Below are 144,179 nucleotides of genomic sequence, written 5' to 3' on the forward strand. Positions count from 1 at the left end.
TAAAATTAACAATCCTTGCAGACTTATCTTTTAATTCTGGAAAGTCTATTGTGGACAATCTCTTTGGGAATGACTTTAACCAATTAAAGCAACAGGATACTTGATTCGTAAGTCCAGAACTTTTATTGAGAGTAAAATAGTGCTTAATAATTGAAAGCAAAATTATCTTTAACAAACTTGGACAATATAACTTTACAGCTCCAGCAGGTATGTGGACTGGTCGAGCTTGGTCTCAGAGTGTCACGGTCCTCTTTGTCCAGCCTAGATCCCACATCAGGTGGAGAACTTGGTTGATGATCTGAGCCTTTACCCCTGAGAACTTCTCGTGTTCCTGCTCACTGAAACCTCACAAAATCCCTACTTTTAACCACTGGATTGCCATCACACCACCTTGTAAAATAATATTTGGTCCAAGCTGTTGCTAGGTACATTTAATAAGTTCTGAATGATGTCTTCCACTAACAGTCACCTGTCCTCAGAATCTCAGACATGAGTACAATGGAGTGGTTTCACACTGTCTCCCAATCTGATCTGAAACAAGTTTCCTATTCATTAAATCGAGACTCTTGAAGGTCACGATGTAACATACCATGGGTTTTATCAGGTGTCCTAGAAAGGTCCATTGTTTGAATACGTTTCGCTGAAACTGCCCTTTCCCACACAGACACAGAAACTCAAAGTAATTAGATTGAACTAACTTTAAATGAAAACCCATTCTCTCTAAAATGATTATTGATTCATTATTTATAACTCAATCAAGGTTCATTACCTTTACAAACATCTGTTTCATGATGGGTAGCTACTCATTAATTATACAGGATATAAATGTTAGTACTGAACACAAAATGGCTCCTTCGGTCATGTGTTAATTGTAAAATGGCTTCCTTGACCTTGTTAGTTATTACAACAGATAAATTATAAAAATGGTCAAGTTAAACTGAGATCGAACTACCTAAGCTTACCTACATCCTCCAGTTCTCTGGCATCATTCCCATCGAAAGGAGGATTGAAAGATTGTGGCTCAAGTCCCCACTATTTCCACCCTTACTTCCCTCAGCAACGCAGGATGCAGCCCATCCAGACCGGGTGACTTTTCTACTGTGAGCACTGCTAACCTTGTAATTGTCTCCTCTTTATCTATTTTCATCCCGTCCAATTTCTCCACTACCTCCTCCTTTACTGTGACATTTGCACAATCTGCTTGTTTTGTGATGACAGATGAAATGTACTCAATTAGTACCTCAGTCACACCCTCTGCCTCCACAGGATCTCCTAATTGACCCACCCTTTCTTTGACTGTCCATATGTTGGTAAAAGACTTCAGTGATCCCAGTTATGTGACCTGCTAATCTTTTCTCATACATTCTCTTGCTGATCTCATTTCCTTTTTCAGCTCTCCTCTGTACTTTCTGTATTCTGCTTGTTTCTCCCGCATATGAATCCTCACATGATTTCTATATCAATGGTTTCCGAACTATTTTGTTGAAGGATTGAGTTTTGTAAATTTCTCCCTAGCTCCCCTCATGGTCAGGCAGAAAGTTTAACTGCTGTGTTTTCAAACAGCAACAGCTTTATTTGAAAAGCCATTGTGACAGGATTCCGGATTTCAATCCAGTCACAAATCTGGCTCTGATGTCTTGTGGCTCCAGCTGTCACATGACCTGTCAGAGGATGACCTCATAATTGACCAAGTCATGGAGCTTTGGGTTGATGTTTAAATTGTTTCAAAATAATTTTCAAGTAGGACAATCAAAATGACTCGAGATATAATAGGTTGATTTTGTGAATTTGTGCTCCCAGTGGAAATTCCTGCAGAGTCTGCTGGTTTTCATATCCCCAATTCCCCACAGGAAACTCTGTGCTCGGAGTCTGTATTCCTTCCATCAACATTATACAGAATCATTTCATGGGAGACCCCAGTGTGAATTGTAGACAGGTGGGTCCGTTTTAACTTTCAAAGTAACACAGGAGCAAATTACTGCAGAAACTGGAAATCTGAAATAAAAACAGAAAATGCTGGAAATACTCAGCAGGTCTGGCAGCATCTGTGGAGAGAGAAACAGAGTTAACGTTTCAGATCTGTGATCTTACATCAGAACTGGGCTGAAATTGTCTTCGGGACTGAGATTGTGGAATCAATTTCAGGGTCAAAGACATTGTACTCTGTAAGGATAGGAAGATGGTGATTATTAAGTATAGTGCAAAAATATGGATGCTTTTACATTATTTGAATCAACATTGATTTAAACTTTGTGCTCACGAATCCTATCTTTTGATCAAAATGACACTGATAACAATGGAAAAAGCAACACATGCATTTCACGACCACAGGACTTTGTAAAGCCTTTTGCAGCCAATGAAGGACTTTCCAAGTGTTGTCACTGTTCAGTACAATACAATACCCGACAATAAGGATATTTCACATTCGAGTCACACAAGTGCCAGGCAATGACCATCTCAAACAAGAGAGAATCTAACCATCTCCCCTTGACGTTCAACAGCATTACGTTTGCTGAATCTCCCACTATCAACATCCTGGGGGTTACCATTGACCAGAAAATGAACTGCAGTAGCCATATAAATATCATGGCTACAAGAGCAGGTCAGAGACTAGGAATCCAGCGGTGAGTAACTCACCTCCTGACTCCCCAAAGACTGTCCACTATCTGCAAGGCACAAGTCAGGAGTGTGATGGAATACTCTCCACTTGCCTGGAGAGGTGCAGCTCCAACAACACTTCAGAAGCTCAACGCCATCTGGGACAAAGCAGCCCACTTGATTGGCACCTCATTCACAATATTCACTCTCTCCATCACCGATGCACTGTGGTAGCAGTGTGCACCATCCACAAGATGCACTGCAGCAAGGCAGCAAGCCTCCATGGACAGCACCTTCCAAACCCGTGACTTCTACTACCTAGAAGGACAAGGGCAGCAGATGCATGGGAACACCACCACCTGCAAGTTCCCCTCCAAGAAATACAACATCCTGAATTGGAAACATATCACTGTTCCCTTGCTGTTGCTGGGTCAAAATCCTGGAACTCCCTTCCGAACAGCATCACATCGACTGCAGTGGTTCAAAAAGGCAGCTCACCACCACTTTCTCCAGGGAATTAGGGATGGGCAACAAATAAAAATAAAATCAATCAAAAAGACAATAATTCCCAAAAGAAGAAAATACATATGAAAATGAAAATATAATGAAGCACAGTCAGCATGGATTTCACAAAGAAAGACTTGATTAATCTTACCTTTGAAGAATCAACAGCAAGACTAATACAGCAGATGTAGAAGAGTTTAAGTTAATAAAGCCTCATCCTTTTTTGTGTTGAAACCAACAAATTGTGGGTGAACAAACAAGCACACTAACTGACAGAGCTGCATGTTGTGCTTTCTAAATTACTCTAAAGCAGGGTGTTAATGAGTTAAATCTTCAAGTTGCTGCAACCAGAATAACCATTGTCCACTATCAGTTTTACTGTTGCAAACATAGGGTGGAACATTCATTGTGAATCCATAGAAACAGTCTGGTCCTGCACACTGCAGACACATCCACGTCATCACCAACCAACTCGCCTGTAATTAATGCAGTTATTTGACTTTTCCCCATTAGCTCCATGGAATTAATTTTAACAGATTTTAATTCTAAGAAGTTTTGTTAATATTCAGCCCTTGAGAAGAAACCATTCCCTGGCCACAGTGCAGAAAGCATTGAATATAAAGCAGCAGACGACCAGGTTACACAGTGAAAGCTTATCAGCTAATCTATAATTGCTTAGTATTCTTACTTTTGTTCTTGCTATTCGGTTTTTCATCCTTTTCAGTTCCTGACACCGGATATTATTGTGATTACATGTGAAAAGATGCACTGTGTCTCAGCCACGGTATATTGGCTCTTTCTCTGTACAGTGCTGTAGACACTCAGATACTGACACTGTCTCTCCCTCCCTCATCTTTCCAGCCCTGACGGTGCAGAATGCGCTGCTCAAAGTTTCACATTCTGACTGTTTGCAGTTGATTAGTGAGAGATTATGCACGTATCCTCCTGCAGCGCTGCCTCGGTTAATAACAGCAGATCTAAGTCACATTTCAGATACAGAAACAGATGCATCAATTATTTACTCTTTCCCAGAGTGAGTGAGGCCGGGACAAGCAGCAGCATTCCGTCCCCACACTCTGCAATTACCCAGCACCAGCAGAAAGCAGTGGATACAGATTCAATCAGTGGGTTAATGTCCATTACAGGCACACAAGATTCCATGGCCCAGGACAAACATCCCCATGCACCGAGAACAAGCTCAGGAAAACCCGGGGGAGTAACATTGAACAAGTTACTGAACTGAGTGAACTTTCAAAGTACAGAAGTGATGATGAGGTCAAAAATGTCTGAACAGTTGAGGTGACTGAGCGGTTTCAGCTTCTCTGTTCAGGTTGCAGCTTTCACTGGAGGCATGTGTTTAAATCCCACTTCTGACAACTTGATTTTCAGTTACTTTACAGATCTTCCTTGAAGGTTTGAGGTGGAGTAAATACTGAAGAACTGTTTCTAACTGCTGAACGGTCCATAACGAAAGTTACAGATTTAAGGTGACTCACAAAACCAGAAGGAACTTGAGGAAATATTCCTTTCTGCAACGTATGGTTAGGATTTCAGTTATGTGGATAGATTGGAGAAGCAGGGATTGTTCTCCTCAGAGAGGAGATTTGATAGAGGTGTTCACGATCATGAGGGGTCGTGACAGACCAGATAGAGAGAAACTGTTGGTAGAAGGATTGAGACTCAGGTAAAAGCTGTGGCTCAGTTGGTCACACACACCTCTAAATCACAAGCTTCTGGGTTCAGATTTCACAGCTGACACTACAGTGCAGCACTGAGGGTGTTGAAGGTGCTGCCTTTCTGGTGTGATGTTAAACCAAGACCTGGTCTGCATGTTTTGGTGAATGTAAAAGATCCCATGCTGCAATTTCAAACAAGTGAAGAGCAAAAGTTGCAGGTTCCGGGATTTAGATGTTTCAGTAAGAACAGAGAAGATGGTAAAAGAGGGGCGTGGGGGGGGGGGAGGTGCGGCATTGTTAATCAAGGACAGTATCACAGCGACAGAAAGGACGTTTGAGGACTCGTCGACTCAGGTAGTATGGGCCCAGGTTAGAAACAGGAGAGGAGAGGTCACCCTGTTGGGAGTCTTTTACAGACCTCCAAATAGTTCCAGAGATGTAGAGGAAAGGATAGCGAAGATGATTCTCGACAGGGGCGAGAGTAACAGGGTAGTTGTTATGGGGGCTTTAACTTTCCAAATATCGACTGGAAAAACTATAGTTCGAGTACTTTAGATGGGTCAGTTTTTGTCCAGTGTGTGCAGGAGGGTTTTCAGACACAGTATGCTGACAGTCCAACCAGGGGCAATGCCACATTGGATTTGGTACTGGGTAATGAACCCGGCTAGGTGTTAGATTTAGATGTAGCTGAGCACTTTGGTGATGGTGATCACAATTCGGTTAGGTTTACCTCAGCGATGGGCAGGGACAGGTATATACCGCAGGGTAAATATTACAGCTGGGGAAAGGAAATTATGATGCGATTAGGCAAGATTTAGGATGCGTAGGATGGGGAAGGAAACTGCAGGGGATGGGAATAATCGAAATGTGGAGCTTATTCAAGGAGCAGCTACTGCGTGTCCTTGATAAGTATGTACCTGTCAGGCAGGGAGGAAGTTGTTGAGCAAGGGAGCCGTGGTTTACGAAAGAAGTTGAAGCGCTTGTCAAGAGAAAGAAGAAGGCTGATGTTCGGATGAGACGTGAAGGCTCAGTTAGGGCGCTTGAGAGTTACAAGCTAGCCAGGAAGGATCTAAAGGGAGAGCTAAGAAGAGCAAGGAGAGGACACGAGAAGTCATTGGCGGATAGGATCAGGGAAAACCCTAAGGCTTTCTATAGGTGTATCAGGAATAAAAGAATGACGAGAGTTAGATTAGGGCCAATGGGAAGTTGTATGTGGAATCAGAGGAGGGCGGGGAAGTGGTAAATGAATATTTTGCGTCAGTTTTTACAGTAGAAAAAGAAAATGTTGTCGAGGAGAATACTGAGATTCAAGCTACTAGGCTAGATGGGATTGAGGTTCACAAGGAGGAGGTGTTAGCAATTTTGGAAAGTGTGAAAATAGATAAGTCCCCTGGGCCAGATGGGATTTATCCTAGGATTCTCTGGGAAGCCAGGGAGGAGATTGCAGAGCCTTTGTCCTTGATCTTTATGTCGTCATTGTCGACAGGAATAGTGCCGGAAGACTGGAGGATAGCAAATGTTGTCCCCTTGTTCAAGAAGGGGAGTGGAGACAGCCCTGGTAATTATAGACCTGTGAGCCTTACTTCGATTGTGGGTAAAATGTTGGAAAAGGTTATAAGAGATAGGATTTATAATCATCTTGAAAAGAATAAGTTCATTAGAGATAGTCAGCACGGTTTTGTGACGGGTAGGTCGTGCCTCACAAACCTTATTGAGTTTTTCGAGAAGGTGACCAAAGAGGTGGATGAGGGTAAAGCAGTGGATGTGGTGTATATGGATTTCAGTAAGGCGTTTGATAAGGTTCCCCATAGTAGGCTATTGCAGAAAATACGTAAGTCTGGAGTTGAAGGTGATTTAGAGCTTTGGATCAGAAATTGGCTAGCTGAAAGAAGACAGAGGGTGGTGGTTGAAGGCAGATGTTCATCCTGGAGTTTAGTTACGAGTGGTGTACCGCAATGATCTGTTTTGGGGCCACTGCTGTTTGTCATTTTTATAAATGACCTGGAAGAGGGTGTAGAAGGGTGGGTTAGTAAATTTGCGGATGACACTAAGGTCGGTGGAGTTGTGGATAGTGCCGAAGGATGTTGTAGGGTACAGAGGGACATAGATAGGCTGCAGAGCTGGGCTGAGAGATGGCAAATGGAGTTTAATGCGGAAAAGTGTGAGGTGATTCACTTTGGAAGGAGCAACAGGAATGCAGAGTACTGGGCTAATGGGAAGATTCTTGGTAGTGTAGATGAACAGAGAGATCTTGGTGTCCAGGTGCATAAATCCCTGAAGGTTGCTACCCAGGTTAATAGGGCTGTTAAGAAGGCATCTGGTGTGTTAGCTGTTATTAGTAGGGGGATCGAGTTTCGGAGCCACGAGGTCATGCTGCAGCAGTACAAAACTCTGGTGAGACTGTGGAAGCTATGGAAAGGGTGCAGAGGAGATTTACCAGGATGTTGCCTGGTATGGAGGGAAGGTCTTACGAGGAAAGGCTGAGGGACTTGAGGTTTTTTTCGTTGGAGAGAAGGAGGAGGAGAGGTGTCTTAATAGAGACATATAAGATAATCAGAGGTTTAGATAGGGTGGATAGTGAGAGTCTTTTTCCTCGGATGGTGATGGCAAACACGAGGGGACATAGCTTTAAGTTGAGGAGTAATAGATATAGGACAGATGTGAGAGGTAGTTTCTTTATTCAGAGAGTAGTAGGGGCGTGGAACGCCCTGCCTGCAACAGTAGTAGACACGCCAGCTTTAAGGGCATTTAAGTGGTCATTGGATGGACATATGGATGAAAATGGAATAGTGTAGGTCAGATGGTTTCACAGGTCGGCGCAACATCGAAGGCCGAAGGGCCTGGACTGTGCTGTACTGTTCTAATTGTAATTCTAATTCTAATTATCCCTGGTGTTATGATCAATATTTGCCCCTCAATCAGATCAGTTGGTCATTATCATATTGCTGTTTTTGGGTATTAGCTGCTGCATTTCTGACATTACAACAGTGATTACACTTCAAAAGTATTTCATTGTTTACAAAGTGCTTTGATATGTCCAGTGGTCTTGAAAGGTGCTATATAAATGCAAGTCTTTTCTTTCTTTATCACAACACATTGCTGTGCAAAAAATGGTTCTTCATGTCACCTCTGGTTCTTCTGCCAATCACCTGATATCTGTGTCCTCTGCTTACTGACCCTTTTGCCACTGGAAACAGTTTCGCCTTATTTAAAATGATTTTGAACAAATGCGTCAAATCTCTTCTGACCTTTCTCTGCTGCATGGAGAACAACCCCAGCTTCTCCAATCTCTCCACATAACTGAAATCCCTCACCCTGCTACCATTTGGGCAAATCTCTTTTTTATTCTTTCATGGGATGTGGGCATTGCTGGCAAAGCCAGCATTTATTGCCCATCCCTAATTTCCATTGGGATGGTGGTGGTGAGCCGCCTTTTTGAGCCATTGCAATACGTGCTGTTCGGAAGGGAGTTCCAGGATGTTGATCCAGTGACAGTGAAGGAATCATGATATAGTTCCAAGACAGGATGGTGTGTAGCTTGGAGGGGAAGTTGCAGATGGTAGTGTTGCCATTCATCCAATGTCCTTCTTGGTGGTCGAGGTCGTGGTGGATGGAGTGCTGATCAAGTGAGCTGCTTTGTCCTGGATGGTGTTGAGCTTCTTTGGTGTTGTTGGAGCTGCACTCATCCAGGCAAGTGAGGAGCCTTTCATCACACTCCTGACTTGTGTCTTGGAGATGGTGGACAGGACGTGAGTGATTCACAGTAGTATTCCCAGCCTCTGACCTTCTCTTGAAGCTGTGGTATTTATATGGCTGTTCCAATTCAGTTTCTGTTCATTGGCAACCCCCAGGATGTTGATAGTGAGGGATTCAGCAATGATAATGCCATTGAATGTCAAGGGGAGATAGTTAGATTCTCTCTTGTTGGAGATGATAATTTTGGGAATTGATAGGAAGCTGCTTCATGGTTGGTGGAACAAACGCCCGCCATTGGGGTGGAGCCAACAGCTGCATCCGTCCAATAACAGACAGAGTGGAAGTACTGTATCAGGCCTTGTTAGCTCAGTTGGTGGAGCATGAGACTTTTAATCCCAGGGTCTTCGATTTGAGACCCATGTTGTGTGGTTGTTCTTCCCTTTATCAGACTTCGTCAGCAGAGAGTTCAAGGAGTGTGTCTGGTCCATCTCCCACACATCTGCCCTCCACTCTTCCCATCCCTCCCTGAAACGCCACAGGTTTCCCCTTGTCCTTACTTTCCACCCCACCTGCCTCCACATCCAAAGGATTATCCTCCGCCATTTCCACCACCTCCAGCGTGATGCCACCACCAAATGCATCTTCCCCTCCCCTGTCAGCATTCTGAAAGGATCGTTCCCTCCGCAATACTCTGTTCCACTCCCCCATTATCCCCAATACCTCGTCCCCTTCCCACGGCACCTTCCCATTCAATCGCAGGAAGTGTAATAGCGTCCCTTTTACCTCCTCTCTCCTCACTATCCAAGGCCCCAAACACCCCTTTCAGGTGAAGCAGCGATTTACTTGTACTTCTTTCAATTTAGTGTACTGTATTTTCTGTTCAAAATGCGGTCTTCTCTAAATTGGGGAGACCAAACGCAGATTAGCTAACCGCTTTGTAGAACACCTCCACTCAGTCCGAAAGCATGACCCTGAGCTTCTGGTTGCTTGCCATTTCAACACTTCCCCCTGCTCTCATGTCAACATTTCTATCTTTGGCCTGCTCCAGTGTTCCAGTGAACATCAACGCAAGCTCGAGGAACAGCACCTGATCTTTCGATTCGTCACTCCACAGCGTTGTGGACCGAACCTTGAGTTCAATAACTTCAGAACATGACTGGTGTCAGGAAAACCCCCCCACGCCACCTGCCAAGACTGAGGCACACATGATTTTTGCCACATGAACATTAAAACTTAAAATTGCAAGCGCCTGACTGGAAAGAAATTTGCATAGTAACAAACAGCATTGAAACAAAGGGACGCAGTCTTTTGCTTCCCCAATACACAGCAGAAGTGGTCAGACCAGTTTTAGTCACATGACTAGTTGGCTGTTGGTTTTTTGAACTTGCCACAGATTTGAACTCAGAACACCATGTGCTCCCGGATGGGGCAGACCCTCTCCAGTCCTGCCTGCCTCCATCTCTTTCCCACAGAACTGACCCTTGTGAAAACATGTGAATCTCAAAGAGAGAAAAGTCTCCAACATGTACAAGGTTTAAGTAGAATACTGGGCCCTATGAAACGCAAGAATTACCTACAAATGTGCTATACCGTGAGCTCGAAGCACAGTAACAAGATATTGCCACAAACTGTTCCACTTTATCTTTTATTTTTTCTGTCGCCGCTGCATCTGTATATCACGTGTCCATGCTAGCATGGGTACATCGCATATCTGTAGGCATGAACCGTATTAAAGTTTAAGCAAGTTTAATAAGTTTCCCTTTTCTTCTTTAAACCAAAGAAAGCCTGTTTGTGTTCATTTCCTTGCATGATAATTGGAAAGCTGTGAACAAGGATTCACAAAAGGGGGAGCACAAAACACAGTGTGTTTAAAACCATGTGCCTGTTTTTCATGTAGTCAGAGCTGCTCATTGTTCTGCTATTAACACTCTCTCTGGACAAATGCTTTGTCTTTGACCACAAGCATTAACGGACTCTTTGCCTTTGTGCCAGGACAACTTTGTTATTTAATCTTTCCTGCCCTCTGCCCTATCAAACACCTTCCCCTTTGTTTTCTCCCACAGGCCCCTCTCCTTCACTGGTTTAAAACCCAATTCTTTTCTAACCTTTGGCAGTTCTGATGAAAGGTCACAGACTTGAAACTTTAACTCTATTTCTCTCTCCACAGATGCTGCCAGACCTGCTGAGTATTTCCAGCACCTTTGTTTTTATTTCAGATTTCCAGCATATGCAGTATTTTGCTTTTACTATATCAGAAAGTCTCTCCTTGATTCAGGACTCTTACGTCTCTCCAGCGTCTCGCTGCTAAAGATTGAACTTTATCTCATTTCACTCTCAGCTCTGGGTCAGTGTGGATCAGTGGGACTTCTGGCTGTCTCCCGCTTCACAATCCATCAGTGCTGAGAAAACAATGGGAAATATTACTCATGTTGTGTTCTGTAAATTTTGACAAACACTTGAATGTAAATATTGTCTTCCAAAGCAGTGAGCGAAGGCTGGTTTTAGTGTGTTCCTGAAATAGATCAGCTGGATTTGCATTGCACTAAAAATCGCAGTTCTTGGTTCAATCCCAAGTTTTGTCACTTTCAACCTCTCCTGTGTCTTTTTCTTTGGCTGCAATTGTCAAGCTGCATGATTTACTCTGAAATTAGCACCAGAGAATCAAGGCACCAGCGAGCATGAGGAGCTGAAATGAGCACAGATCGAAACCACTTAATATTTCTGACTGAAGATGGTTGTAGATGCTTCAGTTTTGCCTTTTGAACTGACGTGCTCGGCTCCACCATCATTGAGGATGTGGGTGTTTTTGGAGCCTCATCATCTGGTTAGTTATTAAATTATCCACCACCATTCACGACTGGATGTGGCAGGACTGTGGAGCTGTGATCTGATCCTGAGGGAGATATCCATGCGTGGAGTGGCAGGATGTATGGAGAGTGATCCTGAAGAGGGTGTCCGAGCCTGGAGTGGAAGCTTTCTGTGGAGGTGCAGGAGTAGGCCATTCAGCCCCAGTGTTTTATAAAGGTTTAGTATAACTTATTTGCTTTTACTCGATGCCTCTATGAAAAAAGCCAAGTGTCCTGTTTGCTTTTAGCAACATTTTCAAACCTTCTAAGATTGGTGCACATTGTCTCATTCTTCCTCCCAAACTTTATCACTTTACACTTCTCTGTGGAAAATTTTATCTGCCATGTCAAAGCCCATTTTGACAGTTTTTTTATCTTCTCCTGAAGTGTGTTACTGTCACTGGCAGAAGACGAAATTCCCCAGAATTCTCTGATGCTATCTCCATGGAAAGAGCAATCTTGCACGCCAGCTGAAATGTAGGATTTTGCATGTTTAGTATCTTTTCTCATCCACCAATATGAGCACAAATCTGTCTCGTAATGTACGGTCTAAGAATGTGCCAAAGTTGCAATGTGGTGATAAATTCTTCAGTTTCACAATGTACTCACCAACTATTTCACTACTTTTCTGCTTTCTGGTTCCAAATTTCTAGCTTGCCGTGATCTCCAGTGGCTGAGGGTTAAAATGTTCCTCCAACTTGGTGATGATTGTTTTGAATTCACATCATTTGCCTTGATGGGAGCACGAAGATTTGTCAGCATGTCATACACTTCCAGGATAATTTACATTCGCAAAATTACTTTCTTGCCCTCAAGAATTGCCTTATTCTGAGTCTTGACCTCTTCACTTTCACCTTCAAGTTCCAAAATGTTATTAGCTCTGAAAAACATGTCCATTCTTTCAATATATGAACTGAATGGTTCTCGAGCCCTCTCATAAGTTCCTAGCCTTCTGATGTATCCCTTGGGTGCAACCATATTGTCCCAAATAATCCCTTTGAATCTGATGCACACTAAGACCCTGCTGTAAAGGCCTGCTCGTTTATGAAATTGAAACCCGACCCGGTCCGACCTGACCACATCCAACCTGAACCTGACCCGGGCCCGAGTCCTTTGACCTTTTTCCCACACCCGACCCGACCCGACCCGACCCGACTACCATAATAAAGTTAATTATATCAAACATACCTTGTCCACATGTTGTGATCCTCCATTCCGAAAGCTGGCTCTTCCTGCGGAATCATGCAGAAGTTCCCTCCCTGAGCAAGGCAGCACTGTGTCGGCCTCCAGCCCGACCCGTCACGAACCCGAATGCCGGACATGGAAGAGAGACCCGACCCGAACCTGACATGTCATCGGGTCTGGTTGGAGTCGGCTCGGGTAGCCATGCTTCACCCTAGGGCATCTCATTCAACTGAGGAGACAGTCTGTAGCACAGGCTTCACACAATCCACCCAAAATCTCCACCATCTGAGCAGGTGGGTCAACAGGAGCTGGCTGTTCTTGTTCACTGCAGTCCCTGCTGCTGTTTGCTGCCTATATTTACAGACTTTTATCTCATCCTCATCACCATTTTCTCCGATATATTCAGGGGGCATTAGCAGAGAAAATGGGCATCAAATGCGACAAGTGAAAGGAAATGTTTATTTGCAATATTACATCATAAACATAATATACAAAAACATTACATGTGTGAAACACGTCCCGATCAAGATGTGTCTGAATAAATGGATCCCCTCACAATAAACACTGTCACCTTTCAATATTTAGCGGACGAGTGTGAGGGCCAGATGTGTGTGATTCCCACAGTAATGTGTTTGTTCAAAGTTCAGGAAAAGATGGAGATATGAATAATTTACGGGGAAATCTTTGAAGCATATCTCCATGTCTCTCACTCACAAAGATCTGCAAACTTATGGATTCAAAAAGAACCCAGAGACAGATAGTCCTGCAATAACCTGTTACTCCAGGAAAGGATGTGCTTGAGATTTTGCCCTGTAGCTTAGTTGGTTAAAGCCTCTGTCTAATAAATAGCAGAACCTCACTTCAAACCCCAACAAAGCCTCACTGCAGTGAAGAAACGGAAAGTTATGATTTAAACATTACTCTGTCAATCATTCACATCTCTGTCTTCCCCTGAACTTTGAGTTCAAATTTGTTTGTGAAGTTGAGTGGCACGTTCAGACAGCACAGTCTTTGTCTTTGTGAAAGAAGTGATTTGGGAATGGCTGTTTGAAACTGTCCCTCCTTGCACAGAAATTCAGTGCAAATACTCAAATCACCCACAATTTCCACGAGAGAAATTTGTTCACAATTGCATTTGACGTGAAACCGCCTCAACATTAATCTCACTGAAGCAGCGTGTGACCATGTTGTATGTTTCAGAGTGTTGGTGCCATTATGTGTCGCCTTTAACCGAGACTGGGACACAGGGCAAGGTTGATCCAAGGTTGGAATATATTATCATTCAGGAGCAAGAAAAATCAAAAGAAACCAAATAAGAAAACCCAATCTCCAGATTTGAGAATCTGTAGATCCGCTTTGGGAAAGTGAATCAGAGCAGAATGAAGGGTGAACTGCCTGACTGCCCAGAAGAGATGAAGACACAACTCAGTCAGCATGTTCCCCTGGTTTATGATGCTGGAACATTCCTCACACAGAAATTATTCAACCCAATGACAAACATTCTTGCAGCTGATAATTTATGCTAACGATTGAAGGACTTTCTCATGTGGTTACCTAATGGGAAGAAGATATTAAACTTAGTTTCAATCAATCCAGCTGCGATGAACTTTGAATTTTTCTGCCTTTTATAAACATTATTTGAAGGGTCTCAGTGACAATGTTCATTATTGATGAGAGTGGGGTCTGGGTGAGCAACTGCTGATCGCGACAGGGTCAGGACTGGATGCAGGAAGATCTCTGACAGTCTCTCTCTCTCTCTCTGATGGGTTTGAGTTGGTTGACAACTGGCAGCTGTTGGTGTTTCGATAAATGAAGGAGGTTCCCTCTAACCATTTTTTTTTGATTCACAGTGTAATCTAAGGATGTAAAGGATTAACGCTGAAGAAAGTGGGATCAACCTCTCCCAATGTCAGAGTGATGATGTAACAGTCACAGGAGATGAGGTTTGGGAGAAGAGAGAGCAGCACCAAGGATGCTAGCTGAGGAGGCGTGATGAGTGTGTATATAGTATTGTGCAAATTAGAAAAGAGTTCTTAGTTCTTTCAGCAGGAAATGTATCCAGATAATATCAAGAAACTCACAATTTTATTGTTCAGGAGTCGGAACACAGATATTAACTCCAAGTTACAGTTCTGGGTTCATTTAACAAAAAAAAGGTAGAGAATAATATTGCTCACTGATTGAAATCCCCCAGTGAGGAGACAGTTAAACAGTTGGGACATCCTTCAATCCAAGGTTTTGGCAGCATTTGCAACTTTTGCAACTTTTATTTATCCAGCTTTGATGGACGAGTGAAAAAACTGATAAAACTGTCCAGTTCCATTCTTCCTTCTTCCCTTCTTTCTATCAATTTATCTTTTCTGTCCCAGATCAATATAATGATGAGAATCCCAATTTAATCTGCTGTTTCTGGTGTTTTATCCATTCCAATTAAAATTCAACATTCCAATCAAATCTATTTAATTTTCCACAGTGTCTCTCCATGTATTTTATTCTGTTGCATTCTCTCACAGTCTGTTTGATGATCAATGTTACATCTCACTCTCTGTTCTGGTGAAGATCAGAAGCAGTGATATCTGTTGACACCACCTGACAAGTCGGCTGAGGCTGTGCCTCACTGATCACGTGGAGTGCACAGTGGCACAGTGGCCCAGTGGTTAGCACTGCAGCCTCACAGCTCCAGGGACCCGGGTTCGATTCTGGGCACTGCCTGTGTGGAGTTTGCAAGTTCTCCCTGTGTCTGCGTGGGTTTTCTCCGGGTGCTCCGGTTTCCTCCCACAAGCCAAAAGACTTGCAGGTTGGTAGGTAAATTGGCCATGATAAATTGTCACTAGTATAGGCAGGTGGTCGGGAAATATAGGGACAGGTGGTAGGAATATGGGATTAGTGGAGGATTAGTATAAATGGGTGGTTGCTGGTCGGCACAGACTCGGTGGGCCGAAGGGCCTGTTTCAGTGCTGTATCTCTAATCTGATCTAATTCTTCCAGTCAGTTTTCTCAGTTGTCATTTCATGAGAAATTCGAAGTTATCATGACTTCGTCAGTGACCGAATGGTTCAGGTGTCTGAGTGATGTTAATCATGCTGTGATCAAATGATTGTATGTTCCAGTCTTTCCGTGGTGGGTGTTCACACTGAGTAGAAACGTGTTGGACATGGTCTGGAAATGTTTCACACCGCTCCATTCCCAACAGGCCATGACCTGATGTGATGGAAATTTCATTTACTTACAGAAGCTACATTTCCAACAGGATTTGTATGAAGGTGACGGTTGTGCTTCTGCTACTTGCCAGGTGAAGAGGTGGCTGAGAAGTTATGGCGACTGATCTATTGTGTTGTGCACGTGTTGGTTCGAATCCCATCCTTGTCGTTAGTTTATCAACTGCCTGTTGCATTCTTGTTTGCAGCTTCAATGCAATGTCGGCCTGGAAACCTGTTCTTGTCAGTATCTTGACGGTGGTTCCAGAATTGTTTATACGTTATTAAAATTGAGATAGACAATTGGAATTCTTCACCCAAATTGGACTGGAATGAAGATCAAATAGGGATCACGAAACGGAGCAGGATTTTCCCTCCCCTCCTTCCTTCTTTCCATCTTTACTTTCTCTGGATTTACACCAAGTGAAAGACTAACGGGAAAAGCAAATGGCGAGGGAGCAGAAGCAGAACATTATCCTTTGGCAAGAAATGTATTTTCAAATCTTCTTGATAGATTAAGTGAGTGAGCAATGCTTTGGCAGATGGAGTTTAAAATGAGGGGTCATCTAGTACCGACGAAAGATTGATCAGAGTGTTTTTTGTTAAGTGGTGAGATGATAGAAACTGCGGAGGCGCAGAGACCCGAGTACTGAATCACTAAAAGCTAGTGGACTGGTAGAAAAATAATGTGAACAGTGAACGGAATATGAAGATTGGAACTCATGTAGCAGTTATAAAAAGCTCTGTACTCCTGAAGTAAATGTCCAAGCCCAGATTGTGGGGAATCTGTGGAGAGTGATTTGTTTTTTATTCATTAATGGGCGCGAGTATCGCTGATAAGGCTGGCATTTATTACCCATCCCTAATTGCCCTTGAGAATGTGGTGGTCAGCTGCCTTCTTGAACTGATGCAGTCCATATGGTGCAGGAACACCCACAGTGCTGTTGGGGAGGGAGTTCCAGGATTGTGACCCAACAACAGTGAAGAAATGGCGATATAGTTCCATGTCAGGGTGGTGAGTGACTTGGAGGGGAACCTGCAGGTCGTGAGTTCCCATGCATCTGCTGCCCTTGTCCTTCGAGGTGGTAGTGGTCACGGGTTTGGAAGGTGCTGTTGAAGGATACTTGGCGAGATACTGCAGTGCATATGGAGATGGTATACACTGCAGCCACGGTGTACTGGTGGTGGAGGAAGTGAATGTTTAAGATTGTGGGTTAGGTGCCAATCAAGTGGGCTGCTTTCTCCTGGATGGTGTTGAGCTTCTTCAGTGTTGTTGAGTGGGATGGATTCCATCCCACTCCTGACTTGTGCCTTGTATATGGTGGAAAGGATTTGAGGTGGCAGGAGGCGAGATACTTGCTGCAGAATTCCTAATCTCTGACCTGCACTTATCGCTGCAGCATCGATGTGACTGGTCCAGTTTAGTTTCTGGTCAATGGTAACCCCCAAGATGTTGATGGTGGGGGATTCAGTGATGATTATGCTGCTGAATATCAAAAGGTAGATGGTTTGATTCTCTCTCAATGGAGATGTTCACTGCTTAGCACTTGTGTGGCCAGAAGGTTGCTTGTCACTTATCAGCTCAAGCCTGAAGTTTGTACAGGTCTCGCTGCTTGTGGGCACAGACTGCTTCAGTATCTGAGGAGTTGTGAGTCATCAGCGAACATTCCCACTTCTGTTGAGGGGAAAGTGATCAATGAAACAGCTGAGGATGTTTGGGCCGAGGACACTACCCTGAGAAAGTCCTGAGGCAATGTCCTGGGCTGAGATGATTGGTCTCCACTAACCACAACCATCTTGCTTTGTGCGAGGTATGACTCCACCAAGTAGAGAGTTTTCCCCCTGATTCCCATTGACTTCAATTTTCTAGGGATCCTTGATGCCACACTCACTCAAGGGCAATCACTGTCACCTCTCCTCTAGAACTCCACTCTTTTGTGTCTATTTGAACCAAGCTGCAATAAAAAATAAGAACAGAAGAAATATTAGCAGGAGTCGGCCATTTGGCCCCTCGAGCCTGCTCCACCATTCAATAGGATCATGGCTGACCTGATCATGGCCTCAACCCCACTTTCTTGCCTGCCCCCCATAACCCTTGACTTCCTTGCAGATAAAATTCTGTCAAACTCAGTCTTGAAGACATGCAATGACCCAACCTCCACTACTCTCTGTGGTAGAGAATTCCAAAGATTAATGACTCTCTGAGAGAAGAAATTGCTCATTTCCTTCTTAAATGGAAGACCATTATTCTGAAACTGTGTCCCCTAGTTCCAAATTCCACCATGAGGGGAAACATCCTCTCAACATCCACCCTGTCAAGCCCCCTCAAAATCTTATATGTCTCAATACGATCACCTATCATTTTTCTTAACTGCAATGAGTATAGGTCCAACCTGATCAACTCTCCACATAAGACAACCACTTCATCACAGGAATCAATCCAGTGAACCTTCTCTGAACTGCCTCCAATGCAAGTATATCCCTCCTTAAATAAGGAGACCAAAACTGTACACAGTACTCCAGGTGTGGTTTCACCAACACCCTGTACATTTGCAGCAAGACTTCTCTTCTTTTATACTCCATCCCTCTTGAAATAAAGGGCAACATTCCATTTGCCTTCCTAATTATTTGCTCTACCTGCATGGTAACTTTTTGTGATTCATGTACGAGGACACCCAGATCCTTCTATACCGCAGCATTCTGTAATCTCTCACAATTTAAATAATATTTTGCTTTTCCATTCTTCTTACCAAAGTGGATAACCTCACATTTTCCCACATTATACTCTACCTGCCAAGTATTTGCCTGGGGTCGAGGAACCCTGGCAGAACCTAAACTGAGCATCGATGAGCAGATTATTGCTAAGTGTCTGGTGCTTGATCGCACTGTTGATGACATCTTCCATCACTTTGCTGATGATTGATCGGAGACTGATGGGGTGGTAATTGGTCAGATTGCATTTGTCCTGCTTTTATTTTATGGAGTGGGCACACTTGGGCAATTTTCCACATTTTCGGGTAGATGCCAGTGTTGTAGCTCTACTGGAACAGTGTGGCTGAGAGCACAGCTAGTTCTGGAGCACAATTCTTCAGTACAAGAGCCGGGACGTTGTTCGGGCGTATTGTCGTTGCTGTATCGAGTGACTTCAGTTGTTTCTTGCTATCATGTGGAGTGAATCGAATTGGCTGAAGACTGGAAACTGTGATGCTGGGGACCTCAGGAGGCTGAGATGAATTATCCACTGAGCAATTTCTGATGGTAGATGGTTGTAAATGATTTAGCTTTGGCTCCAGCATCATTGAGGATGGGGATGTTTTTGGAGCCTCCTCATCTCATCTGTAAACCTCCATTCATGACTGGATGTGGTAGGAATAAGGACCTGTGATCTGATCGTGAGGGAGATATCCATGCGTGGAGTGGTGGGATCTATGGAAAGTGATCCTGAAGAGGGTGTCTGAGCCTGGAGTGCTGGGATCAGTGGAGAGTGATCCTGGCGAGTGTGTGTAAACCTGGAATGGAAGCTTTCTGTGGAGGTACAGGAGTAGGCCATTCAGACCCAGTATTTTATAAAGGTTTATCATAACTTATTTACTTTTACGCTATGCCTCTATTAATACAGCTAAGTGTCCTGTTTTTTCTTTGAAGCCTTTTCAAACCTTCTAAGATTGGTGTACATTGTCACTTTGTTCCTGCACCCACTTTACAATAGTACCATTTCATTTATATGGCCTCTCCTTATTCTTCCTCCCAAATTGTATCTCTTCACAATTCTCTGTGTAAATTTTATCTGCCATGTGAAAGCCCATTTTACCAGTTTTTTGAAGTTCCCCTGAAGTGTGTTATTATCACTGGCACAGGATGAAATTCCCGAGCATTCTTTGATGCTATCTCCATGGAAAGAGCAATCTTACAGGTTAGCTCAAATGTAGGATTTTGTGTGTTTAGCATCTTTTCTCATCCACCAATATAAGCACTAATCTGTCTCATAATGCACGGTCCAAGAATGTGCCAAACTTGCAAAGCAGTGATAAATTCTTCAGTGCCACAATGTACTCACCAACTGTTTCACTACTATTCTGATTTCTGGTTCCAAATTTCTAGCTTGCCGTGATCTCTCGTGGCTGGGGGTTAAAATGTTCCTCCAACTTGGTGATGATTATTTTGAATGGCACATCTTTTGCCTTGATAAGAACAGGAAGCTTTGTTGGCATGTCATTCACTTCCAGGCTAATATCCATTCGCAAAATTGCTTTCTTGCCCTCAAGAATTGCCTTATTCTGAGTCTTGACCTCTTTATTTTCATCTTCACATTCCAATATGTTATTAGCTCTGAAAAACATGTCCATTCTTTCAATATATCAACTGAATCGTTCTCGAGCCCTTTCATATGTTCCTAGCCTTCCGATATATCCCATGAGTTCAGCCATATTGTCCCAAATAATCACTTTGAATCTGATGCACACTAAGACCCTGCAACATCTCATTCAACTGAGGAGACAGTGTGTGGCCCAGGCTTCACACAATCCACCCAAATTCTCCACCATCCGAACAGGTAGGTCACCAGGAGCTAGCTGATCTTGTTCACTTCAGTCCCTGCTGCTGTTTGCTGCCTATATTTACAGACTTTTATCTCATCGTCATCACCATTTTCTCAAAGATATTCAGGGGGCATCAGCAGAGAAAATATACACCAAGCGTGGCAAGTGCAAGGAATTGTTTATTTACATCATTAGTTCATGAACATAATATACAAATACATTACCTGTGTGAGTCACTTCTCGATCACTGATACTTTTACACCAGATGTGTTTGAATAAATGGAACCTCAACACAATATACACTGTCACCTTTCAATGTTTAGTGGAAAGGTTTGATGGCTTGATATGTGTGATTCCCACATTAATGTGCTTGTACAAAGTTCGGAGCAAGACGCAGATACGAATAATTTATTGGGAAATCTTTAAGCACATCTCCATGTCTCTCTCTCACAAAGATCTGCAAACACATGGATTCAGAAAGAACCTGAGTGCAAAATCAACAGAAAAAAACACAGCCAGAGAGACTTGCAATCACCTATAGCTCACAAAATCACAAGCTTTTCTTTGTAGCAGTCAGTGTATTTTACCTTCTGGAGTGAGCAGCTGATAAAGTTAGTCTGAAGAAGTGTCAAGGAAGGAGAGAAGACCACAACCCAGCTTGTTTTGCAGCAAATCTTTAAAAGACTGTGAGAAGTTCACTGTGTCAATTCATCTCATCACCTGTCTTTGAAGAAAGCCTGCTAAAATTAATTCTCAACACTGCCTCTAAAAAACTGTTCTAAAAGACCCTAGTGGCCTGCATATGTATACTCGGAAATTAGACTTTGCGCCAGTTTTGGAACAACATATCTCATCTGCTGTTTTGTTCAGAAATGAGCAAGTAATCAGTCCAAGTGTTTTTTTTTTTGTCTTTAACAGAGCTCTGAATTGTAAAAAATAATCCCTTTTATTTTTTTCAGTTAACCGGTGTATGTGTGTGTGCGTGTGTGAGGCTGAGGTAAGAAAGGGACTTGAAAAGTCGGTTAAGGTAAAAAGGGAACTCTTAAAATTTCCACCTGAGTATTTATACTTTAATTCATGACTAGTTAAATCTTGCTCGATAAGAAACTGATAATTTTGTTGTTCATTAAAGAAACCTGGTCAGTATCTTCTATTCTGTGAAAAATAGAGTATATGATTGACTCTATCAGCAAGTGGGAAAAGTGAAAATTTTTGTTGTGACCTGTGGAAAAGTGGTATAAGAATAAATAGTAACCACCTCTGATTTCATTTGTAGCTCCGTTTGTTAGCTGGCTCTGTAGCTTAAGTGGTTAAAGCACCTATTTAGTAAACAGGCAATTGTGGGTTCAACTCCCAACCAAGCCTTATTTTGCATTAGTGATGGGCTTTATCAGTTTCCGTATCAACATTTACATCAGTGTCACTTGAACTTAGAATTCAAATTTCATGATGAATTTCAGTCACAGGAGAAAACAGCTTTTGTGAAGGATGTGAGTTTGGAATGGCTGTTCCTCCTTGTACAGAAGTTCAGTGCTGATACTCCAAAGGCAACTTCTTTGATACAAATTTGTTCACAGTTGCATTCAACCTGGAAAACAGCTCGACATTAATCTCTCTGAAGGAAAGTGTCACCATGTTGTATGTTTCGGAGTGATTGTGTCGTTATGTGTTGCTTGTAACTGAGACTGGTAAATGACGTAAGCAGGAGGATTGTTCCAAGGTTTGGAATATTAGTCAATCAGGAACAAGAAAAATAAAAGGAACCAAATAAGAAAACCTATGTCTCGTGGTTACCAAGAGACAGTGAGAAGATATTAAATCTTGTTCTACTCAATACAGCTGTGATTAACTTTGACCTTTTCTGCCTTTTATAAACAGTATTTGAAGGGTCTCGGTAACAATGTTCAGTGTTGATGAGAGTGGGGTCTGGGTGAGCAGCTGCTGAGTGTGACAGGGTCAGGACTGGATGCAGGAAGTTCTCTGACAGTCTTTTTAGAATTAGAATTAGAACATTACAGCGCAGTACAGGCCCTTCGGCCCTCGATGTTGCGCCGACCTGTGAAACCATCTGACCTACACTATTCCATTTTCATCCATATATCTATACAATGACCACTTAAATGCCCTTAAGGTTGGCGAGTCTACCACTGTTGCAGGCAGGGCGTTCCACGCCCCTATTACTCTCCGAGTAAAGAAACTACCTCTAACATCTGTCCTATATCTATCACCCCTCAAATTAAAGCTATGTCCCCTCGTGTTTGCCATCACCATCCGAGGAAAAAGACTCTCACTATCCACCTTATCTAACCCACTGATTATCTTATATGTCTCTATTAAGTCACCTCTCCTCCTCCTTCTCTCCAACGAAAACAACCTCAAGTCTCTCAGCCTTTCCTCGTAAGACCTTCCCTCCATACCAGGCAACATCCTAGTAAATCTCCTCTGCACCCTTTCCAAAGCTTCCACATCCTTCCTATAATGCGGTGACCAGAACTGCACGCAATACTCCAGGTGCGGTCTCACCAGAGTTTTGTACAGCTGCAGCATGACCTCGTGGCTCCGAAACTCGATCTCCCTACTAATAAAAGCTAACATACAATATGCCTTCTTAACAGCCCTATTAACCTGGGTAGCAACTTTCAGGGATTTATATACCTGGACACCAAGATCTCTCTGTTCATCTACACTACCAAGAATCTTCCCATTAGCCCAGTACTCTGCATTCCTGCTACTCCTTCCAAAGTGAATCACCTCACACTTTTCCGCATTAAACTCCATTTGCCATCTCTCAGCCCAGCTCTGCAGCCTATCTATGTCCCTCTGTACCCTACAACATCCTTCGGCACTATCCACAACTCCACCGACCTTAGTGTCATCCGCAAATTTACTAACCCACCCTTCTACACCCTCTTCCAGGTCATTTATAAAAATTACAAACAGCAGTGGCCCCAAAACAGATCCTTGCGGTCCACCACTAGTACCTAAACTCCAGGATGAACATTTGCCATCAACCACCACCCTCTCTCTTCTTTCAGCTAGCCAATTTCTGATCCAAAGCTCTAAATCACCTTCAACCCCATACTTCAGTATTTTCTGCAGTAGCCTACCGTGGGGAACCTTATCAAACGCCTTACTGAAATCCATATACACCATATCCACTGCGATACCCTCATCCACCTGTTTGGTCACCTTCTCGAAAAACTCAATAAGGTTTGTGAGGCACGACCTACCCGTCACAAAACCGTGCTGACTATCGCTAATGAACTTATTCTTTTCAAGAGGATTATAAATCCTGTCTCTTATAACCTTTTCCAACATTTTACCCACAACCGAAGTAAGGCTCACAGGTCTATAATTACCAGGGCTGTCTCTACTCCCCTTCTTGAACAAGGGGACAACATTTGCAATCCTCCAGTCTTCCGGCACTATTCCTGTCGACAATGACGACATAAAGATCAAGGAAAAAGGCTCTGCAATCTCCTCCCTGGCTTCCCAGAGAATCCTAGGATAAATCCCATCTGGCCCAGGGGACTTATCTATTTTCACACTTCCCAAAATTGCTAACACCTCCTCCTTGTGAACCTCAATACCATCTAGCCTAGTCGTCTGAATCTCAGTATTCTCCTCGACAACATTTTGTTTCTCGACTGTAAATACTGACGAAAAATATTCGTTTAACTCTTCCCCTATCTCCTCTGATTCCACACACAACTTCCCACTACTATCCTTGATTGGCCCTAATCTAACTCGAGTCATTCTTTTATTCCTGATATACCTATAGAACGCCTTAGGGTTTTCACTGATCCGATCCGCCAATGACTTCTCGTGTCCTCTCCTTGCTCTTCTTAGCTCTCCCTTTAGATCCTTCCTGGCTAGCTTGTAACTCTCAAGCGCCCTAACTGAGCCTTCACGTCTCATCCTAACATAAGCCTTCTTCTTCCTCTTGACAAGCGCTTCAACTTCTTTAGTAAACCACGGCTCCCTCGCTCGACCACTTCCTCCCTGCCTGACAGGTACATACTTATCAAGGACACGCAATAGCTGCTCCTTGAATAAGCTCCACATTTCGATTGTTCTCATCCCCTGCAGTTTCCTTCCCCATCCTACGCATCCTAAATCTTGCCTAATCGCATCATAATTTCCTTTCCCCCAGCTATAATTCTTGCCCTGCGGTATATACCTGTCCCTGCCCATCGCTAATGTAAACCTAACCGAATAGTGATCACTGTCACCAAAGTGCTCACCTACATCTAAATCTAACACCTGGCCGGGTTCATTACCCAGTACCAAATCCAGTGTTGCATCGCCCCTGGTTGGCCTGTCTACATACTGTGTCAGAAAACTCTCCTGCACGCACTGGACAAAAACTGACCCATCTAAAGTACTCAAACTATTGTATTTCCAGTCAATATTTGGAAAGTTAAAGTCCCCCATAACAACTACCCTGTTACTCTCGCCCCTGTCGAGAATCATCTTCGCAATCCTTTCCTCTACATCTCTGCAACTATTCGGAGGTCTATAGAAGACTCCCAACAGGGAGACCTCTCCTCTCCTGTTTCTAACCTCGGCCCATACTACCTCAGTAGACGAGTCCTCAAACGTCCTTTCTGTCGCTGTAATACTTTCCTTGATTAACAATGCCACACCCCCCCCCCCCTCTTTTACCATATTCTCTGTTCTTACTGAAACATCTAAATCCCGGAACCTGCAACATCCATTCCTGCCCCTGCACAACCCATGTCTCCGAAATGGCCACGACATCGAGATCCCTGGTACCAACCCATGCTGCAAGCTCACCCACCTTATTCCGGATGCTCCTGGCATTGAAGTAGACACACTTTAAACCAAGTTCTTGCTTGCCAGTGCCCTCTTGCGTCCTTGTAACCTTTTCCCTGACCTTACTATTCCCAACATCCTGTACACTGGAACTACAATTTAGGTTCCCATTCCCCTGCTGAATTCGTTTAAACCCCCCCGAAGAGCACTAGCAAATCTCCCCCCCAGGATATTGGTACCCCTCTGGTTCAGGTGAAGACCATCCTTTTTGCAGAGGTCCCACCTACCCCAGAAAGAGCCCCAATTATCCAGGAAACCAAAACCCTCCCTCCTGCACCATCCCTGCAGCCACGTGTTCAACTCCTCTCTCTCCCGATTCCTCGCTTCGCTATCACGTGGCACGGGCAACAACCCAGAGATAACAACTCTGTTTGTTCTCGCTCTGCGCTTCCACCCTAGCTCCCTGAATTTCTGTCTTAAATCCCCATCTCTCTTCCTACCTGTGTCGTTGGTGTCTATGTGGACCACGACTTGGGGCTGCTCCCCCTCCCCCTTAAGGATCCCAAAAACACGATCCGAGACATCACGAACCCTGGCACCTGGGAGCCAGCACACCAACCGTGAGTCTCTCTCGTTCCCACAGAACCTCCTATCTGTTCCCCTAACTATGGAAACCCCAATGACTAATGCTCGGCTCCTCTTCCCCCTTCCCTTCTGAGCAACAGGGACAGACTCTGTGCCAGATACCTGTACCCCATTGCTTACCCCTGGTAAGTCGTCCCCCGCAACAGTATCCAAAATGGTATACCTGTCGTTGAGGGAAACGGCCACAGGGGATCCCTGCACTGCCTGCTGGTTCCCTCTCCTTCCCCTGACGGTAACCCATCTACCTACTTCTTTTACCTGAGGTGTGACTACCTCCACATAACTCCTCTCAATAAGCCCCTCCGCCTCCCGAATGATCCGAAGTTCATCCAGCTCCAGCTCCAGTTCCCTAACGCGGTTCTCGAGGAGCTGGAGTTGGGTGCACTTCCCGCAGATGCAGGCAGCAGGGACACTCTTGGCGACCCTTACCTCCCACATTCTGCAGGAGGAACATACAACTGCCTTAACCTCCATTCCCACTATTCTAAATTCCCAACAAATCTACTGAAAAACCAAAAAGAAAAGTCAAAACTTGTTAGCTTAGCAATCCAACGGACAGAAATTTTTAAATAAAAAGCTTACCTTATCAACACACCAGAGTCCTTTTTTTTTGGTTAGAAGAGGAGGGTGGGTGGGAGATACTACAAGTGTAGTGTCTCGGGTACAGCCACCACCCAAATATATAGTTTTTACTTACCCAGCAGTCCCCTGGTCCTCCGAAAACAAAAGGGAATTAACTTTTAACTTACACTGAAATTGACCTCCCAGCTGCAAGTCTCTCTCTCTCTCTCTCTGATGGGATTGAGTTGATTTTTAACTGGCGGCTGTTGATGTTTCAATAAATGAAGGAAGTTCCCTCGAACCATTTTTTTTTGACTTACAGTGAAATATAAGGATGTGAAGGGTTAATGCTGAAGACACAGTGGTGCAGTGGTTAACACCGCAGCCTCACAGCTCCATGGACCAAGGTTTGACTCTGGGTACTGCCTGTGTGGAGTTTTCAAGTTCTCCCTGTGACCGTGTGGGTTTTTGCTGGGTGCTCTGGTTTCCTCCCACAGCCCAAGACTTGCAGGTTGATAGGTAAATAGGTCATTGTAAATTGCCCCGAGTGTGGGTTGGTGGTAGGGAATATGGGATTATTGCAGGGTTAGTATAAATGGGTGGTTGTTGGTCGGCACAGACTTGGTGGGCCGAAGGGCCTGTTTCATTGTTGTATCTCTGAATAAAAAATAAAATAGACAGTGGGAACAACCCCTCCCACTGTCAGAGTGATGATGTAACAGTCACATGAGATGAGGTTTGGGAGAAGAGAGAGCAGCACCAAGGATGCTAGTTTAGCAGGCTTGATGAGCGTGTATATAGTATTGTGTAAATTAGAAAAGAGTTCTTAGTTCTTTCAGCAGGAAATGTGTCCAAAAAATATCAAGAAACTCACAATTTTATTATTCAGGAGTTGAAACACAGATATCAACACCAAGTGACAGTTCTGGGTTCATTTAACAAAAGAAAAGAAGTGAATAATATTGCTCACTGATTGAAATCCCCCAGTGAGGAGACAGTTAAACAGGTGATCTGTTGGGGCATCCTTCGATCCAAGGTTTCGACAGCATTTAATCTCCCTTTTTGTTCAAATTCTCTGTTATTTGCAATTTTTTTTATCCAGCATTGATGGGCGAGTGAAAAAACTGAAACAAGTGAACAGTTCCATCCTTTCTTTTCTTCCTTCTTCCCTTCTTTCAATCAGCTTCTCTTGTCTGTCCCAGATCAATATAATGATGAGAATCCGAATTTAATCAGCTGTTTCTGCTGTTTTATCCATTCCAATCAAAATTCAACATTCCAAACAAATCAATTTGTTATTCCACAGTGTCGTTCCATGTGTTTTATTCTGTTGTATTCTCTCACAGAATGTTTGATGATCAATGTTACAGCTCACTCTCTGTTCTGGTGAAGATCAGAAGCAGTGATATCTGTTTGCACCACCCACCAAGTCGGCCTGAGGCTGTGCCTCACCGATCATGTGCAGTTAGGAACATAGAAACATAGCTCATCGCCAGAACTTTCAAACAATCACCAAGATGTAGCTTGGCTGGTGGTGATAAGGGCCCTCCCTCTCAGCTCTTTCCTGCATGCCCAGAATCTCACAGCCTCCACACGCTGCCCTCGAGGTGGCTGTGGTGGGGAAGAAACAGTTGCCCACCTCCTTCTGGAATGTGCCTTTGCAAAGCAGGTGTGGAAAGAGATGCACTGGTTTTTGTCGAGGTTCATCTCAAGCAGCTCTGTAACACAGGAGTCTGTGCTCTACGGGCTGTTCCCAGGGACACACACCGAGATAAACATCAACTGCTGCTGAATGACCATCAGTTCAGTGAAAGACGCTCTTTGGTCTGCTCGAAACTTGCTCTTTTTCCAGTGGAAAGAGTTGTCCACGACCGAGTGTTGCAGACTGGCACATTCCAAGGTCCAGGACTACATGCTGTGGGGCGCACTAAAGCTTGGGGCAGCCACTGCAATGTCTCAATGGGGAAAGACCTCTGTGTAAGGTCCTCCCACCAAAATGAACTGAGGGGCTGGACCCATGGGAAACCCCTCGGGCTGTATACACCAAATATGGGTTTGCTGTAAAATGTACATGGTATGGAAAATGGAATGGAAGGGTTGTCAAAGTCGAGGAAGGAGAGTTACTCCATCTACATCAACAAAGTGATGAAGCAGGTTCACCCCGACGCTACCATCTACTCCAGGGCCATGAGCATCATGAATTCGTTTGTGAACGATATTTTGCATTTATGGCTTTTCATGTTAAATATTTTTCCGGCAGATTGTGATTCCATTTTTGAATCGTTTTTCTATCCGGTGGTAAGTTTCTGGGAAATGCAGTTTCACTCCCCAGCAGAATATTTGTCTCCCGATTCACTCTGTGTGATTTAAACTGAACACTGCTCCCTGATCCTTTGTCGTTTTCTCGTCTGACCCGTTCATGTTCTGCCTCTTCCCAGACTGTGGTCAGTAAGAGCTGATTTAAAGGGAATGGCTCAGTCTTCAGTCACTCATTTCTCTTTTTCCAGTTTGTTTACTTATTGGAGAATATTAATTCATTAACCGTAAACCGCTGGGAGTGTAACAACCTTAATGTCACTTTTACTTCTTACACCAGAAGTCTGGGCTCAGGTTTAGCTCCCTTGGCAGCTCCTGTCACCAGCCATCAATCTATAATCTGTGATGTGTTTTCTTTACACAGATTGAGCTGGAATGTGTCCCGTTACGGAATGCTGTGAATGGGGCTTTATACCCGCCCGTTACAGACAGTGTCAAATAGAAGGGACAATAAACCCGAATACAGACCGGATTTTAAAAGCAAGTCAGAGAGTCATAAAGTTATACAGCACAGAAACAGGCCCTTCAGCCCATCGTGTCTGTGCCGGCCATCAAGCACCTGACTATTCTAATCCCATTTTCCAGCACTTGGGATGTAGCCTTGCATCCTATGGCATTTCAAGTGCTCATTGAAATACTTCTTAAATATTGTGATGGTCCCTGCCTCTACCACCTCTTCAGGTAGTGTTTTCTAGATTCGAACCACCCTCTGAGTGAAACAAAATGTCCTCAATTCCCCTCTAAACCTCCTGTCCCTTATCTTAAATCTATGCCCCCTGGTTATTGACACCTCCGCTAAGCAAAAAGTTTCTTCCTATCTAAACTATCAATGCTCCTCATAATTTTGTATACCTCAATCATGTCCCTCCTCAGCCTTCTCTGCTCTAAGGAAAACAACCCTAGCCTTTTCAGTCTCCCTTCATAGCTGAAATGCTCCAGCCCAGGCAACATCCTGGTGAATCTCATCTGCACCCTCTCTGGGGCAATCACATCCCTCCTGTAGTATGGTGCCCAGACGTGTACACAGTACTCCAGCTGTGGCCTAACTAGCATTTTATACAGCTCCATCATAACCTCCCTGCTCTTATATTATATGCCTCGGCTAATAAAGGCAACTATCCCATATGCCTTCCTCACAAGCTTATCGAGCTGTGCTGCTGCCTTCAGTGATCTATGACAAGTACACCAAGGTCCGTCTGACCCTCTGTACTTCCTAGTGTCCTACCATCCATTGTATATTCCCTTGCCTTGTTAGTCCTCCCAAAATGCAAGGCCTCACACTTCTCAGGATTGAATTCCATTTGCCACTGCTCCGCCCATCTTACCAGCCCATCTATATTGTCCTGTCATCGAAGGCTTTCCTCCTTATTATTTATGATACCACCAATTTTCATGTCATCTGCAAACTTACTTATCATACCTGCTGTATTCACTTCTAAATCATTAATGTCCACTAAAACAGCAAGGGTCCCGGCACCGATCCCTGGTCACAGTCTTCCACTCGCAAAAACAACCCTTGACCATTACCCTCTGCCTCCTGCCACTAAGCTAATTTTGGATCGAATTTGCCCAATTGGCCTGTATCCCATGGGCTCTTACCATCTTAACCAATCTTCCATGTGGGACCTTATCAAAAGCCTTAGTGAAGTCCATGTAGACTACATCAACTGCTTGACCCTCATCTACACATCTAGTCACCGCCTCGAAAAATTCAATCAAGTTAGTTAGACACGCGCTCCCCCTGACAAAGCCATGCTGACTATCCCTGATTAATCCCTGCCTCTCCAAGTGGAGATTAATCCTGTCCCTCAGAATTTTTCCCAATATAGTTTCCCTACCACTGATGTTAGACTTACCGGCCTGTAATTACCTGGTTTATCCCTGCTACCCTTCTTGAATAAAGGAACCACATTTGCTGTCCTCCAATCCTCTGATACCTCTCCTGTGGCCAGAGAGGATTTGAAAATTTGTGTCAGAGCCCCTGCTATTTCCTCCCTTGCCTCACATAACAGCCTGGGATACATCTCATCTGGGCCTGAGGATTTATCCACTTTTAAGCCCACTAAAACAGTTAATACTTCCTCCCTTTTAATGCTAATATGTTCAAGTATATCACAATCCCCCTCCCTGATCACTACACCTACATTGTCCTTCTCCATAGTGAACACAGATGAAAAGAAAACATTTAAAACCTCACCTATGTCCTCCGTTCTCCCACACAGGTCTGCTCCACTCCCAGAAGGGAGTGGGCCACGATCCTTGGGCTCAATTTATCAGCTCCACTCTCGGTGTTCTCCCCACAGGTCTGCTCCTCTCTGCTCTGTTCCCGGAAGGAAAGTAAGTCTGATGTCTGTGACGGACAATGAGGAGAGAGTGAAATACATTTTACTCTTTAGACGATATTATTTATTATATTTCAGCTGTTCCTTCTTTTACAAATATTTTGGCGGGCTTTTAAGATTTGAGAATGGATTTCAGCTCTGACAATTTGTCATTCTCCGCCCCATTTTCTCATTGCCCTTTGATGATCGGCAAAATAGCAGCTACCTGATTGGTGACATGAACCAGCCAATGAGATTCAGCAGACAGTAACCAATCAGAAGTAGCCGGACTGCATTCCTCCAGAAGATAAAGCAGGGAAGTGCGGGAGGAATTCCTCACTCTGTGTGAAAGTATTTGTGAGATTGTGGAAATGTCTGGAAGAGGAGCCGGGGAGAGACCATGATCCTGTCTCAGTAAAGTTTTTGAGTAAAATGGCTGAAACCAATTCTGTAACTTCAGGCCAGGGAGTGTGTAACCATGTTCGGGTAGTAGTGAAGGATAATGATGGAGATGCACCTGTTGATCGTACCTTCTTCATTAAGAAAATCCTTATTGATTGCTGTGGATTCCAAGCTGCGAACATCTTCTGCCTGCAGGACTTCCCCAGCAGTGGATATTTTGACGTGACGTCCAAGTACGTGGCGGATGCATCAAGTTCCTGAAGGTGTTCAAGGAGAAGGGAAACCAGGCGCCGCTGTCGATCCTCACAGTGGAGCCGCTCTTCACACTGCCATCGCAACGTGACCGGGTGGTGAGAAGCCACCTCTACAACCCCATGTTCCTGTCGTGGATGTACTCACCTTCCTCGCCAGGTATGTTGAGGTGGCCGGCGGCAGCACTGATGTCAAGGACCCATTTGGGAATTGGACCAGCAAGCGGCAGGTCAAGGTGACCTTGAAGGCCGTTGCCAACGGAGCCATCATCCATCCTCCCTCCAGCTTCGCTTTCGGGGGAAGTCGAGGCTTCATGGTCTATGCGGAGCAGCCCAGAGTTTGTCGTACCTGCGGCAAATCTGGTCACGTGGCAGCTAACTGCAGCACAGTCGTCTGCAAGAACTGCAAGAAGGAAGGCCATCAGACCAAGGACTGTAAACATTGTAAGTACTGCAACCTGTGTGGTGGGGCAGGCCACCTGTACAAAACCTGCCCAAACGCTGCCTCAGTTATGCTCAGGCAGCATGGACCAAGGAAAGGCCGGGTTAAGGAATGGTGAACATGTCTGGTACTGGGAGGGAAACAAGCAATCCTCCCCACAGCGATGAAAGTCTATCTGAGAAAGAGAAGAAAGGGGAGGCAGCTGCAACCAGCGACCCAACACCTACTCCGTGCCTGGAAACTCCTCCTCTCCAGACAGAATTAATGGAGGAGGAGGCAGCAGATGGACAAACAGATCAGTGGCAGGTGGTACAAAGGAAAACCACAAAGAAAAAACCTCCATAAAAAGAACAGGTCACCACCCAAACCAGTGGCAAGAGGAGGCTACCGTCTGAGACAGACTACAGCAGCTCCTCCTCACTGGACGAGGAAGGGCCGGAACGATGGTACCTCCAAAAGAAGCAGCAGAACTCAAAGGAGCTGGAAGATAAAACCCCCCAGCTCCGGGGCACTGGAAGTTGTGACACGCCCAGCGCACCCCAAACCAAAAGCATGAAACCAAAGGACATGCTCTGTGCACCCCAGCTCTGGGAGACCGAGAGCAGCGAAGTGTCCTGCGCACTCCAGCTCCAGCTCCGGGAAGTCAGGAACAGTGATGTCTTCGAGGAGCGACCGAGGGGAAGGACACCAACAGCAGAGGACAACCCAAGCCTTGCTACCTACAAGACCCACCCCCCACCCGCCGATGTCACCCCAGTGGAACAAAGTCCTCATGAATAACCATGAGGGGTTTCTGGGCTCAACGAATGTGAAACAGCTTGCGTACACTATGGGTATGCAGGAACATACTCAAGCACTGGGACTAGCAAAGCCACCTGGTGTGGTAAGCAACACCCAACTTTATAGAGGATATAAAGGTTGCTTCGATTTACATGCATTGTGTTAAATCTACCACGTGATGTGTTTCAACCTTGGATGACTTCGTAAAGGTCAAAGCCGGCATACTGTTTTGTCAGGAGTGTGGAATCCTGCACCGCAGCACTTACAGGCAATGGTCACGATGGTGATCCCATGGGACATCGATCTGGTCCAGGGGAAATGATTCCTGTTCCTCCGGCCTGGGGATTCTGCTGCGGGGAGGCAATTTAACCATCTCTGAAGTTAAGATGCTGGTGGGCGGTCGCCTTCTCGTAGCAGATATAATGTACAACAATGCTCCGCTCCAGTTAAGCAACGTGTATGCCCGGTCCAATACAATGAGTGGCTGACCATCCTCCAGCAACTCCCACTGCTGCTGACGACATCCAGGCCGGTCATTCTTGGAGGTGACTTCAACTGCATCATTGATGCAGCTGGACGATCTGGCAGTGACGACAGAAAACTGGACGCTTCGCCCAGATTCTTAAATGAAACAGTAAAAAATGCCAAACTGCACAATGTCTTCAGCAAATCTGCAGACAGAGAGCAGCGTAGGTACACCTGGTCAAGATCGGACGGGTCTGCCCGTTCCAGGATTGACTTCCTGTATGTGTCCCCTGCTTTCACGGTCAGATCCACCGACGTCAAGTCGGTGTTCTTCTCCGACCACTGCCTCTTACTGGTTGACTGTCACTTACAGGATGACCAGCGGGTTGGCAGGGGGACATGGAAGCTCAATGCTACACTGCTAACCCCAGAGAACATTGAGGAGCTCAAAAGAGATTGAAAAAGTTGGAGAACAGTGAGACCCTCTTTGAGTATCCGGTGAACTGGTGGGAAGTGATCAAGGAGAACATCAAGAGATTCTTTATCTCCAAAGGTGTTTAGAGGGTGAGAGAGAGACAGAGGGAAATTTCCCGACTCCAGAAAAGAATGCAAAATCTGCTCTGGCTGCAGTCGATGGGGGTTGAGGACAAGGATGATTTCCAAGAGGTGAAGAGCCAGCAGGCCTCGCTCTTTGCCATGGAGGCCTCCAAGATCATCTTCCAGTCCAGAGTCCGCTCCATTGAGTAGGATGAGATGTGCTCACGTTTCTTCTTCCAAAAGGTACACAGAGAGAACTCTGTGATCAGCAGCCTGAAGGAAGAGGATGGTTCGGTAACGTCTTCACAGTCCGACATACTAAGGATTAGCAAATCCTTGAATGCTGGGCTGTAAGACGTGAAGTCTATGGACAGCACGTCCTCCCAGTCCTTCCTGTCATCTATCACAGAGGTCTTAGATGACAGCATGCAGGAGAATCTGGACAAACCGCTAACTCTGGACAAGCTGACAAAGGCCATCAGTCTTTTGAGACGAAGAAAACTCCCGGAAGCGACGGCTTACCAGTTGAGTTGTATTCGGCCCTGTGGTACTGGGTCAGCCCAGACCTGCTGGAAGTGTACGAGAGTATGCTCATGGCCGGCAGCATGTCAGAATCCATGAGGAAAGGCATCATCACCCTCATCTACAAGCAGAAGGGGGAGAGAGCAGAAATCAGAAATTGGCGGCCCATCTCACTGCTTAATGTAAACTACAAGATCCTGTCCAAAGTCATCGCCAGTCGAGTCAAGTCTGCTCTGGAGTTGGTGATTCACCCTGACCAGACCTGTACTGTACCCAGCAGGAAGATCTCTGATAGTGTCGTGCTACTCAGGGATACGATCGCCTATGTACGGGCCACGAGGGTGGACACCTGCCTCATCAGCCTGGACCAGGAGAAGGCTTTTGACAGGATATCGCACACACACATGATGGACGTTCTTTCCAAAATGGGGTTTGGGGAGGGAATCTGCAATTGGATCAAACTGCTCTGCACAAACATCAGTTGCACAATCCAAAAAATTGGGTGGGAATCAGAAAGTTTCCAATCAAATCTGGAGTCAGACAGGGCTGTCATCTTTCCCCTGCCTTGTGTGTTTGCTGTATCGAACCCTTTGCTGAGTCTATTAGGAAGGATGCGGGCATAAGAGGGGTGACAATCCCAGGCAGTGGAGTCACTCAGGTCAAAGCCTCCCTGTAAATGGATGATGTTGCTGTATTCTGATCGGATCTGCAGTCCATTCGCAGACTGATGAGCATCTGCGACCAGTTCGAACTGGATTCGGGAGCCAATGTTAACCATGGCAAGAGCGAGGCCATGTTCCTTGGTAACTGGGCTGACCGATCCTTTGTCCCCTTCACGGTCAGGTCAGACTACCTGATGGTGCTGGGGATATGGTTTGTAAGGGCCGGGACGTGCACCAAAACCTGGGAGGAGCGAGTAGCCAGGGTACAACATAAATTGAGCATGTGGGAGCAGCGTTCTCTCTCCATTACGGGTAAGAACCTGGTCATCAGGTGCAAGGTGCTCACGTTGTTGCTGTATGTGACGCAGGTCTGGCCCATACCCCACTCCTGCGCTGTGGCGATCACCAGAGCCATTTCCCGCTTTATCTGAAGATGCAAAATGGACAGGGTCCGATGTTCAAACCTTTGGATAAAGGCGAAAAAATGTACTCAACGTCGCCCTCAACCTGATGGCCACTTTAGTATGTGGCTGCATCAGGCTGTGCGTAGAGCCCCAGTATGCAAACACCAAGTGTCACTACGTGCTGAGGTTCTATCTGACCCCGGTGTTGCGAAGGATGGATCTGGTCACATTGCCACGGAACGCTCCATCCAGTTGGACTGTGCCTTCGTGGAAATGTTTGTGTGGAAAAACACCTTTGACCACCAATCCATCAGGCAGTGGTCTGCACGGAATGTCCTCAAGTATATTTTTGGAAAAGAAAAGTCTGGAAGAGGAAAGACCGGCGGGAAAGCTCGGTCCAAGGCCAAGTCTCGCTCCTCCCGGGCTGAACTGCAGTTCCCGGTGGGCCGTGTTCACAGGCTCCTGAGAAAGGGCAACTATGCTGAGCGTGTGGGAGCCGGAGCCCCGGTCTATCTGGCTGCTGTGCTCAAGTATCTCACCGCTGACATCCTCGAGTTGGCCAGTAACGTGGCCCAGGACAACAAGAAGACCCGCAACATCCTCAGACACCGACAGCTGGTTGTCCAGAATGACGCGGAGCTCACCAAGCTGCTGGGAGGGGTGACCATCACTCAGGGCTGGGTGCTGCCTAATATCTAGGCTATGCTGCTGCCCAAGAAAACCAGCACTCCGGGCACCAAAACCAAGGCAATCTGCCAGGATTTTATCAAATACCCAAAGGTTCTTTTCAGAGCCACCCACAGTATCATTCTTGTAAATCTCCTCTGTACTCTCTCCACAGCAATTATGTCCTTTCTGTGATGTGATGACCAGAACTGTACGCAACACTCCAGCTGTGGCCAAACCACCGTTTTAAACAGTTCTCGCATTACATCCCTGCTTTTGTCGACCAAGAAAGGAAAGCATTCCATATGCCTTCTTCACCACTCTATCTACCTATCCTGTCACTTCCATGGACCTGTGGACATGCACTCCAAAGTCTCTCACTTCGTCTACCCCTCTCAATATCTTCCCGTTTATTGTGTATTCCCTTGCTTTGTTTGCCCTGCCCAAATGCATTCCCTCACACTTCTCCAGATTGAATTCCATTTGCCACTTTTCCGCCCAGTCAACTAATCCATTCATATCATTCTTAAGTCTTCAGCTATCCTCCTCACTATCAATTACACGGCCAATTTTTGTGTCATCAGCAAATTTCCCAATCATAGTTCCCACATTTAATTCCAAATAATTAATATGTACCACAAACAGCAAGGGACCCAACACTGAGCCCTGTGGAACGCCACTGAAAACCGCTTTCCATTCGCAAAAACATCCGTTGACTACTATCCTTTGTTTCCTGCCACTGAGTCAATTTTGGATCCAACCTGCCACATTCCCCTGTATCGCACGGGCTTTCATTTTACAGACCAGACTGCCATGTGGGACCTTATCAAATGCCTTACTAAAATCCATGTAAACCACATCCACCGCACTTTCCTCATCAATGCTCCTTGTTACTTCCTCAAAAATCTCAATCAAGTTAGTCAGACATGACCTTCCCTTAACAAATCCATGCTGACTATCCCTGATTAATCCATGTCTTTCTAAGTGGTAGTTTATCCTGTCCCTCAGAATTGATTCTAATAATGTACCCACCACCGAGGTCAGACTGACCGGTCGATAATTATTTGGCCTATCCCTCACATCCTTTTAAAATAATATTACAACGTTCGCAGACCTCCAATCCTCCGGCACCTCCCCCATATCCAGTGAGGATTTGAAGATGATCCTCAGCGCATCCACTATTTCCTCCCTGGCTTCCTTTAACAACCTCAGATGCAAACCATCTGGCCCTGGTGATTTATTCATTTTCAAGGATGTCAGACCCTCTAGTACTTCCACTCTCATTATGCTTATCGTATCTAATATTTCACACTCCTCTTCTTTTACTACAATGTCTGCATCATCCCTCTCCTTTGTGAAGGCAGAGACAAAAAACTCATTAAGAACCCCGCCCACATCTTCTGGATCCACACAGAAGTTCCCTTGTACATCTCTGATAGGCCATACCCTTTCCTTAGTTATCCTCTTGCTCTTAATGGACTGATAAAACATCCTTGGGTTTTCCTTCAAGTAGTTGTATCCAGTCCACAACCACCAAATCACCTCTCAGTTTTGTAAAATTTGCCTTACCCCAATTTCGAACTTTTACTTTTAGAGCTGCCCTGCCATTACTTAGCTTTAGAAACGTATTATTGCTCGTGTAATAAGTGTAATAAGTAGAATAATTTACCAGTTACTCACCGATCAGCTTCTTCCCCTGTACCATGGAGGCTGAAAAGGCAGAAAAGAAAAGAGACCAAAGAGCACCTCCTTCCCCTAGTCAGTGAAGTCCCTCACACATCAACTCACAGCTTTACACTCTGCCCAAACAGCACATTCTAATTAGTAATTATTCATAAATTACACTCACTAAAATATTAGTAACCTGACAAGGTAGCTATTTGAGGGTTATTAAACAAAGAGCTTTTTCCCCTATCCTGATTTCAGGCCCCACTCTGGACACTTGCTTTTGATTCCAGGACACTGAGGGCAGGGTGCTGTCGAATATCCAGGCCGTGCTGCTGCCCAAGAAGACCAGCGCTCCGGGCACCAAAACCAAGTCAATCTGCCAGGATTTTATCAAATACCCAAAGGCTCTTTTCAGATGCACCCACAGTATCTGAAAGGGCTGATTACTGTCTGAAGTCTGCTGTACCCACACCACTGTCTATCCCTCTTCATCTAGAACAACCAGCGTCATCTTCCATTCCTTTCACCATCATATGTTTAACTCGCTTCTCCTTATAGACAGTCAGATATCAATGTAATAATGAAATGATCTGTGTCAGTGCTGGCCATTTTCCTGTCCTGAATTCAGACCCCACTCTGGAAACTTGTTTCCTATTCCAGGACCTTCTTGTATTAATATTCAGCACCACCTGTCAGTCAGAAACTTGTCTCAATGAACCGATCCTTTTACTGAACTTCCAACTGCTGCTGTCTATTTCTCGAGGAAAAGAGCTGCTCACTTTGTAAGGATGTGAGGGGAATGTAACCAGGATGCTGGTGAGAAGGTCCCGTTTTCTCAATCAAAAACCTTTTATTTTACTTCAGTGATTCCCAGATTCCCAGCTGGTCCGTTGAGGATTTTGCTTTCACAGAAATAACTTGTTAAATACAAATCTGATTCCAACATGTCAGTAACAGGACAGAATGGGAACCTTTTAAAAGGATGAAGCAACTATTTCAGTGTCTTCTCACTGTCCCCCTGAAGCCTGTGTGAAGGGGAATTACCAATAGTCTGTAATTTATTATTTCCACGCCGAGTTTGAGTTATTTGTCGCGTGAAAGATTGCTGAACGGAGTCTTTTACTGTCAGTTACGGATGAGAAGTTGACAACAATTGCCAAAATAAAGCTGTTCATAAAATAGCACCAGCAATTTTAGTCGGTAAAAGCAGAATTGTGTTTTAAAAGCTTCTTTTTACATCGTGATGGGAAAATAGATTTTTATGTACTTTTCCAGTGGATCACTTCTTTTCCATAGTGAGATTGGCGGCTTTCACAAATTCAAATATTGTGCTAGGTTGACAGGTTCAGCCAATGATTTGCTGTATTTTGTGCTTCGAGGTTCTCTGATTCAATCATTCACGTGAGCTAGTGGCCCTGTGGCCTAATGGATAAGGCATCTGACTTCGGTATATTCTATGTTGTTATCAGAAGATTGCAGGTTTGAGTTCTGCCATGGTCATTTTGACTCAAAGGGATTATGCAGGGCTTTGGGGATCGAGTCGGGGACTGAACAGATTGGAAACCCAACATGGACTTAATGGGTGGAATGGCCTCCTCATGTGCTGTCACTGACTTTATGAGAGGAAGGTGACCAATCAGAAGTGGGCTGGGGTTAAAGCGGGCTCAAACTGCAGGAATTCCAGGTCCCTGAATGACTGAGCTGAAACTGATCAGTTTCACTGCAGGAAACACCGTCTCGGGGGAAATAACATCACAAATAATTCCATTTGTCTAATTATTCAATTATAAAACAATGGGCAGATGTGAAGGTGCGATGTTACTTTTCACTGTGAGGGGAGAATCCGCCATCTGGGCAAATCAGCAACTTTATAACATCGTCTGTACGTTTGGAAAAGAAACGATGAAAACTCTCCCCATAACCCTGGTGCGGTGGAAAGGCTCAATGCAGAGATTGGAATATAAAGAGAGCACAACATAAATAATTAACTGATATTTCCGGCATAAAACACACCCCAGCTCCCGTTCCCATGTCACTGCTGTCCCAATGAGGCGGTGGGTGACTCTGAAAAGAGACTTTGTTTTGTGTTTCTGCAGGAAAACCTCAAAGATCCTCCCAGGCAGTGAAACTCACCTTCCCAGAATCTCCATACCAGATTGAAACAGAAAACACAAAGACAGTGAGAAAGTTCCAGAGAGTTACTGAGCATTAAAACCAATTAAAAAAACCAATTCTCGAGAGATGTTGGTGCAGCTTTTTCAGAGAGATTAAAAGAGCCGTTGTGTTTCGAGTGTTTTCACTACACGGTGGAGTTTTACTTGGAGTTGATGTACTTGGTCACTCACTTTGTCCCTTCTCACATTCCGAGCGCTTTGTTGGGTGGAAATGTTTGTTCAGGCAGTTTCAACAGCTCAGAGCCGACATTGAGTCAGAAACCAGAAATGGGAGTCCGGGACACAGACAAGGAATTGAGGCTGAACCTTTATAAATCTCACTGGTTATAGGCCTCAGCTGGAGCATTGTGTCTAATTCCATGTTCCACACTTTAGCAGGAATGTCAAGGCCTTAGAGAGGGCGCAGAGGAGATTTACGAGAATGTATCAGAGATGCAGGAATTCAGCTAATGTGGAAAGAATAGGTGTGTGAAGCTGGGGTCCTTCTTCTTAGAGCAGAGATGTTAATGGCGCAGTTAATAGTTGTGTTCAACATTGTGAAGAGTTTTTATAAGAATAAAGAAGTTTGACTACAATTAGACAGAGCCTTGGTGAGATCACACCTGGAGCACTGTGTACAGTTTTGGTCCCCTTATCTAAGGAAGGATATACTTGCCTTGAAGGAAGTGTATCAAAGTGTCACTCCATTGCTTCCTGGGATGAGGGGATTGTCCTCTGATAAGAGATTGAGTAGACGAGGCCGATATTCCTCAGAATTTAGAAGAGTGAGAGGTAATCTTACTGGCACCTAAAAATCTTAAGGGATTTAACAGGGTAAGTGCTGGGAGGATGTTTCCTCTGGCTGGGGAATCTAGAACTAGGAATCACAGTCTCAGTATAAATGGCTCCATCATTTAGGACTGAGAAGAGGAGAATTTCTTTTCACTCAAAGTATTGTGATTCTTTGGAATTCTCTACACGCAGTGGTTAGCACCGCAGCCTCACAGCTTCAGTGACATCGGCTCCGTTCAGGGTATTGTCTGTGCGGAGTTTTCAAGTTTTCTCTGTGACCGCTTGGGTTTCCTCCGGGTGCTCCAGTTTCCTCCCACAGCCAAAGACTTGCAGGTTGATAGGTAAATTGACCATTGTAAATTTCCCCTAGTGTAGATAGGTGGTCGGAGAATGGTGGGAATGTGGTAGGGAATATGGGATGAATGTAGGATTAGTATAAATGGGTGGTTGTTGGTCGGCACAGACACGGTGGGCCGAAGGGCCTTTTTCAGTGCTGTATCTCTCTGTGACTCCAGAGATGTGGATGCTCAATCATTGGGTATATCCAAGAGAGAGATCGATAGGTTTTTGGATACTAAGGGAATCAAGGGATCTGTGCTAGTGTGGTAAGATGGAGTTGATGTAGGAGATCAGCTGTGATCTTATTGAATGGCAGAGCTATTTCGACGGGCCGAATGGCCTACTCCTATTTTTTATGTAAAGTTACATTCCTCTCAGGGAATATTTTGTTTTCAAAAAGAGAAATACTGCACACACTGGAAACCTGAATAATAACAGAAGATTCTGGAAACACTCAGCAGTTCCAGCAGTATCTGTGGAGAGAGGAAGGTAGGAGCAATGTTTCAGGTCTATAGAAGGGTCACAGAACTGGACCATTAACCCGAGCTTCTCTTCTCCACAGTTGTTTCCGGACTGGCTGAGTGTTTTCAGCATTTTAGACTTTTTCTTTCTGTATTTCATCCTTTTCCCATTTGACTATTTGCTGTGAAACTTTCAGCGTTGTGCTCAATTCTTTGTGTCGTTGTGTTTACTTTATTTGAAGCAATGTAAATAGTATCCTGAAATGAATTTGCCAAATGGTTGGGCAAATTGTTACAACCAGTTTTTGAGCAAGTTCTCCACATACACGGTGAAGGATTCCTTCACATTTGTGAAGACCACACAGGACTTGCATATCGATAGCAATGCCGTGTCCATGTGTTCATTTGACATTGCTAGCCTATTCACCAATGTACCACTTCAGGAAGCCATAGATATTTGCACTGCAGTGCTATATCATGGCCATCTTGACCAGTCACCGTTGTGTGAATCAGTATTCATTGAGCTTATGAACTCGGCAACTCGCACAGTTGAGTTCAGTTTTATTGACACCATGTATCGCTGGTGTTGCCATGGGATCCCCTCTAGGCCCAGCTCTCACAAACAACTTTGTTGGATTCCATGACAAACCTGTTTTTAAGGGAATGACATCTAACCTCCTACCTCTTGCATATTTCCAATATGTAGATGATACGTTTGCTATATTTGAATCCGCAGCTGCATGAAATAATTTCCTCGCACGTCTTCATGGGCTCCATCCTGCACTCAAATTCACCTTTGGAATAGAGCTGTCAAATGAGCTCCCTTTCCTTGATGTACTAGTTGAGAAATCTGCTAAGGGGTTTTCTACCACGGTCTACCGCAAACCTACCTTCACTAGTCAATACACGCGTTGGGATTCTTACAGTTCCACGCGCTATAAGATTGATCTTATCGACAACCTCATAAATAGGGCTGTGCCATTTGCTCACCATGCAAGCTTGATGCTGAAATAGGGCGAATCAAAGACATCCTGCATTACAATGGCTACACTGATCAGATCATTTCTCACTGTGTATCACACAAACTGAGAAACGGGCTGAAGGCCGTCGTTTTGAGCCCTGAAAAGTGCCCAGTCTCCCTCAAATTACCCTGGAAAGGTAATATATCCCCAGTATTTGAGTAACAGGTGAAGCGAGCTGTTTCCTGCTGTTACTATGCAGGAGCAACAAGTGTGGTGTTCACCACTAACAGGATGCTGCTGTCAAGCAAAAGAGACGTCCTGCCTATCACACAAATAAGTAACGTGATATATGAATTTCAATATCAGTGTGATGCTAGGTTTCTAGACCGTACATCCCAAAACTGGCGGATTGTATCAAATAACATGTCCCTTCCACTGTTCGCAATGGGCCCTACCCAACCAACCCGTGCTTGCAAAACTCAAAACACAGTATCCAACATGAGATGTGATTCCACAATAGGACAACATTTGCTAAATAATTCTCAATGTGCTAAGAATTACACTGACAACCGATTTAAGACTGTCAGTAGGGCTCGCAGTGTGGTTCATTGGTGTGTACTGTAAGCTGCATATATTAATACACAGGGCTCTGTTCTTTGCAGACAGAAAGAACATGCACACATATTGTGCCAGTTTCAGCTAAACAAAATATGTGACAGCCATTCACTGGCTCATTCTTCAGGGCAATGCCTTGACCAATCAGAGTCAAGCTGCCTGGTTTACATTTCAAACAAAGCTGGGCAGTTATCTGTCAGTAACCATAAACTGATGCATTCTGAATGGCAATGCCTCGACCAATCAGAGTTCACTTGCAAACCAATCAGCACTCTATTCTCATACAGAAGAAAGTTGTTTTTTTCCCTTAAATTGGTATTCTTGTGGATTGCCCTGCTGAGTGCAAGACGAAAACAACTGGCTACCAAAGTTTGGACACTATTTTCACGAAATGATTACTTTTATTTTCAATATAAAAATATAAAGCAATATGAGTGTCACATTTGCAGACAAATTCTATTACCTCACATTGCCTGATTCTTTCACACTGACAGACTGTGTGAACTACTGTCCCCATTTTGCAGATCTCATTTCCAGTTAGCAAATGTCAGCAATCTGTGATTGTAAACAGTGCAGTTTACAGACCAGACCGTCAATCACAACATGCAATAATTGTTCAGCTTATGTTGGACTGGTGGGATTTAGAAATACTAGCAATTGAGATGAGCTGTTATTGCATTTAATTATTTGTTTCATGGGATGTGGACGTCGCCAGCCAGGCCAGCATTTATTGTCCATCCCTAATTGCCCATGAGAAGGTGGTGGTGAGCTTCCTTCTTGAACCACTGCAGTCCATGTGGGGTAGGTACACCCACAGTGCTATTAGGAAGGGAGTTCCTTGATTTTTACCCAGCGACAGTGAAGGAATGGCGATATAGTTCCAAGTCAGGATGATGTGTAGCTTGGAGGAGAACTTTCAGGTGGTGGTATTCCCATGCATCTGCTGCCCTTGTCCTTCTAAGCAGTAGAGGATGCAGGTTTGGAAGGTGCTGCCTGAGTAGCCTTAGTGCATTGTTGCAGTGCATCTTGTAGATGGTACACACTGCTGCCACTGTACGTCAGTGGTGAAGGGAGTGAATGTTGTGGACGGGGTGCCAATCAAGCATGTTGCTTTGTCCTGGATGGTGTCGAGCTTCTTGAATGTTGTTGGAGCTGCACCCGTCCAGGCAAGTGGATAGTATTCCATCAAACTCCAGACTTGTGGTTTGTAAATAGTGGACAGGCTTGGGGAGTCTGGAGGTGAGTTACTCACCGCATGCTTCCTACCCTCTGACCAGCTCATGTAGTCACAATATTTATAAGGCTACTCCAGTTCAGTTTCTGGTCAATGGGAACCCCAGGGAATTTGATAGTGGGGGATTCAGCGATCGTAATGCTGTTGAATGTCAATGGGAGATCGTTAGATTCTCTCTTGTTCGAGATGGTCATTGCCTGGCACTTGTGTGGCGCGAATGTTACTTGCCACTTATCAGCCCAAGCCTGGATATTGTCCAGGTCTTGCTGCATTTCTACATGGACTGCTTCAGTATCTGCGGAGTCGCGAATGGTGCTAAATGTTGCAATCATCAGTGAACATCCCCACTTCTGACCTTATGATTGAAGGAAGGTCACTGATGAAATAGTGAAGAAGGTTGGGCCGAGGATACTACCCTGAGGAACTCCAGCAGTAATGGCCTGGAGCTGAGATGATTGACCTCCAACAATCACATCCAATTTTCCTTTGTGCTAGGTACGATTCCAACCAGTGGAGAGTTTTCCTCTTGATTCCCATTGACTCCAGTTTTGCTCTGGCTCCTTGATGCCATACTCAGTCAAATGCTACCTTGATGTCAAGGGCAGACACTCTCACCTCACCTCTTGAGGTCAGCTCTTTTGTCCTTGTTTGAACCAAGGCTGTAATGAGGTCAGGAGATGAATGACCCTGGCGGCACCCAACTGAGCGTCACTGAACAGGTTATTGCAAAGCAAGTGCCCCGTCGATGACATCTTCCATCACTATACTGATGATTGAGAGTGGACTGATGAGGCAGTAATTGGCTGGGTTGGAATTGTCCAGCTTTTTGTGTACAGGACATACCTGGGCAATTTTCCACATTGCCGGGTAGATGCCAGTGTTGTACCTGTACTGGAACAGCTTGGCTAGGGGCGCGGCAAGTTCTGGAGCACAGGTCTTCAGTACTATTGCCGGAATATTGTCAGGCCCCGTAGCCTTTGCTGTATCCAGAGCCTTCAGTCGTTTCTTTATATCACGTTGTGTGAATCGAATTGGCTGAAGACTGGCATCTGTGATGCTGGGGACTTCAGAAGGAGGCCGAGATGGATTATCAACCCGGCACTTCTGGCTGAAGATTGTTTCAAATTCTTCATCCTTGTCTTTTGCACTGATGTGCTGGGCTCCCCCATCATTGAGGTTGGGGATATTTGTGGAGCCACCTCCTCCTGTTGGTTGTTTAATTGTCCACCACCATTCATCATTGGATGTGGCAGGGTGTAGATCTGATCCGTTGGTTGTGGGATCCCTTAGCCCTGTCTATTACATGCTGCTTCTGCTGTTTGGCATGAAAGTAGTCCTGGGCTGTAGCTTCATCAGGCTGATGCCTCATTTCAAGGTATGCCTGGTGCTGCTCCTGGCATGCCCTCCTGCACTCTTCATTGAATTAGGGTTGATCCCCCAGCTTGTTGGTAATGTTAGAGTGGGGGAATATGCCGGGCCATGAGGTTATAGAATGTGGTTGACTGCAATTCTGCTGCTGCTAATGGTCCACAGCACCTCATGGATGCCCAGTTATACATTGCTAGATCTGTTCAAAATCCATCCCATTTAGCACAGTGGTAGTGGCACCCAACACAATACAGGGTATCCTCAATGTGAAGACAGGACATCATCTCCACAAGGACTGTGCAGTGGTCACTCCTACCAATACTGTCATGGACTGATGCATCTGCAGCAGGCAGATTGGTGAGGATGAGGTCAAGTATGTTTTTCCCTCTTGTTAGTTCCCTCACCACCTACTGCAGACCCAATCGCGCAGCTATGTCTGTTGGGACTCGGCCAGCATGGTCAGTAGTGGTGCTACCGAGCCACTCATGGTGATGGACATTGACATCCCCCAGCCAGACTACATTCTGTGTCCTTGGCACCCTCAGTGCTCCCTCCAAGTGGTGTTCATCAGTCTCTCGCTGTCTCTTGCTGGTTTGCTCAGTACCTTTCTCTGTCTGTTCATTTCTGAGTCCTGATAATATCTTCCTGGTTTTCTGTGCATCTTTCTTTGTCTGCCTCATTGTCGGTGCTGTTACTCAGTGTCCTTGTGTCATTGTGCAGTGAGGGTGAGTCCGTCTGCACGTGTGTTGCTGAGTCCGGGATTCTTGAGAAATCCGACTACAATCCTATTTTGATAAAAACATTGGGGAAATGAACATATTTCACGAATGGGCAGCTAAAATTTAAAACAGCAGTTAGCAGAGTGGCGCAGCGGACGCGTGCTGGGCCCATAACACAGAAGTCGCTGGATCGAAACCATTCTCTGCTATTTATGTTTGGTAATAATACAAACCGTTCACTTTCAAAACATCAAGTATTTATCCATAATAACAAGATGCTTCCAAAGGCACTCTATTTCTGTCAGCTTCTTCTTTCTAGTGAGAACATCAATCAGTAACAAATCACTTTTGCTCACACGAACACAAGCTGCAAACATGGACCAGCCGAGTCTCTCCCACTTTGTCAACACCCTCCTGCAGAGCCTCCTCTCCACCACCAGATGGTGATGTTGGCCACAATAAAACCAGGACAAATGGTCACAGTGAGGAGACGGTCAGCAACAGAAAATATAACAATAACAGGGAAAAGCTTTTCACAACAACAGGGTACATCTTTACACAACAGAAAACATATTTACACGCCTGGAAATACCTTTAGACAACAGGGACAATACAATCATACAAATGCCTTGTTTCTCCATCTCAGTCTCGTTGTCTCTCTCTCTGTTCCTCACTTTTGCTTCCTCACAGTCCATTGGTTTTCTGTGTGTTTTTCTCTCTGTCCCGTTTTCGATGGTGTTACTCAGCGTCCATGTAACATTGTGTAGCCAGGCTGAGCCTCCCAACACCTGTGTTGCTGTAATAAAAACAGAAAATGCTGGAAATGCTCAGTAGGTCTGGCAGCATCTGTGCAGAGAGAAACAGTTAACAGTTCAGGTCTGCTTCCTTAGCTCACACTAACTTTGTTCTCTCTCCACAGATGCTGCCAGACCTGCTGATTATTTCAAGCATTTTCTGTTTATATTTCAGATTTCCAGCATCCTCAGTATTTTGCTTTTGTACGTGTGTTGCTATGTCTGGGACTGTTTGAGTGCAATGCTATTGCTTTATAAACAGCGTTGAAACAAACATTTATCTCACTAACACACAGCACTAATACACAGCTGGATATAAACAGCAGCTTGTAGCAGAGGGCGCAGTGGAAGTTTATTAACACAAATAATTCACCAACACTATATTTACTGCGATTCACAATCACACCACGCTTCATCTTAACACGTTTTATTCTTCATTGACATCAACTTCTTCCTTCCAGTAAACACTTCAATTTGGAACACAGCTTCCAAATCACCTTTATTCACAAACCCAAACACACACCAGCCCAGACTTTCCCCTTTCTGTCTTCCCATTCCTGCATCACTGCCTCTCCACCAACAGTTGTTGCTAGAATCATACAATCATAGAATGGCTACAGCACAGAAGGAGGCCATTCAGCCTGTAGAACCCGTGCTGGCTCTCTGTTAGAGCAACTCACCTCATTTCACTCCCCAGTCAGTTCAATTTTGAAGGTGGGAAAACTTATCGAAAGAATAATTCGGGGCAAAATCAATAGTCCCATGGACAAATGTGGGTTAATTCAAGAAAGGCAGCATGGATATCTTAAGGGAAAATCATGTTTAACTGTCCTGCGGGAGTTTTTTGATGAGGTAACAGAGAGGGGTGATGAGGGCAATGCTGTTGATGTGGTGTGCATGGACTTTCAAATGGTCTGGCAGCATCTGAAAGGTCACTGACCTGAAACGTTAACTTTGCTTCTCTCTGTACAGATGCTGCTTGACCTGCTGAGTATTTCCAGCATTTCTTGTTTTCATTATGGCACATAGTTCCCTTTTCAAAGTTACAGAATTAACCACAATAATGTACTCTGAGATTCAAGTTAAATACCAGCCCAATATTTACACACATTATGAGTTTATAAGTTTCAGTATTAATTCCCATAGTGCATCCTGACACATACATTAGATATAACATAACATAAGAACAGAAGAAATAGGAGCAGGAGTAGGCCATTCGGCCCCTCAAGCCTGCCCCGCCATTCAGTAAGATCATGGCTGATCTGCCCCAGACCTCAACTCCTCTTTCATGCCAGCTCTTCATAGCCCTCAACTCTCCAATATTTCAAAAATCTATTTACATCCTCTTTAAATACTTTCAGTGATTTAGCCTTCAATACTGTCTGGGGTAGAGAATTCCAGACATTCACTACCCTCTGAGAGAAGAAATTCCTTTGCTTCGCAGTTTTAAATGAGTGTCCCCTTATTCTGTAACTATGTCGCCTAGTTTGGGATTCCCCCTCTGGTGGAAACATTTTCTCAACATCTACCCTGTTAATAAAAACAAGAAATGCTGGAAATACTCAGCAGGTCTGGCAGCATCTGTGAAGAGAGAAGCAGAGTTAATGTTTCAGGTCAGAGACCCTTCTTCACCCTGTTAAGCCCCCTCAGAATCGTGTACGTTTCAAAAAGATCACCCCTCATTCTTCTAAACACGAATGAATAACCTGTTTAGCCGTTCTTCATAAGTCAACCCCTTCATCCCAGGAATCAGCTGAGTGAATCTCTTTTGAACTCCTCCAATCCCAGTACATCCTTTCTTAAGTCTAAATCTCAAGTGCAATATCAGATTGAGAGAATCTGAAAGATAGTATAACCTGAGATGCAAACTGAGAATTCAGTTTAAAACTCCCCCGGATTGTGAAACTAAAAGATACAATAGCAATTCAATTTGTATAGACTGTGCTTTGGATCACATTCCAGCCCTCATCCAGTATCAGACTGGAAGATACTGTAGCAATTCCATTAGTGCAGACTCAGCTCTACATTACAGAGCAGGGAACATATTTAAACGACCGGGAACACTTTTACACAAGACGGATCATATTTACACAACTGAGAAGATCTTTACCCAACAGGGAACCATTTTACACAATAACAGAGAACATCTTTACACAACAGCGAATATAGTAACACAACAGAGAACATATTACACAGCAGGAAATATCTTTAAAAGAACACAGGGAACATCTTTACACAACAGAGAACACAATTAAATAAATCATTGGTCTTTCGCTGTCTCTTGCTGGTTTGCTCAGTACCTTTCTCTGTCTGTTCCCTTCTGGGGCTTGATAATCTCTTCCTGGTTTTCTGTGTGTCTTTCTCTGTCTGTTCCTTTCTGGGTCCGAATGATCTCTCCCTGATTTTCTGTGTGTCTTCCTCTGTCTGTTCCTTTCTGAGTCCTGATAATATCTTCCTGGTTTTCTGTGTGTCTTTCTCTGCCTGCCTCATTGTCGGTGCTGTTACTCTGTGTCCTTGTGTCATTGTGCAGTGAGGGTGAGTCCGTCAGCACGTGTTTTGCTGAGTCCGGGATTCTTGAGAAATCCGACTCCAATCCTATTTTTCTAAAAACATTGGGGAAATGAACATATTTCACTAACAGGCAGCTGAAATTTAAAATAGCAGTTAGCAGAGTGGCGCAGTGGCAGCGTGCTGGGCCCATAACCCAGCGGTCGGTGAATCGAAACCATTCTCTGCTATTTATATAAAAGCAAAATACTGTGGATGCTGGAAATCTGAAACAAAAACAAGAAATGCTGGATTCACTCAGCAGGTCTGGCAGCATCTGTGGTATTTATGTTTGGTAATAACACAAAGACTTCACTTTCCAAACATCAAGTGCTTCCCCATAATAACAAGATGCTCTCGATTGCAATCAGCTTTTTCCTTCGAGTGAACACATCAATCACTAACAAATCACTTTTGCTCACGCGAACACAAACTGCAAACATGGACCAGCCGAGTCTCTCCCACTTTGTCAACCCCTTCCTGCAGAGCCTCCTCTCCACCACCAGATGGTGATGTTGGCCACGATAAAACCAGGACAAATGGTCACAGTGAGGAGACGGTCAGCAACAGAAAATAAAACAATAACAGGGAAAACCTTTACACAACAACAGGGTACATCTTTGCACAACAGAAAACATATTTACACAACAGGAAATACCGTTACACAACAGGGAGAACACAATCATGCAAATGCCTTGTTTCTCCAACTCAGTTTCGTTGTCTGTCTCTCTCCGTTCCTCACTTTTATTTCCTCACAGTCTATTACTTTTCTGTGTGTTTTTCTCTCTGTCCCGTTGTCGATGGTGTCACTCAGCGTCCTTGTAACATTGCATAGCCAAGCTGAGCCTCCCAACACCTGTGTTATAGAACATAGAACATAGAACATAGAACAGTACAGCACAGTACAGGCCCTTCGGCCCACGATGTTGTGCCGAACCTTTAACCTACTCTAAGATCAAAACTACCTACATACCCTTCATTCTACTATCATCCATGTACCTATCCAAGAGACGCTTAAATGTCCCTAATGTATCTGCTTCTACAACCACCACTGGCAGTGCATTCCACGCACCCACCACTCTCTGTGCAAAGAACCGACCTCTGACATCTCCCCAAAACCTTCCTCCATCACCTTAAAATTATGCCCTTTGGTGATAGCCCTTTCCACCCTGGGAAAAAGTCTCTGTTTATCCACTCTATCTATGCTTCTCATCATCTTGTAACCCTCTATCAAGTCACCTCTCATCTTTCTTCGTTCCAGTGAGAAAAGCCCTCGCACCCTCAACCTTTCTTCGTAAGACATGCCCTCCAGTCCAGGCAGCACCCTGATAAATCTCCTCTGCACCCTCTCTAAAGCTTCCACATCCCTCCTATAATGAGACGACCAGAACTGAACACAATATTCCAAGTGTGGTCTAACCAGGGCTTTATAGAGCTGCAGCATAACCTCGCGGCTCTTAAACTCAATCCCCCTGTTAATGAAAGCCAACACACCATACGCCTTCTTAACAACCCTATCAACTTGGGTGGCAACTTTGAGCGATCTATGGACATGGGCCCCAAGATCCCTCTGTTCCTCCACACTACCAAGAATCCTGTCTTTTAGCCTGTATTCTGCATTCAAATTCGACCTTCCAAAATGAATCACTTCACACTTTTCCAGGTTGAACTCCATCTGCCACTTCTCAGCCCAGCTCTGAATCCTGTCAATGTCCCGTTGCAACCTGCAACAGCCTTCCACACTATCCACAACTCCAGCAACCTTCGTGTCATCGGCAAACTTGCTAACCCAGACTTCCACTTACTCATCCAAGTCATTTATAAAAATCACAAAGAGCAGAGGTCCCAGAACAGATCCCTGCGGAACACCACTGGTCACCGAGCTCCAGGCTGAATACTTTCCATCTACTACCACCCTCTGTCTTCTATGGGCCAGCCAATTCTGTATCCAGACAGCCAACTTTCCCTGTATCCCATGCCTCCTTACTTTCTGAATGACCCTACCATGGGGACCCTTATCAAACGCCTTGCTGAAATCCATATACACCACATCCACTGCTCTTCCTTCATCAATGTGTTTTGTCACAACTTCAAAGAACTCCATAAGGCTTGTGAGGCATGACCTGCCCCTTACAAAGCCATGCTGACTGTCTCTAATCAAACTATGCTTTTCCAACTAATCATAAATCCTGTCTCTCAGAATCCTCTCCAATAATATGCCCACTACCTCCGTAAGACTGACTGGTCTCTAATTCCCAGCGTTATCCCTATTCTCTTTCTTGAACAAGGGAATAACATTTGCCACCCTCCAATCATCTGGTACTACTCCAGTGGACAGTGAGGACGCAAAGATCATCGCCAAAGGCGCGGCAATCTCTTCCCTCGCTTCCCTTAATATCCTTGGGTATATCCCGTCTGGCCCCAGGGACGTATCTGTCCTCATGTCTTTCAAAATTTCCAGCGCATCCTCCCTCTTAACATCAACCTGTTTGAGCATATCAGCCTGTTTCACGCTGTCCTCACAAACGACCAGGTCCCTCTCACTAGTGAATACTGAAGCAAAGTATTCATTTAGGACCTCCCCTACCTCCTCCGACTCCAGGCACAAGTTCCCTTCACTATCCCTGATCGGCCCTACCCTCACTCTGGCCATCCTCTTGTTCCTCACATAAGTGTAGAACGCATTGGGATTTTCCTTAATCCTACCCGCCAAGACATTTTCATGTCCCCTTCTAGCTCTCCTAAGTCCATTCTTCAGTTCCTTCCTGGCTACCTTGTAACCCTCTAGAGCCCTGTCTGATCCTTGTTTCCTCAACCTTAAGTAAGCTTCCTTCTTACTCTTGACTAGCTGTTCCACATTTCTTGTCATCCAAGGTTCCTTCACCCTACCATCCCTTCCTTGCCTCATCGGGACAAACCTATCCAGCAGTCGCAGCAAGTGCTCCCTAAACAACCTCCACATTTCTGTTGTGCATTTCCCTGTGAACATCTGTTCCCAATTTATGCACCCCAGTTCCTGCCTAATAGCATTGTAATTCCCCCTCCCCCAATTAAATATTTTCCCATCCCGTCCACTCCTGTCCCTCTCCATGACTATAGTAAATGTCAGGGAGTTGTGATCACTATCACCGAAATGCTCTGCCACCGAGAGATCTGCCACCTGGCCTGGTTCGTTGCCAAGCACCAAATCAACCTTCCTGGACACACCTGACAAAAACTGCTCCATCCAAACTATTTGCACTAAGGAGGTTCCAATCAATATTAGGAAAGTTGAAGTCACCCATGACAACAACCCTGTTACTTCTGCACCTTTCCAAAGTCTGCCTCCCAATCTGTTCCTCCGTGTCTCTGTTGCTATTGGGGGGTCTATAGAAAACTCCCAATAAAGTGACTGCTCCTTTCCTTTTTCTGACTTCCACCCATAATGACTCAGTAGACAAACCCTACTCGATGACCTCCCTTTCTGCAGCTGTGATGCTATCACTGATTGACAATGCCGCTCCCCCACTTCTTTTACCTCCCTCCCTATTCCTTTTGAAACATCTAAAGCCCGGAACATCCAACATCCATTCCTGCCCCTGTGATATCCACGTCTCCGTAATGGCCACAACGTCGTAGCTCGAAGTACTGATCCATGCTCTAAGTTCATCACCCTTATTCCTGACAATGCTTGCATTAAAATAGACACACTTCAACCCATCGTACTGGCTGCAGCTTTGCCCTGTCAACTGTCTAACCTTCCTCACAGACTCTCTGCACTCTGTATCTGCCTGTTCAACAGCTACCCCAACCACTTATCCATAGCTCCGGTTCCCATCCCCCTGCCAAACCAGTTTAAACCCTCCCAAAGAGCTCTAGCAAACCTCCCGCCCAGGATATTGGTGCCCCTCCAGTTCAGATGCAACCCGTCCTTCTTGTACAGGTCCCACCTTCCCCAGAAGGTATCCCAATGATCCCATAACTGAAGCCCTCCCTCCTACACCAGCTCTGTAGCCACGTGTTCAGCTGCACTCGCTCTCTGTTTCTAGCCTGACTAGCACGTGGCACCGGTATCAATCCTGAGATTACTACTCTGCTCGTCCTGCCTTTTAGCTTCCAACCTAACTCCTATATTCGCCTTTCAGGTCCTCATCCCTTTTCCTAGCTATGTCATTGGTACCGATATGTACCATGACTTCTGGCTGCTCCCCCTCCCCTTTAAGAATCCTGTAGGCTCGATCCGAGACATCAATGACCCTGGCACCCGGGAGGCAACATACCATCCGGGAGTCTCGTTCGCGACCACAGAATCTCCTGTCTGTTCCTCTAACCATTGAATCTCCTATCACTATCGCTCTCCTATTCTCCACCCTTCCCTTCTGAGCCGCAGAGCCAGGCTCAGTGCCAGAGACCTGGCCACTGTGGCTTTCCCCTGGTAGGTCCCCCCCCCCACAACCGTATCCAAAACGGTATACTTATTATTGAGGGGAACGGCCACAGGGGATCCCTGCACTGTGCGCCTATTCCCTTTCCCTCCCCTGACGGTCACCCAGCTACCTTTATCGTGTGACTTAGGTGTCAGTACTTCCCTATAACTGCTCTCTATCATCCCCTCTGCCTCCCGCATGATCCGAAGTTCATCCAGCTCCAGCTCCAGTTCCCTGACGTGGTATCTGAGGAGCTGGAGTTTGGTGCACTTCTCACAGGTGAAGTCAGCAGGGACACAAGTGGTGACCCTTACCTCCCACATCCTGCAAGAGGAGCATGCAACTGCCCTAGCTTCCATCCCCTCTGCTCGAAATTGACAACAGAGAATAAAAAAATATAAAGGAAAACCTTACCTTACCAAACCCTCCACACATGAGTCATTTTTTTTGGTTGGAGGAGGAGGATGGGTGGGAGACACTACATGTGTAGTGTTTCGGGTTTAGCCACAGCCCGAATATATAAGTTCACTTACCCAGCAGTCCCCGTGTCCGTGTCTGCCGAATCACCAGGTAAGTACTTTATAGTGAAACGTACCTTCCCGGCTGACCCCTGGCTCGCACTATCACTGCTACTGCTGATTAAAGGTGTTGCTGTAATAAAAGCAGAAAATGCTGGAAATGCTCAGTAGGTCTGGCAGCATCTGTGCAGAGAGAAACAGTTAACAGTTCAGATCTGTTTCCTTAGCTCACATTAACTTTGTTTCTTTCTCCACAGATGCTGCCAGACCTGCTGATTATTTCAAGCATTTTGTGTTTATGTTTCAGATTTCCAGCATCCGCAGTATTTTGCTTTCGTCCATGTGTTGCTATGTCTGGGACTGTTTGAGTGCAATGCTATTGCTTTATAAACAGTGTTGAAACAAACATTTATCCAGTCAACACACAGCACTAATACACAGCTGGATATAAACAGCAGCCTGCAGCAGAGGGCGCAGTGGAAGTTTATTAACACAAATAATTCACCAGCACTATATTTACTGCTATCCACAATCACACCACGCTTCATCTTAACATATTTTATTCTTCATTGACATCAACTTCTTGCTTCCAATAAACACTTCAATTTGGAACACAGTTTCCAAATCACCTTGATTCACAAACCCGAACACAAGCTGCAAATGCTGCAAACGCACACCAGCCCAGACTTTCCCCTTTCTGTCAACCCATTTTGCATCACTGCCTCTCCACCAACAGTTGCTGCGAGAATCATACAATCATAGAATGGCTAAAGCACAGAAGGAGGCCATTCGTCCTGACGAACCCATGCTGGCTCTCTGCTAAAGCAACTCACCTCGTCTCACTCCCCAGTCAGTTCAATTTCGGTGGTGGGAAAACTTCTCGAAAGAATAATTCGGGACAAAATTAATAGTCCCATGGACAAATGTGGGTTAATTCAGGAAAGACAGCATGGATTTCTTAAGTGAAAGTCATGTTTAACTGTCCTGCTGGAGTTTTTTGATGAGGTAACAGAGAGGGATGATGAGGGCAATGCTGTTGATGTGGTGTACATGGACTTTCAAAAGGTCTGGTAGCATCTGAATGGTCACTGACCGGAAACATTAACTCTGTTTCTCTCTCCACAGATGCTGCCAGACCTGCTGAGTATTTCCAGCACTTTTTGTTTATATTTCAGATTTCTAGCATCTGCAGCATTTTGCTTTTATTTACTTTCAAAAGGAGTTTGATACAGTGCAACACAACAGACTTGTGAGCAAAGTTATAACTCATGGAATAAAAGGGACAGTAGTAACATGGATATGGAATTGGCTGAGTGACAGTAAACAAAGAGTAGTGAGCAATGGATGTTCTTCGGACTGGAGGAAGGTTTGTAGTGGAATTCCCCAGGAGTCAGTGTTGGGACCCTTGCCTTTCCTGATATATATTAATGACCAAGACCTGTGTGTACAGGGCAGAATTTCAAAGTTTGTGGATGATACGAAAATTGGAAGCATTGTGAACTGTAAGGATGATAGTGTAGAACTTCAAAAGGACATAGACAAGTTGGTGGAATGGGAGGACAGATGACAGGTGAAGTTCAATGCAGAGAAATGTAAATTGATTCATTTCGGTAGGAAGAACATGGAGTGACAATATCGAATAAAGGGTACAATTCTAAAGGGGGTGCAGGAGCAGAGGGACCTGGGGTTATATGTTATTGGTTGAGAGAGTGGTTAATGAAGCATACAGTATCCTCGGCTTTAGTGATAGAGGCATAGAGTACAAGAACAAGGAGGTCATGTTGAACTTGTATAAGACACTAGCCTCAGCTGAAGTACTGCGTCCAGTTCTGGTTGCCACACTTTAGGAAAGATGTGAAGGCATTGGAGAGATTATGGAAAAGATTCATGAGAATGGTTCCAGGGATGAGGAACTTCAGTTATGAAGATAGATTGGAGAAGTTAGGACTGTTTACCTCGGTGAAAAGAAGGCTAAGAGGAGATTTCATAGTGGTATTCAAAATGATGAGGGGTGTGGACAGAGTGGATAGGGAGAAACTGTTCCCACTTGTGAAAGGATCGGGAATGAGAGAGCACAGATTTAAAGTAATTGGTAAAAGAAGCAAAAGCGACATGAGGAAAAACCTTTTCTCACAGCGAGTGGTTAAAGTATGAACTGCCTGAGAATGTGATGGAGGCAGGTTTAATTGAAGCATTCATAGGGGAAATAGACTGTTATCTGAAAAGGAAGAATGTGCAGGATTATGGGGAGAAGACGGGGAAGTGACATGAGGTGAATTGCTCATTTGGAGAGTCAGTGCAGACACGATGGGCCAAATGGCCTCCTTCTGTGCAGTAACAATCCTGTGATTCTGTGATTCCAATATTCAAGTCATTTCTATATATGGTGGTCCTGACACTGACACTTGTGGACATCACTGTTCACCATCTTCCATTCTGAAAAACAACCAAATATCACAACTCGCTTTTCTTGATATTTCATCCATTTTTGAATCGAAGCAGATACTGACCCTCCTATTTCATGAACCTCAGTTTTGTTACCCAGTCTTTTATGTGGTAGTTTGTCAAACGCTTTCTTAAAATCCATATAGACAACATCCATTGCTTTCCCTTCATCAACCTTTTCTGTTACTTCATCAAAAAAATTAGAAATGTTAGTGAAGAAGTGGAAAGGTGCTGAACCTCTCAGTTTTCGGTCTACCCAAACCAAGTTCAAAGCCTGAATAATGAACCGATTGCCTCATTAGTTCTGTGAATAATACAATGATTTAATAGACAAAGTTTTGAAACATTCCTGCACATAAATCTTGATGACAGAGAGTGTGTGGATCTCCTGACTCAGAATGTTTAATAGATGCAGTCCTCAGATCCGACAAGGAACCCCTGAACATCCACAGTAAAGACAGTGTGGATGAGGAAATGTAAGAGCTGGGAGCTGAAACTCAGGGACGGCCGAGCTCTCCTGTCATTGAGCTTGTGTGTCTGCTCTGCTCGCCGCACGTCCGGCTCTACTTTGTTTCCAATGAAAAGATGAAAAGGGCCGTTCGGTTTTCCTCTCACTGAAAGCGTGTTTCACTCGGGTTAATATAACCCGGGACTTTTGCTGCTGAATTGAATTCTGCAAGATCCCAGCAAACACACCGGCTCCCTCCTTTCTCCCCTCTTTCTATCGGATTGTTTTACCAGGAGGGGCTCAATAATAACAAATCCCCTGCAGGGAATGACAGCAAATTGAGCATCTAAATGGGGCAAGTGGGCAGCTTTCTGGGTTCTAGGTTCCCCCTACCCCGCCACTCCCTCCCTCCAGTCCAAGCCCCTCTTCACTTTCTTTGGGACATTGATGAGTGTGAAATGGGGAAAGTTCCCATTGATGTTTGAATGCAGAATTGCTGCAAAGATCTGCGCACGCGCGATGCAGCCCCGCCCCCAGTGGGACGTCACAATGAGGAGTAGATCGCATGCACATCCTTTCCCCAACCCAGTCTGTGAGGCCATTCACTCAATCAGGGGAAGATGCTTTAAATCAGCTGCTAATGGAGACTTCCCGGGCCCGGGGGAAGGGAACAAACAGCATCTGCTTCCAGCAGCCACTGCTTTGGGAGCGTGTCCGCAGATGTGCTCAGAGATTAGCATTGAGTGGTGGGAAGTTGAGGGGGAGTCGGGGAGTGTTTGCAACAGACACTGTGGAGCAGGAGCTGCTCCCGGAACATGGAATGAGCCGGGGACACGGGGAAGGGAGAGTTCATTCTCGGACAGTGTCTGTCCAGGCTCAGGGAGACACAATGGGAAGAAATCACTATTGAAAATCACTGACAATTTCACCACCCAAAGGAGAGGGAATTTTCCTGCTTTAGTTCCAGTCTCTCACTGTTTGTTGGATAGTGAACAGTGGGGGAAACATAGCCGCAAAATAATGATGTGGACAGTTAGACAAAGAGCATTTATTGTTAACACCAGGTGAGAAGTGTGAAAGGCACATTTTAAATAGTGGCTGCTTGTTTTCCGTTGAAATAGAAATGTGACTGTGTAGAGGTCACTGCTCTTTCGGACAGTCCCAGTCATTGAGCAGTGCAGGGCTTGTGTTGTTTCTGACTGTCACAAACTTGTTGTAAAACCACTGCAAACACCTGGTAAACAGAAGCCGAATGCTGCAGTACTGCAGTGGAGACAGACACTGACACTGTTTGTGTTCCTGGTTTTCATTTTGTGATTGTTCATCATGATTATTATTGGGACGATTAAATTGATCGCTTTTGTATCTTCTACCTCACCAGTTCTTTCATTCCTGCAGTAAAATACACGAAGGAACCTCAATGGATGTGGTGATTCTTGGACACAAGGAAAAGTGCAGTGATCTCGTTCCAACACACAGTCGGTACAGGATCACTCCCAAAGCACAGAGATACTGCCAGCTCATCAGTTCCACTGGAACAAATAAAAGAAGTAGTCAGACACTGATGCCAAAGTCAAGAGACACATTTTCAATCCAGCAGTCAAACAACAGCAGGAGAGACAGAAGTTGTTTCTATTTCACTCCAATTCAGTACAACTGAAAGGTTGATACATCAATCACAGTCCAGAAACAAACCCACCATCAGATCTAAATAACTTCTGTCACCATGGTGACATTTTAAATACAAAATCTGAAATAGAACAGACAAAATTTACTGAATTGAAAGGTACAGAATGAATGCAAGGAGGCTTCAAGGGGATTTGGACACGTTAAATGAATGGGCAAGAACATGGCAGATGGAATATAATGTAAATAAGTGTGACGTTCTCCACTTTGGTAGAATAAACAGAAAGACAGAATATTTCTTAAATGGTGAGAGGCTGGGAAGTGTCGATGTCCAAAGGCACCTGGGTGTCCTTGTTCATGATACACTCAAAGCTAGTATGCAGGTGCAGCAAGCAATTAGGAAGGCAAATGGTATGTTGGCTTCATTGAAAGTGTATTTGAGTACATGAGTAAAAATGTATGAAGTCTAGATGAGACCACACCTGGAGTATTCTGTACAATTTTGGTTTCCTTATTTAAGGAAGGATAGACTTGTCACAGAGGGCGTGCAACAGCGATTCACCGGTCTCATCCCCTTGGATGGTGGGATTGTCTGATGATGAGAGACTGCAGAAACTGGGCTTAAATTCTCTAGAGTTTTGAAGAATGACAGGTGATCTCATTGAAACAGGCAAAGTTCTTACAGGGTGTCACAGGGTAGATATGGATAGGATGTTTCCTCTGTCTCGTGAGTCTAGAACAAGGGGACACAGTCTCAGAATAAGGACAGGCCATTTGAGACTGAGATGAGCAGGAATTTCTTTACTCAGAGGGTGAGAAATCTGTGGAATTCTTTATCCCCGAGGGCTGTGGAGCCTCAATCATTGAACATATTCAAGACATAAATCGATAGATTTCTAACTACTAACAAGATCAAGGGATATGGAGATAGCAGGGAAAAATGGCGTAGAGGTAGATGATCAGTCACCATCTGTTTGAATGTTGGAGCAGGCTCGATGGGCTGAATGGCCTAATGCCCCTATTTCCTATGATCCTATGAATCCCAATAATGTACATCAGACGTTAGACCAAGTTATGCATTACATACCAGTTCAAAAATGCCACAGAGATTAAGACTGAAAGATACAGTATCAATTCCATTACTACAAAGTGAAGGACTTGGAGCTTGCAGACCAGCTCATGTAGAAGATTGAAAGTCATATTTTCATTCACAATCGTTTTCACAGAGCTGAATATTGAATACCAATCCACAACTTGCACAGGACTACCAAATAAAACCTACAACTGTAAAACACAGTTAATCCATATTTTAAATTAAACACAAGGCAAATAAATATTGATACATTAAGAGAGCGGGAAACAGTGAGAGCAGAGTGGAGCATAAAGAGCCCAGGAGAGAGAGAGAGCAAGAGTTCACTCGGAGAGCAGGGAACAGCGAGAGCAGGCGTCAAAAAAAGCAAAGGAAGACACAATTAATGGGAGAACAATGAATGGTGTAGAGGAAGTGAGGGACGTTGGAGTGAATGTCCACAGATCCCTGAAGTAGCAGTACAGGTCAATAAGCTGGTTCAGCAGGTATATGGAATCCTTTCCTTTATTAACTGAGGTATAGAATTTTAGGGTGACCTGGTATCCATGTCAATAAGTCACTGACAGCTAACATGAAGGTGCAGCAAGTAATTAGGAAGGCTAATAGTATGTTAGGCTTTATCGCAAGAGGATTTGAGTGCAGGAGTAGTGAATTCTTGCTTCAATTGTATAGAACCTTGGTTAGACTGCACTTGGAGTACTGTGTGCAGCTTTGGTCCCCTTACCTTAGGAAGGATATTATTGCCATAGATGGAGTGCAAAGAAGGTTCATCAGACTTGTTCCTGGGATGGTGGGACTGTCCTCTGAAGAGAGACTGGGGAAATTGGGGCTGTATTCTCTAGGGTTTTGAAGAATGAGAGGTGATCTCATTGAAACCTACAAAATATTTAAAGGACAGTCAGGGTAGATGCAGCAAAGATGTTTCCCCTGGTTGGGGAGTCGAGAACCAGGGGACACAATTTCAAAATAAGGGGCAAGCCACTTAGGACAGAGATGAGGAGAAATGTTGTTACTCAGAGGGTTGTGAATCTTTGGAATTCTCTAACCCAGAGGGCTGTAGAAGCTCAGTCATTGAGTATGTTTAAAGCAGAGATTGATAGATTTCTAAATACAAATGACATAAGGGAATATGAGGAAAGTGCGGGGAAAAGGGCATTGAAGTGGATGATCAGCCATGATCATATTGAATGGTGGGGTAGGCTCGATGGGCTCAATGGCCGACTCCTGCTCCTATGTTCCTATGTTCCTAACTCCACATTATCGATGAGACACAGCCTCAGGCTGACTTGTCGGGTGTTGTAAACAGATATCACTGCTTCTGATCTTCACCAGAACAGAGAGTGAGATGTAAAATTGATCATCCAACAGACTGTGAGAAAATACAACAGAATAAAACACATGGAGAGACACTGTGGAATAACAAATAGATTTGATTGGAATGTTGAATTATGATTGGAATGGATAAAACAGCAGATTAAATTGGGACAGAAAAGAGAAACTGATGGGAAGAAGGAAGAAAAGAAAGGATGGATCTGTTCACTTTTTTCAGTTTTTTCACTGGTCCATCAAAGCTGGATTAAAAAAAGATGCAAAAAGCAGAGAATTCCACCAAAAAGGGAGATTAAAAGCTGCCGAAACCTTGGATGGAAGGATGCCCCAACAGATCACCTGTTTAACTGTCTCCTCACTGGGGGATTTCAATCAATGAGCAATATTATTCTCTACTTTTCTTTTGTTAAATGAAACCACTACTGTCATTTGGAGTTAATATCCCTGTGTTCCAACTCCTGAATAATAAAATTGTGAGTTTCGCGATATTTTCTGGACGCATTTCCTGCTGAAAGAACGAAGAACTCCTGTCTAATTTACACAATACTATATGCACACTCATCAAGCCACCTAAACTAGCATCCTTGGTGCTGCTCTCTCTTCTCCCAAACCTCATCTCATGTGACTGTTACATCATCACTCTGATTGTGGGAGGGGTTGATCCCACTGTCTTCAGCATTAACCCTTTACATCCTCATACTGCACTGTCTGTCCAAAAATATTGGTGGAGGGAACTTGAATTATCAAAACAGCAACAGCTGCCAGTTGAAAATCAACTCAACCCATCAGAGAGAGACTGTCAGAGAACTTCCTGCATCCAGTCCTGACCCTGTCACATTAAGCAGCTGCTCACCCAGACCCACTCTCATCACCACTGAACATTTTTACTGAGACACTTCAAATACTGTTTATAAAAGGCCGCAAAGATCAAAGTTCACACAGTTGTATGAAATACAACAAAGTTTAATATCTTCTCACCGTTTCTCGGTAACCACATGAGACATAGGTTTTCTTATTTGGTTCCTTTGATTTTTCTTGTTCCTGACTGACAAATATTCCAAACCTCAGATAAACCCTCCCACCTGCGTCATGTCCCAGTCTCGCTTAAAAGCAACACATAATGACACAAACACTCTCCTTCAGTGAGATTAATATCAAGCTGTTTTCCAGGTTGAATGAAACTGTGAACAAATTTGTGTCAAAGAAGTTACCTTTGATGTATCAGCACTGAAATTCTGTGCAAGGAGGAACAGCCATTCCAAACTGATATCCCTCACAAAGGCTGTTCTTTTATGCATTTGAAATTCATCATGTATTTTGAATTAAAGTTCACAAGACACAGATGTCAATGTTGACAATGAAACTTTTCAAGCATGTTGTGACTGTGAAACAAGGCTCTGCTGGGAGTTGAAACCAGAATCTCCTGTTTACTAGACAGGCGCTTTAACCATCTAAACGACAGAGCCCGATCACCAATGTGTATGCAATTGAAATCAGAGGAAGGCCTTGTAGATAGTGGGCAGGCTTTGGCGGGTCAAGAGCTGAGTTCGTCACGGCAGTGTTCCCAGCCTCTGACTCGCTCTTGTAGTTGTAGCTGTAGTTGTAATTGTAATAGGCAACCGTCCGTCTCGGAACGATGGGCTACACCCGGGGTGTGCGTCACTTCTGTATTAAACATCGTTTGTTGTGGCTGCAGAGGATGACTCGTGAGTGACGATCCCTTCCGCAGCTGGTACAGATGAATATCATTGGCCCGAGGTCGACAGATAATTTTTCCTTCCTCTGAGCTCTCTTTCCCACCATCTGGTCATTTCTTCTGTCCTCTGCTTTTCCCATGGTCTTCCTGAATGCCTTTCTCCAGGAATTCCAGTCAGCAGGAAGTACTTCCCATGCATTGACTCCAATCCCAGTCAGCTTGAGATCTCGCTTTGCAGATGTCCTTGTATCACAGACGTGGGTGACCTGTTGGTCTCGTGCTGATAGCAAGCTCACCAAAGAGCATGTCTTTGGCAAAGCAACCGTCATCCATTCAGCACATATGACCCAGCCAACAGAATCACCGCTGACTCAAGAGGGCAAACATGCTGCAGATCCCTGCATGCTGGTGGACTTCCGCATTCGGCACTCTGTCCTGCCAGGAGATGCCCAATATCCATCTGAGGCAACGGAGGTGGAAGCTGTTCAGCTGCTTTTCTTGACTTGCATAAGTTGTTGATGCTTCTCTACTATAAAGGAGGGTGCTGAGAACACAAGCCTGTTATACGCGGAGTTTTGTATTTTTGATCAGTTTGCTGTCGGTTCACACTCGTCTTCTCAACTTTGACATGACAGCTGCAGCATTGGCAATCCTGGTGCTGATTGCAGTATCAAGGGACAGATTGCTGGTGATTGTTGATCGAAGGTATGTGAAGCTGTTGACAACCTCCAAATTGAGCCTGTCGATGTTGATGGAAGGTGGAGTCTCTACGTCCTGGCCCATAACGTTGATCTTCCTGATGCTGATCGTCAGTCCAAACTCCCTGCAGGCGAGGGAGAAGCGATATACAAGCTGCTGTTAATGAACTTCATTATGGGATGTCAGCACAGCGTCATCAGCAAACAGCAACTCACAGACCTAGAACTGACTCATTTTGGTCTTGGTGCGCAGTCTTGCCAAGATGAACAGCTTGTCATCAGCTCTGGTATGCAGGTGGACACCCCCATCTGAGTCACAGAAAGTTTAAAATAGCAGCATGGAGAAGGATATGCCAATTGTAAAGGATGTGAGCTGTGAGGAGGTTACAAGGAGGCTTCCAGGGGACTTGGACAGGATAAGTGAATGACATGACAGATGGAATATAATGTGAATAAGTGTGAAGTTATCCACTTTGGTAGAATAAACAGAAAGACAGAATATTTCTTAAATGGTGAGAGGTTGGGAAGTGTTGATGTCCAAAGGGACCTGGGTGTCCTTGTTCATGAGACACTATAAGCTCGCATGCAAGTGCAGCAATCAATTAGGACGGCAAATGGTATGTTGGCCTTAACACGAGGGGTCATGAGTACAGGAATAAAGATGTCTTGCTGCAATTGGATAGTGCCTTGGTGAGATCGTGCTTGAGTATTGTGTACAGTTTTGGTTTCCTTATCTAAGGAAGGATATACTTGCCACAGAGGGAGTGCAACGGAGGGTCACCAGACGAATCCCTGGGATGGTGGGATTGTCTTATGAGGAAACTGGGCTTGTATTCCTTAAAGTTTCATTTAAAAGGCCATTTAAAACTGAGATAGAGTGGAATTTCTTCACTCAGAGTGTGGTGAATCTTTGGAATTCTCTACCTCATGGGTTTGTGAAAGTTCAATCATTGAGCATGTTCAGGACAGAAATTGAAAGAAATCTTGATACTCATGACATCAAGGGATATGGGGATAGCGCGGGAAAGTGGTGTTGAGGTAGATGATCAGCAAGGATGTAATTGAATGACAGATCTGGCTCGACAGGTTAAACTGCCTCCTCCTACATTCTGAAGAGAGTTTGCAACAAGGCACAGCCCTGTTTTACCACACTGCTGATCGTGAAAGTGTCTGATGTTGCTCCATTGTAACTGACGGAACTGTGCATGTTCTCGTGGAAAGTGGTGATGACGCCCAAGAGTTCAGGAGGGCAGCCTAGTTTCCACAGCAGTTTGAAGAGTCTGTCTCTGCTAACAAGATCGAAGACAATGTAGAGTGGTCTGTACTCTTCACAGTACTTCTCCTGTAACTGCCGAAGTGAGAAAATCATGTCGACTGTCGATCTACCAGCTCTGAAGCTGCACTGAGACTCAGGATAGATGTGTGATGCCAGGGTCTGCAATCTGGTCAGAGCAATGCGAGAAAAGACCTTCCCCACAATACTTAGCAAGGAGTTGCCTCGGTAATTGCTGCAGTCACTGCGATCGCCTTTATTGTTGCACAAGGTGACAATGTTTGCATCACGCATGTTTAGAGGCGCAGATCTCCCCTTCCAACAGAGACACAGAAGTTCATGGAGATGCTGCAGCAGAGCTGCCTTTCCACTTTTGATGATTCCAGGTGGAATAACATCATTTCCCTGGGCTTTACCACTGGCAAGACGGTCAATGGCGTTGTTGAGCTCTACTATGGTGGTGTTGCTGTCCAGCTCCTCCATGACAGGGAAATCTGGAATGGTGCTGAGAGCTACTTCAATGACAATGTTCTCCGTTATGCAGTGTTCAAGGTAATGCTCCACTCACCTTTCCATCTGCTTGTTAGGTTCAGTGATGATTGTCCCTGTCTTTGTCTTCAAAGGTGCTGATTTAGTTACTGCTGGGCCCGTTGCTTTCATAATTTTTTTTTTATTCATTCATGTGATGTGGTCTTCACTGGCTAAGCCAGCATTTATTGCCCATCCCTCATTTCCCTTGAGAATGTGGTGGTGAGCTGCCTTCTTGAACCGCTGCAGTCTGTGTGAGGTAGGTGCACCCACGGTGCTGTTAGGGAGGGAGCTCCAGGATTTTGACCCAGCAACAGTGAAGGAAAGGCGATATAGTTCCAAGTCACGTAGTGTGTGGCTTGGAGGGGAACTGGCAGGTGGTGTTGTTCCCATGAATTTGCTGCCCGGTCCTTCTAGTTGGTAGAGGTTGCGGGTATGGAAGGTGCTGTCTAAGGAACCTTGGTGTGTTTAATTCCTTCATATGTCCCTCGAGCATCCCCCAGATTCAGTGGCAGATTGTATGCTGTTGCAGAGTTTTAACCAGTATTGATTGGTGCAGTGCCGAGCAGTCTGCAGAGACTTGTTTCTGGCAGCTCTGAGAGCATCTCGAGTTTGTTTGCTGGGGACTTGTTTGTAGTTCATGAGGGCTCTCTTCTTAGTTGCAGTAACTGACTCCATTTCAGTAGTGTTTCTCTTTGAGGGATCCACTTTGAATGAGTCTAGTTTCTTGCAGCACAGCAATGTCCACATTGAGCCTTGTGAGTTCCTTGTCAATCACAGCAGTCTTGTGTGTGCTATCAACCTGCAGAAGGTTGTCAGTAAGGCCAGGACACATGGTCCTCACATTCCAGCTTGTGATGCGAAGCACTGGTGTCTTCTTTGTTGCGTTTGTCTTGCCTGGTGCATAGATTAACAATCCGCCAGTTGAGAGATATCTCTCTAAGCTGCAAGCACCCATTGAAGCAAGTAGGTCGTGGCAGGACAGCACCTAACTGACTGGTGGCTGCACAGCTTGGAGTAGGTGGTAGTTATCCAATGAGACGCGATGATCTCCCCCACTGTCAAAAGTAACCCCTGGTGCTCATACTCTACACCAATTGAGTGAGAGCTTATAATCGGTAACTGTTTCTTCCCATGTTTTGCTAATGTTTAACCATGAAGCTGGAGTGTTCTCTCCAGGGCACAGGCCTGGGCAAATAGTATGGAGACACTGAGCATCAGGACCCCCTCTCAGCATTGCTAGTATTGTCCAAAGGAAAGGAAAAATAACAGTACTGTTTGGTACCAGCTCTGCTGCAGGAGTTGCTTGAAAACTACCTGATAAGTAACAGGTAACCGCCGACGGGACTCCACTCCGGATTTACTGTCCAGGTTTACTCCCGAAGCCTTCTTCTCTCTCAAGACACCCACAGGGAAGTGAGACTTTTTGCCCATAGATGGGGCTCTGTTTCTTGGCATCAGGATGGAACTACACGCCAGTGGGCCTGCATGATATGCACAAGGATTTCACACACTGCCCCATCCCTGTGACAGCTCAGAGAGATACCCTGATGATAATACACCCCACTGGAAAATCACAAACAGCCCCCTCCCTCGGACAGCTCAGGGTCAGACACTGCACACACTGCAACAACAGTGACATTACTGCATTAGTCCCTCCATTCTGAAAAACAAGCATTCACCCTACTTTATGCTTTCCGTCTCTCAGCCAATTTTGTATCCACACTGCCACTGCCTCTTTAATCCCATCTGCTCAAATTTTGTTAACAAGTCTATTTTATGGTACTTTTTCAAACACAATTTTGAAGTGCAGACACACACCATCAACCTCACCACCCTGGTCAACACTCTCTGAAACTTCATCAAAGAAATTAATTCATTAATTAATTCATACACAATCTTCTGTTAACCAATCTGTACTGGCTGTCATTTATTAGCCCATGTTCTACCAAGTGACAGTTAATTTTCTCCTGGATAATTGTCTCTAAAAGTTTCCCCACCACTGACATTAGACTAACTGGTCTGTAGTTCCTGGGTTTATCTCTCTTTTTAAACAGGGCTGTAAAATTAGCAATCCTTGCAGACTTATCTTTCAGTTCTGGAAAGTCTATTGTGGACAATCACTTTGGGCATGACTTTAACCAATTAAAGCAACAGGATAATTGATTAATAAGTCCAGAACTTTTATTGAGAGTAAAATAGTACTTAATAATTGGAAGTAAAATTATCTTGAACAAACTTGGGGAATATAACTTTACTGCTCCAGCAGGTGTGTGGACTGGTCGAGCTTGGTCTCAGAGTGTCACGGTCCTCTTTGTCAAGTCTAGATCCCTCATCAGGTGGAGAACTTGGTCGATGATCTGAGCCTTTACCCCTGAGATCTTCTCGTGTTCCTGCACACTGAAACCTTGAAAATCCCTACTTTTAACCCCTGGATGGCCATCACACCACCTTGTAAAATAATAATTGGTCTGAGCTGTTGCGAGGTACATTTAATTAATGATGTCTTCCACTAACAGCCAACTATCCTCAGAATCTCAGACATGAGTACATTGGAGTGGTTTCACACTGTCTCCCAATCTGATCTGAAACAAGTTTCCTATTCATTAAATCGAGACTCTTGAAAATGCTGGAAATACTCAGCAGGTCTGACAGCATCTGTGGAGAGAGAAACAGAGTTAACGTTTCAGATCTGTGATCTTTCATCAGAACTGGGCTGAAATTGTCTGAGGGACTGAGATTGAGGAATCAATTTCAGGGTCAAAAACATTGTACTCTGCAAGGATGGGAAGATGGTGATTATTAAGTATAGTGCAAGAATATAGATGCTTTTACATTATTTGAATCAACATTGATTTAAACTTTGTGCTCACGAAACCTATCTTTTGATCAAAATGACACTGATAACAATGGAAAAAGCAACACATGCATTTCACGACCACAGGACTTTGTAAAGCCTTTTACAGCCAATGAAGGACTTTCCAAGTGTAGTCACTGTACAGTACAATACAATACCCTGCAATAAGGATATTTCACATTCGAGTCACGCAAGTCCCAGGCAATGACCTTCTGAAACAAGAGAGAATCTAACCCTCTCCCCTTGACATTCAACAGCATTACGATTGCTGAATCCCCCACTATCAACATTCTGGGGGCTTACCACTGACCAGAAACTGAACTGCAGTAGCCAAATAAATATCATGGCGACAAGAGCAGGTCAGACACAAGGAATCCTGCGGCGAGTAACTTACCTCCTGACTCCCCAAAGCCTGTCCCCTATCTACAAGGCACAAGTCAGGAGTGTGATGCAATACTCTCCATTGCCTGGATAGGGGCAGCTCCAACAACACTTAAGAAGCTCAACGTCATCCGGGACAAAGCAGCCCACTTGTTTGGCGCCTCATTCACTATATTCACTCTCTCCATCACCAACGCACAGCGTGTACCATCCACAAGATGCACTGCAGCAACGCAGCAAGCCTCCTTACACAGCACCTTCCAAACCCGTGACTTCTATCACCCAGAAGGACAAGGGCAGCAGATGCATGGGAACACCACCACCTGCAAGTTCCCCTCTGAGCCTCACACCATCCTGGAATTGGAACTATATCACCGTTCCTTCACTGTGGCTGGGTCAAAATCCTGGAACTCCCTTCCTCACAGCATCACATGGACTGCAGTGGTTCAAGAAGGCAGCTCACCACCACCTTCTCGAGGGAATTAGGGATGGGCAATAAATGCAATAAATAAAAAGAAAATCAATAAAAAATGACAACATCCTGTAATCCACAAAAGTAGAAAATACATATGAAAATGAAAATAAAATAAAGCACAGTCAGCATGGATTTCACAAAGAAAGTCTTGATTAACCTTAACTTTGAAGAATCAACAGCAAGAGTAATACAGCAGATGTAGAAGAGTTTAAGTTAATAAAGCCACATCCTTTTAAGTGCTTGAACCAACAAATTGTGGGTTAACAAACAAGCACACTAACTGACAGAGCTGGGTGTTGTGCTTTCTGGATTACCCTAAAGCAGGGTGTCAATGAGTTAAATCTTCAGGTTGCTGCAACCAGAATAGCCATTGTCCACGATCAGTTTTACTGTTACAAATAAAGGGTGGAACGTTCATTGTGAATCTATAGAAAGAGTCCGGTCCTGCACACTGCAGACATATCCACATCATCACCAACCAGCTCTCCTATAATTGATGCAGTTATTTGACTTTTCCCCATTAGCTCCATGGAATTAATTTTGAAAGATTTTAAATTCCAAGAAGTTTTGTTAATATTCAGCCCTTGAGAAGAAATCATTCCCTGGCCACAGTGGAGAGAGCATTGAAAATAAAACAGTAGACTACCAGATAACACAGTGAAAGCTCATCAGCTAATCCATAATTGCTTAGTTTTCATATTTTTGCTCTTGCTATTCAGTTTTTCATCATTTTCAGTTCCTGACTGTGGATATTATTGTGATTACATGTGAAACGATGCACTGTGTCTCAGCCCCGGTATATTGCCTCTTTCTCTGCACAGTGCTGTATACACTCAGATACTGACAGTGTCTCTCCCTCCCTCAACTTTCCAGCCCTGACGGTGCAGAAAGCGCTGCTCAAAGTTACACATTCTGACTGTTTGCAGTTGATTAGTGAGAGATTATTAACGTATCCTCCTGCAGCGCTGCCTCAGATAATAACAGCAGATCGAAGTCACATTTCAGATACAGAAACAGACGCATCAATTATTCACTCTTTCCCAGAGTGAGTGAGGCCGGGACAAGCAGCAACATTCCAGCCCCACACTCTACAATTACCCAGCACCAGCGGAAAGCAGTGAATACAGATTCAATCAGTGGGTTTATGTCCTTTACAGGGATGCAAGATTCCACGGCCCAGAACAAACATCCCCATACACCGAGAACAAGCTCAGGAAAACCCGGGGGAGTTAATATCCCAGTCACTGAGCATTCCAGTAACATTGAACAATTTCCTGAACTAAGTGAACCTTTCAAAGTACAGAAGTGATGACGAGGTCAAAAAGGTCTGAACAGTTGAGCTGACTGAGCGGTTTCAGCTTCTCTGTTCAGGTTGCAGCTTTCACTGGAGGCATGTGTTTAAATCCCACTTCTGACAACTTGATTTTCAGTTACTTTGCAGAGCTTCCTTGAAGGTTTTAGGCAGAGTAAATACTGAGGAACTGTTTCTAACTGCTGAACCGTCAGTAACCGAAGGTTATTGATTTAAGGTGACTCACAAAACCAGAAGGAACATGAGGAAAAATTCCTTTCTGCAACGTGTGGTTAGGATTTCAGTTATGTGGATAGATTGGAGAAGCTGGATTTGTTCGCCTGAGAGAGGAGATTTGAGAGAGGTGTTCACAATCATGAGGGGTCGTGACAGACCCGATAGAGAGAAACTGTTGGTAGAAGGATTGAGACGCAGGTAAAATCTGTGGCTCAGTTGGTCACACTCAGCTCGAAATCACATGCTTCTGGGTTCAGATTTCACAGCTGACACTCCAGTGCAGCACTGAGGGTGTTGAAGGTGCTGCCTTTCAGGTGTGATGTTAAACCAAGACCTGGTCTGCATGTTTGGGTGACTGTAAAAGATCCCATGCTGCAATTTCAAACAAGTGAAGAGCAATTCTCCCTGGTGTTGTGATCACTATTTGTCCCTCAATCAGATCAGTTGGTCATTATCACATTGCTGTTTGTGGGTATTAGCTGCTGCATTTCTGATATTACAACAGTGATTACACTTCAAAAGTATTTCATTGTCTACAAAGTGCTTTGATACATCCAGTGGTCCTGAAAGGTGCTATATGAATGAAAGTCTTTTCTTTCTTTATCACAACACATCGCTGTGTAAAAAATGGTTCTTCATGTCATCTCTGGTTCTTCTGCCAATCACCTGATATCTGTGTCCTCTGCTTACTGACAGTTTTACCACTGGAAACAGTTTCTCCTTATTTAAACTATTGAAAACCACCATGATTTTGAACAAATGTGTCAAATCTCTTCTGAATTTTCTCTGCTGCAAGGAGAACAACCCCAGCTTCTCCAATCTCTCCACATAACTGAAATCCCTCACCCTGCTACCATTGTGGTAAATCTCTTTTCTATTCTTTCCTGGGTTGTGGGCACTGCTGACACAATGTGACTCCTGTCAATGGAGCGGTCCGCTGACATCATCGGAGTGTGCCAAGCTGTGCATAGGCACAGCTACATCTTGCCAGGATTAAGTAGCACATGCACAGGATGATATCATGGCTCAGCACCAACATCATCGCATATCCGCCCATGGTCCATCTTCGCACATTCACGCTAAAGCGTCATCGGGTATCCAGCCTCTCACTTAGCTGGTGGAAGCGGCTGAATGGGGGACTTTGAGGTTGGAGCTCTCCCCCCTAGGCCTTGACGTTTCTTCTCCTCAGCTGCTCGCTCTCCACTTCGCTGCTCCCCAGGACGATTGTTCCCTGCGCGCGTCACCCAGCTCTCCTGCCACTCGGTCCCTGCCCCCCAACCCCCACTCCAGCCATTAGCTCTAGGTCGTGCCATTTCCCTCCTCTTGGCCACTCGTTCTTCACTCCTACGTCACACTTTATGAGAGGCATAGATAGTGTAGATAGCCAGAGTCTGTTTCCCATGGTAGGGGTGACTAAAACTAGAGGGCATAGATTTAAGCTAAGAGGGAGGAGGTTTAAAGGGGGTCAAAGGGCTAAATTTTTCACAGAAAGAATAGTGGGTATCTGGAATGAGCTGCCTGGTGGAGGCAGGAACAGTAGTCAAATTGAAGAGGCATCTGGACAGGTACTTGAATGAGCAAGGCATGGAGGGATATGGAATTAATGCAGGCAGGTCGGATTAGTATAGATAGGCATTATAGTCGACATGGACGCGGTGGGCCGAAGGGCCTGGTTCTATGCTGTATGCTCTATGACTCTCTGTGACTCCTGTTAATTGTTTAATTATCCACCACCATTCAGGACTGGATGTGGCAGGACTGCAGAGCTTTGATCTGATCTGTTGATTGTGAGATTGCATGCTGCTTCCACGATATGACATGCAAGTAATCCTGTGTTGCAGCTTCACCAGGTTGACACCTCATTTTTAGGTCTGCTTGGTGCTGTTCCTGACATGCCCTCCTGCACACTTCATTGAACCACTATTGCTCCCTTGGCTTGATGGTAATGGTAGAGTGAGGGATATGCCAGGCCATGAGGTAACATAATGTGTTTAAATACAATTCTGCTGCTGCTGATGACCCACAGTGCCTCATGGATGCCCAGTTTTGAGCTGCCAGATCTGTTCATTTCTTCCCTCAGATATAATTGGAAAAGAAATTCTGAAGAAATGCATGAACTAAATATAAAGGAGAGAGAAATAAATACTGACAAAATAGATGGCAGCATTTGGAAGGTAAAAAGATTTCAGTTTTATTATTGATGAGTGAGAGGAATTTTTCACACTTTGGGGCTTCTGTAAGTGGATTTACTGTATCAGAGTAGAAGTACTTTATCAGGCCTTGTTAGCTCAGTTGGTAGAGCATGAGACTTTTAATCTCAGGATCTTGGATTTGAGACCCTTGTTGTGTGGTTGTTCTTCCCTTCTTCAGTCTTCATCGGCAGAGAGTTCAAGGAGTGTTTGAAATTAAATTCAACAACGTCACCAGATTTCAAACCCCCCCCTTGCCCCCCTCCCAGTGTAGTTGACAGGACCCTCAACCTCTGCCCTCCCCACTCCCCGCCGTCCCAGTGTAGTTGACAGGACCCTCAGCCTCTGCCTTCCCCCTTCCCCTTCCTCCCAGAACTGCGACAGGGTTCCCCTTGTCCTCACTTTCCTCCCCACCTGCCTCCACATCCAAAGGATCATCCTCCACCATTTCCGCCACCTCCAGCGTGATGCCACCACCAAACGCATCCTCCCCTCCCCTGTCAACATTCTGAAGGGATTGTTCCCTGCACGACACCCTGGTCCACTCCTCCATTATCCCTGACACCTCGTCCCCTTCCCAAGGCACCTTCTCATGCAATCACAGGAGGTATAATATCTACCCTTTTCCCTCCTCTCTGCTCATTATCTAAAGCCCAAACATTCCTTTCAGGTGAAACAGCGATTTATTTGTACTTCTTTCAATTTAGTGTACTGTATTCGATGCTCACATTGCAGTCTCCTCCAAATTGGGGAGACCAAACACAGATTATGTCGAACACGTCTGCTCAGTCCGAAAGCATGACTCCGAGCTTCTGGTTCCTTGCCGTTTCAACACTCCCCCCTGCTCCCATGTCAACATTTCTGTCTTGGGCCTGTTCCAGTGTTCCAGTGAACATCTCCATGGAAAGATCAATCTTACACGCTAGCTCAAATGTTGGATTTTGTATGTTTAGTATCTTTTCTCATCCAAAGATTACACTATCAATCATTCACCACTCTGTCTTCTCCTGAACTTTGAGTTCAAATTTGTTTGTGAAGTTGAGTGACACGTTAAGACAGCACCCTCTTTGTCTTTGTGAGGGAAGTGATTTCGGAATGGCCGTTTGAAACTGCCCCTCCTTGCACAGAAATTCAGTGCAAATACTCAAATCACCCACAATTTCTTCGTGAGAAATATGTTCACAATTGCATTCGACATGGAAACCGCCTCAACATTAATCTCACTGAAGGAAAGTGTGACTGTGTTGTTTGTTTCAGAGTGTTGGTGCCGTTATGTGTCGCTCTTAACCAAGACTGGGACACAACGCAAGGTTGATCCAAGGTTGGCATATATTATCATTCAGGAGCAAGAAAAATCAAAAGGAACCTAACAAGAAAACCCAGTCTCCAGATGTCAGAATCTGTAGATTCGCTTTGGGAAAGTGAATCAGAGCAGAATGAAGGGTGAACTGTCCGACTGCCCAGAAGAGATGAAGACACAGCTCAGTCAGCACGTTCCCCTGGTTTATGATGCTGGAACATTCCTCACACAGAAATTATTCAACCCGATGACAAACGTGCTTACAGCCGATAATTTATTAAGATAATTTTTTTTGAGCTACAACACAAACAACTACTCGACAATGTGGAAATTGCCCAGGTGTGCCCTGTCCATAAAAAAAAAGCAGGACAAATCCAATCTGACCAATTACCGCCCCATCAGTCTACTATCAATCATCAGCAAAGTGATGGAAGATGTCATCAACAGTGCTATCAATCACCACGCATTTAGCAATAATCTGCTCATCGATTCTCAGTTTCGATTCCGCCAGGGCCTCTCGGATCCAGGCAAACATTTGGAAGCTGGAGTATAATGTGGGAAAATGTGAGGTTATTCACTTTGGTTGTAAGAACAGATAAATTAAATATTATTTAAATTGCGAGAGACTACAGAATGCTGCGGTATAGAAGGATCTGGGTGTCTTCGTACATGAATCACAAAAGGTTAGCATGCAGGTAGAGCAAATAATTAGGAAGGCAAATGGAATGTTACCCTTTATTACAAGGGGAATGGAATATAAAAGGAGAGACGTCTTGCTACAAATGTACAGGGTGTTGGTGAAACCACACCTGGAGTACTGTGTACAGTGTTGGTCTCCTTATTTAAGGAGGGATATACTTGCACTGGAGGCAATTCAGAGAAAGAGGTGGGCAACTGTCTCTTCCCCACCACAGCCACCTCGAGGGCATTGTGTGGAGGGGGTGAGACTTCGAGCGTGCAGGAAGGATCTGATGGGGAGGGCTCTTCTCACCACCAGCCAAGTTTCATCTTGGTGCTTGTTTGAAAGTTCTTGTGATGAGGCATTCCGCAAAATGACTTTGGCAGTTTGCTCGGGGAACCATCCGACTGGATCCACCATCTCCTTTTCCTGTAGGGCCTTGAGGACATTCCGTGCAGACCACTACCTGAAGGATTGGTGGTCAAAGATATTTTTCCACAGAAACTTTACCACGAAGGATAGGTGGTACGGCACGGTACAACTGAATGGAGCATTCCGCGGCAATGTGACCAGGCCAATCCTTCACAACGCTAGGGACAGATAGAATCTCAGCAGGGCGGCACAGTGGCGCAGTGGTTAGCACCGCGGCCTCACAGTTCCAGAGACCCGGGTTCGACTCCTGTGTGGAGTTTGCAAGTTCGAGTTTGCAAGTTCTCCCTGTATCTGCGTGGGTTTTCTCCGGGTGCTCCGGTTTCCTCCCACTAGCCAATAGACTTGCAGGTTGACAGGTAAATTGGCCGTTTTAAATTGTCACCAGTATAGGTAGGTGATAGGGAAATATAGAGACAGGTGGGGATGTTTGTTGGGAATGTAGGATTAGTATAAATGGGTGGTTGATGTTCGGCACAGATTCGGTGGGCCGAAGGGCCTGTTTCAGTGCTGTATCTCTAATCTAAACGTAGTGACACTTGTAGATTGTGTGCTGGGAATCTGCGCACAGCTTGATGCAACCGCACACGAAGGTAGTCATCAGGATGAGGGCGACGTTGGGTACATTTTTCCCTCCCTTATCCAGGGGGTTGAACATCGTGTCCCTCCAGACCTGGTCCATTTTGGAACCCCATATGAAGCGGAAAATGGCTCGGGTGATCGCCACAGCGCAGGAGTGGCGGATGGGCCAGACCTGCACCATGGACAGCAACGTGCGCGCCTCGCACCTGATGACCAGGTTATTACCCACAATGGAGAGATCGCTGCTCCCACATACTCAGCTTATGGTGTATCCTGGCTACTCGCTACTTCCAGGTTTTGGTGCACGCCCCGGCCCTTCCGAACCATATCCCCAGCACCTTCAGGTAGTCTGACCTGATGGTGAAGGGGACAAAGGATTGGTCAGCCCAGTTCCCAAAGAACATGGACTCGCACTTCCGTGGTTAACTTTGGCTACCGAGGCGAGTTCGAACTGGTCGGAGATGCTGATCGGTCTGCGAATGGACAGCGGATCTGTGCAAAAGACGGCGACGTCATCCAGGTACAGGGAAGTTTTAACCTGAGTGACTCCACTGCCTCGGATTGTAACCCCCCCTTATGCTTGCATCCTTCCTAATAGACTCAGCAAAGGGTTCAATACAGAAAACAAACAAGACAGAGGAGAGAGGAATGCCCTGTCTGTCTTTGCAAAGCAGGTGTAGAAAAAGATGCAGTGGTTTTTATCGCGGTTCATCCCAAGCAGCTGTGTAACACAGGAGTCTGTGCTCTACAGGCTGTTCTCAGGGATGCACACCGAGATAAACATCAACTGCTGCTGGAGGACTATCAATTCGGTGAAAGACGCCCTTCGGTCTGCCCGAAACTTGCTGGTCATCCAGCGCAAAGAGTTGTCCACGACCTAATGTTGCAGACTGGCACATTCCAAGGTCCAGGACTGCGTGCTGAGGGACGCACAACAGCTTGGGGCAGCCGCTGCAAAGGCTCACTGGGGAAGACCACTATGTAAGGTACCCCCACCAAGGTGAAGTGAGGGACTGGATCCATGGAAATCCCCTCGGGCTGTATCCAGAAAATAATTCTCCTCCTCCAGGCTCACTTCTTTGACCAGGAGTCCTCCTCCCGACCAGCAGACCCATTCACCCACCTCCAGCATTCTCCCTCTACCTGGACCCCTCCCCCTGGCCACTTATCCGCTCTTGATCTCTTCATTGAAAACTGTCGGCTGGACATTTGTCATCTCAATTTCTCTGCCCCCCTCACTCTCTCTCACCTGTCCCCCTCTGATCTTGAGGCACTCCTTTCTCTCAGGTCTAACCCCGACATGGTCATCAAACCTGCAGACAAGGGTGGTGCTGTTGTTGTATGGCGTACCTTGCAGAGGTTCAGCGCCAACTCACAGACACTTCTTCCTACCTCCCTCTGGACCATGACCCCATCGCCGAAAATCAAGCCACCGTCCAAAGGACTGTCAATGACCTCATCTCCTCTGGAGATCTTCCTCCTACAGCTTCCAACCTCATAGTCCCGCAACCCCGGACAGCCCACTTCTACCTCCAAACCAAAATCCACAAACGGGAATGTCACGGCAGACCCATTGTGTCAGCCTGCTCCTGCCCCACTGAACTTATTTCTTCCTATCTTGACTCTATCTTTTCTCCGCTGGTCCAGTCTCTTCCCACCTACATCCGTGACTCTTCTGACGCCTTACGTCATTTTGACAATTTCCAGTTTCCTGGTCCCAACCGCCTCCTCTTTACTATGGACGTCCAATCGCTCTGCACCTCCATCCCCCACCAGGATGGTTTGAGGGCTCTCCGCTTCTTCCTGGAACAGAGGCCCAACCAGTCCCCATCCACCACCACCCTCCTCCGCCTGGCTGAACTTGTTCTCACATTGAACAACTTCTCCTTCAACTCCACGCACTTCCTTCAAGTAAAAGATGTCGCTATGGGTACACGCATGGTTCCTAGTTATGCCTGTCTTTTTGTGGGATATGTCGAGCATTCTTTGTTCCAGTCCTACTCAGGCCCCCTCCCCCAACTCTTTTTCCGGTACATTGATGACTGCATCGGTGCCGTTTCCTGCTCCCGCCCCGAACTGGAAAACCTTATCAACTTTGCTTCCAATTTCCACTCTTCTCTCACCCTGACATGATCCATCTCTGACACTTCCCATCCCTTCCTCGATTTCTCTGTCTCCATCTCTGGGGATAGGTTGTCTACTAATATCCATTATAAGCCCACCGACTCCCACAGCTACCTCGACTACACTTCTTCACACCCTACCTCCTGTAAGGACTCCATTCCATTCTCCCAGTTTCTCCGTCTTCGACGCATCTGCTCTGATGATGCTACCTTCCATGACGGTGCTTCTGGCATGACCTCCTTTTTCCTCAACCGAGGAATCCCCCCACTGTTGTTGACAGGGCCCTCAACCGTGTCCGGCCCATTTCCCGGACCTCTGACCTCAACCCTTCCCCTCCCTCCCAGAAGCGTGACAGGGTTCCCCTTGTCCTCACTTTCCACCCCATCAGCCTCCATATCCAATGGATCATCCTCTGCCATTTCCGCCACCTCCAGCGTGATGCCACTACCAAACGCATCTTCCCCTCCCTTCCCCTGTCAGCATTCCGCAGGGATCGTTCCCTCCGCGACAACCTGGTCCACTCCTCCATTACCCCCACCACCTCGTCCCCATCCCATGGCACCTTCCCCTGCAATCGCAGAAGGTTTAATACCTGCCCATTTACCTCCTCCCTCCTCACTATCCCAGGCCCCAAATACTCCTTTCAGGTGAAGCAGCGATTTACTTGTACTTCTTTCGATGTAGTATACTGTATTCGCTGCTCACAATGTGGTCTCCTCTATATTGGGGAGACCAAGCGCAGACTGGGTGACCGTTTTGCGGAACATCTCCGCTCGGTCTGCAAGCAGGACCCTGAGCTTCCGATTTCTTGCCATTTCAACACTCCCCCCTGCTCTCATGTCACATCTCTGTCCTGGGATTGCTGCAGTGTTCCAGTGAACATCAACGCAAGCTCGAGGAACAGCGTCTCATCTACCGATTAGGCACACGACAGCCTGCCGGACTGAACACTGAGTTCAATAATTTCAGAGCATGACAGCCCCCCATTTTACTTTCATTTTTAGTTGTTTTTTCTTTTTTCTTCTTTTTTCTTTTTTACATTTTTTACAACCTTTTACATTGCATTTATTTCATTTCATCTTAGTTTATTCAGTTTGCTTACCCACTGTTTTTTTTCAGGTTTGCACTTGCTGCTGTTCAATAATCAGTCCGTTAACACCTATTCTGTCCGAATGCTTTGTCTTTCAACACACCATTAACATATTGTTTGCCTTTGCTCCATGACCTTTTGGTCTGCTATGTGGCCTTGTCCAACCTTCTCCTTTGTTATCTCTTGCCCCACCCCCACCTCACTTGCTTATAACCTGTGACATTTTTAATATTTGTCAGTTCCGAAGAAGGGTCAGTGACATGAAACGTTAACTCTGCTTCTCTTTCCACAGATGCTGCCAGACCTGCTGAGTGGTTCCAGTATTTCTTGTTTTTATTCCAGAAAATAATTGTTTGCTGCAAAATGTACATGCCAGGTAAAATGAAATGGAAGGGTTGTGAGGCAATTCACTCCTGTACTGAAGGAAACTGATCTCCTTTGCAATCTTTGTATTGTTGACTTGGTGCTGTTTTTGAACTGTTTTGTAATGTATTTTTTTAATAGTTTTTTTAACGAATAAAGTACTTTTTGGAAATTAAAAAAAAGTTCAGAGAAGGTTCACTGGATTTATTCCTGTGATGAAGGGGTTGTCTTGTGAGGAGGATTGAGCAGGTTGGACCTATACTGATTGGAGTTTAGAAACATGAGAGGTGATCGTATTGAGACATATAAGATTCTGAAGGGTCTTGACAGGGTAGATGCTGAGAGGATGTTTCCCCTCGTGGTGGAATGTAGAACTCGGGGACACAGTTTCAGAATTAGGGATTTTCCATTTAAGAAGGAAATGAAGAGGAATTTCTTCTCTCAGACAATCGTTCATCTTTGGATTTTTATCGACAAGGAAGTCAAGGGTTATGGGGGGCAGGCAAGAAAGTGGGGTTGATGCCATGATCAGATCAGCCATGATCCTATTGAATGGCGGAGAAGGCTCGAGGGGCCAAATGGCCTCCTCCTGCTACTATTTCTGTTCTTATGATCTCATTGCAGCTTGTTCCAAATAGAGACAAAAGAGTGGAATTCCAGAGGAGAGGTGAGAGTAATTACCCTTGAGTGAGTGTGGCATCAAGGATCCCAAGCAAAATTGAAATCAATGGGAATCAGGGGAAAATTGTCCACTTGTTGGAGTCATACCTAGCACAAAGCAAGATGATTATGGTTGGTGGTGGCCGATCATCTCAATCCAGGACATTGCCTCAGGAGTTTCTCAGGGTCGTGTCCTAGGCTCAACCATCCTCAGCTCTTTCATTAATGAGATTCCCCTCAACTTAAGTCAGAAGTGGGAATGTTAGGTGATGATTCACAACTCCTCAGCTACTGAAGCAGTCCGTGTCCGCAAGCAACGAGACCTGAGCAACATTCAGGCTTGAGCTGATAAGTGACAAGCGACTTGGTTGCCACATAAGTGCCACGCAGTAAACATCTCCAATGAGAGAGAATCAAACCATCTACCTTTTAATACACAGCAGCATTATCATCACTGAATTCCTCACCATCAACATCTTGGGGGTTGCCATTGATTATAAACTAAACTGGACCAGTCACATCTATGCTGCGGCTTTTAGCATATGTCAGAAATTGGGAATTCTGCATCAAGTATTTCAACTCCTGCCATGCCAAAGCCTGTCCATTGTCTACAAGGCACAAGTCAGGAGTGTGATGGAATACTCTCCACTTTTCTGGAAAGCTGCAGCTCCAAAAACACATAAAAAGCTCAATACCACCCAGGACAAAGCAGTCCTCTTCATCGGTACCTCACCCACCACCTTAAACATTCACTCCCTCCAACACCAGAGCACAGTGGCAGCAGTGTGTATCACCTACAAGATGCACTGCAGTAACTCGCTAAGTAACGTTCGACAGCACCATCCAAACCCGTGAACACCACCACCTGCAGGTTCGCCTCCAAGTCACTCACCATCATGACTTGGAACTATATCACTGTTGTTAGGTCAAAATCCTGGAACTCCCTCTGCATTAGCACTGTGGGTGTTCCTACACCACATTGACTGCAGCAGTTCAAGAAGGCAGCTCCCCACCACATTCTCAAGGGCAATTAGGGATGGACAATAAATGCCAGCCTTGCCAGCGATACTCACACCCAAGAATAAATAAAAAACAAATCATTCTCCACAGATTCCCCACAATTCAGGCTTGGACATTTACTTCAGGAGCACAGAGCCTTATATAACTACAACATGAGTTCCAAACTTCAGATTCCATTCGCCTTTCACATTATTTTCTACCAGTCCATTAGTGTTTAATGATTCAGCACTCGGGTCTCTGCCTCTCCAGTTTCTAACATCTCACCACTTAGAAAAAACACTCTGATCTATCTTTCGTAGGTCCTAGATGATCCCACATTTTAAACTCCATCTGCCAAAACATTGCTCACTCACTTAATCTATCAAGAAGATATGAAAATAAATTTCTTGCCAAAGGATAATGTTCTGCTTCTGCTCTCTCGCCATTTGCTTTTCCCGTTAGTCTTTCATTTGGTGTAAATCCAGAGAAAGTAAAGATGTAAGGAAGGAGGGAGGGAAAAATCTTCCTCCTTTTCGTGATCCCTATTTGATCTTCATTCCAGTCCAATTTGGGTGTAAAAGTCCAATTGTCTGTCTCAATTTTAATAAAGTATAAACAATTCTGGAATCACCAGCGAGATATTGATAAGAACATGTTTCCAGGCTAACTTTCCACAAAAGCTCCCCCACAGCAATGTACTGGACACTTCATAAACTAACGACAAAATCGGGATCCGAACCCACACATGCAAAGCAAAATGCATGAGCACGCCACCGTCTTAACCTCTCGACCACCTTGTCAGCTGTTGGGACAGTACAGACCCCGGCTGTGCATCCAGATGTGCAATGATGGAAATGTAGCTTCTGTAAGTAAATTAAATTTCCATCACATCAGGTCATGGCCTGTTGGGAATGGAGCGGTGTGAAGCATTTCCAGACCATGTCCAACTCGTTTCTACTCAGTGTGAAAATCCACCACGGAAAGACTGGAACATACAATCATTTCATCACATTAACATCACTCAGACACATGAACCATAAGGTCACTGACGAAGTCATGATGACTTCTAATTTCTCATGAAATGACAACTGAACTAACTGAATGGAAGAATTGCTTTAATTCCACATGATCAGAGAGGCACAGCCTCAGACCGACTTGGCAGATGAGTATTGATTGAATAATTTCTGTGTGAGGAATGTTCCAGCGTCACAAACCAGGGGAGCGTGCTGACTGAGCTGTGTCTTCATCTCTTCTGGGCAGTCGGACAGTTCACCCTTCATTCTGCTCTGATTCACTTTCCCAAAGCGGATCTACAGATTCTCAAATTTTTTAAAAAAATCTTCGAGCCACATGCGCACACATACATGCACCGGTTAACTGAAAAGATAAAAGGGATTTTTTTTCAAAAATATTTTACATTTTGTTCCAAACACAAAGAAAAATCTCTTCGGCTGTTTACTTGCTCATTTTTGAAGAAAACATCAGATGAGATACGCTGCTCCAAAATTGGAATATAGTCTCAGTTCTGATTATACGTAGACAGGTCACAAGGGTATTTTAGAACAGTTCTTTTCAGAAGGCATTGAGAATTAATTTTAGCAGGCCTTCTTCAAAGATATGTAACAAGATGAATTAACTCACTGGACTTCTCAGGATCTTTTAAAGATTTTCTGGAAAACAAGCTGGGTTGTGGTCTTCTCTCCTTCCTTTACACTTCTTCAGGCTAACTTTATCAGCTGCTCACTCCACCAGGTAAAACACACTGACTCTACAACCAAAAGCTTGTGAGTTTTCTGTTGTCTTCGGTGTGCGCTGCTGCTGCCGAGCTTGTCCAATCAAGGGGCGCGAATGACTTCACTAACCATATCTCCCTGTTACCAGGGTTTCTGTTCTATATTTAACTTGAATTATGTGAAAAACAGTAAACATAGTTGCCAAATTGGCTCTTTTGGTGCCCTCTTGAAAAAGAACTGGTCCTACATTTATTCAGTTTGATTATGACTTCTTCAAAAAATATTTTAACGAAAGAAACAGAATCACTTCCATAATATCATGTACTTTCCCTGAGCGACAGGTTATTGCAAGACTCTCTGTCTGTGTTTATTTTAGGTGATTTTGTACTCAGGTTCTTTCTGAATCCATGTGTTTGCAGATCTTTGTGAGTGAGAGATGTGGAGATATGCTTAAAATATATCCCTATAAATTATTCATATCTCCGTCTTTCCCCGAACTTTGTGCAAACACATTAATGAGGGAATCACACACATCAAGCTGTCAAACCTGTGTGCTAAACATTGAAAGATGACAGTGTTTATTGTGACGGGGTTCCATTTATGAAGACACATCTTGATGATTCACACATGTAAAAATTTGTATATTATGTTCATGACATAATGACATAAATAAACATTTCCTTGCACTTGCCATGCTTGGTGAACATTTTTTCTGCTGATGCCCCCTGAATATATTAGAGAACATGGTGACGAGGTTGAGATAAAAGTCTGTAAATATAGGCAGCAAACAGCAGCAGGGACTGCAGTGAACAAGATTTACGTGACATATTTGTGCTTATATTGGTGGGTGAAATAAGATACTAAACACACAAAATCCTACATTTGAGCTCGCGTAAAAGATTGCTCTGTCTATGGAGATAGCATCAAAGAATGCTCAGGAATTTTGTCCTATGCCAGTGATCGCAACACACTTCAGGGGAACTTAACAAAAAATGGTAAAATGGGCTTTCACATAACAGATGAAATTTTGCACAGAGAAGTGTGAAGTGATACAATTTGGAAGGAAGAGTGCCATATAAATGAAACGTTACAATTCCAAACTGGGTGCAGGAGCAGAGAGACAATGTACACCAATGTTAGAAGGATTGAAAAGGTAACTAAGAGCAAACAGGACACTTGGCTTTATTAATAGAGGCATAGAGTAAAAGCATATAAATTATGCTAAACCTTTATAAAATACTGGGAATGAATGGCCTCTTCCTGTACCTCCACAGAAAGCTTCCATTCCAGGTTTACACACACTCATCAGGATCACTCTCCACAGATCCCGACATTCCAGGTTCGGACACCCACTTCAGGATCACTCTCCATAGATCCCAGCACTATGGGCTCGGAGACCCTCTTCGGAGATCCTAACACTCCAGGCACAGACATCCTTTGAGGACCACTCTCCACAGATTCTGCCCTCCAGTCTCAGACATCCTCTTCAGAATCACTCTCCATACATCCCACCACTCCACGCACGGATATCTCCCTCAGGATCAGATCAAAGAATGTTGCTTGTCACTTATCAGCTCAACCCTGAATGTTGTTCAGGTCTTGCTGCTTCCAGGCACAGACTGCTTCAGTATCTGATGAGTTGTGAATCATCAGCCAACATTCCCACTTCTGACTTATGTTGAAGAGAAAGCCATCAATGAAACAGCTGAGAATGGTTGGGCCTAGGACACTGCCCTGAGAAACTAGGTATCCAGTCATGAAAGGTGGAGGACAATTAAATAACGAACCAGATGAGGAGGCTCCAAAAATATCCCTATCCTCAATGTTGGTGGAGCCGAGCACGTCAGTGCAAAAGATGAAGCTGAAGCATTTGAAACCATCTTCAGTCAGAAATTGCTCAGTGGATGATTCATCTCAGCCTCTTGAGGTCCCCAGCATCACAGCTTCCAGTTTTCAGCCAATTCGCTTCACTCCACATGATAGCAAGTAACAGCTGAAGGCACTCAGTACAGCAAAGACTATGGGCCCTAACAACATTCCGGCTCTAGTACTGAAGACTTGTGCTCCAGAACTAGCTGCGCCCTCAGCCAAGCTGTTCCAGTAGAGCTACAACACAGGCGTCTACTCAACAATGTGGAAAATTGCCCATGTGTGCCCTGTCCGTAAAAAAGCAGGACAAATGCAATCTGACCAATTGCCGCCCCACCAGTCTACTATTAATCATCAGCAAAGTGATGGAAGATGTCACCAACAGTGCTATCAAGCACCACACACTTAACAATAATCTGATCATCGATGCTCAGTTTAGGTTCTGCCAGGGTCCCTCAGCTCCAGGAAATAATTTGGCAGATAGAGTATAATGTGGGAAAATGTGAGGTTATCCACTTTGGTCGGAAGAATAGAACAGGAAAATATAATTTAAATTGTGAGAGATTACAGAATGCTGCGGTGTAGAAGGATCTGGGTGTCCTCGTACATGAATCACAAAAAGTTACCATGCAGGTACAGCACATAATTAGGAAGGCAAATGGAATATTACCCTTTATTGCACGGGGGATGAAGCATAAAAGGAGAGAAGTGTTGCTACAAATGTACAGGGTGTTGGTGAAACCACACCTGGAGTCTCGTGTACAGTTTTGGTTTCCTTATTTAAGGAGGGATATACTTGCATTGGAGGCAGTTCAGAGAAGGTTCACTAGATTTATTCCAGTGATGAAGGGGTTGTCGTATGAGGAAAGTTCAGCAGGTTGGACCGATACTCATTGGAGCTGAGAAGAATGAGAGGTGAATGTCTTGAGACATATAAGATTCTGAGGGGACTTGACAGGGTAGATGCTGAGAGGATGTTTCCCCTCGTGGTGGAATCTAGAACTAGGGGACACAGATTCAGATTTAGGGATTTTTCATTTAAGAAGGAATTTCTTCTCTCAGAGGGTCATTAATCTTTGGAATTCTCTACCGCAGAGAGCAGTGGAGGCTGGGTCATTGAATGTCTTCAAGATTTTTATCTACAAGAGAGCCAAGGGTTATGTGGGCAGGCAAGAAAGTGGGGTTGAGGTCATGATCAGGTCAGCCATGATCCTATTGAATGGCGGAGCAAGCTCGAGGGGCCAAATGGCCCACTCCTGCTACTAGTTCTTCTGATCTTATGTTTGTATGATCTCATTGCAGCTTGGTCCAAACAGAGACAAAAGAGTGGAAATCCAGAGGAGAGGTGAGAGTGATTGCCCTTGAGTGAGTGTGGCATCAAGGATCCCGAGCAATATTGAAGTCAATGGGAATCAGGGGGAAAACTCTCCACTTGCTGGAGTCGTACCTCACACAAAACAAGATGGTTGTGGTTCCTGGAGGCCAATCATCTCAGCCCAGGACATTGCTTCAGTAGTTTCTCAGGGTAGTGTCGTAGACCCAAACATCCTCAGCTGTTTCATTGACGACTTTCCCTTCAAAATAAGTCAGAAGTTGGAATGTTAGGCGATGATTCACAACTCCTCAGTTGAAGCTGTCTGTGCCTACAAGCAGCAAGACCTGAACAATATTCAGGCTTGAGCTGATAAGCGACAAGCAACCTTCTGGCCACACAAGTGCCAAGCAGTGAACATCTCCAATGAGAGAGAGAAAAAAATCTACCTTTTGATATTCAGAAGCATTATCATCGCTGAATCCCCCACCATCAATATGTTGGGGGTTACCATTGACCAGAAACTAAACTGGACCAGTCACATCTATGCTGCGGCTATAAGCACAGGTCAGAGATTAGGAATTCTGCAGCAAGTATCTCACCTCCTGAAACATCGAAACCTGTTCACCATCTACAAGGCACAAGTGAGGAGTGTGATGGAATACATCCCACTCAACAACACTCAAGAAGCTCAATACCATCCAGGACAAAGCAGCCCACTTGATCGCCACCTAACCCACCACCTTAAACATTCACTCTCCCGACCAGCAGTACACAGTGGCTGCAGTGTGTACCATCTCTATATGCACTGCAGTAACTCCCCAAGTATCCTTCAACAGCACCTTTCAAACCCGTAAACTCTACCACCTCGAAGGACAAGGGCAGCAGATGCATGGGAACTCGCCAACTGCAGGTTCCCCTCCAAGTCGCTCACTTGGAACTATATCGCCATTTCTTCACTGTTGTTGGGTAACAATCCTGGAACTCCCTCCCCAACCGCAGTGTGGGTGTTCCTGCACCACATGGACTGCAGCAGTTCAAGACGGCAGCTCACCACTACATTCTCAAGTGCAATTAGGGATGGGTAATAAATGCTAGCCTGATCAGCGATACACACATCCAAGAATGAATAAAAAACAAATCACTCTCCACAGATTCCCCACAATCTGGGCTTGGACATTCGCTTCAGGAGCACAGAGCTTTATATCACTGCAACATGAGTTCCATACTTCATATTCCGTTTGCTTTTCACATTATTTTTCCACCAGTCCACTAGCTTTTAGCAATTCTGTATTCGGGTCTCGGCTCCTCCACAGTTTCTAACATCTCACCTCTTATAAAAAAACATTCTGATCTATCTTTCGTCGGTACTATTTGACCTCGCATTTTGAACTCCATCTGTCAAAGCATTCACTTAATTTATCAAGAAGATTTGATAATAAATTTCTTGCCAAAGGATAACGTTCTGCTTCTGCTCCCTCGCCATTTGCTTTTCCCGTTAGTCTTTCACTTGGTGTAAATCCAGAGAAAGTGAAGATGGAAGGAAGGGAGGGAGGGAAAATCTTGCTCCGTTTCGTGATCCCAATTTGATCTTCATTCCAGTCCAATTTGGGTGAAGAATTCCAATTGTCTGTCTCAATTTTAATAAAGTATAAACAATTCTGGAATCACCATCTGGAAATTTTCAAGAACAGGTTTCCAGGCTGACTTTACGCAAAAAGTCCCCCATTGGAAACAATGCACTCTGCAGCTCACAAACGAACGACAAGGATGGGATTCGAACCCATGCTTGCAAAACACAACGTATTAGCGGTTCATCTCCTTAACCTCTCAGCCACCTTAACAGTTGCGCAAGCATGGTTGTCACCTTCAGCACAACTCCTGGCTGTGAAGCCAGCTGCAGTGACCGAATGGTTCAGGCGTCTGAGTGATGTTAATCATGATGTGATCAAATGATTGTATGTTCCACTCTTTCCGTGGTGGGTTTTCACACTGAGTGGAAACGTGTTGGACATGGTCTGGACATGTTTCAACCCGCTCCATTCCCTGTTTCATTTACTTACAGAAGGTATATTTCCATCATTACACATCCCATAAGATGAACTTTTTTCAAAAGACTTCAGTGTATTTAACTCTGTGTCCGACACTGTGAGGCAGCTTTCTGTGCTTAGAAAGAGTGTAATTTATTGACTGGTCTCTTGGATCTTGGATCAAACAGGGTGACAGACAGAGGTCTGTGTGCAGAGGGTTTGGAGGTGAGCTCTGATTCCTCACCCTTTCTGGATTGTGAGGAATAAAGAATGAATGAGAGAGAGAGAATGTGGGAGAAGGGATGATGGAAGAATTTTACCATGAACCTGAATAAAAGTGTCTCAAACACAAGATATCAAGAGCAGAACATTAACATAATCTGATTTCCGCGATCTGGTCGGGTTCCTTTCCCCTGAAGTGAGGAATGAACGGGAAATTCCGCCTGGAGTTATATTTGTCTCCAATGAAGATGAGTTCACAGTGAGGATGGAATAGCTCAGTTGGGAGAACACTAGATTGAAGAACCAGGATACAATCCCTGGTTTCATCAGTTTTAATTTGGTGTCTCCATCAGTTTAAGCAGAGAGAATCAGAGGGGAGATTTTCCACTCTTGACCCCATGGGCTGAATTTTAAACTAACGGTGCGGCTCTCGGCAGAGACACCGGAAGCGGGTGTCGTCACCACACGAGTGAAATGTGGCCGACCGACCCCAATCACGGAGCAGCCGACCAATTAATGAAGGGGAGGCGTGAGGCCCATGTAAACAAGGACCAGAGGCAGGGAACGAGGTGCCGATGGCACCGACATCTGACACAACGGCAGGTGCTGGCACCATATTTAAAGTGCTGCCAGCCCTGCATTCACTGCTGCCTGGTTTAAAGGAGTGTCTTCCCGAAAGCCCTCTGCTGTCCCAGGACACGTTCTGCTGCCTCTGCTGCCCCAGGTCACGTTCTGCTGCCTCTGATGCCCCACGACCCGTTCTGCTGCCTCTGCTGCCTGTTGAGTAAGGAGCTGAATGCGAGCCTGCAGTGACCATGGTCCCACGGTTTAGCGATGCCTCCCTGCAGGTTCTCCTCCAGGTGGCAAGAGAAAGGTGGAAGATCCTCTTCCCCAGGGATGGGAGGTGGAGACCTGTCCACCAGACCAAGCAAAGCTAGCTGGAGATAGTCGGTGAGGTCAGCAGACGTGGGGTCACCCCCAGAACATGGATCCAGGACAGGTAGTGGGTCAATGAACGGATCCGGGTTGCTCAGGCGACAACTCAAAACACTTTGGACCCTTTGGACATTGCATGTGGCAGAGTGAGAGGGAGTGTTTGGTGGAAAGGGAGTGACCACCCGGTCATGTGTATTGGGGAAGGGCAGCAGGACATGCTGCCTGAGGCTTGGCTGCATTTTGGTGAGAGGCGCACGTCAGTCATTGTATAACCTCACACAGTCCCACGAGAGGGGCCACATGCAGGAGGAATACGTGTGTCCCCATCATGGACTGCTGGACGATCACCATCAGAGATGTTGGGCTTGTCCCTGCTGGGAGACTAACTTTGTTCATCATTGTGGCTGCAGGAGAAGACATCCCACAATTGGAAAGAGCGTGTCAAGACTGGCGGTGGATGCCTTGTCTCCATGTCCTCATCCCGATGGAGGAGGAGGCCATGGAACTGGCCGGGTAGCAAAGCAGCTGCTCCATAGCTGATGGAGAGACAGGGTCACCTACCCAAGAGAGTGAGTGAACATCTCCTGGGGCACAAGGGAGCATCTGCTGCAAAGGAGCCACACTGCACATCTGTTAACCAATGCATCAATGGAGCTGCACAGTAGGGGTGGTTGGAATGTCACGATGGGAAAACCCTAACCCTTCAATGTCTCTGTTTTCTCAAGAAGGCCCGGATGAACGACAAGAGCGAAGAGCTGGAGAGACTGGGAGACAGCTGGACATGTCTGAGAAGGAGGAGAGAGCCTCAGAGGGTGCACCGTCACATCATTCCCCTGCACCCTCCACCAGCACAGAAACCCTCACGTTGGTGGATATCCGTTCGCGGTTAGATTCAGGCATACAAACTGGTGAGCACATCACAGACAGGCCCGGGCAGCTGGCGGAGGCTGTGACAGCCGAGGCCACTGGCAGTTGGTGGTCTGTGGGAGGCCAGGCCCATGCTGAGTCCCAGGCTGATGACGTGCCTCTGGTGTCACCAGCAATACGGGAAATGCTGCAGCTGCAGTGAGAGGTCAGGCAACATCTGGCAGAGTTGCCAGAGGCTATGTGTACCCAAGCTCGAAAGATGGAGGAGTCCATCCAGGCCTTGGGTGCTGCACTGTCTCTGATGGGGGTGCGTCTGGCTTTCTCCATTGAGAGATAGGTGACTCTCATGCAGAACCATATCCAGCCGACCAATCAGTGGCTGCCGGAGATGTGCGCAGATCTGCACTCCATCGCTTTGTCCATGAGCTCTATCCAGTGGTGACAAGGTGAGATGTGGGACGAGGCACCTGAACCCTCCACCAGGTCCACATCCCTCTCAGGTCAGCAGGGAGGCACAAGTGTGTCTTATAAGAGGGAGGAGCAGCTGGCTGCTACATCTGGGGTCTCCTCTCAGGGTGCTCCTGGTGTGGACGGTAATTCAAAAGTCCCTCTGCCAGTGACACCAGTGATGCCAGTTCCTGCCTCCATCACCCTCGATGACAGAGGGGGTCCCTGTACCTGTGCAGGAGGCCCTCAGTGTGCCAGGGCCCTCCAGGCCTCAGGCAGCCAGAGGACGGCCACCAATGTCATCCCAAGCCATGGAGCAGCAAGGTCAGCAGCCTGTCTCCACCTCAGCTGACAGAGCAGGGGGAACACCACGTAGGAGCACCCGGAAAAGATTTAAGAAGAGCACCTAGATTCACTGAGGGGTTCACGGGTGAATGTACATTCCAGATGGATAGGGTTGTGTTTGGTGTCACACGGAATAAATAAATGATGTTCTCTCACTATGTCTCCTTCCTCTTGTTGATGCCCTTTGGGACTTCATTTAAACCCTTCCTCCCAAGGGGCTGGAAGTCAGGGATCAAGCCCTGAGTTCACAAAGCTTCGGCATTGCCAGTGTGCGATGCGTACCTGGGCGCTGTAGTGTAGAAGGAAAGAGGTCACAACAGGGCTGCTTAAAGCTCAGGCTTTATTGCTGTGGTTCCAGAAGGTGGTAAGGCTCAAAGGAAACGTGAATGTATAAGGGTGTCTCGTGTCTCCCTTGTGTGTATCTCATGGAGGCTTTCCTGCTGTGCCTGAGGTCCTTCATCTGGCACTGCCTGAGCAGCATCCTCCTCCACATCCTCATCATCAGAGGAGACATCACACTCAATGATATCCTCAAGAGTCAACACCTCACCCCTCTGTAATGCCAGATTGTGCAGTGCACAGCAAACCACCACGATATGCGAGACCCTCACCGGGACATACTGAAGGGCTCCACAGGAACAATCTAAGTGCCTGAATCTCATCTTCAGGAGACCAATGGCCTCTTTGATGGTCGCTCGGGTTGACCCGTGGCAGGTGTTGTACCTCTCCTCTGCATTCTTGTGTGGGTTCCTCACAGGCGTCAGTACTCATGTTCTCACTGGGTTGCCCTTGACTCCAAGGATCCATCTCAGAAAGCGCATGGGGCCACGGAAAAGTTCTGGTACCTGCGACTGCCTTGGTATGCAGGCGTTGTGGCTGCTTCCCGGGATTTGTGCACACACCTGTAGGATCCATTTGTGATGGTCACAGACCAGTTACACACTGAGCAAGTGGAAGCCCTTCCTGTTGAAGGCTGCTGCCTGGTCTGCGGGAGCCTTGATGGTCACATGGGTGCAGTCAATGACACCCTACACCTGGGGGAATCCAGCGATGGCACCGAATCATATAGCCCCCTCAGCTTGACTGTTTGGATCAATGTGCACATAATCACCGGCCCTCCTGAACAGGACATTGGTGACCTCCTTGATGCACTGATTCACTACAGACTGTGAGATTCCACACATATCTCCAGTGGATCCCCGCAATGATCTGCTGGTGTAGAAGTTCAGTGGCACGGTGACCTTCAGTGACACTGGCATCAGGTGCCCACCAAGTCCCATCATGGCAGAGAGATCAGTGACAACCTCCGTGGAGAGGCGCAGTCTGTGGAGACACTGTCACTCGGACATCTGCAGGTAGTTGAACCTCGGCTGACGTGTTCCTCTGCCTCCTTCTCCAGCCTCCTGTTCGAGGCTGGCCCTCCTGTGGGCCCCCATGCTGCTGTGGTGTCCCTGCTGGTGCCTGCGCCTCCCTCCCTCCCTCTCTACTCCCCCTCCTCTTCAATGGGAGCCTCGAATCCAGGGTGAATGAGGCCCATGACAGGTTGCCCCTCCCTGAGTGCAAGGCCTTTACAGTAAACAACACCCTGCCACATTTACCTCATTTGTCATCCTCAATGAGGTGGCACTGCCCCAATGACACCCTGGTGTTGTTCCCTCTGCAGAGCTGGCACATTGGCCCCCACTCCTGACAGTGTTTCCCGATGCCCTTTCCCCCTCCACCCTTGCTGCCAAGTTACGCTGCCTCACCCGATAGCTTCCCAGTGAAGCCAACACTCAGCTCCCACCTCCCAGTCACCTCCTTTAACCAGGCGAGGCTCTGAAGCCCCGTGGTTCCCGTGTGCTATTAGTTCAATTGGATCCAGTGAATAAAATTGCTGACAATTGGACTCATAAATACTTTAAATGCCTTCTTGCCGTGTGGATGTGCGAAGTCTGCCCTCCATGTCAGCCGCCGACAGAAAAATCCGGTCCGACGTCTTCCATCCCTATTTTATACACCCCCCTCCCCCTCCCCAGCCTCCATTCCCGTCTCCAACGGTCCCTTAAAATTCTGGCCCATGGCTCTAAGACTAATGGGAGAGAAACTACATCTGCTCCTTAGACTGAACAGGGAGAGTTGCTCTCTCTGTGTTCAAAGTGAATGAATCTGCTCTTTACTTTGTCTTACTGGACCGTTCACTGTCTGGAAATGTCTGTTTGAAAATGTTTTCCTGTTATATTAATGGAGCAGATGTGAGGTGCTGTTCAACAGAGAGGTTTGGAAGTGGGTGATGGGGTGGAGTGACGGTATGAGTGAGAGGTGCAGTGAGTTGGCCATTCTCAATAGAGTGTCAGGAATGAAGGTCAGAGGAACAGACCAGGCTGGAAACACAGAAAGAGCGAGGAGAAGCTGGTGTGAAAAACAAAGATTAAACAACAGGCTTGTTCAGTTGGTTTGGGTCTGGTGTTTAGAATACCCGGAATCTGGGTTCACTTCCCTTCCAACTCAAGCAATTGTACCAACTTTATGTTCATAAAACCATAGACTGATACACAAAGAAGGAGACCATTTGGTCCGTAGTGTCAGTGCTGTCTCTTTGGTTGTGCTATCCAATTAGTCCGACTGCTCAGCTTTTTCCTGCAATCTGTATATTTTCCTTCCAGTATTTATCCCTATTGCTTTTCAAAGTTACTACTGAATCTGCTTTCAAGTCATCTGGCAGTGCATTCCAGATCACAACACATCACCGTATAAAAAATCATTCCTCATTTCGCCTCTGGTTCTTTTCTCAATCACCTGATAAATACATCCTCGGGTTACTGACCCTTTTGCCACTGGAAACAATTTCTCCTTATTTAACATATTGAAAACCTTCTTGATGATGTCACATACTAGACTGCCAGTAAAACTGAAGCCCATGGAATAAAAGGGACAATGACAACATGGATATGAAGTTTACAGACTGATAGGAACATAGGAGCAGGAGCAGACCATTCAGCCCATCAAGCCGACCCCGCCATTCAATATGATGATGGCTGATCGTCCACTTCAATGCATTTTTCCCACACTATCTCCATATGCCCTATGTCATTTGTATTTAGAAATCTGTCAATCTCTGCTTTAAACATACTCAATGACTGAGCTTCCACAGGCCTCTGGGGTAGAGAATTCCAAAGATTCACAACCGTCTGAGTAAAGACATTTCTCCTCATCTCTGTCCTAAGTGGCTTTCCCCTTATGTTGAAATTGTGTCCCCTGGTTCTGGATTCCTCAACCAGAGGAAATAGCTTCATCTACCCTGTCTATCCCTTTAAATACTTTGTATGTTTCGATGAGATCACCTCTCATTCTTCAAAATTCTAGAGAATACAGGCCCAGTTCCCCCAATCTCTCTTCATAGCACAGTCCCGCCACCCCGGGAACAAGTCTGGTGAACCTTCGTTGTACTCCCTCTATGGCAATGATATTCTTCCTAAGGTAAGTGGACCAAAACTGCACACAGTATTCCAAAGTGCAGTGCAACCAAGGTTATATACAATTGAAGCAAGACTTCACTACTCCTGTACTCAAATCCTCTTGCGATAGAGTCTACCATATCATTCGCCTTCCTAATTGCTTGCTGCACCTGCATGTTAGCTTTCAGTCACTTACTGACAAGGACACCCAGGCCCCTTTGTCCATCTACACTTTCTAATCCCTTACCATTTAAGAAATAATCTGCACATTTGTTTCTCCTACCAAAGTGGACATCCTCACATCTTTGCACATTATATTCCATGTGCCACTTTCTTGTCCACTCACGAAGTCTGTCCAAATCCCCTTGAAGCCGCTTTGCATCTTCCTCACAACACACATTCCCACCTAGTTTTGTGTCATCTGCGAACTTTGAAATACTACATTTGGTCCCCACATCCGAATCATTGATACATATTGTGAACAGCTGGGTCACAGTGTGGTGGTGAACAGTTGTATTTCTGTCTGGAGGAAGGTTTACAGTGGGTTCCCCATGGTTCCTCATAACTTCAGTTATGTGCAGACACTGGAAAAGCTGGGTTTGTTCTCCTTGGAGCAGAGCAAGTACAGAACAACTTTGACAGTGTTAGAATCAAGGAATCAAATGGTTACAGTACAGAAGGAGACCATTCAGTCCATCATGTCCATGACAGCTCTTTGCAAGAGCAAATCAGCTAATTCCACTCCTCTGTCCTTTCATTGTCACCCTGCAAATTTTCTCTATTCAGGTGTTTATCCAATTCCCTTTTGAAAACCACGATTGAATCTGCCTCCAGCACACTCTCAGGCAGTGTATTCCAGATCCGAACCCCTCGCTCTGTCCCACACCCCTGGTACCATCGCAGAAAATCTCTTCTGTTCATTTCATTTGCGATAGTCAGCACGGTTTTGTGAAAGGTAGGTCGTGCCTCACAAACCTTATTGAGTTTTTCGAGAAGGTGACCAAACAGGTGGATGAGGGTAAAGCCGTGGATGTGGTGTATATGGATTTCAGTAAGGCGTTTGATAAGGTTCCCCACGGTAGGCTATTGCAGAAAATACGGAAGTATGGGGTTGAAGGTGATTTAGAGCTTTGGATCAGAAATTGGCTGGCTGAAAGAAGACAGAGGGTGGTGGTTGATGGCAAATGTTCATCCTGGAGTTTAGTTACTAGTGGTGTACCGCAAGGTTCTGTTTTGGGGCCACTGCTGTTTGTCATTTTTATAAACGACCTGGATGAGGGTGTAGAAGGGTGGGTTAGTAAATTTGCAGATGACACGAAGGTCGGTGGAGTTGTGGATAGTGTCGAAGGGTGTTGTAGGGTACAGAGGGACATAGATAGGCTGCAGAGCTGGGCTGAGAGATGGCAAATGGAGTTTAATGCGGAGAAGTGTGAGGTGATTCACTTTGGAAGGAGTAACAGCAATGCAGAGTACTGGGCTAATGGGAAGATTCTTGGTAGTGTAGATGAGCAGAGAGATCTTGGTATCCAGGTACATAAATCCCTGAAAGTTGCTACCCAGGTTAATAGGGCTGTTAAGAAGGCATATGGTGTGTTAGCCTTTATTAGTAGGGGGATCGAGTTTCGGAGCCACGTGGTCATGATGCAGCTGTACAAAACTCTGGTGAGGCCGCACCTGGAGTATTGCGTGCAGTTCTGGTCACCGCATTATAGGAAGGATGTCGAAGCTTTGGAAAGGGTGCAGAGGAGATTTACTAGGATGTTGCCTGGTATGGAAGGAAGGTCTTACGAGGAAAGGCTGAGGGACTTGGGGTTGTTTTCGTTAGAGAGAAGGAGGAGGAGAGGTGACTTAATAGAGACATACAAGATAATCAGAGGGTTAGATAGGGTGGATAGTGAGAGTCTTTTTCCTCGGATGAGGATGGCAAACACGAGGGGACATAGCTTTAAGTTGAGGGGTGAAAGATATAGGACAGATGTCAGAGGTAGTTTCTTTACGCAGAGAGTAGTAGGGGCGTGGAACGCCCTGCCTGCAACAGTAGTAGACTCGCCAACTTTAAGGGCATTTAAGTGGTCATTGGATAGACATATGGATGTAAATGGAATAGTGTAGGTCAGATGATCGGCGCAACATCGAGGGCCGAAGGGCCTGTACTGCGCTGTAATATTCTAATTCTAATTCTAATTCTAATTCATCCCTCATAAATAATTGAAATGAAATGTTTATTCGGAAATGCACAACATAAAAAGGAGAGAGAAATAAATGCTGAGTAAAATAGAAGTCAATGTTTGGAAGGTAAAAACAGCAAAAGATGTAACTTTTATTCTGGATGAGTGAGAGGAATATATCACACTTTGGGGCTTTTGTAAGAGGATTTACTGATAAACCTGGGATTTGAGAGGAAGCTGGTTCATGGTTTACAGAACAAATTCAGCCCCTGGGATGGAGCCAACAGCTGCACCGTCCAATAACAGACAGGACGGGGACACTGTCTCAGGCCTGGTGAGCTCAGTTGATGAAAGCATGAAACTCTGAATCTCAAGTTTTTGAGTTTGAGCCCACGGTGGGTGTCTTTTATTTCCATTTTAGGCTGAATTTACAGGCATTCTTCATCTTTGAATTCCTCGGCAGAGAGTTCAAGGAGTGTTTGAAATGAGATTCAACAGCAGTATGAGAAAGTCTCTCCTTCATTCAGGACTCTTACCTCTCTGCAGCATCTCACTGCTGAAGATTGAACTTTGTCTCATTTCAATCTCAGCTCAGGGTCAGTGTGGATCAGTGAGACTTCTGGCTGTCTCCCACTTCACAATCCATCAGTGCTGAGAAATCAATGGGGAATATTACTCACATGTTGTAATGTTTTATAAATACTTGAATGTATTTCACACTGTGTCCAACAGTGTGAATCTCCCCTGGTTTATCAGCTCACCAACACTTCAACAGAACATTCACATAATGTGAGCTCTGAGATCTGTTCGGATCCCATTCCCTCGACCTGGAAAGTGGGATAGTGCTGAATCGCTCTTTTTCAGCTGGCACAGACACGATTGCTAAATGGTCTCATTCTGTGCCATAAATTTTCTCCATTTTCTTTGTTCTGTGAAGTGAGGTGTGATTGGGAGGGGCAATTGCACCAGGGTTATATTTTCTACCAAAACAATGACACAAGGGCACCTTCACGTTTTTATTCATTCATTCATGCGATGTGGGCATTGCTGGCGAGGCCATCATTTACTGCCCATTCTTAATTGCCCTTGAAAAGGTGGTGGTGAGCTGCCTTCTTGAACCACTGCGGTCCATGTGGGGTAGGTACACCCACAGTGCTGTGAGGAAGGGAGTTCCAGGATTTTGACCCAGCGACAGTGAAGGAACGGCGATATAGTTCCAAGTCAGGATGGTGTGTGGCTTGGAGGGGAACTTGCAGGTGGTGGTATCCCGTGCATTTGCTGCCCTTGCCCTTCCAGGTGGTAAAGGTCGCTGGTTTGGGAGGTGCTGTCGAAGGAGTCTTGGTGCATTGCTGCAGTGCATCTTGGAGACGGTACACACTATTGCCACTGTGCGTCGATGGTGGAGGGAGTGAATGATTGTAGATGGGGTGCCAATCATGCGGGCTGCTTTGTCCTGGATCATGTTGAGATTCTTGAGTTGGAATTATACCCATCCAGGCAAGTGGAGAATATTCCATCACACTCTTGACTTGTGCCTTGTGGATGGTGGACAGGCTTTGGGGAGTCAGGAGTCATGGATGAGTGAGAGGAATATATCACACTTTGGGGCTTTTGTAAGAGGATTTAATGATAAATCTGGGATTTGAGAGGAAGCTGCTTCATGGTTTACAGAACAAATTCAGCCCCTGGGGTGGAGCCAACAGCTGCACTGTAATTACTCACCTCAGGATTCCAAGCCTCTGACCTGCTCTTGGAGCCACGTTATTTGTCTGGCTTCCCATGGTAACCTCCATGAAGTTGATAGCGGGGGATTCAGTGATTGTAATGTTATTGAATGTCAAGGGGAGATGGTTAGATTCTCTCTTGTTGGAGATGGTCATTGCCTGGCACTTGTGTGGTGCGAATGTTACTTGCCACATATCATCCCAAGCCTGTGAGACTGAAATAGCTCAGTTGGGAGTGTGTTAGACTGAAGATCCCTGGTTCAATCTGGGGTTTTGGCAGTTCTCCTTTATTCTGCATCGCCATTTGGTTTTGACTCTCGAGTTGTACAATTTACACTGAAATTATTTACCCAACTCTGAAGGTTGGATTGGAATAGAGAGATATCAAGGATGGGAAATATTTACATTGTCTGCTTTAGCTTATTCTCTATCTCCTTGTGTCCTTTTCCCCAGTTTTTGACTCTCTCGGGGCAGGGTGAACATTTGATTTGCTGCATTTGCCCCAAACTGAAGCCTTTTCCACATCTCTGGGCGATCAGACTCGCTCTGTCTGTTTTTGCTGCTCGTGACCATTAACGAGAACAGGCCACGAGTTCAGTGTTTATCAACAAATGGAAGATAATTGGAAAGAATTCTGTGTTACTCCAGCCCAGTGACAAAGATGCAATGGATGTTATTCAAAATCAGTTCCCCCTGACACTTTATGTAAACTTGTTTGCATCTAAAAGTTGGATTTTAAGTGTTACAAAAATGTGTCAGAGTAATGACTGACCATGTGACAGCCCACATGGGGATCAAATCAACAGTCTTGTTGTTATCAACACTGCGTCCTAACCAACTGAACTAAGCGGCCTATAGACAGAGCCAGGTATGGGTTTGAGCCGCATGCTGGGCGGTTTGTGTTTTATTTCTCACACTGGATGACAGAGCGATTGTACAAACAATGGACACATCACATCCCTGAAACATTGTTCAGATATAAAACAGTGTGAAATAAGAACTGAGCATGGAAATGGAACGGAACCAGAAATCAAGACTTTAATCTATTGAAGTTGATCTTGAAATTCAACCATTCACTGAACATTCCAATAGATCGAACTCTCTTCTGATTGAAAATCCAGGAACTTGAGCTGCTCCAAAACATAACTGAGCCTGACGTGATTTATACACGCAACCTTCGGATCGGGAGTCAGACGCGCTATCGTTGCACCACAAGCTCACAGATGAAGCACAGTGTTCCATTCCTGACAGATTTACTTCTTGTTTAGATTCAGTGATCGAAATTAATTCAATCCTCATCTGACCTCCGCTCTGTAAAGGCTTGCTACCCGACCTGAACCCGACGGGACCCGCGACCTGTGTCGGGTTCGGGTCGTGTCGGTTCGATCTTCCGGGCTTTCAGGCTCGGGTCAGGCTGGGTCCAGGTCAGGCTGGATCCGGGTGCGACACACACATTAAGTCTTAAATTTTGCTCTGCTGGGAAGTTGAGTTTAATAAGTGTCAAAAGTTGAAAAGCCAACCTAAGCTGGGAGTCTGGGACGTCAAGGAAGGAAACTCTGAATCTGCGCAGTGAGCAAGTGAGCATCTCTATGATGTAATTGCGCTCATGCTGCAGCTTCCTATAGATTCGGAATCGGGAGACAGGTGAAGTGAACATTCCGGTGGTCGGGTAAGGCTCGGGTCGGTTTGGGCATGGGAATAAATGGAGATAGTCTGGCCGGGTCGGGCTCGGGTCCAAAGTGGTTCTGTGTGGTTCGGGTCGGGTTTTTTTCCTGACCTGAGCAGGCATTTACCGCTCTGTCAGTTCAGTGCCTTATTTAAACTATTACTTGGAGTTCTGTTTTACAGGGTCTCGGCTGTTTAAGTGTTTCCCAGACCCACTACTCTGATTAATCAGACATTTTGCTGTTAACTGCTGCTGCTACAATTGAAATGTAAAAAAGAATTTCCAGTGACCTGCAACCAATTGGCAAATACATTTCAGAAAGTGAAAGCTCATTCACCAATCCACAAATGTGTCTTTCTGCTTATATTTATAAACAACTCCTTCTCTCCACTATGAGAACTATACAATCACTCCAGTTATTTGAAAGTTAGTATAAGATGTTCCAGTTCATCAATGTTAAAACTGCAGCAGGTTTTCCAGAAAACTTCTCTGTTGGAACCTCAGTCCCATTTAGATTGAAAGTGGACAATTAATGTATTCACTTGTTCATTGTGGACAGGTGTCTGACTTCGAATAAATCTCATTAACTTTCAATGAGGTGGCAGTATTTCTGTGCTCCCATTTTACACAGTCTGTCCTGTTCATGCACCATGTTTATATTCTCCTCTCCCATTCTCCACAGGATACAGATTACAAGCATCATCAATCTAGCTGTTGAAAAGCATTGGAAGAATCTGGTCACACAGGTATTGAAACATTCATTATCTGCCATTTTACAAGTTGGTTGCTTGAAACACAGTACAATGTGCAATCATCTTGAAAAAAGATTCTCTTCAATATCCAATCCAAACTGAATTACAAAACTGACAGACAAACACAGGTGAACAAGTGACGAGTGAACACAAACCTCGTGGTGCTCATTTTCAGATTTATTGCAGTCATCTTACAAAACAAGTGAAAGAATATTACAGTGAAATGATTTGGAAAGTAGGTGTGACTTTTGTTGGTGCCTTTCTTTGCTCTGTTGCTGAAACTTTCTTGCACCTGACTCCTGTTCATGTCTCTGTTTCCTCTATTGAAGGAGGAAGGAGGTATTTGATCAGAAATCAACTGGATTGTGTACCTTTGAGTGGGGATTTCTGCACCATCAGGGCTGGAAACAGGAGTGAGTGAAAGACACTGTGTGGAGTTTGATTTTGTACAGAGGGAGAGCATATCTAACAGGGCTGTGAGATATTGGCCTGGATGTTACAGTCCCAATAGCGGTGAACTCTGAGACTTTCACTGCTATTGAGGGTCTGAACAGCACTGCAACTGCCGGTACATGCACACACTAACACCAGCATCTGGAAGTTGTGGTGGTGAGAAATGTGCTCAGAAGGAGCCTCTGATCATAATCGCACCAGCCCACTCTTTCAAGTGACAGGGACCTGTAGTTCAGCAATTTGGGCTCATTGCCCACAATGTATCCTGATTATTACCTTGGTTGGATGAGAGCCGGTACCAACAGGCTCAGGGCCTGCTTGGGAAGAACTTTTCTGTTGACACAACAGCTCCAATATTCCAGGAAGACACCGGCAGCAGCAGGGGACAACTTTCAGAGGGAGTTCAGACATTTTAAATGTTGTATTTTGTTTCTTAATTGTATGTAACTTTTTAGCATGGCCTGATCAGAGTTCTTAAATTTACATCTGACTTTTTATTAACAAGATTGAAGTGCTTTTAAAAGATCTCTAAATATATATGACTTTTCATCAAGATTTACCCTACTTCTTTGTAAAGACTTGAGTAAGATTGAAGTGACTTTTAAAAACTACATCTTATCCTTTAAAATCTGGCTTACATGTAGATGACATTGGAAGGTGGCTTCAGAATAACTTAGACTATCTCTCTAACAGGTACTGCAACAGCTTCAGTCCTACTTTCTGCAAAAGCTGGTGAATTACAAAGAAACAATGTATTGAACATTTTATAAACTGTTGAAGCAGATGGAATTCAAATTCATACATGTAAAACAGAAGGAATTAATAATCCATCATCTAAACCTCTCAAACACCTCATCACCCAGCTTTGTGCCAGCAACCCATCACATGTCTTTTTTGCTTCGATTAAATTTTGGGCAGGACGGTCACCTTCAGCTCAGATCCTGACTGTGCATCCAGATGTGCAATGATGGAAATGTAGCTTCTGTAAGTAAATGAAATTTCCATCACATCAGGTTATGGCCTGTTGGGAATGGAGCGGTGTGAAACATTTCCAGACCATGTCCAACACGTTTCAACTCAGTGTGAAAACCCACCACTGAAAGACTGGAACATAAAATCATTTCATCACATCATGATTAACATCACTCTGATACCTGAACCATTAGGTCACTGATGAAGTCATGATGACATCGAATTTCTCATGAAATGACAACTGAACTAACTGACTGGAAGAATTGCTTTAACTCCACGTGATCAGAGAGGCACAGCCTCAGACTAACTCGGCAGATGAATATTGATTGAATAATTTCTGTGTGAGGAATGTTCCAGCATCATAAACCAGGGGAACGTGCTGACTGAGCTGCGTCTTCATCTCTTCTGGGCAGTCGGACAGTTCACCCTTCATTCTGCTCTGATTCACTTTCCCAAAGTGGATCTACAGATTCTCAAATCTGGAGACTGGGTTTTCTTATTTTGTTCCTTTTGATTTTTCTTGCTCCTGAATGATGATATATTCTAAACCTCGGATCAACCCTCCCCTTTGCGTTGTGTTATCGTCTTGGTTAAAAAAGACACAAAACGACACAAACACTCTGAAACATACAACACGGTCACACTTTCCTTCAGTGAGATTAATGTTGAGCTGTTTTCCAGGTTAAATGCAACTGCAAACACATTGCTCTCAAAGAAATTCCAGCTCTAGTGCAAATCTGAGTTCTTTTTGCCTTCAGTCTGGTTCAGTAAATATGCCGAGTCGGATGTGCAGGTAAAATCAATTTCTTAATTTGCGCATTTAGCCGGCTGACTTACTCTAATGCAACGACACTGACTCCACCCAGAGTCTGTCTGGTCCACTGGAGTCCGTGAAGTTTTTTGATACAGGTACTACTGTTTATTCATTAAGATTCATGCTACACCCCCTTGTTTAACCAATCAGTGCGATACAATTCGACTTCACCCACGTGGTGACATGCAGTACATCTGTTACTGAGGTTACAATACACTCCATTTTCAAAACATACTTGTCACTAATAAAATATTGTTTTGTACCAGCAAGATAAAACAAAGCGGACAAGCAAGCTAATTAGCAAGAGCATAGGAATCATCAATAATCATTCTAGTCTCACACCCGACATGGATCATGAGTCTGTCTCTACCTTGTGACAAGTAATTGCGGCGCATCCTGCTATCTATATTCGGTGTACATTCCTGAGTGTTTCGTGCAGTCTGCAGCTACATCAAGTAGTGGCAGTTCACGAAGATAAGAGGGGCCTAGCACTCCTGATCACTCACACAGGGATGGACATCATTTGATTCACAGGAGTCCATTTGTTCCAAACCACAGGGAGTCACACAATCAGGCCACAAAGAACAGATGTCTTTGCAATTACCAGTGTCGGCTAGTATTTACAGTCTCACACGCTCTGCCTTTACTTTTAACTATTTCATTGTGGTTTCTGCCACTTAAAATCAAAGTTCAGCAAAGCTACTATTCCTAACTTGGCTATATTTCCCATTAAGCATAGTGCCATGCCTTTCTGCTCACTTCCACACTAGTACTGAAGACATGTGCTCCAGAACTAGCTGCGCCCTCAGCCAAGCTGTTCCAGTAGAGCTACATAACGGCAATCTACTTGACAATGTGGAAAGTTGCCCAAGTGTGCCCTCTCCATAATAAAAATGCAGGACAAATCCAATCTGACCAATTGCCGCCCCATCAGTCCACTATCAATCATCAGCAAAGTGATGGAAGATGTCACCAACAGTGCTATCAAGCACCACACACTTAGCAATAATCTGATTATCGATGCTCAATTTAGGTTCTGCCAGGGTCTCTCAGCTTCAGGAAATAATTTGCCAGATAGAGTAGAATGTGGGAAAATGTGAGGTTATCCACTTTGGTAGGAAGAATAGAAAAGGAAAATATTATTTAAATTGTGAGAGATTACAGAATTCTGCGGTGTAGAATGATCTGGGTGTCCTCGTACATGAATCACAAAAGGTTACCATGCAGGTACAGCAAATAATTAGGAAGGCAAATGGATTGTTACCCTTTATTGCAAGGGGTTTGGAGTATAAAAGTAGAGAAGTCTTGCTACAAATGGTCATGGTGCTGGTGAAACCACACCTAGAGTACTGTGTACAGTTTTGGTCTCCTTATTTAAGGAGGGATATACTTGCATTGGAGGCAGTTCAGAGAAGGTTCATTGGATTGATTCCTGTGATGAAGGTGTTGTCTTATGAGGAAAGTTGAGCAGGTTGGACCGATACTCATTGGAGTTGAGAAAAATGAAAGGAGAACGTATTGAGACATATGCGATTCTGAGGGGGCTTGACAGGGTAGATGCTGAGAGGGTGTTTCCTCTCATGGTGGAATATAGAACTAGGAGACACAGTTTCAGATTTAGGGGTTTTTCATTTAAGAAGGAATTTCTTCTCTCAGAGGGTCATTATTCTTTGGAATTCTCTACCGCAGAGAGCAGTGGAGGCTGGGTCATTGAATGTCTTCAGGATTTTTATCTACAAGAGAGCCAAGGGTTATGTGGACAGGCAAGAAAGTGGGGTTGAGGTTATGATCAGGTCAGCCATGATCCTATTGAATGGCGGAGCAAGCTCGAGGGGCCAAATGGCCGACTCCTGCTACTAGTTCTTCTGATCTTCTGTTCGTATGATCTCATTGCAGCTTGGTCCAAACAGAGATGAAAGAGTGGAATTCCAGAGGAGAGGTGAGAGTGATTGCCCTTGAGTGAGTGTGGCATCAAGGATCCCGAGCAAAATTGAAGTCAATGGGAATCAGGGGGAAAACTCTCCACTTGTTGAAGTCATACCTCGCACAAAGCAAGATGTTGTGGTTAGTGGAGGCCAATCATCTCAGCCCAGGACATTGCCTCAGGAGTTTCTCAGGGTAGTGTCCTAGACCCAAACATCCTCAGCTGTTTCATTGACGACTTTCTCTTCAATATAAGTCAGAAGTGGGAATGTTAGATGATGACTCACAACTCTTCAAATACTGAAGCAGTCTGTGCCTGCAAGCAGCAAGACCTGAACAACATTCAGGCTTGAGCTGATAAGATGACAAGCAACCTTCTGGAAACACAAGTGCCAAGCAGTGAACATCTCCAATGAGAGAAAAAGAAAATCTACCTTTTGATATTCAGAAGCATTATCATCGTTAAATCCCCCACCATCAACATCTTGACCAGTCACATCTATGCTGTGGCTATAAGCGCAGGTCAGAGATTACGAATTCTGCAGCAAGTATCTCACCTCCTGACACCCCAAATCCTGTCCACCATCTACAAGGCACAAGTCAGGAGTGGGATGGAATACATCCCACTCAACAACACTCAAGAAGCACAACACTATCCAGGACAAAGCAGCCCACTTGATCGGCACCTAACCCGCCACCTTAAACAGTCAATCCCTCCACAACCAGTACACAGTGGCTGCACTGTGTACCATCTCCATATGCACTGCAGCAACTCGCCAAGTATCCTTCAACAGCACCTTCCAAACTCGTGACCACTGCCACCTCGAAGGACATGGGCAGCAGATGCATGGGAACTCACTACCTGCAGGTTCCCCTCCAAGTCACTCACCATCCTGACTTGGAACGATATCGCCATTTCTTCACTGTTGTTGGGTCACAATCCTGGAACTCCCTCCCCAATAGCACTGTGGGTGTTCCTGCACCATATGGACTGCATCAGTTCAAGAAGGCAGCTCTCCACCACCTTCTCAACGGCGATAGGAATGGGGAATAAATGCTAGCCTTATCAGCGATACTCACACCCAAGAATGAATAAAAACCAAATCACTCTCCACAGATTCCCCACAATCTGGGCTTGGACATTTACTTCAGGAGCACAGAGCTTTATATCACTGCAACATGAGTTCCAATCTTCAGATTCTGTTCACTTTTCACATTATTTTCTCCCAGTCCACTAGCTTTTATTAATTCAGTATTCGGGTCTCTGCTCCTCCGCCGTTTCTAACATCTCACCTCTTACAAAAAAACATTCTGATCGATCGGAGGTACTAGATGACCCCTCATTTTAAACTCCATCTGCCAAAGCATTGCTCACTCACTTAATCTATCAAGATTTGAAAATAAATTTCTTGCCAAAAGATAATTTTCTGCATCAGCTCCCTCGCCATTTGCTTTTCCCATTTGTCTTTCACTTGGTGTAAATCCAGAGACAGTAAAGATGGAAGGAAGGAGGGGAGGAAAAATCCTGCTCCGTTTCATGATCCCTATCTGATCTTCATTCCAGTGCAGTTTGGGTGAAGAATTCCAATTGTCTGTCTCAATTTTAATGAAGTACAACCAATTCTGGAATCACTGTCTGGACAGAAACAAGAACAGGCTTCGAGGCTGACTTCAAACATGAATAATACACTAAACAGTTCATAAACTAGCGACAAGGATGGGATTCGAACCTACGTGTGCACAGCACAATGGATTAGTAATTCATCGCCTTAATCTCTCGGCCACCTTGTCAGTTGCAGCAGTGCAGCTGTCACCTTCAGCACAGCTTCTGGCTGTGCAGCCAGCTATGCAATGATGGAAATATATCTTCTGTAAGTAAATATAGTTGGGAATGGAGCGGTGTGAAACATTTCCAGACCATGTCCAACACGTTTCTACTCAGTGTGAAAACCCACCACTGAAAGACTGGAACATACAATCATTTCATCACATCATGATTAACATCACTCAGACACCTGAACCATTAGGTCACTGACGAAGTCATGATGACCGAATTTCTCATGAAATGACAACTGTACTAACTGACTGGAAGAATTGCTTTAACTCCACATGATCAGCGAGGCACAGCCTCAGGCCTACTTGTTGGGTGGTGTAAACAGATATCACTGCTTCTGATCTTCACCAGAACAGAGAGTGAGATGTAACATTGATCATCAAACAGACTGTGAGAGAATACAACAGAATAAAACACATGTAGAGACACTGTGGAATAACAAATAGATTTGATTGGAATGTTGAAATTTTGATTGGAATGGATAAAACACCAGAAACAGCAGATTAAATTGGGATTCTTATCATTATATTGATCTGGGGCAGAAAAGAGAAACTGATGGAAAGAAGAGAAGAAGGAAGAAAAGAAAGGATGGAACTGTTCAATTTTTTCAGTTTTTTCACTCGCCCATCAAAGCCGATAAAAAAAGTTGCAAATAACAGAGAATTTCACCAAAAAGGGAGATTAAATGTTGCTGAAACCTTGGATCGAATGATGCACCAACAGATCACCTGTTTAACTGTCTCCTCACTGGGGGATTTCAATCAGTGAGTAATATTATTCTCTACTTCTTTTGTTAATTGGTCTCAGAACTGTCACTTGGAAGTAATATCTGTGTTCCGACTCCTGAATAATAAAATTGTGAGTTTCTCGATATTTTCTGGACACAGTTCCTGCTGAAAGAACTAACAACTGTTTTCTAATTTACACAATACTCTATGCACACTCATCAAGCCTGCTAAGCTAGCATCCTTGGTGCTGCTCTCTCTTCTCCCAAACTTCATCTCATGTCACTGTTACATCATCACTCTGACAGTGGGAGGGGTTGATCCCACTATCTTCAGCATTAACCCTTTACATCCTTATACCACACCGTCTGTCCAAAAAAAATGGGTGGAGGGAACTTCCTTCATTTATCAAAACACCAACAGCAGCACAGTGGCGCAATGGTTAGCACCGCAGCCTCACAGCTCCAGCGACCAGGATTCAGTTCTGGGTACTGCCTGTATGGAGTTTGCAAGTTCTCCCTGTGTCTGTGTGGGTTTCCGCCGGGTGCTCTGGTTTCCTCCCACCTCCAAAAGACTTGCAGGTTGATAGGTAAATTGGCCATTGTAAGTTGTCCCTAATGTCGGTACATGGTTGGAGAATGGTGGGGATGTGGTAGAGAATATGGGATTAATGTAGGATTAGTATAAATGGGTGGTTGCTGGTTGGCACAGACTCGGTGGGCCGAAGGGCCTGTTTCAGTGCTGTATCTCTAAATAAGAAAAGTAAAATAAAAGCTACCAGTCGTAAATCAACTCAAACCCATTAGAGAGAAAGAGGGAGACTGTCAGAGAACTTCCTGCATCCAGTCCTGACCCTGTCACACTCAGCAGCTCCTCACCCAGACCCCACTCTCATCAAAACTGAACATTGTTACCGAGACCCTTCAAATAATGTTCATAAAAGGTAGAAAAATTCAAACTTCATCACAGCTAGATTGAATAGAACAAAGTTTAATATCTTCTCGTCGTCACTCGGTAACCACATGAGACAGTCCTTAAATCAGTAGCATAAATTATCAGCTGCAAGAATGTTTGTCATTGGGTTGAATCATTTCTGTGTGAGGAATGTTCCAGCATCATAAACCAGGGGAACGTGTTGACTGAGCTGTGTCTTCATCTCTTCTGGACAGTTCATCCTTCATTCTGCTCTGATTCACTTTCCCAAAGCAGATCGACAGTTTCTCAAATCTGGAGACTGGGTTTTCTTATTTTGTTCCTTTTGATTTTTCTTGCTCCTGAATGATAATAAATTCCAACCTCGGATCAAACTTGCCCTGTGTCCCAGTCTCTGTTAAAAGCGACAAATAACGGCACCAACATTCCGAAACATACAACACGGTCACATTCTGCTTCAGTGAGATTAATGCTGAGGCAGTGTCCATGTCGAATGCCATTGTGAACAAATTTCTCTCGAGGAAATTGTGAGTGATCAAGTATTTGCACTGAATTTCTGTGCAAGAAGGGACAGTTTCAAACAGCCATTCCCAAATCACTTCCTTCACAAAGACAAAGACTGTGCTGTCTTAACGTGTGACTCAACTTCACAAACAAATTTGAACTCGAAGTTCAGGAGAAGACAGAGTTGTGAATGATTGACAGTGTAATCTTTAAATCATAATTTTCCATTTCTTCGTTGAAGCAAGACTCAACCCTAAGCCACTAGAGATCGCGGAAAGCTACAATCTTGGATTCAGAAATCAGAAAAGTAGTGAAACAGTTGGTGAGTACATTGTGACACTGAAGAATTTATCACCACATTGCAACTTTGGCACATTCTTAGACCGTACATTATGAGACAGATTTGTGCTTATATTGGTGGATGAGGAAAGATACTAAACACACAAAATCCCAATTTGAGCTAGTGTGTAAGATTGCTCTTTCCACGGAGATAGCATCAAAGAATGCTCGTGAATTTCGTCCTATGCCAGTGACAGTAACACACTTCAGAGGAACTTAAACACACTGGTAAAATGGGCTTTCACACAACAGATAAAATTTTACACAGAAAATTGTGAAGTGATGCAGTTTGGGAGGAAGAATGAGACAATGTACACCAATCTTTTTTGATCAAGGTTTGAAAAGATTGCTAAGAGCAAACAGGACACTTGGCTTTATTAATAGAGGCATAGAGTAAAAACATATAAGTTATGCTAAACCTTTATAAAATACTGGGGCTGAATGGCCTCCTCCTGCACCTCCACGGAAAGCTTCCACTCCAGGCTCAGACACCCTCTTCAGGATCACTCTCCATACATCCCACCACTCCACGCACGGATATCTCCCTCAGGATCAGATCACAGCTCCACAGTCCTGCCACATCCAGTCGTGAATGGTGGTGGATAATTAAATAACTAACAAGATGAGGTGGCTCCAAAAACATTCACATCCTCAATGATGGTGGTGCTGAGCACGTCAGTGCAAAAGATGAAGCTGAAGCATTTGCAACCATCTTCAGTCAGAAATATTAAGTGGATTTGATCTGTGTTAATTTCAGCTCCTCATGCTCGCTGGTGCCTTGGTTCTCTGGTGCTAATTTCAGAGTAAATCATGCAGCTTGACAATTGGAGCCAAAGAAAATGACACAGGAGAGGTTGAAAGTACCAAACCTGGTATTGAACCAAGAACTGTTTAACTGTTTAACTGTTAGTACAGCACGAACTCAACAAAGCTATTTCAACAACACACTAAAGCCACCATTCTGTCACTGCTTTGGAAGACAATATATACATTAACGTGTTTGTAAAAAGTTACAGAACACAACATGTGAGTAATATTCCCCATTGTTTTCTCAGTACTGATGGACTGTGAAGTGGGAGACAGCCAGAAGTCCCACTGTGCCACACTGACCCTGAGCTGTGAGTGAAATGAGATAAAGATCAATCTTTAGCAGAGAGATTCTGGAGAGAAGTAAGAGTCCTGAATCAAGGAAAGACTTTCTGACACAATAAAAGCAAAATACTGCAGATGCTGGAAATCTGAAATAAAACAAAAAGTGCTGGAAATACTCAATAGCTCTGGCAGCATCTGTGGTGAGAGAAACAGAGTTAACGTTTCTGGTCTGTGACCTTTCATCAGAACTGACACAGGTTAGAAAAGAATTAGGTTTTAAACAAGTGAAGGGGAGGGGCATGTGGGAGAGAACAAAGCGGAAGGTGTTTGATAGGGCAGAGGGCAGGAGAGATTAAATAACAAAGCTGTCCTGGGACAAAGGCAAAGAGTGTGTTAATTCTTGTGGTTGCCTGACACCAGTCATGCTCTGAAGTTATTGAACACAATGTTCAATCCACAAGGCTGTAGAGTGCCGAATCAAAAGGTCAGGTGCTGCACCTCGAGCATGGGTTGATTTCACTGGAACACTGGAGCAGGCCAAAGACAGAAATGTTGACATGAGAGCAGGGGGGAGTTTTGAAATGGCAAGCAACCAGAAGCTCAGGGTCATGGTTTCGGCCTGAGCAGAGGTGTTCCACCTAATCTGCGTTCGGTCTCTCCAGTTTAGAGGAGATCGCATTGTGAGCAGTGAATACAGTATACATAATTGAAAGAAGTACAAGTAAATCGCTGCTTCACCTAAAAGGAGTGTTTGGGGCTTTAGATAATGAGCACAGAGGAGGGAATAGGGCAGGTATTATATCTCCTGCGATTGCATGGGAAGGTGCCTTGGGAAGGGGAAGAGGTGTTGGGGTAATGGAGGAGTGGTCCAGGGTGTCGTGGAAGGAACAATCCCTTCAGAATGTTGACAGGGGAGGGGAGGATGCGTTTGGTGGTGACATCACGCTGGAGGTGGCGGAAATGGTGGAGGATGATCCTTTGGATGTGTTTATGTTTAGAGATACAGCACTGAAACAGGCCCTTCGGCCCACCGAGTCTGTGCCGACGATCAACCACCCATTTATACTCATCCTATACTCCTACCACATCCCCACCTGTCCCTATATTTCCCTGCGACCTACCTATACTAGGGGCAATTTATAATGGCCAATTTACCTACCAACCTGCAAGTCTTTTGGCTTGTGGGAGGAAACTGGAGCACCCGGAGGAAACCCACACAGACACAAGGAGAACTTGCAAACTCCACACAGGCAGTACCCAGAATTGAACGCGGGTTGCTGGAACTGTGAGGCTGCAGTTCTAACCACTGCGCCACTGTGCTGCTGTGGGGGCAGGTGTGGTGGAAAGTGAGGACAAGGGGATCCCTGTTGCAGTTCTGGGAGGGAGGGGAAGGGGGAAGGCAGAGGTTGAGGGTCCATTCAACTACACTGGGAGGGGGCGGAGTTGAAATCTGGTGATGTTGTTGAATTGAATTTCAAGCACCCCTTGAACTCTCTGCCGATGAAGTCTGAAAAAGGGAAGAACAACCACACAACATGGGTCTCAAATCGAAGACCCTGAGATTAAAAGTCTCATGCTCCACCAACTGAGCTAACAAGGCCTGAAACAGTACTTCTCCTCTGTCTGTTATTGGACGGATGCAGCTGTTGGCTCCACCCCAAGGGCGGGAGTTTGTTCCACCAACCATGAAGCAGCTTCCTATCAATTCCCAAAATTATCAGTAAATCCACTTACAGAAGCCCCAAATTGTGATATATTCCTCTCACTCATGGATAATAAAACTTATAAATCTTTTTACCTTCCAAATGCTGCCATCTATTTTGTCAGTATTTATTTCTCTCTCCTTTTTATTTAGTACATGCATTCCTTTGGAATTTTTTTTCCAATTATATCTGAGGGAAGAAATGAACAGATCTGGCAACTCAAAACTGGGCATCCATGAGGCACTGTGGGCCATCAGCTGCAGCAGAATTGTATTTAAACACAATATGTTACCTCATAGCCTGACATATCCCTCACTCTACCATTACCATCAAGCCAAGGGAGCAATAGTGGTTCAATGAAGTGTGCAGGAGGGCATGTCAGGAGCAGCACCAAGCAGACCTAAAAATGAGGTGTCAACCTGGTGAAGCTACAACACAGGATTACTTGCATGTCAAACAGTGGAGGCAGCATGCAATAGACAGAGCGAAGCGATCTCACAACCAACAGATCAGATCAAAGCTCTGCAGTCCTGTCACATCCAGTTCTGAATGGTGGTGGATAATTAAACAATCAACAGGAGCTTCCACAAACATCCCCATCCTTAATGATAGGGGAGACCAGTATATCAGTGCAAAATACAAGGTTGAATAATTTGCAACCATCTTCAGCCAGAAGTATCAGCTCGACCTCCTCCTGAGGTCCCTAGCATCACAGATGCCAATCTTCAGCTAATCCACTTCACTCCACATGATATCAAGAAATGGCTGAAGGCACTGGATACTGACAACATCCCGGCTGTCGTGCTGATGACTTATGCTCCAGAACTAGCCGCGCCACTAGCCACGCTGTTCCAGTACAGCTCCAACACTGGCATCTTCCCAGCAACGTGGAAAATTGCCCAGGTATGTCCTGCAAACAAAAAGCAGGACAAATCCACCCCTGTCAATTACTGCCCCATCAGCCTCCTCTTGATCATCAGTAAAGTGATGGAAGGTGTCATTGACAGTGCTATCAAGCAGCACTTACACAGTAATAACCTGCTCATCAATGCTCATTTTGGGTTCTGCCAGAGCCACTTGGTTCCTGACCTCGTTGCAGCCTTGACCCAAATTTGGACAAAAGAGCTGAACTCAAGAGGTGAGGTGAGGAGACAGTGACTGCTCTTGCCAAGGGCATCAAGGAGCCCTTGCAAAATTGAAGTCAATGGACAACCAGGGAGAAAACACTCCACTAGAATTCTTTGAGGAAGTGACAAAGTTGATTGATGAGGGAAGGGCTGTAGATGTCATATGCATGGACTTCAGTAAGGTGTTTGATAAGGTTCCCCATGGTAGGCTGATGGAGAAAGTGAAGTCGCATGGGGTCCAGGGTCTACTAGCCAGATGGATAAAGAACTGGCTGGGCAACAGGAGACAGAGAGTAGCAGTGGAAGGGAGTTTCTCAAAATGGAGCCGTGTTCCATAGGGATCCGTGCTGGGACCACTGTTGTTTGTGATATACATAAATGATTTGGAGGAAAGTATAGGTGGTCTGATTAGCAAGTTTGCAGACGACACTAAGATTGGCGGAGTAGCAGATAGTGAAGGGGACTGTCAGAGAATACAGCAGAATATACATAGATTGGAGAGTTGGGCAGAGAAATGGCAGATGGAGTTCAATCAGGGCAAATGCGAGGTGATGCACATGGACTGCAACAGCTCAAAAAGGCGGCTCACCACCACCTTCTCAAGGGAAGTTAGGAATGGGCAATAAATGCTGGCGTTGCCAGCGATGCCCACATTCCGCGAAAGAATTAAAAAGAGATTTGCCTCAATGGTAGCAGGGTGAGGGACTTCAGTGATGTGGAGAGATTGGAGAAGCTGGGGTTGTTCTCCTTGCAGCAGAGAAAGTTCCGAAAAGATTTGACACATTTGTTCAAAATCATGGAGGTTTGCAATAGTTTAAATAAGGAGAAACTGTTTCCAGTGGTAAAAGGGTCAGTAAGCAGAGGACACAGATATCAGGTGATTGGCAGAAGAACCAGAGGTGACATGAAGAACATCTTTTTACACAGCAATGTGTTGTGATAAAGAAAGAAAAGACTTGCATTTATATAGCTCCTTTCAAGACCACTGGACATATCAAAGCACTTTGTAGACAATGAAATACTTTTGAAGTGTAATCACTGTTGTAATGTCAGAAATGCAGCAGCTAATACCCACAAACAGCAATGTGATAATGACCAACTGATCTGATTGAGGGGCAAATATTGATCACAATACCAGGGAGAATTGCTCTTCACTTGTTTGAAATTGCAGCATGGGATCTTTTACATTCACCCAAACATGCAGACCAGGTCCTGGTTGAACATCACACCCTCAGTGCTGTACTGGAGTGTCAACTGTGAACTCTGAACCCAGAAGCTTGTGATTTCGAGTTGAGTGATTTTACCTGCGTCTCAATCCTTCTACCAACAGTTTCTCTCTATCGGGTGTGTCACGACCCCTCATGATTGTGAAAACCTCTATCAAATCTCCTCTCTAAGGAGAACAACCCCAGCTTCTCCAATCTATCCACATAACTGAAATCCTAACCACATGTTGCAGAAAGGAATTTTTCCTCAAGCTCTTTCCAGTTTTGTCACCTTAAATCTGTAACCTTCGGTTATTTACCGTTCAGCAGTTAGAAACAGTTCCTCAGTATTTACTCTACCTCAAACCTTCAAGGAAGCTCTGCAAAGTAACTGAAAATCAAGTTGTCAGAAGTGGGATTTAAACACATGCCTCCAGTGAAAGCTGCAACCTGACCAGAGAAGCTGAAACCGCTCAGTCACATCAACTGTTCAGACCTTTTTTACCTCGTCATCACTTCTGTACTTTGAAAGGTTCACTCAAAGAACACAGAACAAAGAAAATTACAGCACAGGAACAGGCCCTTCGGCCCTCCAAGCCTGCGCCGATCCAGATCCTCTACCTAAACATGTCGCCTATTTTCTAAGGGTCTGTATCTCGTTGCTTCCTGCCCATTCATGGATCTGTCTAGATACATCTTAAAAGATGCTATCGTGCCCGCGTCTACCACCTCCGCTGGCAACGCGTTCCAGGCACCCACCACCCTCTGCGTAAAGAACTTTCCACGCATATCCCCCCTAAGCGTTTCCCCTCTCACTTTGAACTCGTGACCCCTAGTATTTGAATCCCCTACTCTGGGAAAAATCTTCTTGCTATCCACCCTGTCTATACCTCTCATGATTTTGTACACCTCAATCAGGTCCCCCCTCAACCTCCGTCTTTCTAATGAAAATAATCCGACACTACTCAACCTCTCTTCATAGCTAGCTCCCTCCATACCAGGCAACATCCTGGTGAACCTCCTCTGCACCCTCTCCAAAGCATCTACATCCTTTTGGTAATGTGGCGACCAGAACTGCATGCAGTATTCCAAATGTGGCCGAAACAAAGTCTTATACAACTGTAACATGACCTGCCAACCCTTGTACTCAATACCCCATCCGATGAAGGAAAGCATGCCGTATGCCTTCTTGACCACTCTATTGACGTGCGTTGCCACCTTCAGGGAACAATGGACCTGAACACCCAAATCTCTCTGTACATCAATTTTCCCCAGGACTTTTCCATTTACTGTATAGTTCACTCTTGAATTGGATCTTCCAAAATGCATCACCTCGCATTTGCCCTGATTGAACTCCATCTGCCATTTCTCTGCCCATCTCTCCAATCTATCTATATTCTGCTGTATTCTCTGACAGTCCACTTCACTATCTGCTACTCCACCTATCTTAGTGTTGTCTGCAAACTTGCTGATCAGACCACCTATACTTTCCTCCAAATCATTTATGTATATCACAAACAACAGTGGTCCCAGAACGGATCCCTGTGGAACACCACTGCTCACACGTCTCCATTTTGAGAAACTCCCTTCCACTGCTGCTCTCTGTCTCCTGTTGCCCAGCCAGTTCTTTATCCATCCAGCTAGTACACCCTGGACCCCATGCGACTTCACTTTCTCCATCAGCCTCCCATGGGGAACCTTATCAAACGCCTCACTGAAGTCCATGCATATTACATCTACAGCCCTTCCCTCATCAATCAACTTTGTCACTTCGCCAAATAATTCTATTAAGTTGGTCAGACATGACCTTCCCTGCACAAAACCATGTTGCCTGTCACTGATAAGCCCATTTCCTTCCAAATGGGAAAAGATCCTATCCCTCAGTATCTTCTCCAGCAGCTTCCCTACCACTGACGTCAGGCTCACCGGTCTATAATTACCTGGATTATCCCTGCTACCCTTCTTAAACAAGGGGACAACATTAGCAATTCTCCAGTCCTCCGGGACCTCACCCGTGTTTAAGGATGCTGGAAAGATATCTGTTAAGGCCCCAGCTATTTCCTCTCTCGCTTCCCTCAGAAACCTGGGAGAGATCCCATCCGGACCTGGGGACTTGTCCACCTTAATGCTTTTTAGAATACCCAACACTTCCTCCCTCCTTATGCCGACTTGACCTAGAGTAATCAAACATCTGTCCCTAACCTCAACATCCGTCATGTCCCTCTCCTCGGTGAATACCGATGCAAAGTACTCGTTTAGAATCTCACCCATTTTCTCTGACTCCACGCATGGCTTTCCTCCTTTGTCCTTGAGTGGGCCAATCCTTTCTCTTGCTCCTTATATATGAATAAAAGGCTTTGGAACTTTCCTTAACCCTGTTTGCTAAAGATATTTCATGACCCCTTTTAGCCCTCTTAATTCCTCGTTTCAGATTGGTCCTACATTCCCGATATTCTTTCAAAGCTTCGTCGTTCTTCAGCCTCCTAGACCTTATTTATGCTTCCTTTTTCCTCTTAGCTAGTTTTACAATTTCACCTGTCATCCATGGTTCTCTAATCTTGCCATTTCTATCCTTCATTTTCACAGGAACATGTATCTCCTGCACGCTAATCAACCTCTCTTTAAAAGCCACCCACATATCAAATGTGGATTTACCTTCAAACAGCTGCTCCCAATCTACATTCCCCAGCTCCATCCGAATTTTGGTATAGTTGGCCTTCCCCCAATTTAGCACTCTTCCTTTAGGACCACTCTCGTCTTTGTCCATGAGTATTCTAAAACTTACGGAATTGTGATCACTATTCCCAAAGTAGTCCCCTACTGAAACTTCAACCACCTGGCCGGGCTCATTCCCCAACACCAGGTCCAGTATGGCCCCTTCCCGAGTTGGACTATTTACATACTGCTCTAGAAAACCCTCCTGGATGCTCCTTACAAATTCTGCTCCATCTAGACCTCTAACACTAAGTGAATCCCAGTCAATGTTGGGAAAATTAAAATCTCCTTTCACCACCACCCTGTTGCTCCGACATCTTTCCATAATCTGTTTACATATTTGTACCTCTATCTCACGCTTGCTGTTGGGAGACCTGTAGTACAGCCCCAACATTGTTACCGCACCCTTCCTATTTCTAAGTTCTGCCCATATTGCCTCACTGCTCGAGTCCACCATAGTGCCCTCCTTCAGCACAGCTGTGATATCCTCTTTGACCAGTAATGCAACTCTTCCACCATTTTTACCTCCCTCTCTATCCCGCCTGAAGCATCGATATCCTGGGATATTTAGTTGCCAATCATGCCCTTCCCTCAACCAAGTAATAGCAATAACATCATACTCCCAGCTACTAATCCAAGCCCTAAGTTCATCTGCCTTACCTACTACACTTCTTGCATTAAAACAAATGCACCTCAGACCACCAGTCCCTTTGCGTTCATCATCTGCTCCCTGTCTACTCTTTCCCATAGTCACGCTGACTTCATTATCTAGTTCCTTACAGGCTTTAGTTACTACCTCCTTACTGTCCACTGACCTCCTCATTTGGTTCCCATCCCCCTGTCACATGAGTTTAAACCCTCCCCAACAGCGTTAGCAAAAGCACCCCCAAGGACATTGGTTCCAGTCCGGCCCAGTTGTAGCCCGTCCAATTTGTAATAGTGTCACCTCCCCCAGAACTGGTCTCAATGTCCCAAAAATCTGAACCCCTCCCTCCTGCACCATCTCTCAAGCCACGCATTCATCCTGACTATTCTTTCATTTTTACTCTTACTAGCACGTGGCACTGGTAGCAATCCTGAGATTACTACCTCTGAGGTCCTACTTTTTAACTTGGCTCCTAACTCCCTAAACTCTGCTTGTAGGACCTCATCCCGTTTTTTACCTATATCATTGGTGCCTATGTGCACAATGACAACTGGCTGTTCACCCTCCCCCTTCGGAATGTTCTGCAGCCGATCTGAGACATCTCTGACCCGTGCACCTGGGAGGCAACATACCATTCGTGAGTCTCGTTTTCGACCACAGAACCGCCTATCTACTCCCCTTACAATCGAATCCCCTGTGACTATAGCCCTTCCACTCTTTATCCCGCCCTTCTGAACAGCAGAGCCAGCCACGGTGCCATGAACCTGGCGACTGCTGCCTTCCCCTGGTGAGCCATCTCCCTCAACAGTATCCAAAACGGTATACCTGTTGTGGAGGGAGATGACCGCAGAGGACACCTGCGCTGCCTTCCTGCTCTTTCTCTGCCTTTTGGTCACCCATTTCCTTTCTCCCTCAGCAATCCTAATCTGCGGTGTGACTAATTCGCTAAACGTGCTATCCACGACCTCCTCAGCATCGCGGATGCTCCAAAGTGAGTCCATCCGCAGCTCCAGAGCCATCATGCAGTCGAACAAGAGCTGCAGCTGGACACACTTCCAGCACGTGAAGGAGTCAGGGACATCAGCCGTGTCCCTGAGCTCCCACATTGAGCAAGAGGGGCATAACAGGGATCTGAGACCTCCTGCCATTTTTAATCTTAAGATTAACTTAGTCTTAACTTCGATAAATGAAAAAGGAACGAAAAGTTTTTACCAATCACACGAAAACAAAATAAATAGTAAAAGCCTTCCCTTATCTGCACACCACCGAGTCGTTTTTTTTTTTTTTGGTTAGAGGAGGAGGGCGGGTGGGAGACACTACAGGTGTAGTGTCTCGGGTTCAGCCGCTGCCCAAATATATAGGACTTACTTACCCAGCTGCCACCTCGCTCTCCCTGTCGCCGCGACAAAAAGAAACTGCCGAAACAAAAAGGTCAGTTTTTATAAGTTGTAAACTCACTTACCCAGCTGCCACCTCGCTCTCCCTGTCGCCGCGACAAAAAGAAACTGCCGAAACAAAAAGGCCAGTTTTTATAAATTGTAAACTCACTTACCCAGCTGCCACCTCGCTCTCCCTGTCGCCGCTAAAGGCAATCTTACCTAATGAACCAGTGTTGGCTGCTCCAAATTTTGCGAAACCCTTTAAAAGAGCGATCGATTCTAGCGACCTGGGGGTTGGTGCAGTCCAATTGCAGGATGACAAATCGGGCAGAGAGAAGCCAGTAGGGTACTTTTCAAGAAAACTAAATTGGCATCAAAGAAGTATTCCACTGTGGAAAAAGAAACATTCGGACTTTTGCTGGCTCTCAAACATTTCAAAGTATATGTCCGCGAGGACTATAAAGAAACACTAATATAAACTGACAATAACCCATTAACGTTTGTGGATAAGTTTAAAAACCAAAATACTAGAATATTTAGATGGAGTTTGTTGCTACAGCCTGATCATTTGAAAATTGTACATATTTTGGGGAAGAACAATGTTATTGCCAGCGCTTTGTCACGAATTTAATTTAACTATGTTAAGTTATGTAGATGGTGATGGTACAAAGAAAATGTTGTGAATTATCACTGGGGTGAATGGGTGTGTGAATGTGAGAAAATGTTAAGAATGTTTTTTTCCCAGTTTCTTTGAAGTGCAGGGGCAAGAATGGACACCTTTCCTTTGGGGAAACTGCAAGAGAAGAAGATCCTTGTCCACTCAACACAGTACTAGACTGGCGGAAAAGTAAGCTTGTGTGCAGCTTGCTGTGAAATGGCATGAGACTGACATCTCGTGGTGTGAAATAGAACTGCAAGAGCGAAATTGATTGACAATAAAAAGCTCGGTGGGAATGTAAGCTGTGAGGGGGATACAAAGGGCCGGATTTTATGTGGTTCACTCCCCCCGAGATTCTGGTACTGCTCCAATTCTGGTGTTTTGAGCATCGCTGATTTTTATCGCTCCACCGCTGGCAGCTGTGCCATCAGCTGTCCAGGCCCGAAGCCTGAGATTTCCCTCCCTGAACTCTCCGCCTCTCGACCTCTCTTCCCTCATTTAAAACACTCATGGAAGCTACTTCTGTGACCAAGCTTTTGGCCATCTGCTCGAATCCGATCTTGTGTGGCTTGGGGTCCAAATTTGCTTTCCGACACTCCTGTGAGGTGCCATGGAATGCTGTATTACGTTAAAGGTGCTCCATAAATTTACACACAAGTTGTTGTTGATTTTGGTCTGGAATGTATTGCCTGAGAGGGTGGTGGAAGGAGACTCAATCGTAAGGTTGAAAAGGGAATTTCGATAAATCGTTGAAAGGAAATGAAAGAGCTGCCACAGGCACGATGGGCCGCCCTGGTTGTAGATGTCGTCGTCGTCATCCTTCCTTCTACGTGAGATGATGGACTTGCAGCAAATCCATTGGCGATGGGATAGTTTCCCATGGTGCACTTTGTCTGATAAATGAAGAGGTCAATCTGTGAGAGGCAGGTTATTCCACAAGTGACACATATGAGGTGGGATTATCAGGTGTCGCTGTTTTCCATGTTGGCACCTGCTGTCAAGCTGCTGCAGTCACTGATCGTCATGGTGATGCATACAACAGTCTAGGGGTAATATCACCATTTCCCTCTGTTGTTGGCCAGTGTCTCCCATGTGTGAAAATCGATGTTTCGGGCCTTCATGTCCTGCTTGCAGGCATCCTTGAAGTGGGGCTTTGGGCATCCAACTGGTCTTCTGTCTCCGGCGACCTCCCCATACAGAATACCCTTGGGAATGTGTCATCTTCCATTCTGCGAACGTGCCTGAGCCAGCAAAGTCACCTCTGCTTGACGAGTGTGAGCATACTCGGGAGATTTGCTTTTGAAAGCATTGTTACATTTGTGATTTTGTCCAGTGTTTATTTGCGCAGTGTCTCACTGTCTCTTGCACAACTGCCTTGGCTAATTTCAAGTCATATAATGTTCTGGCTGCTGGTTTCATGTTGTGCATTATGTCGGTTCTGCTTTTTGCTTCAATCACAGATGTCATCTCTGCTGAGTAGGTGGGGAAGAGACAGTTGCCCACCTCTTTCTGGAATGTGTCTTTGCAAAGCAGGTGTGGAAAGAGATGCAGTGGTTTTTGTTGAGGTTCATCCCAAGCAGCCCTGTAACACAGGAGTCTGTGCTCTACGGGCTGTTCCCAGGGATGCACACCGAGATAAACATCAACTGCTGCTGGAGGACCATCAATTTGGTGAAAGACGCTCTTTGGTCTGCCCTAAACTTGCTGGTCTTCCAGCGCAGAGTTGTTCACGACCGAGTGTTGCTGACTGGCACATTCCAAGGTCCAGGACTACGTGCTGAGGGACACACTAAAGCTTGGGGTAGCCACTGCAAAGGCTCAATGTGGAAAAACCACTGTGTAAGGTCCTCCCGCCATAGTGAACTAAGGAACTGGACCCATGGGAAACCCCTCGGGCTGTATACACCAAATATGGTTTTGCTGTAAAATGTGCATGGTAGGTAAAATGGAATGGAAGGGTTGTGAGGCAACTCACTCCTGTATTAAAGAAAACTGATTACCTTTGCACTTTTTGGACTGTCAACTTGTGCTGTTTTGAACGGTTTAGAATGCATTTTTTTACAGATTTATATGAATGAAGTATATTTGTAGGAATAAAAACCTGGGAATTCATGTGCATAGTTCTTTGAATGTGGCAGGACACATTGAGAGAGTAGTTAGCAAAGCATATGGGATCTTGGGCTTCATAAATAGAGGTATTGAGGACAAAAGCAGGGAAGTTATGCTGAACCTGTATAAAGTTCTAGTTTGGCCACAAGCAGAGAATTGCATCCAGTTCTAGTCACCACACTTTTGGAGGGATGTGAATGTCCTTGAGAGGGTGGAGGAAATTTACCAGAATGGTTCCAGACATGAGGGATTTTAGTTGTCAGGTTAGGTTGGAGAAGCTGGGGTTGTTCTCCTTGCAGCAAAGGAGATTGAGGGGAGATTTGATAGACATGTACAAGACTATAATCAATATGACAGGTTTAGATAACTTGCGGGGCTATGGGGATAGAGCGGGGGAAAGGGACTGAATGGATTGATTTACATGGGCTTGATGGGCGAAATGACTCCATGACTCAATGACACTCTCTGCTTCTCTCTCTCTCTCTGTCTCTGTCCAACGCTTTACCTCTCTCTGCCTCTCTCTGCCTGTCTCTAGCTGGTCCTCTAACTTTCTTTCGCACTCTCTCCCCCTCTCTTTCTCTCTCTCTTTTTCACTCTCTCTCTCTCCATTACACACATATTTGTCAATCACATGTCAAAGAAGGAAACATAATGAAGGAATGTCTGCACCCTTGAAAATGTTTCTAGCAGAATAGTTAAATGTTTAAAGTTTCTGTAGGGAGTTTGACCTGAGATGATGTGACACAAGAACGTGAGGTTATTAAAGTCTTCACCAAATGTGATGGGATATAATATTCTTCACTGGTGAACCCAAAGGAACAAATGCGGCACAAGAATGAGAAAAGTCAGAGGATTGAGAAACATCCAATGGATCTTCACATCTACAAGTCAGCAGACCCACAGAAATACAGTAGGTTGAGAGTTCAGATCCAGTGAAAGACTGGACAAATATCGAGCCGGTGCTTTTTTCTTTATAAACCCAACATCTGTCCACTTGGCTTTTGCACCTCGTCTCGATGTATCTGATAATACTGATACTATTTGTATTCCACAGTTGCTTTGTAATCACAGGCAATATAAATGGATTGGGAATGTCAATGGACAGGAACCATTAATGGATTGGGAAAGTCAATGGACTGGAAAATATCTGGATTGGGAAATTCTATGGACTGAGTTATATCAGTGGATTGGGATATTGTGAAACATCAATGGATTAGGAAACAGGAATTAAAGGGACAAATGAAAGGTTTGCAAACATCAATGGATTAGAATATGGAGAGGCAGGAGAAAATGACGCCATTTTAAGTAGGGGGCCGGGGGTTAGTAGAAACAGATCAGGGCTATTTTACTCTCTATCTCACTCCTTTCTTCTATCTGGCTCATTATCACATCCTCTCTCTCTCAGAGCGGTGGGAATCACTGGAACCCACACTTGCTGCTCAGGTTGTTTGGTTCCGGGAAAATACAAGATCCACATCAGATTGACAGGAAGGATAAATGTGATTCATCGCCAATCATATTCCTTTTGGTGATGTGTGCTCAGCCTTGTTATATCAGCAAAGGCAGCAGGAAATGCAAATCCTGAAGAGTTTTGATTGAGTGAAGAAGGAGAAAGTGTTGCCAGTGACAGAAGGGTCAGGAACCAGAGGAAACACATTTAAAGTAATTGGCAAAATAATGAGAGTTTTTTTTATTTAGAAATACAGCACTGGAACAGGACCTTCGGCCCACCTAGTCTGTGCTGACCAACAACCACCCATTTATACTAGCCCTACAGTAATCCTATATTCCCTACCACCTACCTACACTAGGGGCAATTTACAACAGCCAATTTACCTACCACCTGCAAGTTTTTGGCAGTGGGAGGAAACCAGAGCACCCTGTGAAAACCCACAAGGTCATAGGGAGAACTTGCAAACTCCGCACAGACAGTACCCAGAATCAAACCCTGGTCCCTAGAGCTGTCAGGCTGCGGTACTAAGCACTGCGCCACTGTGCGCCACTGTGTTGTGATGAGGAGATTGTATTTTCAGCAGTGTGTTGTTCTGGTCTGGAATGCAATCCTGAAAGGTCAGTGGAAGCAGATTCAATGGTAACTCTAAATGGAATTGGATAAATACCTGACATGGAAAATATAACAGGGCAATGAGGGCAAGGACAGGAGTGCGGGATGTGGGATTAATAGAATAGCTGTGTTAAATATCCAGCAGATGCACAGTAATAAGGTTCAGTGCTTGGACCTCAGATATTTTTACTCTATTAATGGCAGAGAAGGCTCGAGGGACCATGTGGCTACTCCTCATGTTCTTCCCAGTGTCCAGGATAAAGTGCAACATCACACTGATTTCCAGATGGTTGAAACAATCATGAAAACAAATGCAATGGGCATCCTTCAGGAAAACATCACATTTAAGATGAGAAACTAATCACAATGCATGGAGGAAGATTGAACCCGTAATCTTCACTTTACGAAACTGACGCCTGACCAATTGGCCACCATGCCTCTGGGTCATTAGCACCTGAGGCTCCAGAGCAGGATTTGTGATTCTTTTTCAATTTGGTTGAAACAGCATCGAGAAACATGCACAGAAATAAAGAGATATTGTGGAATGGGTAACAGATCCTCATTTACATCATCAGCATCATGAAATCTTCATTCAGATGCTCCATTCCCATCCTCAGCTTTTCTCACATCTGCACAATAATATAAGAGTGGACATTGGGTTGTTACTGGGCAGATTATATAAATAGACTATGTGCATCATCACAGGAACTGATGTAATATAATCTGCATGGCACCTCATGGAGAGTTGTAGATGAAACCTTCAATGCAAGATGTGTAGAGTATACTCAGGATATGTTAACCGTCAGATTCTTATAAATTCTGTACTAAGCCTGGACAGATATCAGAATATTATATGGGGGCCACAGTAAACCAAAGCGAAGATGGAGAAATCTTTGCCTCTACCGGAGAACTTTGAAAAGGTCACTGGACTGAACCAAGCCGAGGAGTGGCCGAGATGGTTCCAGAGGTTTGCAAGGTATTGTACTGCATCGGGTCTCGTGCAGAGGCCAGACATGGAGCAGGTCAGTACACTATTGTATGCAATGGAGGGAGTGTGTATACAACATCCTCATGAAGAACAGAAGGTTACGTGTGAAGAAGTTATTAAGGCACTCAAGACCTATTTTAATTGAGGAATAAAATGTCATCGTGGAGCCAAATTTAAAACGCTGCTTTTGCTGACAACGCAACCACCAGGTGGTGCTGTACTAGCACATGCGCAAATGCAGCCTCTTCCACTGAAACATCATTGTCTGTGACATTCAGGCAGCTGCCAGGATTAAAGATGGTGCAATTCAATGTATCATAGAAAACAACTTCCACCCAAAAAGACTTTCAAAGGTTGCCGTCGCAGCCTCCATCCCACCCCCAACAATTCCCCGCTCCCTCCTGAGCATTCGCCAGTTATACAGTACCAAGTCATCTTAATTCACCTGAAGTGAATTACTTTCGGAGCAGTGACTTGTTGTTTCATAAGCAAATATGGCACATATCTACACAATGGACATGTTTTGGTTGATAGTCGGAGAACGTTGCGCTGTTTGAAGTCTCATCAGAAGGACAGCACCCTTGACAGTGCTGCACACCCTCTGTAATTCAGTGAGGTTTCATAGAGCAGAGAGTTATGCAGCACAGAAACAGGCCCTTCGACCATCGTGTCTGTGCCGGCCATCAAGTACCTTTCTATTCTTATCCCATTTTCCAGCACGTGGCCCGTAGCCTTGTATTCTATGGCGTTTTGAGTGCTCATCTAAATACTTCTTAAATATTGTAAGGGTTCCTGCCTCTACCACCCCTTCAGGCAGTGTGTTCCAGATTCCAACCACCCTCGGGGTGAAACATTTTTTCCTCAAATCCCCTCTAAACAGTGCCATCCCATTCTCCGGCCACTCACTCCCCACTTCCCCCCATCCCACTCTCTGACTGCTCACTCCCCGCTTCCCCCACCACCACCCCCATCCTGCTCTCTGGCCGCTCACACACAAGGCCATGGGCCGTGCCGCTTCCCTCCTCTTGGCCACTCGCTCCAACATTGCCCCATCACCCCTCGAGGCCCGCCTTGCTTCTGCGGGTGGTGCGGTGACGAATGATCAAATGTTGGAGCGAGTGGCCGAGAGGAGGGAAGCGGCATGGCCTAGAGCTACTGTCTGGAGGGACGTGGGGAGAAGTACGGCATGAGTGGATGGAGAGAGGGCAGTGTGGGGATGTGGGTAGCGAGCGGCCGGAGGGCGAGGGAGCGGGGTAGCAAGGAGCGGCCTGGAGTGAGTGGCCGAGAGGCGGGGGGAGAGAGATTTCCCGCGCATGCGCCAGTTGGTCCTGGAAGACGTAGGCTGAGCATGCGCAGCATCTCAGAGCGCAGGAGACTGTTTGTGCGAAATTGGAGCGCTCTGATGACGTCGGCTGGCTGCTGCATTGTCAGGAATCACTTTGAATTTAATAATCGTACAAAACAGAAAGGGGAGAGCATTCATTCATTTATCAATGACTTGTGCAAACTCACGGAGGTTTGTGAATACGGCAACTTAAGAGAAGAGCTGAATGGAGACAGGATTGTGTTCGGGGTATTAGACAACACCCTTTCAGATCATCTATAGTCCAGGGCTAGTCTCACATTAACGAAAGTGTTTCAATTGAGCAGACAAACAGAGGTTAGAAAGTTTAACCAATCCGTTGTTCGAGGGGACAGGGAGAGTCTGATCTCGAGAGTTGCAGACTCAATTGAATTTGTGAAGAAAACAAAAGGAAAAATTAGCGGTAAAAGACCAGAAAGACGGGAAGAACATCTAGTGGTAGCTGCAACCAATTGCAGTCGGTGTGGCCGAGAGAGACACAAGTGGGAAAACTGCCTCGCCAAAGAAGCTGAGTGTTTTTCCTGCAGAAAGATGGGACACTTTCAGTCAGTGTGTGGCAGTAAAATACCAGCACTGAATATAATGAAAGGGAAATCCCCAGAGAGCAAAAACATTAATGAAGTACAGGATATCCAAAGTGTGGAAATACATTTTTTAGGTGAAATCCAGAAAACAGGTGAGAGTAGCTAAATGACAGAAATTCTGAAATATTTTAAGATAGAGGTCGATAGATTCTTCATAAACAAGGAGGTGAAAGGTTATCGGGGGCAGGTGGGAATGTGGAGTTGAGGTTACAATCAGATCAGCCATGATCTTATTGAATGGTGGAGCAGACTCGAGGGGCCGAGTGGTCTACTCCTGCTCCTAATTGGTATGTTTGTATGTAAGAAAACATGTTCTCGATACAATGAGAACTATCATTTGTTTGGAAATGGATTTGAACCCCCTTTTATCAAAAGGTTATAGAGCTTTAATTTTTCTACAATTAACAGGCAAATCCTTGTGGAGTTGAGATTGACAGAAACAATGGGCTGGATTCTGTAGAGCCCTCGACGTCGGGATCTGTGGTGGGGGTGGGGTGGGAGCCGCCTGAAGATGGCCCCGGATGAGGCCCATCACGGACCTCAACGCTGGTAGGGCCTGGCTCGATATTGCCGGCGACGGCGAGGCCTTGTGGGGGGACCCAAACCGCTCGGCAACGGGACCACAAACCTGCATTAATTATTATCCCATCACTTCCTGATATCCCGCTGCGATCTTCAGCCCAGTGACCGGCACTGCCGTGCCTTCGGAGCCCCGTCCGGGGAAATGAGGTGCAACACTGGAGGGGAGGGGGGAGAAGGTAAGTTTCTCAGTGTGGGGGTGGGGGGACGGAGTCAAATTAATGTCATGGGTGTAGGGGATGGTGGGAAGGGTTATAGTTTACAGTTTGTGCAGTTGGGGTCAGATGGTAAAGGTAGGTTTTGGGAGGGAAAGGGCAAATAATTAATGTAACTGTTATTGGGGGGATGGGAGAGAGGCAAAAGCAATGTATTTATTTCATTTCATTTCATCTTCCTTGAAATATTTTCCAGTAGGACTAACAGCCCTTTAAAAATGGCTGACACTCCAGTATAGTACTAAGGCAGTGCTGCACTATCAGAAATGCTGTTTTTGAGGTGAGACAGAAAACTGAGGATCCCTCTGCCCTCTCAGGTGGATGTTAACGGTACCATGGCACTATTTAAAAGAATAGAAGGGGAGTTATTTCTGGGGTGCTGGTCATTGTTTAACCCTGAATCAACATCACTTAAAAACAGATTATCTCGTTTTTATCACATTGTTGTTTCTGGGAGCTTGCTGTGCGCACATTGGCCACCATGTTTCCTGCATGACTACACTTGGAAAGTCTTTCATTGTCTTTAAAAGGCTTTGCAACGTCCTGTGGTCGTGAAATGCAAGTCTTGCTTTTTCCATTGTTATCAGTGTCATTGTGATCAAAAGATCGGATTCGTGAGCACAAAGTTTAAATCAATTTTGATTAAAATAATGTAAAAGCATCTATATTCTTGCACTGTACTTAATAATCTCCATCTTCCTATCCTTACAGAGTGCAATGTCATCGACCCTGAAATTGATTCCACTATCTCATAGAATCTTAGACTCATAGAAAGTTTAAGGCACAGAAAGAGGCCACTTGGCCCATCGTGTCTGTTCCACAGACAATTTCAGCCCAGTTCTGATGAAAGGTCACAGACCAGAAACGTTAACTCTGTTTCTCTCTCCACAGATGCTGCCAGACTTGCTGAATATGTCCAGCATATTCTGTTTTTATTTCAGATTTCCAGCATCTGCAGTATTTTGCTTCTGTGTTAATTTGAAAGTTAAAACTGACCCAACTGTCTACAATTCACACTGGGGTCTCCCATGAAATGATTCTGTATAATATTGATATTATGAATACAGATTCCGACACAGAGCTTCCTGTGGGGAATTGGGGATCTGAAAACCAGCAGACTGCAGGAATTTCCACTGGGAGCACAAATGCACAAAATCTACCTTTTATATATCGATTCATTTTGATTGTCCTTCTGGAAAATTATTTTGAAACAATTTAAACATCAACCCACAGCTCCATGACTGGGTCAATTATGAGGTCATCCTCTGACAGGTCATGTGACAGCTGGAGCCACAAGACATCAGAACCAGATTTGTGACTGGATTAAAACCCGGAATCCTGTCCCAATGGCTTTTCAAATAAAGCTGTTGCTGTTTGAAAACACAGCAGTTAAACTTTCTGCCTGACCATGATGGGAGCTAGGGAGAAATTTACATAACTAAATCCTTTTACAAAATAGTTCAAAAATCATTAATATCGAAATCATGTGAGGATTTATATGCAGTAGAGAAACAAGCAGAATATAGAAAGTACAGAGGAGAGCTGAAAAAGGAAATTAGATCAGTAAGAGAATGTATGAGAAAAGATTAGCGAGTCACATAACTGGGAACACTGAAGTCTTTTACCAACATATGGACAGTCAATGAAAGGGTGGGTCAATTAGGAGATCCTGTGGAGGCAGAGGGTGTGGCTGAGGCACTAATTAAGTATCACAAAATAAGCGGATGCTGCAAATGTCACAGTAAAGGAGGAGGAAGTGAAGAAATTGGACAGGATGAAAATAGATAAAGAGGAGACAATTACATGGTTGGCAGCACTCTCAGTAGAAAAGTCACCCAGTTTGAATGGGCTGCATCCTGGGTTGCTGAGGGAAGTAAGGGTGGAAATATCAGAGACTCTAACCACAATCTTTCAATCCTCCTTGAATATGGGAATGATGCCAGAGGACTGGAGGATGCAGATAAGCTTGGGTAGTTCGATCTTAGTTTAATTTGATCATTTTTATAATGTATCCATTGTAATAACTAACAAGGTCAAGAAAGCCATTTTATAATTAACACATGACCAAAGGAGCCATTTTGTGTTCAGTACTGATGTGCCGTGAAGAGGACACTATTTGTGCTTAAACATTAGCACAACACGGGACGAAACGTTTACCGATTATAAGCTCTCACTCAATTGGTGCAGAGTATGAGCGCCAGGGGTTACTTCTGACAGTTGAAGAGATCATCGCATCTCATTGGATAGCTACCACCCACTCCAGGCTGGGTAGCCCCCAATCAGTTAGGTGCTGTCCTGCCATGACCTGCTTGCTTCAATGGGTGCTTGGAGCTTAGAGAGTCATATCTCAAAAGGCGGATCGATAATCAATGCACCAAGAAAAACACGCTCAACAAAGAAGACACCAGTCCTTCGCATCGCAAGCTGGAATGTGAGGACCATGGGTCCTGGCCTTACCGACAACCTTCTGCATGTTGATGACACACACAAGACAGCTGTGATGGACAAAGAACTCACAAGGCTCAATGTGGACATTGCTGTGCTGCAAGAAACTAGACTCGTCCAATGTGGATCCCTCAAAGAGAAACACTACAACTTCTTCTGGCAGGGGAAAGCCCAAGAGGCAACTCGTGAGCATGGAGTGGTTTTCACAGTTAAAAAGCACGCTACTTGAGATGACTGAAGCACCCACAGTCGGCTCAGAGAGACTTCTTACTCTTCACGTGTCAACAAGCTAATCCAGTTAACCTCATGTGCATTTATGTCCCGACACTCACCTCCACCCCAGATGTCAAGGATCAAGTCTATGTGACACTTGATACTGCCATCAGTAGAATTCCCAGCACTGAGGGACTGTACCTTCTAGGAGACGTCAACGCAAGCTTGGGTACTGACTACAGCTTGGCCAACGAGCATGGAGCACCAGGGGATTTGCAAGATGTATGGAAATGGACAGAGGTTACTGGAGCTATGCTGTCACCATGGACTATGTGTGATGAACAGCTACTTCCATGTCAAGCTATGCCACAAGGTGTCCTGGAGCCATCCAAGATCACGCCACTGGCACCAGCTAGACCTTATCATCACCAGACGTACCACCCTCAGCAGTGTCCTCATCACTCACAGCTATCACAGAGCTGTCTGTGACACTGACCACTCCCTGGTATGTAGCAAGGTCAGGCTTCAGCCAAGGAAGCTTCATCCATCCAAGAAGAACGTCGTCCTCAGATCAACACGTGACGAACCACTGATCCAGAAAGGACCCGGGAGCAGCTCAACATCCTCGATCAGGCTCTTTCAGATAACAATGCTCAAGGTCTCAGTGCGGTGTCAAAGTGGAATCATCTGTTAACAAGCAGATGGAAAGGTGAGTGGAGCATTACCTTAAACTCTACATAACGGAGAATATTGTCATTGAAGTGGCTCTCAGTGCCATTCCAGACTTCCCTGTTATGGAGGAGCTGGACAGTGACCCCACCATAGTCGAGCTCAACAAAGCCATTGACCATCTTGCCAGTGGTAAAGCCCCGGGAAATGATGGTATTCCACCTGGAATCATCAAAAGTGGAAAAGCGGCTCTACTGCAGCATCTCCATGAACTTCTGTGTCTCTGTTGGAAGGAAAGATCTGCACCTCAAAACATGCATGATGCAAACATTGTCACCTTGTACAACAATAAGGGGGAATCGCAGTGACTGCATCAATTACCGAGGCATCTGCTTGCTAAGTATTGTGGGGAAGGTCTTTGCTCGCATTGCTCTGACCAGATTGCAGACCCTGACATCACACATCTATCCTGAGTCTCAGTGCAGCTTCAGAGCTGGTAGATCAACAGTCGACATGATTTGCTCTCTTCGGCGGTTACAGGTGAAGTACTGTGAACAGTACAGACCACTCTACATTGTCTTTACATATGAACATACGAATTAGGAGCAGGAGTGGGCCACTCGTCCCTTCGAGCCTGCTTCAACATTCAATAAGCTCATGGCTGAACTGATTACTCCACATGTCCATGTACCTCCGATAACCTTTCACCCCCTTGCAGATAAAGAATCTATCCATCTCTCCCTTAAAAATATTCAAAGACTCTGCTTCCACCGCCTTTTGAGGAAGAAAATTCCAAAGACTCACGACCCTCTGAAGGGGAAAATTGCTCCTCATCTCTGTCTTAAATGGGTGACCCCTTATTTTTAAACAGTGACCCCTAGCTCTAGGTTCTCCCACAAGGCGAAACATCCTTTCCACATCCACCCTGTCAAATCCCCTCAGGATCTTGTATGTTTCAATCACGTCACCTCTTTCTCTTCTAAACTCTAGTGGATACAAACCTAGCCTGTCCAATCTTTCCTCGTAAGACAGCCCGCCCATTCCATGTATTAGTCTAGTAAACCTTCTCTGTACTACCTCCAATGCCTTTACATCCTTCCGCAAATAAGGAGACCAGTACAGTACTCAGTACTGCAGAAGTGGTCTCACCAATGCCCTATATAGCTGAAGCATAACCTCCCTACTATTGTATTCAATTCCCCTGGCGATAAATGATAACATTCTATTAGCTTTCCTAATTACGTGCTGTACCTGCAGACTAACCTTTTGCGATTCGTGCACTAGGACACCCAGATCCCTCTGCATCTCAGATCTCTGCAATCTCTCAACATTTAGATAATATGCTTTTTTATTCTTCCTGCCAAAGTGGACAATTTCCCACTTTCCCACATTATACTCCATTTGCCAGGTCTTTGCCCATTCACTTAACCTATCTATATCCCTTTGTAGCCCCCATATGTCCTCTTCACAACCTACTTTCCTACCTATCTTTGTCATCAGCAAATTTAGCAACCATACTTTTGGTCCCTTCATTAAAGTCATTTTGAGAATTGTAGAATGTTGAGGCCCCAGCACAGATCCCTGTGACACACCACTCGTTACTTCTTGCCAACCAGAAAATGACCCATTTATGCTGACTCTCTGTTTCCTGTTCGCTAGCCAATCTTCTATCCATGCCAATATGTTACCCCCGACACCATGAGCTTTTATTTTCTGCAATAACCTTTGATATGGCACCTTATCCTTCTGGAAATCGAAGTACAATACATCCACCGGTTCCCCTTTATCCACAGCACATGTAACTCCCTCAAAGAACTCCAAAAAATTGGTTAAACATGATTTCCCTTTCACAAAACCATGTTGACTCTGCCTGGTTACCTTAATTTTTTCTAAATGCCCTGCTATAACATCTTCATTAATCGCTCCTAACATTTTCCCTAAGACAGATGTTAAGCTAACTGGCCTGTCGTTTACTGCTTTCTGTCTCCTTCCCTTTTTGAATAAATGAATTACATTCGCTACTTTCCAATCTAACAGAACCTTCCCGAAGCGAGGGAATTTTGGAAAATTAAAACCAGCGCATCAACTATCTCACTCGCCACTTCAGGACCTGGCGACTTGTCAGCCCGCAGCTCCAACAATTTGTTTAGTACCACTTCCCTGGTGATTGTAATCATCTTCAGTTCCTCCCTCCCTTCCATTTCCTGACTTACAGCTAATACGGGATGTTATTTGTTTAGTTTTAGTTTAGAGATACAGCACTGAAACAGGCCCTTCGGCCCACCGAGTCTGTGCCGACCGTCAACCACCCATTTATACTAATCCTACACTAATCCCATATTCCTACCACATCCCCACCTGTCCCTATATTTCCCTACCACCTAACTATACTAGGGGCAATTTATAATGGCCAATTAACCTATCAACCTGCAAGTCTTTGGCATGTGGGAGGAAACCGGAGCACCCGGAGGAAACCCACGCAGACAAAGGGAGAACTTGCAAACTCCACACAGGCAGCACCCAGAATTGAACCCGGGTCGCTGGAGCTGTGAGGCTGCGGTGCTAACCACTGCACCACTTTGAAGACCAATCCAAAGTATCTGTTCAATTCATCTGCCATCTCTTAATTATCCATTATTAATTCCCCAGACACACTTTCCATAGGACCAACACTCACTTTGTTAACTCTTTTCTTTTTAAAATATCAATCGCAACTCTTACTAGCTGTCTTTATATTTCACGCTAGCTTTCTCTCGTACTCTAATGTTCCCTTCCTCATCAATCTTTAAGTCATTCTTTGCTGTTTTTTATATTCTGTCCAATCTTCTGACCTGCCTCCCATCTTTGCACAATTATAGGCTTTTTCTTTAAATTTGATAGTATCTTTAACTGTTTTCGTTAAACATGGATGGTGAGTCCCACCTTTGGAATTTTTCCATCTCGTTGAAATGTATCTATTCTGTGTATTCTGAAATTCTCCTTGAATGTCTGCCACTACATCTCTATTGACTTATCCCTTAACCTAATTTGCCAGTTCACTTTAGCTAGCTCTGCTTTCATGCCCTTATAATTGCCCTTATTTAAATTTAAAATACTAGTCTGGGACCCACTCTTCTCTCCCTCAAACTGAATGTTAAATTCAATCATATTATGATCGCTACTACTTTGGGGCACCTTAACTATGAGGTAATTAATTAATCCTATCTCATTGCACAATGCCAGGTCTAGTCCAGCTTGCTCTCAGGTTGGCTCCAGAACTTATTTTTCCAAGAAATTATCCCAAAAACATTCTATGTACTCCTCATCTAGGCTACCTCTGCCCATCAGAATTTTCCAGTCTATATGTAGATTAAAATCCCCCATAATTATCACTGTACCTTTCTGAAAAGCTGCCATTATTTATTTTTTTAGACACCATCCTACAGTGTGGTTAATGTTAGGTGGCCTGTACACCATTCCCACAAGTGACTTCTTGCCTGTATTATTTCTCATCTCAACTCAAACTGCTTCGACATCGTGATCTCCTGAACTCAGGTCATCCCTCTCTTTTACGCTAATACCATCATTAATTAACAGAGCTACCCCGCCACCTTTTCCAAGCTTCCTGTCCTTCCAAAATGCCATGTAACCTCCAATATTCACATCCCAATCGATGTCGCCCTGAAGCCATGTCTCTGTCATGACTATCAGATCGTACTTATTTATTCTATTTGTGCTCTCAGTTCATCTGTTTTGTTTCGAAAGCTCCATGCATTCAGATACAGAGCATTTAGTTTTGTCCTTTCATTATTTTTGTCACCTCTAGCCTTATCTGTTGATTTACTCTTTGATTTGTATGCTCTGTCCCTTCCTGTCTCGGTCTCTTTATCATTTCCCATATTTATACCTTTCTCTCTTGCCTTGTCTCTCCTCCTTGATTCACCATATCTTCCCAAATTTGATCCCTTGCCCCCACTATTCAGTTTAAAACTGTCTCTACTTCCCTAGTTATGTGGCTCGCGAGAACACCGGCACCAGCACGGTTCAGGTACAGACCGTCCCAATGGTACAGCCACCACTTTCCCCAGTACTGGTGCCAATGCCCCATGAACCAGGACCCACTACTACAACACCAGTCTTTGAGCCACGCATTAATTTTTCTAATCTTATTTGTCCTATGCCAATTTGCACGTGGCTCAGATAATAATCCAGAGATGATTACCTTTGAGGTTCTCCTACTTAGTTTGGTGACTAGTTCCTCATACTGACGATGCAGAACCTCTATCCTTGTCCTGCCGATGTCGTTGGTACCGACATGGACCACGAAGACTGGATCCTCCCCCTCCCAACGTATTTTTCTCTCCAGCCCTGAGCAGATGTCCTGAATCCTAACACCGGCAAGCAACACAGCCGTCTGGACTCTTGCTCTTTGCTGCAGAGAACAGTGTCAATCCACCTTACTATACTGTCCCCTCCTGCCACTACATTCCTTTTTTCTGCCTCTTTGAGCCGCAAACACTTTTTTCTTTATTTCCAAAATATACTTTATTCATAAAAATCTGTAAGAATTACATTCCCAAACAGTTTAAAACAGCATCAAGTCAAAGAATACAGAGAGTGCAAAGGTGATCAGTTACCTTCTGTACAATCATGGGTTGCCTCACAACCCTTCCATTTCATTGTCATGCCATATACATTTTTACATTTACAGCACACAAAATTTCTCCGATACAGTTGGAGGGGTTTCCCATGGATCCAGCCCCTCAGTTCAGCTTGGTGGGGGGACCTTACACTGTGGTCTTTCCCCATTGAGCCTTTGCTGCGGCTGCCCCAAGCTTTAGTGCGTCCCTCAGCACGTAGTCCTGGACCTTGGAATGTGCCAGTCTGCAACATTCGGTGGTGGACAACTCTTTGCGCTGGAAGACCAGCAAGTTTCGGGCAGACCAAAGGGCGTCTTTCACCGAATTGATAGTCCTCCAGCAGCAGTTGATGTGTGTCTCGGTGTGCGTCCCTGGGAACAGCCCGTAGAGCACAGACTCCTGTGTTCCAGAGCTGCTTGGGATGAACCTCAACAATAACCACTGCATCTCTTTCCACACCTGCTTTGCGAAGACACATTCCAGGAGGAGGTGGGCGACCGTCTCTTCCCCGCCACAGCCACCGTGGGGGCATTGTGCGGAGGGGGCGAGACTTCGGGTGTGCATGAAGGATCTGATGGGGAGGGCCCTTCTCACCACCAGCCAAGCTACGTCTTGGTGCTTGTTTGAAAGTTCTGGTGATGAGGCATTCCGCCAAATTACTTTGACGGTCTGCTCGGGGAACCATCCGACAGGATCCACCGCCTCCTTTTCCCGCAGGGCCTTGAGGACATTCCGTGCAGTCCACTGCCTGATGGACCGGTGGTCAAAGGTGTTTTCCCGCAGAAACTGCTCCACAAAGGATAGGTGGTACGGCACGGCCCAACTGCATGGAGCGTTCCGCGGCAATGTGACCAGGCCTATCCTTCGCAACACTGGGGACAGATAGAACCTCAGCACGTAGTGACACTTGGAGTTTGCGTACTGGAGGTCTACACACAGCTTGATGCAGCCACACACGAAGGTGGTCATCAGGATGAGGGCCACGTTGGGTACATTTTTCCCGCCCTTGTCCAGAGATTTGAACATCGTGTCCCTCCGGACCCGGGATGTGTTTGCCCTGGATCACACTGGCATCCGGGCGTTCCCACATGCTGCAACTGTGACACATCACCTGTCCTGTCATCTTTAACGTGTTTCAATTAACTACTTCATTATTTTATTCAATTGTTTATTTTATTGTATATTTTATTAAGCTTACTACTAGTTTGTTTACTTTTTTAAACATTAGGACTAAAATAGACCTTAATCACTTACCAGATACTCATCAAACATGCAGCTTCTTCCAAACCAATCAACTACCTGCTTGCCTGTGATGTCACAGCTTAACAGATCCTCACCAAACAGCTCCTTCCACTGCACCGAAGCAAGAACCAAATCCTGATTCCTCACCCCAGCGCCTCTCTGTTTCCCTGCTCTCACTCTCCATTGTGATGTCACTCCTGCTGTGCTCCTCCATCTCTCTCGCTCTGTCTCTGAGCCGGTGCTTTTGACACACTTGTGAAATCTCTGTTCCGTCGTGCTCTTCTGTCTCTGGTCCAAAAATCTGACAGCGGTGGGATTTAAACCCACAACCTTTCAATGTTTTTTTTTTACCATTATTTAGAAGTCCAACACGCTATCTACTGCGCCACAGAGCCACACACATTTTGATAAACATCACCAAGGCCTTTGATCTTGTCAGCAGAGACGGACTCTTCAAACTGCAATGGAACATAGGCTGCCCTCCTGTCCTCTTGGGCATCATCTCTTCTTTCCACGAGAACATGCATAGTTCCATCAGTTGCAATGGAGCAACATCAGACACTTGCAAGATCAGCAGTGGGGTAAAGCAGGGCTGCGCGCTGGCGCCAACTCTCCTAGGAACAGCGGAACATAGGAGTAGGCCATTCAGCCCGTCGAGCCTGTTCTGCCATTCAATTCGATCATGGCTGATCATCTACCTCAATGCCCCTTTCCCGTGCTATCCCCATATCCCTTGATGTCATGAGTATCAAGATTTCTAACAATTTCTGTCTTGAACATGCTCAATGATTGAGCTGCCACAGCCCTCTGGGGTACAGAATTCCAATGATTCACCACCGTCTGAGTGTAGAAATTCAACCCTATCTCAGTTTTAAATGGCCTACTTCTTATTCTGAGACTTGGTCCCCTGATGTTAGACTCACCAGCCAGGGCAAACATCCTATCTACGTCCACACTGTCACGCCCTGTAAGAATTTTATCAGTTTCAATGAGATCACCGCTCATTCTTCGAAACTTTAAGGAATACAGGTCCAGTTTCCTCATATGACAATCCCACCATCCCAGGGATTAGTCTGGTGACCCTCTGTTTCACTCCCTCTATGGCAAGTATATCCTTCCTTAGATGAGGAGACCAAACTATACGCAATACTCCAGCACGGTTTCACCAAGGCTCTATACAATTGCAACAAGACATCTTTACTCCTGTACTCATGACCCCTCGTGTGAAGGCCAACATACCATTTGCCTTCCTAATTGATTGCTGCACCTGCACAAGAGCTTTTAGTGTCTCAGGAACAAGGACACCCAGGACCCTTTGGACAACAACACTTCCCAACCTCTCACCATTTAAGAAATACTCTGTCTTTCTGTTTATTCTACCAAAGTGGAGAACTTCACACTTATTCACATTATATTCCATCTGCCATGTTCTTTCCCATTCACTTAGCCTCTCCAGGTTATCTGGAAGCCTCTCTGCATCCTTCCCACAGCTCACACTTCACCGAGCTTTGTGTCATCAGCAAACTTGGAAATATTACATTTAATCCCCACATCCAAATCATTTATTTCGGTTGTTAACAGCTGTGGCTCCAACACTGATCCTTGCAGTACCCCAATAGTAACAGCCTGCCATCCTGAGGAGGACCTGTTATTCCTGCTCTCTGTTTTCGGTCTGTTAACCAATTCTCAATCCATACCAGTATATTATCCCCAATTCTATGTGCTCTAATTTTGTTTACTCACCTCCTGTGTGAGACATTACCAACGCATCCACTGGTTCTCCTTTATCTGTTCTACAGGTGACATACTCAAAAAACTCAACGGGTTTTTTCAAACCTGTTTTCCTTTTCATAACTCTATGTTGACTCTGCCCAATCATATCATTATATTCTAACTGTCCAGTTATCACATCCTTTATAATTGGTGTATTCTTCTCCATGCTGCTATTGTACACTTTCAGTGACTCAGATGGGGGTGTTCACCTGTATATCAGAGCTGACGACAAGCTGTTCATCTTGGCAAGACTCCACTTGGACGTAGAGACTTGGACATAGAGACTCCACTTTCCATCAACATTGACAACCTCACTTTGGAGGTTGTCAACAGCTTCACATACCTTGGATCAACAATCACCAGCAATCTGTCCCTTGATGCTGAAATCAGCACCAGGATTGCCACTGCTGCAGCTGTCATGTCAAAGTTCAGAAGACAAGTGTGAACCGACAGCAAACTGACCGAAAATACAAAGCTCCACGTGTACCAGGCTTGTGTTCTCAGCACCCTCCTTAATAGTAGAGAAGCATCAACAACTTATACAAGCCAAAAAAAGAAGCTGAACAGCTTCCACCTCCACTGCCTCAGATGGATATTGGGCATCTCCTGGCAGGACAGAGTGCCGAATGCAGAAGTACACCAGCGTGCAGGGATCCACAGTATGTTTGCCCTGTTGGGTCAGAGGCGGCTCTGTTGACTGGGCCAAATGAATGACAGTCACATTGCCAAATACATACTCTGTGGTGAGCTTGCTATAAGCACAAGACCAACAGGTCAGGGAAAAAATCAAGTCATTTGGAGAGGTTTGAGTTAATTAAGGAGAGTGGGCATGGATTTATAAATGGAAGTTCATGCTTGATGAATCTAACTGCATTTTTTGATAAACTATCTGAGAAAGATGATGAAGGGAATACAGTGGATGTTGTTTATATGGATTTTACAAAAGCATTTTATAAAGTACCACATAAAAGGGTGGTTAACAAAATTGAGGTTCATGGATTAGGAGGGTCAGTGTCCATTTGGATAGTAAATTGGTTTAAGGACAGAGAACAGCGAGTCATATGAAATGGTTCGTTGTCAGACTGGAGGATAGTCGACAGTGGTGTTCCCCAAGGGTCAGTGCTGGAACCATTGCTTTTTTTTGCTACAGATTAATGACTTGGATCTTGGAATATCGAGTAGAATCTCAAAATATGCCGATGACACCAAACTTGGAGGAGTGGCAAACAGTGAGGATGATATGAACTGCCTGAAACAGGATAGTTATCGGCCAGTAGGATGGGCAGACAGGTGGCAGATGGAATTTAATAGTGACAAGTGTGAGGTGATGCATTTTAGCAGAAGGAATAGGGAGAGGCAATATATACTCAATGCTACAGTTCTGAAGAGTGTGCTGGAATAGAGGGACCTGGAGTACATGTCCATCATTCTTTGAAGTTGGCAAGACATATTGCGAGAGTGGTTAGCAAAGCATGTGGGATCTTGGGCTTTATAAATAGAGACATTGAGTACAAAAGCAGGGATGTTATGCTGAACTCTGGTTAGGCCCCAATTGGAGTGTTGCATCCAGATCTGCTCACCAATCTTTAGAAAGGATGTGCGGATTCTTGAGAGGATGCAGAGGAGATTTACCAGAATAGTTCCAGGGATGGAGGGTTTTAGTTTCAAGGTTAGGTTAGAAAAACAGGGTTTTTTCTGCCTGTATCAAAGGAGATTGAGGGGAGAATTGATAGAGGTGTCGAAGGCTCTGACAGTTTTCGATAAGTTGGCAAGGAAAAATTGTTCCCATTAACTATTGGTACAAGGACTAGGGGATTCAGATTGAAGGTTTTGGAAAAGAGATGCAGGGGGAATGTGCGGAAGAACTTTTTTACACAGTGATTGGTAATGATCTGTCACTCGCTGCCCACGAGGGCGGTGGAAATGGAGACAATCGATGATTACAAAAGGAATTTGAATGGGCACTTGAAGGAAATAATTTTACAGGGCAATGGGGATCGAGCAGACAAGTAATAACTCGTCTCCACTCCTAGTATTTCTAAATCCCACACATTCACGATAATGTGAACAATTATTTCCTGTTGTGTCTCTCTCAGATTTGTAAACTTCACTGATTTGGAGTGAAGTGACATCTACTGGCAAGAATCAAGAACTGCCGTGATGAGATCAGCCATGATTGTATTGAATGGCAGATCAGGCTCGAGTGGCTGAATTGCCGACTCCTGCTCCTAGTTCTTATGTTCATAGAATCATACAGCACAGAAGGAGGCCATTCGGCCCCATTGTGCCTCTGCTGACTCTCTAACAAAAAGATGCAATTAGTCCAACCCCCTGCCTATTTCCCCATAATCCTGGAGAATTTCACTTTGAAATATTTGTCCAATTCCTTTATGAAAGTTATAATTGAATCCGTTTCCACCACCCTGTCAGATAATTCATTCCAAATCCGAATCAGTTACTGGGTAAAAATATCTCTCCTCACCTCCCCTTGACATTTTTGGCCAATTATTTTAAATCTGTGTCCTCTGGTTACTGACCCCCAGGACATTGGAAACAGTTTCTCCCTCTCTACCCTATGAAAATCCTTCATGATTCTGAACATCTCTATTAAATCTTCCCTTAACCTTCTCTACCCTAAAGAGAACAATCCCAGCTTCACCAGACACCCCGCATCTCTGGGATCATTCTAGTAAATCCCCTCTGAATTGTCTCAGAAGCTTTGATGTCCTTTCTAAAGCCTGGTGCCCAGAACTGGACACATTACTCGAGCTGAGATCGAGCCAGCGTCGCCCACATCCCACGAACGAATAAAAAAACGCTCCCTAACCAGTCCCCAATTATTAAGCAATTATAGACGCTCCCTGACCAGTACCCAAATCTTATTCATTTAGAGACGCTCCCTGACCAGTACCCAAATTTTATTCATTTAGAGACGCTCCCTGCCCAGTCCCCAATTCTTATCCATTTATAGACGCGGTTTCGGGAAGCCTCATAGCGAAAAGCTTCACCGCCACCATCCGCAGAGATACAGATGGGATTGTTCCATCTTATTTTGGCCCTGAGGCCCTGCTCCCGCTGTGTGAGCCCGCAAAGGGCGCGGTCTTCTCGCACTTTGTGAATATCCCGCTCCAACTCCGAACCCGCAGCTCCAGCTGCTGACAGAGCTGTCTCTACTGCGCCTGCGCGCCCCGCTCCTATAACAGATAGGGCGGATTCTAGGCCGCTGAGCATTCTGGGTACCATACCTGTCATTAATGCTATTCTTCCAGCTGATAGGTTTTATTACGTACATTTCATGACCTGGTATCGTCGTGAGTGTTTTCGTTTGTACCTGTCAATGCCTGGGAGGATAGAGTCAGCTTCACTTTGTAGCCATGAGTTTCTGGTGTGAGAAAGTGGTGTTTAACTCAGTATATTTCAGTTTTTGGTCTGTGACTGTGGGTATTATTCAGTACCTGTTTGTTTCTGCTATTGCTATGTGAGTTTCACCACATATCTTTCAACAACTTGTATGTGAGCATCAGCTTTTGTCTATATCTATCAGTTTCTGAGAAGTGAGAAAGGGTTTGATTCTATCCCAATCAGTTTCTGTTACATGCATGTGTCTTTAATCTGCACCTCCTCTGAGTGTGTCTTCTTCTCTGCACTTGTAGGTGAGTATGTGTTTTGCTTTGTATCTCTCAGTCTTTGAAGTGTGAGCCTGGGTTTGTACCTAATTTTCTTTGTACCTTGTAGCTGGGATATGAAAGAAAGATTTTTACACGTCACCTGCCAACTGCTGCTAAGTGACTGTGGGTTTTACACTGTATCTGTCAATTTCTTGTCTGGTAATGCGAAGTTTACTATGCACCTGTCAGTTTCCAGTCCAGGAATGATTGGGTTTACTCTGTCCCTTGCATTCGCTGGTCTGTTAGTGTGGGGTTTACATTGTACCTATCAGTTTCTTGTATGTGAGTGTTGATTTCACTCTGAAAAGAATCAGAGATCATAGAATAGTTACAGAACAAAAGGAAGCCATTCAGCTCATTGTGCTTGTGCTGCTTCTCTGCACGAGCAACTCAGCTCATGCCACAGACTCATGTATTCCATGAAAACATGCAATTTATTTCACTTCAGATAATTATCTTATACCATTTTGAAAGCCATGGTTGAATCAGCCTCCATCACACTCTCAAGCAGTGCATATCAGATCTTAACCACTCGCGGTGCAAAAGAAGTTTTTCCTCATGTTGCCTTTGGTTCTTTTGCCATTCACCTTAAATCGGTGTCCTCTGGTTACAGAGCCGTGAATAATATTCCCCATTGCTTTCTCAGCACTGATGGATTGTGAAGCGGGAGACAGCCAGAAGTCCCACTGAGCCGCACTGACCCTGAGCTGGGAATGAAATGAGATGAAGTTCAATCTTTCACAGCGAGATGCTGCAGAGAGATAAGAGTCCCGAATCAAAGTGAGACTTTCTCATACTTTTGCTGAATTTCATTTCAAACACTCCTTGTACTCTTTGCTAATGAAGCCTTAAAAAAGGGAAAAACAAAATGGCACTCCAACTCACCACCCTGAAATTAAAAGTTTAATGTTCGACTGACTGAACTGTCACTTCCACTCGGTCTCTTATTGGATGGATGCAACTGTATTCTTCAACGCAGGGGTGGCATTCAAAACCTCCCATGAGTCCACATGTCAGACTGAGTTCCATGTTGTAGACTCAAGCAAAGGAAATCTTCTCAGTTCCAAAACTATCAGTGAGTTGAAGCTCATTACGATCATCATCATCAGAGGTCAGAACTACCTGGTGAATGAAAACACCCTGAAGAAGTATCCACAATTATTCAAAGGCATCAACAAAGTGAAAAACAAGAAAATCAATGAGTCAATGCAAGCCAAACAACAGAAATGGGAAAGGTTTCCTTTCCATACCAGAACCCAGTTCTGTTGTTTTTTGAAGCCAGGCTTCAGTTAAAGTTACAACTTTATATTCCTACTTGGCTCTCTGTACATTTCATTCATTCCAATTTTGTCGACAAGCTCTTTGAATCCAGCCCTCTGGTCCTCAAGCAGGCTCCATATGGAAATCAATTCCGCCTTCTGCAAGGCTGAAACCAATCAATGACCTTAAACTAAAAATGCCAAAGAAGAAGGGCTTGTCCAGGATTTGAACCCAGGATCTCTCACACATTAATTAATCACTCACCCTAAGCAAGAATCGTACCCCTAGATCAACATGCCACTGATATCAGAACTTCCTTACGGCTCCTGTGGAATTTCACTGACAGCCAAAGCCGATCATCCATTTTTTTTTCAGAGCAAAGCAACATCCTGCAAATTCTGAAATAAAAACAGAAAGTGTTGGAAATGTTCAGAAACTCTGGCAGCATCTGTGGAGAGAGAAACAGAGTTAACCTTTCAGGGCACTCACCTTTTGTTTCAGC

The sequence above is a fragment of the Heterodontus francisci genome, unplaced genomic scaffold, assembly GCF_036365525.1.
Source record: "Heterodontus francisci isolate sHetFra1 unplaced genomic scaffold, sHetFra1.hap1 HAP1_SCAFFOLD_210, whole genome shotgun sequence".
Lineage (NCBI taxonomy): Eukaryota > Metazoa > Chordata > Chondrichthyes > Heterodontiformes > Heterodontidae > Heterodontus > Heterodontus francisci.